Raw genomic sequence first — 144,179 nt, 5'->3', positions numbered from 1 at the left:
TTTTGCCAAATCTATGAATGATCTGTAAAAGAGCAGGTATTTCCATTTTTGGCTGATTGACAAAAAGCAGGATATCATCTGCAAAAGCCGTCACTCTAAGATTAGTTTGGCCTATTTGTATCCCCTATAGTTGTTGGCATTTCAATATGTGTCGTAGTAACGGGTCGATTGCTATATTGAAGAAAAGAGGCGATAATGGACAGCCTTGGCGCGTCCCCCTACTAATTACAAATCTGTCCGAATTAGCGTTATTAACCGTTACAAATGATTACACTTTACAAGTACATTCGAGGACATTATAGACAAATGGCAGGGGACCTTTTTACCCATAAAGTGGATCACCGTACCAGAGGCCACCCCTTTAGACTAGAAGAAAAGAACTTTCATTTGAAGCAACGTAGAGGGTTCTTCACAGTCAGGACAGTGAGGTTGTGGAATGCACTGCCGGGTGATGTTGTGATAGCTGATTCAGTTAATGCTTTTAAGAATGGCTTGGATGATTTTTTGGACAGACATAATATTAAAGGCTATTGTGATACTAAACTCTATAGTTAATATAGGTATGGGTATATAGAATTTTAATTAAAAGTAGGGAGGGGTGTGTGTATGGATGCTGGGTTTTCATTTGGAGGGGTTGAACTTGATGGACTTTGTCTTTTTTCAACCCAATTTAACTATGTAACTAACTATGTAACTAAATGTGGTGGGCGAGTGGTATAGCGTTTTGTATAGATTGAAGGTCTGAATGCCGAAATGTTGAAATTTAAGTAATCGTCGTAAATGTGCATGTGATATTCTATCAAAAGCCTTGTCTGCGTCTAGGTTTATTAACATTCCGTGGAAAGCCTCTTATTTAACAAAATTTTCTGGCTTCAGTTCTGGAGATCAAAGGCAAATGCAGGACATTTCAGTAAGAAATTGGAGCTGCAGGCTGAGCTGTCAAAATCGTGACTGTCCCGCAGAAATCAGGACAGTTGGGAAGTATGCTAATAGCCTTATTCTGGAGGGCAGTCACACAGAAAATAACACAATTAAGCAATGCGTAGCTAAGAATCAGATTCTTCTGTGGACATTCAAGTAACTCAGTAACCCAAATCAAATACTAAGTTAACCAAGATTTTGTTTAGCAGCAGTTGTCACCATTTTGCTGCACAAAAAATTGACCTGCACTTGACCCTAAACCGCCTGTTTATTCCACATACCAGGGCCGGATTACCCACTAGGCACCCCAGGCACCTCAGTCCTCCTTGCTGGAAAGTGGAGAATTTACTGGCAATTCGGGTGCAAATGCAATGTGATCGGATCTGTGAACCTATCGCATCGCACCACTCTTTACTCAGCTGCTAGTACTGCGTGTCAGCTTCCTCTGGCTACTTAGATGCTGCTTCTGCACAGAGGTGTACACACACATGATGTTACAGGGGGGCAGGGCGACGCAAGAGAGATAATAAGCATTGGAGCAGCGAAGTTTTGGTGAAAAGAGTGTGCGTAAAATGTAGAAAGACGAACATCACTGCCTTCGGTTCTTACTCTGCCTCTGCTCTAATATCGTGCCTGACAGTGCCAGTTCCATGAATAAGACCCCCTCTAGGGTAGGCTACTACAGAACTGATATTTCTAATATATGTGCTGAGGTTATTTTAAAGAAAAATGGCAGTGTGTACCTTACATTGTGTTCAAGGGTATTATTTATGCATCATGTCACTGCCCTCATTCTACAATGAGTTCTAGGGTGTTTTAAATGAACTTGCCACTTCTCACATCCTGCTGTGAGGTCTGGGGGTATTTATAAATGAAATTGCCACTGTGTCATCCTGCTATGGGTTCTGGGGTTATTATATATGGAATTGCCTCCGTGTCATCCTGCTCAGTGTTTTATGGATATTCCAAATGAAATTAATAACCCTGCATGTATCAGTTGGTTTTGCATGGAAATTATAAAATATATGCTTTTTGAAAAGCTGAAACAGATGCTTAGCTATCTATATATCAAGTGGGGGCAGTTTATCGAGATGTATCTCCAAAAATGGATGTGGTCAAAAAATTTGCAGTGGCGCACCATGCGTGCTGCCTTTTGCCCCTAGCCTCAGGTTTCATTCTGAGAATTTAGTAATCTTAGCCTGACAGGAACTAATGTGATTGCTGTCCCCCATGCTGCACAGTACTTATAAAGGGGGGGGGCCCAAAGACACTACCAGGCCTATGGCCCTATCTAGTCTTAATTCAGCTCTGACATTATTAATAGACCATCACCAACCTGCCCCTCTCTGAGGGAAGTGGTGGGGCACACAGACACAAATCTATAAAATGCGATGACTAGAAGAGAAAGCCGGGCATAGTAAGCTCGTGGGCGTTGCCCACTAAAGTAGTATGGAAATCTTCCTAAGGGCATGGGCGTTTGTTTGTGCACTCCCCTCGTTGCAATTTCTTCTGTTCAGCTGCAGGGGAGCACAGGAGTAGACACACTGAATTATTGTCAATGGGGCTGTACTCACACAGACGCATGTAAGAGCCAAACACAGGTTGGGATGCAGCATATTGTATTTTACCTGCGTTCTATGCATACATGCGTCTGTGTGAGTACAGCCCCATTGACAATAATTCAGTGCATCTACTCTTGCGCTCCCCTTTGGCTGAACGGAAGAAAGCGCAATGCATGGGAAGGGCACAAACAACTGCCCGTGTGTAATAGCCCTAAACCTGCCGATCTGAAGGTACATCCATGTGTCCTGTAGGTTTTGGGCCTGCCTGCACATAACTACTGCAGCCTCTTTATTTTAGAAGCAAACATCCAGAATATCCCATGCTACAGAATTGGTAAATAATCAGCACTGATTGCTGTCTGTCATGATTTTATGCTGCTATATACTGCTTATTTCAGCAAATAACTAAACAACTGTGCGGTATGTGGGTCTAATTGGTGTTTGTTTTTTTTAAATGCCGCAAATCATTAACTTTACTTGTGCTAAATAGCTGATTAAAGAGTTACTAATCTGCATACCAAATAGTTGCACAGAAGCCTATATATTGATCTGATTGTTCAATTGCATTCTAGCTGTACAACTAATAATTAACTTTTAGGGCTAGTCCACACGGGGAGATAGCGACGCGTTTGCGGTCGCGGCGACCTGGCGAGGCATTTTCAGGCGACTGTTGAAAAGCGCATCGCCTCGTGTGGTTAGCACAGGCGTTTTTACATAGGCGCCCATACAAAACTGTCGCCTGCGCCGGTCGCGGCGACTGTCGCGGCGCTTTGTCGCCGCGACCGCAAACGCGTCGCTATCTCCCCGTGTGGAATAGCCCTTAATATGATGTAGCCATTGGGCTTCAGTTGTGTTGAGGTTTTTAACTGCTTTGACTTTTAATTATGCTTTTCTCCAGCCTGAAAAGGAAAATGCTATTCATTAGGCAGAAAACTAGCTCAATTCCTGCAGGTTTATGCAGCAAGCAACTTAGCTGCATCTCATACATATATTTAGAGGATATCATGATCTATACATAAGGCATAAGTAGATTGTTAACACTGCTCTGCACAATACATTTCTTTAATCTCTCACTTTATGTTGGCATTTTGTATTTTTATCACTGCTTAGCCCTCTGCTTTTGGCATTAAATAGGGAGTGGAAACCATCATGTAGTGGTAGGGGCACATTTACTTAGCTCGAGTGAAAGAATAGAATAAAGTATTTTTTGGGCTACTTCGACCATCGAATTGGCTACTTTGACTACGACTTCGACTTTGAATCGAACAATTCGAACTAAAAATCGTTCGACTATTCCACCATTCAATAGTCAAAGTACTGTCTCTTTAAAAAAAACTTCGACCACCTACTTCGCCACCTAAAACCTACCGAGCATCAATGTTAGCCTATGGGGAAGGTCCCCATAGGCTTTCTAGCCAATTTGTGATCGTTCGATCGATGGATTAAAATCGTTCAATTCGAAGGATTTAATAGTTCGATCAAACGATTATTCCTTTGATCATTCGATCGAACGAATAGCGCTAAATCCTTCGACTTTGATATTCGAAGTCAAAGGATTTAACTTCGAGGGTCGAATATCGAGGGTTAATTAACCCTCGTTATTCGACCATTAGTAAATGTGCCCCGTAGTGTTGGCTTTGCAAGATGGAAGCAAATAAAAGTGTTGGATTTGGTTCTGGCAAAAAACTGGAAGTGGGGCTCAAAAGAAATATGATTAACAAAATCACTGGGCAGAAAGGTGCACAGAGCGACTGATAACTATAAACTCTAATTTATAGGCTCTGCAGGGAGAGATTATACAGATTATCCCTTTAAATCCTTTTCTTTCTTAATATTGCTAATAAAGATGGCACAACGTTTCAGGGACACCACCACTATTTAGACCATATTTATTCAGATTCTGAACATTTTATTTGTCATTTACCGTAGAAATTATCTTAAATTCACTTAAATGAACTGCCAACTACAAGCATCTTTCTGCTTGGCTGCCACACACATCACAGGTAGTGATGTAGGAGGGGTCATATATGTCTGTTAATCCAATTGTTCAAGCAAAGAGTTCACATGAAAATCTGCACCTTCACATCCTCATCTATGGCTGCACTATTCGCTGGCCAGTATACTACATTAGCAGATGACATGTTCAAACCAAAATCCATAGAACATGGCACACTACCATAAATGTTCCAATAATTATTCTTTTGTTTAATAAGTCATTACTGGTGCATGTATGGCCACTTTACTGTAGTCCCTATCATGTGCCTGAACACAACACAGAGCCTGTTTAACAAAGGAGGGCACATGAGAGTATATGTATATTAAAGACATGTTTTACTGATAAAGCTGGATTTTGTTATAGAGGGAGATGTGGTTGCCTAGGCAGCTGTAAATCTTAACTGCAGTCTCCTGCCATAGACTTAGGGCTCTTACACATGAGCGTTCTGACCTGCGCTCCCCTGTGTTCCGTTTCTTGGCGTTCAGCCGCAGGGGAGCGCAGGAATAGACGCAAGTCATTATTTGAAATGGGGCTGTACTCACTCAGGCGCGTGTAGGCGCCGAACGCAGGAAAAATGCAGCATGTTGCGTCTGAACCTGTGTTCGGCGCCTACACGCGCCTGAGTGAGTACAGCCCCATTTCAAATAATGACTTGCGTCTATTCCTGCGCTCCCCTGCGGCTGAACGCCAAAAAACGGAACGCAGGGGAGCGCAGGTCAGAACGCTCATGTGTAAGAGCCCTAAAAGATAAAGAAGAGTACAAAGAGTGGTGGTAAATGGAACATTTTCTATTTGGACCAGTGTTGTTAGTGGAGTACCGCAGGGCTCTGTACTAGGTCCCTTGCTTTTCAACTTGTTTATTAATGACCTGGAGGTGGGCATTGAAAGTACTGTTTCTATTTTTGCAGATGATACTAAATTGTGTAGAACTATAGGTTCCATGCAGGATTCTGCCACTTTGCAGAGGGATTTGTCTAAGTTGGAAAACTGGGCAGCAAACTGGAAAATGAGGTTCAATGTTGATAAATGCAAGGTTATGTACTTTGGCAAAAATAATATAAATGCAAGTTATACACTAAATGGCAGTGTGTTGGGAGTTTTCTCAAATGAGAAGCATATTGGGGTTTTTGTAGATAACAAGTTGTCTAATTCTGGGAAGTGAAAAATGTGTATAAATAAACCAGCGCTGATAGCTTGGGGTAAATAGGAGACAAAAAATAAAAACAGTATATAGTGTAGTATTTCCTTATTGGATAAAAAACACCCTTGTGTGTAAAACTAGTGGTGTCTCTTCACCTGTGGGGTGTTTTTTACCCAATAAGGAAATACTACACTATATACTGTTTTTATTTTGTGTCTCCTATTTACCCCGAGCTATCAGCGCTGGTTTATTTATACACATTTTTCATTGCCTATCCGAGGGAGAACGGATCTCTTAACCGGCAGAGGGGAGTGAACTACAGAACCTGGACACTTTTTATGTTTAATTCTGGGCAGTGTCATTCTGTGGCTAATAAAGCAAATAAAGTTCAGTTTTACTCAAAAAAGGGCATTAACTCAAGGGATGAAAACATAATTATGCCTCTTTATAGGTCCCTGGTAAGGCCTCATCTGGAGTATGCAGTGCAGTTTTGGACTCCAGTCCTTAAGAGGGATATAAATGAGCTGGAGAGAGTGCAGAGACGTGCAACTAAATTGGTTAGAGGGACGGAAGACTTAAATCATGAGGGTAGACTGTCAAGGTTGTGGTTGTTTTATCTGTAAAAAAAGGTGCTTGCGAGGGGACATGATTACACTTTACAAGTACATTAGAGGATATTATAGACAAATAGCAGGGGACCTTTTTACCCATAAAGTGGATCACCGTACCAGAGGCCACCCCTTCAGACTAGAAGAAAAGAATTTTCATTTGAAGCAACGTAGGGGTTCTTCACAGTCAGGACAGTGAGCAGGCCTGGATTTGTGGAAAGGCCACCTAGGCCCGGGCCTAGGGTGGCAGGATTTTAGGGGGGTGGCATGCTGCCCAATCACAACCACATTGGTTCAAATACACTGGGGATGCGCTGGAGACACAATAATTTCTGAAATTTCCCATGGGTCAATCACCATTGCTCCAGTCCAGATGATGAAAATTTGCACGAATAAAGAGGAGGGGACAGGGGCGACGAACGGCAGTGGGCCTAGGGGCATCCACTATGTAAATCCGGCCCTGACAGTGAGGTTGTGGAATGCACTGCCGGGTGATGTTGTGATGGCTGATTCAGTTAATGCCTTTAAGAATGGCTTGGATGATTTTTTGGACAGACATAATATCAAAGGCTATTGTGATACTAAACTCTATAGTTAGCAGTGTCGGACTGGAGGGCCCGGGGCCCACCGGGACTTTTGTGAAGGACCCCCCTTGCTGAGCCGCACCTTACCGTGCAGTGCGCTCCTTTCCTTCTGTGCGGTGCTGGTGCGCATGCGCAGACGGTGCGGTGCTGGCGTGCGATTGGGGGTCTGGCCCGACGGGTCGGGGCCCACCGGGTTTTTTCCCGGTTTCCCGTCGGGCCAGTCCGACCCTGATAGTTAGTATAGGTATGGGTATATAGAATTTATGTGAAGGTATGGAGGGGTGTGTGTATGGATGCTGGGTTTTCATTTGGAGGGGTTGAACTTGATGGACTTTGTCTTTTTTCAAAACAGTGTAAAGAAAATTAATCAATGTCCCATATATAAATATGAGACTACATTAACCAAAAACTAGACTGTGGGACAGGAGATAATACTGCACTGCTGAAGAATTTCAACACCTGGGAATTTAAAAGATTTATTTGCAAAAATTAGAATATAATAAGTGCTGAATATAAACCATAAATATCATAAAAATCATATAGTTTTCAGAAAAATAAAGATGGCACGAAATATAGTTCACTAGGAATTTTTGCATAATCAGATGAATTATTACATAAAGAACACAAAGTAATATTAAAAGGATACAGTGCCAAAAGAATAAATTAGGTATATTTACATTTAGAGTATAGTAAGGCAAACAAAAAGAAAAATCTGTCAAACCCCCTAAAAAAATTGAATGATTCCTACTACAACTGCTCATGATGGTGGACACACGCTCCCTTAAGGTGCAGTCAAGCTCTCCTACAAAAGCTTCATTAATACACAAAACACTATGCCACTAGAGCTGCAGAACAGAGACTTGTTTCCCTATAGAAAAATACTGCCTTTGGATCCCTACATCTGCTTGTATCTTCATTGCATTTTGTGGAGTACATAATATATGCAAGAAATTTTCATGACTAACCTGCCTTGTTTGTACACCTCGGGTACACCTTTCACCCATTGCTGGGTTTTGCTCTCAGTTGACACAGTCCATCCACAGAGAAGTAGAAGGATGCAGGTCTGAACTTTACTGTTAGTTAGCATAATACCGAGCAGCCTATGGCCCAAAATTAGTTCACTGGAAAAGCCATAAAAATGAGATCTATTTGGGCCTTCAGATACTGTTGGGTCATCTCATTATTAGAAGGATGTTTACTGTTCAGAAAAAAATGTCAGAATTTAATCTGGATGCTGGGGAAAGCAATGTAATAAACCTATAAATCCTGCTACGTCAGATGGCTGGGATTTTCATGGTGAGTAGAATTTGTGTCTCTCTCTGAACTGCTTTTATATTGTTCCTTGGGGCAATGCTGTGCAAACCAGTAGAATCTGTGAGTCAGGGATGGGAAGCAGCAGTCCGATGTTAGCCCTCAGAATCCTCTCCTTTTTGATTAATTGGTGTCGGCAACCTCCTGAATACCAGTCCCTATAATGCAAAACATGGTTTTAACCACAGATTTCCAGCTGGGAGCAAAGGTTGGATGATGGATTCTAAAACAAAAATGATTATGTAAATCCAATTTGAGATAAATATTCACAAAAAATCTTCTTAGATTTCTGCATAAATCAGTAAATCGATACAAAAGTATAAATCATCCTAAATAGAATTCATCTTCAATCTTTTTATACAAAGGGGGACCTGCCAGGGATGTCCTTAATTTTTCTTTTAGCGGGAGCTTGAAAGCAGCCCCCTCCAGTTTACCCTAGTAATTGAACCCTTTTACAGTCAAATTAATTAGTCCTTTAGCCATACTGTTGTTCTTTGGATTAGCTGCAGCTCTTGGAGATTATCCTCAGACATTACTAGTTCTGCGTGCAGCAATAAAAATCATTGGAAACATGCCTTAAAGGAGAATTTAACCGTAAACTAGAATATGAATATACATGTCATATTTTATATGCTGAAATTATGAAACCAGCCTAAAGGTTCAGCATCTCTATAGTAGTAATGATCAAGGCCTTCAGAGTTGTCACAGGGGTGTTCCATCTTGGATTTTGTTAGGAGTGTCTACGGCATATTCAGTGGGCTTTGAGCAGCTGTTGGGGGTCGTCACAAGTCATCAAGCAGAAAATGAATTTTGCCACATAAGCTGATGCTACAGGGCTGATTATTATATTCTGATGATAATTGTGCTGGTTTATGAGCTGCCATATACCAGTAATGATTTACTAATTGGCATAGAGCATGTGCAGTGGTTTATGAGCTGCCATATACCAGTAATGATTTACTAATTGGCACAGAGCATGTGCAGTTCTCCTTTAAACAGTCCATCTAGGCCAATTCTCCCACTTTTAAAGAATAACCGAGACTTGCTCTAGAGAAGCTGCTGCAATCACTAATTAGCCTTAAACAGCCTGTCTGGCACAATTAGTTTTTCTGCCTCATTTTGAGAGCTCAATATGAGCTATAAATAACTATGAATACATCTAATAGAAGAATAAACATTGTTTGCAGAATCAATGTTGGGAAGTAATGAACTATATGGTGATGGTCAACAGAGGTGCAGCCTACATTGGGGCCCTGTCCATCAGGACAGCTGTACTGACGCTGATCTCTGCATTAAGCACCAGCTTTTTAATCAGACCATCAGTGCAGAGAGCAGGTGATATGTAAGTGAGCCCTAGAGGGCACACTCATGCACCTCTTAATTCTTTTGCACTAGCAGAGTTGCAGGTGGGAAAGGGTATTGTTTCTGCTTCATCAGGCACAGAAGCTCCAAAAAACATCAAAACAAGACAAAGGACAAAATACTTATTACCAAATAAAATGAGACTGCAGACTGACCTGTAACCCTGTGCATGAAAGAAAATTGTCTCTCCCCAGCTGGATTTTTATTGGAAGCCTAAATACTTTCCAATCCAATTATGGATATATGTATGTAGAAAAATACAGAAGATGGGGGGGGGGGGAGAGAGAGAGAGAGAGAGAGAGAGAGAGAGAGAGAGAGAGAGAGAGATAGATATTGAAGCCTAAGCCTGATAATTTATTTTCTGTTTACTAAAAAGTCCATATTATTTGCAATGCTGAGGGTGCCTCCATTCTAAAGTGTCATTTTGAATTTTCAGTTGGTACAGTTAATATTAACATAGCTACAATACAAATAAAACCCAAACATATGTAATGGTATTCATCAAGTAGACTAAATTATCATATTATAGGTATAGGATCTATTATCCAGAATAGTTGTGACCTGAGGATCCATTAGGGATTTGGAATTTCATACCTTAAATCTACTAAAATCATTTAAACATTAAATATACCCAACAGGCTTGTTTTTGCCACCAATATGAATTCATGCAGCTTCGTACAATGTACTGTTTTATTACAGAGAAAAAAGAAATTAAAAATAATTCGAATTTTTGCTTAAAATGGACTTTGTAGAAGATGGCTTTTCTACAGTATAATTTATAGCTTTCTGGATATCAAGGGATACCTGTACACATAAAGGAAACTTTACTTAAATATTTGTCTCATTTTACCTCACCAATCATTTACCATTGTGTACTTCAAAGTTTAATAACCCTGTTATACAATTATGAGTGAAAATTAAATCTGTTTTTGTGTCTGATATGATTGATTAGTTTTACTGAAATATGAATTTTTGTGCATATTGTTTTTCATAGTTATCTTTTTGAAAAGAAGTAGCAAATATCAGGACAAACTAAGTAGGTTGTTAACCCTACAAAAGGATAAGAGCTTTGGGGGTAATGTAATAAATAGTGGCATATTTACTATAGTGTGAATTTTCTCCTCCTCTAACAAAGATGGGTGACATCAGGTACATCGGCAACATTGTGTATTCACTTAAAATGATAAATGCCACTGCAAGAGTAATGTGCCAGAATGTGGCTGGTGAAAGTACTTGCTTATTTATGTCGCATATTTTCCCCATATACTTTTAATGGTTAATAATGCGGGTGAATTAGCACTATGAAGCAACGTCATGTCGGATATTAGCATGGAACATGATGTAGATAATGATATACTAAAGTGACTGCTGTATCTTTATTGTGGTAGTTCGCCAGTTATAAATATATGTATATATATATATATATATATATATATATATATATATATATATATAATTGGGATATTCTCAAAGTGTTTCAGTTGTGTAATTATGGTGAAAAGATGCATACACTATGCATGTACTATGTATGGCCACCTGCTTCAGTATCAACACCTGATTTCTTTGCACATTGTACTTGCACTCCTAAATTAGCCCTATAGTGGTCTTTAAAACACAGAGCTTAAAAGGTATTTTAACATGCTAAAATTATGGAATCAAAACCCGAATAATAAATATGAAGTCTGAAGAACACGAGCCTTTAAATGGGTAAAATAGGAAATGCACCACAGCATTAATGACCTGTGAATATGTAAATGTAGAAAGTAACAAGGGACTCCTTCTGCTTATTTGTCCCCATGGGTCCTTTAGTAAGAAAATGAATTTCAGCATACTGCTTGTATACTGTAAACCCCTTACAGTGCCTTGCAAAAGTATTCACCCCCTTGGCTTTCTACCTATTTTGTTACATTCCAACCTGTAATTTAGATGTTTCTTAATCTTATTTTATGTGATGGATCTGCACAAAATAGTCTAAGTTGGTGGAGTGAAATAAAAAAAATAAAATAAAATAAAAAAAAAGAATTAAAAAAACAAACAAACTGGAAATTGGCATGTGCATATGTATTCACCCCCTTTGACATGAACCCCCTAAAAAATCCTGGCGCAACCAATTACCTTCAAAAGTCACATAATTGGTGAAATGGAGTCCACCTGTGTGCAATCTAAGTGTGACATGATCTGTCAGTATAAACACACCTTTTCTGACATGGTACCACAACAATAGTACCAAAACAAACCTAAATGAAAGAACAAATACTGGCGTCTGACGGAGGGGTGTGCCCCCAAAACGTTACATTGTAATAAACACGCAGGACTTGGCCTGCTTGCATTGAGTCCTGAGTGCCGGTATTTGTTCTTTCATGTATGTTAAATTGAGGGTGCCAATACCTTTTACTGAGCACTGGACCAACTTTGTTCTGAGAGGCCAGGGGGTGCTGGTGGGTTTTGACTTGGACAACAACAAACCTGCCAAGAGAGGGCTGCCCACCAAAACTCACAGACTGGGCAAGGAGGGCATTAATCAGAGAGGCAGCACAGAGACCAAATGTAACCCTGAAGGAGTTGCAGAGTTCCACAGCAAAGACTGGAGTTTCTGTCCATAGGACCACAATAAGCCATACACTCCATATAGCTCTTATGGAAGAGTGGTCAGAAAAAAGCCATTACTTAAAGTTAAAAATAAGAAGGCACATTTTGAGTTTGCCAAAGGCATATGGGCGACTCCCCAAATGTATGGAGGAAGGTGCTCTGGTCAGATGAGACTAAAATTGAACTTTCAGCCACTAAATAAAATGCTATGTCTGGCGCTAAGCCAATACATCCCATCACCCCAAGTGACATGGTGGTGACAGCATCATACTGTGGGGATGTTTTTCAGCAACAGGGATTGGGAAACTGGTCAAGGGAAATATGGATGGTGTTAAATACAGGGATATTCTTGAGCAAAAACCTGTGTCAGTCTGCCGGTGATTTGAGACTGGGACGGAGGTTCACCTTCCAGCAGGACAATGAGCCACAGCATACTGTTAAATCAACACTCAAGTGGTTTAAGGGGAAACATTTATATGTGTTGGAATGGCCTAGTCAAAGTCCAGACCTAAATCCAATTGAGAATCTGTGGTCAGACTTTATTATTAACATGTATTTATATAGCGCCAACATATTGCGTAGCACTGAAGTTTGGTGTTCACAAGCAAATACCATCCAACATGAAGGCTCCGGAGCCTATTTTGTCCTATTTGTTGTTTGCTTCACAATTATAAAAAAACATCTTCAAAGTTGTAGGCATGTGCTATAAATGAAATGGTGCAAACTCTCAAACAATTCATTTTAATTCCAGGCTGTGGGGCCACATGGGACATGTCTGTTCAGCGAGTTTGCAATTGATCCTCAGCATTCAGCTCAGATTCAAAAGCAACATGTTATGACCAATGTGGCCCTCCTCAAGTCCCTGATTGGTTACTGCCTGGTAACCAATCAGTGGAAACCAAGAGAGGTGCAAATCAGGAAGTAGTGTTCTGGCTATTATGTTAGACATCCAGTCACTCCATGCTTTACAGTTTTGCCTGTCTATATTAGAAACATTTTTTATTTTGCACAGCCTATTTATTTACCCCGTTTTTATTTTTATACTGAATTCCTTTAATGTTGTGACCTAAATGTTGAAAATACATAAAATGCTCAAGCCAACACTATATATACTGTACTAATGACAAAATGTTTATTTTTAGAAGCAAGAAACTCTGATTGCTACAGTACTGATACATTTAAAACAAGTTTTTTTCCACTTGGAAATATTTATTATTAATGATGCTAGAGGAGATGTCATGTTTTCCACTATGAAGGCAGGTCGCAAAATGCAAAAAAGGGCATGGTCTGCTATGTTTTTGCACTTTACACCCTGCCTTCAACAATGGATGAATTACTACAGGTCTCTGTGTTCTGTGTATAGAGACCTGCAGTTGTCTCCATGAATATTTCGCATCCTTCCATTCAGAAATGCTGTATTCATGAGTGGTGAGCAGGGGTCACACACAAACATCCCCCTTTCTGTCCCTGTCCCATTAGGGAGTATTGGTGAATGTCCTCTACCCATCCCTTTAAGAAGTGGTGGTAGATGTCTGGCAGTAAAGACAAAGCAAGTCTGCCTGTCAACACCACTCTCTGTACCTAATGTTAGTGCAGCCAGACAACAAAGTGAAGTACTCCCTGAATGTTCACTAAGGGGCCCATTTTGTTCCCGTTAGTGCTCTTGCACCACTGCCTAGGGTCTTTCTAAATGACTCCTAGAAATTTGTGTCAGGTCTAATATTCTATTTGTAGTTGATATATAACACCTGATGGTTGTTAACATTTACACAGCATGTTTAAAATCTCTAAGACTGTCACTTACTAAATCAGGGGCATTTTAGCTCCCTCTGCTGCCCTGAGGCTGCACACACAAATATTATTTGCTCCTGTTTGTTGCGGTGTACTGTAATAGGTCCATTAAGTATGTGCAATGCAGTGTGCCTTATTGAATGTTTTTCTACAAGGATGCACCATTGCTTTCTAATCTTACATTAGTATTACATAAATGCTGTTCATATTTCTATGCTTTTAAGAAAATGTTTGACAAAGTAAGTAAACTACACTTGTGGAAATCCTCTTTTTCTCATTTCAGCGAAGGCTGCTCAGGCTACTAAAGTGCTTGATGCTTTATTGACCTAATTTCCCTGAAAGTCTTTGGATTATATTGAATTACTGTTCTATATTCTGGATTCCATGTTAGCCAGTGGAGAAACTGGGTAACCCCTTATTCAGTGGCTTTCCCTGCACATTGTGCTATTAGGAGGCTTGCCTTCAGCCACCTTATTTTGAGTCTCACAAGACTTCAAACATGATCCTCTACAATTTGGCTTTTGGCCTCTTCTTTAGCTGGCCAGGCATGCACAGATTGCAAAGCGATGCCTCTGCTCCTGCATTTTCCCTCCCTGAACCCAGCCAACCAGGAGGTTTCACAAAGCCCCCTACTAGAAGTCTCTACTCTGCACATTGCACTTGCTTCATAAGTAAGCCTAAGCCTACATTTCCTAAGTAATTACTATTTGTTGTTCATTTTGTAACCAGATTATTAACTGATTTAGATTTTACTTTATTCTGCTAAAAACTGATGTCCTTGCCATGCTTTGAGAAAGATGGATTTTTTTCAAGCAACATTAACAATACAGACTGTACGTTACAGCTAACAATATATATTTATAGAACACTTCTGCAAAACACCATTTGGTCATAGCACAAGAGAGTACATTCTGTAAGATATCTTGTGTCACAGATTCCAATTTTAAAGTGTTTATTAAAGTTCATTTTACATTGCACCCAGCTTAGATGTTGTTGTAACATATACTGAACATGGGGGCCTAATGTACATACGCATAAAGCACAAGAATAATATGTCTTATATGATGCACATCACCCCCCCTCAGCAGAATAGATTACAAAGGGAATAAATAGCATAGCAGATATGTGGGATACCGCAGCACCTAAAGACTTTGCCACTCTGAAGGCTCAATTTCAAATACCAAACTCACACTGGTTGATCTATCTGCAAGTCAGTACGGCCCTAAGACGGCAGAATAGCCGAAAGCCCATTACAATCACCCCCCCGCCAGTGATAGAAGTGCTGCAAAAGCCCATGCAGAAAGGTACTCTTTCCAAACTGTACAAGGGGCTAACTAAAGCTAGGGTGCAAGCAAAACCCTTAAAATGTAGAGAGGGGTGTGGAGACGCACCTGCTCTACATAACGGATGACCAATGGAAGGAAGCCTTGTGCGCCCCAGCACACATCTCCAGCAATTATAAAGATAGATTGCTACAATTGTATATGATACATAGAGCATATTATACTAGGGACAGGCTAAATCAGATGTATCCCTCTGTAGCCCCGACTTGCCTTAGGTGCTGAGCACAGCCCGCCACACTAATGCATACAATATGGGACTGTCCAACTTGCAGCGTACTGGTCTGGTATTCTACTCCTTCTCTCTAACCTAATAGATATTGCACTGCCAAACAGGCCATCATTCTGCCTACTACACATTGGTACAAAGGGGCTGTACCTGCAAAGTATAGATCCCTAGACACAAAGGCTCTCTTCCAAGCTAGGAAGATGATCGAAATTAACTGGAAAAATAGCTCTCCCCACTGCATGACGGACTGGCGACAGGCAGTCACTGTGGTATGTAATAAGGAAAAAATCATTCTTACAAGAAAAGGGCTTATACAGGAAAGATGTGATAGCTGGCAGGAATGGTTGGATGCTATGCTACATTGATATCCGGCCGCAGGCTTTACTATGCTGTTTTATAAAGAAAGTGTAACAAATAAAAAAACAAACAAATACAAAAAGTATTATAGAAGCGATACCTATATTGGCTAACAATAAAAATACATTGCAAGCTTTCGGGAGCACCAAGACCCCTTCGTCAGGCAAAATTTTTTCCTGACAAAGGGGCCTTGGTGCTCTGACAGCTTGCAATGTATTTTTATTGTTAGCCAATATAGGTATCGCTTCTATAATACTTTTTGTATTTGTTTGTTTTTTTAGTTGTTATTTTTGCTACTGGCTAACACGGTACCACAGTTTTTGTTTTGAGATAAACAAAGTGGTAACCCAAGGTACACAGACAGTAACTAGCAAAATAACAGAAAGCTACTCTGTATAACTAATTCAGGCCATGCAGACAGCATTATCCTTATATCCTTAGCCATAGAGACATCCCTTTGGTATGTAAATACTCAAGGGAAAACTGTTACATATTATTATTATTATTAATAAAATATTTCAATTATTTGGCAATACCCTCTTGCTTTATATATTTAAAGAGACCCCAAAATATCTGCTTCTTAAAATAATATTTTAGGTATACCTTCTCATTTCACTACCTGGTTGCTGATGTGTAGCCCTCCTTTCTGGTCTTAGCCTGTGGCCTAGTGTATCACTGGGGTGTAGTGTCCCTATCCTCTCTCCATTTTAATTAAGGAAGATTTTGGTTTAGAGTGTAAGCCCCCCACTTGTAACTATCAGTTCCTGCCAGTGATCTATCATGGACCCCTTAGTCACTTTTGAGGTGAGAGAAAGCATCAAGATCCATGGAAGATAGCTTGCATTATATAATTAGTATGAAAGTACCCTGAGGCACTGTGCATTTTATTTAGTATTTATAATAAACATTCCACCTCTTTTGCTGGCCGGAATTTGTAAATAATCTGTATGATTTATAGGGCATATACCTGATGCATGTTATAAGGCAATGCCTGTGATTTATTAATACTTACTAGTTACTGTATATAAAAATGTGTATTTTAATCAAAAGCCACTAAGCTGCTTGCAATAAATGAAATGCAGAACTCCATGGCAGAACTATATCTCAGATTAGCTATATATCAGCTAAGTAGTTTAAACAATGAGTCTCTCAAACATGGGGAAGGAAATGTTTTAGGGCTTCCTATTGATTGGTGGACCCTTAAAATCAGGTTGTTAGGTGAGCCCTTGGTGTTCCCACTTTCACACTGCAGGGGTTAATTAGTAAAATTCGATTCTATGACATAATATGTGTTTTATGTAAGGACCTCAATCACAAATCTTAAACGGGTGGTTCACCTTTAAGTTAACGATTAGTATGTTATAGAATGGCTAATTCTAAGCAGCTATTCAATTGGTCTTTATTTTTTATACTTTTTGAATTATTTGCCTTCTTCTGTTGACTCTTTCCAGCTGTCAAATATGGTCAGTGACCCCATCTAAAATCAAATGCTCTCTAAGGTTACACAGTTTTTTCTCCTATTCATATTCCAGTCTCTTTTTCAAATCAGTGCATGGTTGCCAGGACAATTTGGACCCAAGCAACCAGATTGCTGAAATTGCAAGCTAGAGAACAGCTGAATAAAAAGCTAAATAACTGAAAAACCACAGATGATAAAAAACTAAAACCAATTGCAAATTGTTTCAGAATATCACTCTCTACATCTTATTAAAAGTTAATTTAAAGGTGAATTACCCCTTTAAAGACAATGTGGACCTAAATGCAGAAAAATGAACTCACACACTGTTGCAAAAGTGCAAAAAAATTTTGGGCCCCCTCCGGCCCTTTATCAAACCTGAGAGAAATAACCCAAATTCTGTCAATACATTACTTCACTCACGGTCACACCACTGGTTGAATTTGCACATGTTTGTACATGTGAGCAGTAACGCCACGTCAAGGCTTCAACCTCGTTACTGGCCATTCGCACACGTTTCATGCCGGGTGTAACGCCTCAGGGGAAATCAGATGGAATCATTTGCCAACTGGCTCCCCACACAAAACATGACAAACGTAACAAACAAAGACAACACAAGAGGCTTCAACTGCACGTGTCTATGGTCCCACCCTTTGCTCGATTAATTCAAACTAAACTTCCAGGTAAAAAAGGTAAAAAACCCCATCTGAAGCGGCGGCCAATTTGCCTCAGGCAGGGAAAAAATCCGTGCCCTGGTAAAACTACAAAACTATAAATATATAATATAACTATAAACAACTATGAGGGGTTTCTTCCATAGACATGATGTGCAGGAAGAACAAGCAGATTGAGATCTTAGCATCTGCTTGCCTTCTTGTTACACCCTTATCCTTTTGTATCTCACATTCTCTCACACAGACACGCACCATTCGCTCCACATATAGGTATACTTACCTGATACTTACCCTCGTGTAGCCAGATGAGTGTCTGCCCCTCGGATACCTGATGTTACCAGGGGATCGTGCTCTGGAAGATGGTATGCCAGAATTGGAGTTGATGGTGTGACCATGAAGCGCAGAAGATGATATGGTCTCTTTGCAGCAGGTGAAGCTGATCTTGAAGCCCGCAGATATGCCCACTGTCCTCTGATCTTATTTACCTATGCTAGATGGAACAGCATGTTATAATGACTGGCTGAATGGCACACTCGCATGCAGGCTTACTCCTGCCAGGAGGAATGTAGAAACGAGAAGTTGGAAATGATGTTTCCATTTGCTGATGAAGGATCTTCCTTCTGGGGCTCCAGATATGACAGCGGCGGCTTTCCTTTATAAGGCTTGAATAGCTTTTGTTTTGGCTGCATGAAAGGGAAAAAATTATTTTAGTTACGATGATACAAAATATCTATTCTGAGCAAGAGAATCGTAACTGTATTTGCTTTTAGATGTCCATATAAAGGGTTTTGGCTGGAAGAATAGCAGTTTGTGTTTCAGTTTGCCATGTATTTCATACCACTATACAATAAAGATAACAATGAAATTATCCAGTCTTTAGAAATGGAAGTGCAATACTGATGCTTTTGCCGAGACATCTTCCTTAAGTGTATAGATTTTCATGGCTGTGTGTGGAGACTTATGTGTTCTGTTTAAACAAAGTAATCCACAAGTAATCCGCAGCTTTCTACAGTAATTCACCTATCACAAATCGTACTTACTGCTTTTGGCTTGTAAGGGGGTTGGGTTTCTTCATTTTCCAGCACCACCCAGTCAATGAACTCAAAGAACGGGTGGCATCTGATGTCCCCTCGTGCACCGAGCCGCTGGCTTGGATTCTTTCTAAGGAGCTAAGGGATCAAAGGACAATTATTTTAATATCACAAATTTAAACTCACTAAAATACCCACCAAAGGAATCATTGCAACTGATTTGCAAACATTGCTAAGATCATAAGCAGGTTAGTTATTCACATTGCTAATAGGTTAATTGAAATTAAAATGACAACAGTCATTCAGTCTGGGGCAGACTTTTATGATACCTTATGGAATGGTTGGTTTCAGAATGTAACATAAAACTCATGTTGTTGTATAATACTTTAAGAATGCAAAGGTGATAAATCGAATTCAGAGACCTTCAGACCTGCAGTGGAGCAAAAATAGGGCATAAATACATTTGTGTTACAGTACTGTACCTCTATCCCACTGTTGCTACCCACCTTTCTCAGAAGATGTCTAAGGTCTTTATCCAGCCAATGAGGTAATTTAGGCTCATCCAAGATGATGGAATACATTTGCTCCTTGATGTTGCTGTTGTTAATTAGGGCATCTGCAGTGGCCATTTCGTAGATGGTGTGGCCCAATGACCACCAGTCAACTGCTGCATTATATGGTTTTCCTTGTAGCATCTTGAACAGAAGAAAAAGTTTTAACATAAGAGCAAAAGGGCATTCTGTACGTAGTTTAACTGGGATTATGTTAACAACATAATTCAATAGATTTAGTTGGCCATTGTGCGACATGAGATATACATATGAACCAATAAAAACTGCATGAATAGAAACGCATACTGTAAAAGAACCTGTATTGTCACATACAGTATGGATGATGCCTTGCACAACATGGGTGACATAAAGCTGAGCTAGCAATTAAATAATTTATCATGTAGGTAAAGTAATATGCGGAAAAAAATAGCAACCAATCAGCAGGGCGCATTTGATGGTGCCATGTTTAAAAGAAAACATATTTTTGGCCACTATGGGTTACTGCCCCGATCAATTGTTGTGCCTTTTACTACATATGGGGGTTGGTAGACAAAAGACATCAGTTAGATACAGTTCTGTTGTCCTTGCCATATTCTCCTTCTTGGTTTACTTGTTTTTTTTACTGCAAATATACTGTAATTCGATGTCTTACCTCCGGGGCCATGTATCGCAGGGTTCCAACCCGGCCAGTGGTGGTATCATCCTTGAAGATGTTTTGTACAGCCAGGCCGAAGTCTGAGATCACAGCATGGCCATCGTGATCCAGTAGGATGTTGAGGGGTTTAAGGTCTCTGTAATATAGAGATTAAAGGAGTTACATAGAAGAAGACAAAGGCTGCTGATCTGCAGAGCAACCTATGTGTGGCCTCTGCTGTATTATGTTATAGAGATGAAAAAATCTATACTGACCGATGGATGATCCCTTTGCTATGCAGGAATTGAAGGCCACAAATAATCTCTGCTGAATAGAACCTTTTAAACAGGGAAATAATGGTTAATACCATAAAGATTACCCTATAATACATTACCTTTCATTTGAGAGACTGAAAAATAATTGACTGCTAAATTACAATATGATGTTTCCAAATGTTAAAATGTTCATATTTTATTCTATCCTCTATGACTTTTCAAAACATAGCCATATATCTGGGTTCTTACCAAGATAGAGGAAAGCACAGGGCTTGTTTATTTACAAGAGGTAAAGTTTCACCTGCAAGTAACCCATGGAAACCAATCAAAGTTTTTTTTGTTTTTTTTTTGTTCCACCCTCAGTTGTTTGTAATTACTGTTTAGTTGTTATGGGTAACTGTCCAGGTGTACATTTGCCCAGTGTTGCTAAATGGGCCTAATGGAATGAACAAAGAACAAATATATGGGGTAATGTAATATAAAGTGGAACATTTGTCCACATCCACTAACTCAGAACAACCAATCAGTTATGTGTTTTTAAAGAGTTGACTAGCAAATGCTGTCTGTTTATTGGTTATTAGCCAAGTTGCAAACTTTAGGCCATTTATTACATTGCCACCATAGGTTTATTTCGTATTGAAGTATTCCTTATTATATCACTTACCGGACTCTGTCCATATCGAACCGGCCGTGTTTATCCAACTCGTCTCCTAGATTTCCCCCGCTCAGATACTCCATAACATAGAAGGCATGCCGCTAGTTACACAGATAAAAGACAAATACAAGTTGGTACACAAATATATGAAACAAATAGGATTAGGCAAGGAGTCCTCTGGATTTAATCAGTTTAATAAAAAACATTGCTGCACATGTTAAGCAAAATTATTTAAATATATCATATGAATATAATGTATCAGCTCATTGATATCATGGGTAGTTGATATGTAATAGGTATTACCCCATCCCTTCAAAATTTGGTATACACTGTGATACATGTAATAATAGATGTTATATGGAGGAAAAAAGAAAGGACCAATGGGAATTGTCCATGGCTGGAACCAACTGGGAGATTCTCTGGTAGTCTGACGGACCAGTCCCACCCTGCATCTATGGGACTGAATGGTAATACCGAGTCAGTGTTGTACCTGGGTTTCAAAAGCAGCATAGCCTTGGCAGAGGACTCGGCAATCCGTTGAGATTTTCAGAACGTGTGCCTCAGTGGCAAGGTTGCTGTAGTTGGTCTCCTCTGCTTTTCTTATTGATTTTAGTGCCACATATGGCCCCCTGCCTTTTAGTTTGGCCAGCATGACCTGAGAAAGGCAAGAATAGAGTCAATATATACTGAATTGAGAGCACTATGATGGAAAACACATTGATATTTGGGGGCAAATTCACTAAGATTCGAAGTTGCGCTAGGCGCAACTTCCCCGAGCTTCGCCGCACTTCGCCAGGCGTAGTTTCGCCAGCGCTCCGCAAATTCACTAAAATCCGAAGTTGCGCACAGGGGTAGCGTAAGTTTGCGAAGTTGCGCTGGCGTTGATTCGCAAAGCGAAGCGAAGTTTCGCTAGCGATGGTTCATTTGCATACGGCGCCAAATTCAAATTTCAATGGAGGAATACGTATCAGCACTACAAATGCCTAGAAAACCTTCAAAACATCAAATAAAAATTTTATTTTGCCCTACACATGTGCCCACTGTATAGGTAAGTTGCCATGAGTCAGGAAATGTAGGGTGGAAGGAGGGGAGCCCCAAAAAAAAATTTCAGCCTAAAAAATTTTGACTTTTTTTGAAGCAATCCCTATCTACTCTATTGCGCTTCGCCTGGTCTGAGGTGGCGAAGGAAGTCTAGCGTAAAAGGTAGCGTTCAGTACACTGCGCGCGTTAGTGAATTTGCGTAGTTACGTCCGTAGCGAAAATTCGCCAGGCGTAAGGGTGCGAAGTAACACTAGCGAATCTACGCCAGCGTTCGTTAGTGAATTTGCGAAGTAACAAAAATGCCCAACGCTAGCGAATTGACGCTAGCGTTCGGCGCTTCGGCGCTTAGTGAATTTGCCCCATAGTTGGAGATATTATTCAGTTTTGCATGTTGTTCCTTTTGTTCAGTGATAAGAAGGTTTATCATGTCAAAACCAATGGGCGTGATTCAATTTGAAACAGAATTCAATTTAACTGGAACTGAACAAGGAGAAAAGTTTAGAATTGAATCTAGGCTAGGCTTTTTCTCACTGAATTGAATTTGGCCCATTATTGGAAATACCTGGCATTCCTAGTACACAGAGGCCCAAAAAGCCCCCACCAGCCCACTTAGTAGTCACTTTCTATGGCATCTTACAGCAGCCCCTCTGGCATTTGCCAGAACCCACAGATTGCCAGTTCGGGCCTGGGAAATAGTCATTCCTTTTGCTTCCAACTGCATTTAGTATTTAGAACCTAACAGGAACCAGTCACTTACTTTGCCAAATCCTCCAGCTCCCAGCTTAGAGAAGATGTCATAGCTGGAGACACTGAGCGGGTCAAGCCTGGAAGACTTAGCTGGTCTCACGGTGTCAGCTCCTCCTAATAAAGAAAAGAGATATTATAGCACGTGTAATAATATATATATTTTATATATCACTACTAGAATTCTTTAGACTCAGTTTGTTGCATTATACATAATATTTGCTTTTACGGTACACTTAAAACACCATAAAAATGTGTCTGTTCCTTTCCCTAACAAAATAGGAGAACCTTATAATTATGGAAGGTATTCCCATGGCAGTACAGAACAGTCAGTTCTACTTAACCCTTTGAGCGCCATGCACATTTTAGTATTTTGAGCTTTCTCAATATATGCCTTTTTTTTTTTTATAAGAAACTATAAAATTATGTATAAAACTGGTATATTATTTAAAGACAAAATAAGCATTCTAAATATGCCTGACAGCATTATATACTGTGGATAATGATACATCATATTTTGATTTCTGGAGATTCCTGACTTGTAAAGATCAAACCCCAAAGAAGCCCAAAAGATGATTTTCAAAGCACCACAAGGTCAAAATACACAGTAAAATATAAAATAGTAAATTGATAGTGATGTGGGGTACTATTATATTTTAGAGGCCACTACACTATTATATTCTATATGCCACAATTACAATACCCTATACTGAGGGTCTGTATCGTTACATGCTGATTGATTACTGTAACATTATATGGTGGTGTTTTGCAATAAAAGGGGCAAAGTTGGTACAGCTATATCCACCTCTAGCAACCAATCAGCAGGAACCATAAACATGTCACTGTCAGCAAACTGATTAGTTCTTTTGTTTTGAGTGACCTCATCTGGGCAAACTTAGTTGCTCTTATTACATTTGGGGGAGAAAACACTGTTCCCAGCTGCTTACTGATTGGTTACTATAGGCAATTGCTCTTATGCAATGTTGCATCCATATTAGTAACCAAGCCCTAAACAGCAACTGTACTGATAAAAACCAGTAGCTGTCAATCATGTGGGCTGCTATTATTTGTAGTTTAGAGAAATGTGGAGGTTATATTAAAAGTGCCTGGGCAGATTACTTAAATGTTACAGGAAGGAGGGAAAGCAAAGAACACTTACAGTTTGAGAGCTGATATATAAACAAATTAGGTTATGAATTTAATTGGACAATATGTGGTTCAGGTCTAATAACCTATATGAACTTAATCAGCAGGATGCATTTACTGGTCAACTGTAAACTATGGGCAAGTCCCCATGGGCAGACTTAGTGCCTTTTATTACAGATAGGGATAAGTGCTAAATTGCACCTGTGTAGTTACTCTAAGCAAATCAGTCATATCTTTCTAGTTATTTCAAGATGAAATACACAGTTTCAAGCTGCTTGCTGATTAGTTGCCATTGGCATCTGTACTTGTACAAATTAGCACCTATGTTAGTAGCTAAGCTCTAAACACTGATTGCCCAAATAAATTAGGGTCAGTTGGCAATCATATGGACCATGCCTTTTTCTAAAGATGTTTTCTTTACCTTTATTGCTCTCCTCCCTTTTCCTTTTCTCCTCCCTGCAGCACTTATCTGGGACCCACTGCTCCTCCAGACTCCTCGCTCTCTCCGTTGTTTTCTTTCTTTTCTCTCGTGAGGGTCCTGGGTCCGAATCTCCGAAATCTAGATGTATCCTCTTCATTTTCTCTCCCTGACGTCACGTTGAACTCTCTCTCCTTCTTCTCTTTCTGAAGTCTCCTCACCAACTGTTACTTTCCAACGGTTGAGGTCTCATGCAGGTGCCACTTCATGACATCATAACCAGGGCACAGGCTGGAAGATACCATTGTAGCACAGTGCCAGGTATATATCTCTAGAGTCAGTTACTGATACAACATTAGATGTTCCATACATTCCCAATGCTGTTAGTTTATCAGCCTTCTTATAACTAATGTTTCATTCCATTTGTCCAGTCTGTGTTCCAGATTCCAGAATCAATGCAAAGTCATTTACTGTCATTTGTTTGTGTGGGAACTACCATGAGTCCAACATACAGGTTCTCGATTGTAAGGTTCACATACAGCGAATAAGGGATACCTCACCCAGTAGCACCACTTTTTTTTAAATGAATCTTCCCCAGAAAGACCCTCTTGGCTTCTATCAATATTCTTACAAATGCATTATATATATATATATATATATATATATATATATATATATATATATATATATATATATATATATAATCCTCTCCAGAAGAAGCCGCACAACACAGGACTTATTGCAAAGTAATAAATTTATTAAACACACTAACGTTTCGGCTGCCACACCAGCCTTTGTCAAAGGCTGGTGTGGCAGTCGAAACGTTAGTGTGTTTAATAAATTTATTACTTTGCAATAAGTCCTGTGTTGTGCGAGTGTTTTTGAAGGATGCACCCAGGCAATAAGAGGACCTTTATCGTGAGTGCTGGGAGTTTGGGGAAGTATATATATATATATACATATTATATATATGGGCGGGTCCACGAAAGGGAGGAATGTGACATAAATGGGAGGAACAGTGATGTCACAGGGGCGAGATCATGCCATCGAGGGGGTGGGGCAGAGCAGAGGAGTGTGGAATTGGTTATTTTAGTTAGAAAGGGCCGGGCTGGGGGTGGATCAGAGGCAGACTGGGAGCAGTTTGAGTGGTGATTACAAATTTACCACCAGCTACATTGCCAGTAACTTTGTAATTCCAGCCTTGGATGGTATTTTACTGGCACTAATTTGAATAAGACACTGGAATATAAGTAGGAGAGGGACTGAATAGAAAGATGAGTAATAAAAAGTACCAATAACTACAAATGTGTAGCCTTACAGAGCATTTGTTTTTAGATGGGGTTAGTGACCCCCATTTGTATACTGGGAAGAATCAGAAAAAGAAGGCAAATAATTAAAAAAAAAAAAAAAATAATAATGAAGACCAAATGAAAAGTTGCTTAGAATTTTTTAACATATTAAAAGTTAACTTAAAGGTAGCTAGAAATGTTGTACATTATATTTTGGGCTTCTGTACCAGCCCAAGACAACCACATCCCTTTAGCAGTAAAGATCTGTGTCTCCAAAGATGCCCCAGTAGCTCCCCATATTCTTACTGCCTTATACTGTACAGTAAACATTGAATAGAAATGTCATAATATATGACTGATTAGTAATTAACACAGATAATTATTACATGGCAGCACAGAAACCAGTGCAATTAGCATCAGATTTTAATACTCAGCCCTGTAGTATCAGCTTATATTACAGACAAACCCGCTGCTCAGAGCCCACTGAGCATGAGTGTCACACACATGATCCAGAGTCTTGGATCATTGCTGCTACAGAGAAGCTGAAACTTTAGACTGTGCAATAAGTTCTGTATATAAATTATGGCACTTTTAGCCATATTTAATTCTAGGGTTTAGTTCTTCTTTAATTTGTGTCTTGGCTTATGTGCTGGAGTGAATGGAATGTCTGAGTGAGTGAGTGTCCCTGGGTATATGATCAGTATGCAGTGAGTGTCTAAGCTAGATCATGAAGTATAATAAGCAATAAAATTCTCTAAACCACAGCTCAGACAGAGCTCAGTTGAAGCGTAGTTGGTTCCCCCATAATTCTTTTGTGTAGTTACAGCTTTCAGCTGAGAGGCTCCATCTGATTTCAAAATTATAATGCGTAGATCTGGTAGATCTGGCTTTTATGTACGACTGTAGAGCAAATGTAAACATGCTCTCTATAGCAAAGGGGGAGAGAGAATAATCTAACAGTTCTACACGTCAGACCTGCAGGGGTGAATTAATGAAGGTAAACACGTAAATTAACTGGCAGTGGTAAAACTGAACTGCATTATTACTGGAGCCAGGGCTGGAACTAGGGGTAGGCAAAGTAGGCACGTGCCTAGGGCGCAAAGCTGAGGGGGCGCCAGGCACGTACCTGCTCTGTCGCCTACCCCGTGTCCGGTCCCGTCTCTCCTCTGGCACTGGCGTAAATGCGCTTCTGCGCATGCGTGCGCACATTTCGTGCATGCGCACTTTTGCACATGCGCACTGGAGCACACTTTCGCGCATGCGCAGTCAAGCGCGCACAGAGCCGGCGCCTTGGCCCGCCAGGCTGCCTAGGGCGCCTGGCCGGGTTGGCCCGGCTCTGACTGGAGCATTTATTATATATGCTTATGCCAGCATGTCAAATTCAGTGTTTCAGTGGTGTCTCAGGGCTTCCTATCCAGTAACCCTCCTCTCTCCCCCTCTTCCATGCATGTCAGTGCACGCACTGTTTGGTCATGGCAAAAAACTACGTTCGCTCAGCGCACATAAGCGTCGGCAAGCTTGCCAGAAGGGAGGCCCTGAGGCAGTAGCCCTTAGGGTCTGGAGGTGGGGCCCTGAGACAAGCCTTGAGAAGAAATTCAGGTTGTGGATCTGGGCTGGCGGGCCCACTAGAGCCAGGGGCTCACCAGGTTATATCCCAGTGTTCCACCGGCCCAGTCCGACCCCGTCTATGGAAGATGGCCTTTCCATAATTCATATGCTTTCTAGATAACAGATCTCTGGATAATAGATCCCATACTTGTACTTGTATTAGACCTCACAGCTTTTTCTCAATAAAAAGGTTTTTGCAGTGTTTTAATTGCCCCACAAAAGTAGAGTAAAACCAATAAGCAGTAAGTCTACAGAGGCAGATCAATATAAACTGCAACTGGTATAACAATTCTAATTCTACTAAACATTGAAAGCCTCACATAATATGCAAGAAGGCAGCAGTTTGTAAAAAGTAAAAAAAAGTAGGACATCAATTAAAGGCTAGTGCATTTCATGCAGGATACACGCAAAGATGGAAACACTAAAGCCATTGGGAAACAACTAGCTGAGATTATAGGGAACTGTCTGGTCACACACAGAGCTAGATTATGCAATGACTGCATAGAGTCCAGTAAGAATTAGGGGAGCCAGTAAGGAAGTTGTAGGAAGCATACAGCTATGCATTGCTGCTGCCATACTGGTGTAAAGGCAGCAGAGCAAATAATGTGCCACAAAGAGAGTCACTGTGCTGCTAGTGGTGGGAAATGCAACCTTAAATGTATTAATTATATGAGAGTACAACAGATGTAAAGCATTCACAAATGCATCTTCCTCAAGACCCAAAAGGGCACAACATATTATTGGTTTCTATGGGTTACTGCACCTGGGTAAACTTTGTCCATTTCCTTACATTGCCCATGACGTTTCTGGCAGTTTTACATTATATAATATATTGTTACAGTGCACTTGTCAGAACTGTGGGAGCTATGGTACAAGGGTTGATTTGAAGTGGTAGTGAAATCAGAGTTCATTTACAAGCACAACCCAGATTATTGATCTGTTTCTCCTGACCAGTCTCAAGTACCTTCTCAATTATAATATTAAAGGGGTGGTTCAACTTTTAGTATGATGTAGAGAGTGATATTTTGAGACAATTTGCAATCGGTTTTCATTTGTTATTGTTATTGTTGTGATTTTTGATCTATTTAGTAGAGCAGCTCTTCAATTTGCATTTTAAGCAATCTGGTTGCTAGGGCATAAATTCCCTTAGCAACCATGCACTGATTTGAATAAGAGACTGGAAAATGAATAGGAGAGGAGCTGAATAGAAAGATGAGAAATAAAAAAAAGTAGCAATAACAATATATTTGTAGCCTTACAGAGCATTTGCTTTTTAACCCTTTAAGTGCCAGCAGAATTTCACATTTTGGTTACGCGAAATGCCAGCCGTTTTTAAACATTTTGTGCTCTCTCACTTTAGGGGCATTTTCTGAGGGGAAACCTATAGTTTACCTAGGAAAATTATACATTGTTTTTTTCGGTAGAAACTGAGCTTTCTAAATCTGCCTGAGTTTTCATGTATTTCCACCTGTGCAAAAAAATTTATAGTGCTAAATAACAAAAAAAAAAGAAAAATTACCATTTTTCATCATATATCAATTTATACCAGAAAAATATTTCATTTTACAGATGAAAATCCAACGTATTTGGAAAGCCTTATGTCTCTCGAACGTGCCAATACCAGATATGTATAGTTTTAGGGAGATTTAGGATTTCTGTACAGCAAAAACTCCCGGCAGTATATTACTGAATTTTGAAAGCACTAAGGCAGAAAACGGCATGCTTTAGATTCCAAGGCAAAAAATCCTGAAACCATAGGTTTACCCCAGAAAACCATACATTTTTGAAAAGTACACATTCTGCCGATTACAAAATGGGTAACTATGTCTCTCTACTCCCAACTACCAAACAGAAAAGCTTGTCTGAACATAGCGGTTTTTCAAAATAAAATTCAAAATTTTGAAAAATCATTTCAAAGGTTTTATTTTGCTGCTCCGCATATCCCAAACTATATTACGTACCAAGAAAAAGCACCTGAAATATGGGGTCCACTGAACAGTTTGATACCCATTATGCATAGGTTTACCAAAGTATCTGGCATTTAGAGACACAAATATGAAGTTAGCGCATCCAAATTGTTCAGGACTTTACTTCAGCTACTGAGAAATCAAAACATTGACTGCATTTTTTGTGGGGTAAAAACACAGAAATATATGTTTACCCCCCAAACCCATATATTTTTGGAAAGAACACATTCTACAGAATCTAAAATGGGTACCCATGCCTTTCTGCTCCAAACTACTGAGTCGCAAGGCTTTCCCAAAATTGTCGGTTTTGGTGAAATATCTGAAAATTGCCTCAAAGCTTCAACTTCCCAGCACCATATGACCCATGTATCATTACGTACTAAGAAAAAGCACCCTAAATATGATTGCCAGGGTTCCTCTGGACATTTTGGTGGCCATTGTTCATAAGTTTACCAAAGTATCTGGCATTTAGAGGCCCCAAAATGAAGTTAGCGCATACAAACAGTCCCGTGAGTAACTTCAGCTAATGAAAAATCAACACATTGACTGCATTTTTGTGGGGTAAAAACACAGAAATATATGTTTACCCCCCAAAACCCATATATTTTTGGAAAGTACACATTCTACCGAATCTAAAATGGGTACCCATGCCATTCTGCTCCAAACTACTGAGTCGCAAGGCTTTCCCACAATTGTCGGTTTTGGTGAAATATCTGAAAATTGCCTCAAAGCTTCAACTTCTCAGCCCCATATCACCCATGTATCGTTACGCACCAAGAAAAAGCACCCTAAATATGATTGCCAGGGTTCCTCCAAACAGTTTGGTGGCCATTGTTCATAGGTTTACCAAAGTATCTGGCATTTAGAGGCCTCAAAATGAAGTTAGCGCATACAAATAGTCCTGTGGGTAACTTCATCTAATGAAAAATCAACACATTGACTGCATTTTTGTGGGGTAAAAACACAGAAATATATGTTTACCCCCCAAAACCCATATATTTTTGGAAAGTACACATTCTACAGAATCTAAAATGGGTACCCATGCCTTTCTGTTCCAAACTACTGAGTCGCAAGGCTTTCCCACAATTGTCGGTTTTGGTGAAATATCTGAAAATTGCCTCAAAGCTTCAACTTCCCAGCACCATATCACCCATGTATCGTTACGCACCAAGAAAAAGCACCCTAAATATGATTGCCAGGGTTCCTCCAAACAGTTTGGTGGCCATTGTTCATAGGTTTACCAAAGTATCTGGCATTTAGAGGCCTCAAAATGAAGTTAGCGCATACAAATAGTCCTGTGGGTAACTTCATCTAATGAAAAATCAACACACTGACTGCATTTTTGTGGGGTAAAAACACAGAAATATATGTTTACCCCCCAAACCCATATATTTTTGGAAAGTACACATTCTACAGAATCTAAAATGGATACCCATGCCTTTCTGCTCCAAACTACTGAGTCGCAAGGCTTTCCCACAATTGTCGGTTTTGCTGAAATATCTGAAAATTGCCTCAAAGCTTCAACTTCTCAGCACCATATCACCCATGTATCGTTACGCACCAAAAAAAAACACCCTAAATATGATTGCCAGGGGTCCTCCAAACAGTTTGGTGCCCACTGTGCATAGGTTTACCAAAGTATATGGCAGTTAGAGGCCCCAAAATGAAGTTAGCGCATACAAATAGTCCTGTGGGTAACTTCAGCTAATGAAAAATCAACACATTGACTGCATTTTTGTGGGGTAAAAACACAGAAATATATGTTTACCCCCCAAACCCATATATTTTTGGAAAGTACACATTATACAGAATCTAAAATGGGTACCCATGCCTTTCTGCCCCAAACTACTGAGTCGCAAGGCTTTGCCAAATTTGGCGGTTTTGGTAAAATATTCTGAAAATTGCCTCAAAGCTTCAACTTTCCAGCATCGTATTGTCCATGTATCATTACCAGCATAAAGCATCCTAAATATAAACATAGGGGTCTACTAAACAGTTTGATGCCCAATGTGCATAGATATACCAAACTATGTGGGGCACAGAGACCCCCAAATGACAATATGTATAGACATTTTCACGGCTGACGCGCGCTGGCTGCTGCAATATAACCACCCGGTGTGTGTAATATGCGACATTAGACCACCTAACAGTACAGAGACCCCAGAAAACCATATATTTTCAGAAAGTACACATTCTGACGAATCCAATATGGGTAAATAAGCGTTTCTACTGCAAACTGCCAAACTGCAAAGCAATGCTGAACATAACGGTTTTTATCAAATTTCTGAAAATCGTCACAAAGCTTGAATTTTACCCCATTATATGCCCCACATTTCGTAACTTATAAGCCTAAAACATCCTGAATATGAACGCCAGGGGTCTACTAAACACTTTGATGCCCAATATGCATAGATATACCAAACTATGTGGCGCACAGAGACCCCCAAATGACAATAGTGTATACATTTTCACGGCTGACGCGCTGGCTGCTGCAATATAAGCACCCGGTGTGTGTAATATGCGACATTAGACCCCCCTAACAGTACAGAGACCCCAGAAAACCATATATTTTCGGAAAGTACACATTCTGACGAATCCAATATGGGTAAATATGTGTTCCTACTGCAAACTGTCAAACTGCAAAGCAATGCTGAACGTAACGGTTTTTATCAAATTTCTGAAAATCGTCACAAAGCTTGAATTTTACCCCATTATATGCCCCACATTTCGTAACTTATCAGCATAAATCATCCTGAATATGAACGCCAGGGGTCTACTAAACACTTTGATGCCCAATATGCATAGATATACCAAACTATGTGGTGCACAGAGACCCCCAAATGACAATAGTGTATATACATTTTCACGGCTGACGCACGCTGGCTGCTGCAATATAAGCACCCGGTGTGTGTAATATGCGACATTAGACCCCCCTAACAGTACAGAGACCCCAGAAAACCATATATTTTCAGAAAGTATACATTCTGACGAATCGAATATGGGTAAATATGTGTTCCTACTGCAAACTGTCAAACTGCAAAGCAATGCTGAACGTAACAGTTTTTATCAAATTTCTGAAAATCGTCACAAAGCTTGAATTTTATCCAATTATATGCCCCACATTTCGTAACTTATCAGCATAAAACATCCTAAATATGAGCGCCAGGGGTCTACTGAACACTTTGATGCCCAAAATGCATAGATATACCAAACTATGTGGCGCACAGAGACCCCCAAATGACAATATGTATAGACATTTTCACGGCTGACACGCTGGCTGCAGCAATATAACCACCCGGTGTGTGTGTATTATGCGACATTAGACCTCCTAACAGTACAGAGACCCCAGAAAACCATATATTTTCAGAAAGTACACATTCTGACGAATCCAATATGGGTAAATAAGTGTTTCTACTGCAAACTGCCAAACTGCAAAGCAATGCTGAACATAACGGTTTTTATCAAATTTCTGAAAATCGTCACAAAGCTTGAATTTTACCCCATTACATGCCCCACATTTCGTAACTTATCAGCATAAAACATCCTGAATATGAACGCCAGGGGTCTACTAAACACTTTGATGCCCAATATGCATAGATATACCAAACTATGTGGCGCACAGAGACCCCCAAATGACAATAGTGTATACATTTTCACGGCTGATGCGCGCTGGCTGCTGCAATACAAGCACCTGGTGTGTGTAATATGCGACATTAGACCCCCCTAACAGTACAGAGACCCCAGAAAACCATATATTTTCAGAAAGTACACATTTTGACGAATCCAATATGGGTAAATATGTGTTCCTACTGCAAACTGTCAAACTGCAAAGCAATGCTGAACGTAACGGTTTTTATCAAATTTCTGAACATCGTCACAAAGCTTGAATTTTACCCCATTATATGCCCCATATTTCGTAACTTATCAGCATAAAACATCCTAAATATGAACGCCAGGGGTCTACTGAACACTTTGATGCCCAATATGCATAGATATACCAAACTATGTGGCGCACAGAGACCCCCAAATGACAATATGTATAGACATTTTCACGGCTGACGCGCTGGCTGCTGCAATATAACCACCCGGTGTGTGTATTATGCGACATTAGACCACCTAACAGCACAGAGACCCCAGAAAACCATATATTTTCAGAAAGTACACATTTTGACGAATCCAATATGGGTAAATAAGTGTTTCTACTGCAAACTGCCAAACTGCAAAGCAATGCTGAACATAACGGTTTTATCAAATTTCTGAAAATCGTCACAAAGCTTGAATTTTACCCCATTATATGCCCCACATTTCGTAGCTTATCAGCATAAAACATCCTAAATATGAGCGCCAGGGGTCTACTGAACACTTTGATGCCCAATATGCATAGATATACCAAAGTATGTGGCGCACAGAGACCCCCAAATGACAATATGTATAGACATTTTCACAGCTGACGCGCTGGCTGCTGCAATATAAGCACCTGGTGTGTGTAATATGCGACATTAGACCCCCCTAACAGTACAGAGACCCCAGAAAACCATATATTTTCAGAAAGTACACATTCTGACGAATCCAAAATGGGTAAATAAGTGTTTCTACTGCAAACTGCCAAACTGCAAAGCAATGCTGAACATAACGGTTTTTATCAAATTTCTGAAAATCGTCACAAAGCTTGAATTTTACCCCATTATGTGCCCCACATTTCGTAACGTATCAGCATAAAACATCCTAAATATGAACGCCAGGGGTCTACTGAACACTTTGATGCCCAATATGCATAGATATACCAAACTATGTGGCGCACAGAGACCCACAAATGGATATATAGTAGATAAAATTTACATAGGCAAAACAAAATAACACAGAACAGTGTGAAATGCAAATAAATCACCAAAAACTAATAAAACCACAAAAATCAATGCTTTTTTTTTTCACACTAGTGTAATCGGCCACCAGAATTACCGTTTGAATATTTTAGCTGGGCCAAATCGATTATACGGACAGAAACAAGTGAACAACACAAATGCAGAGCTGAAAATGCAATAAAATGGCTAAAAATTCAATAAAATGGCTAAAAATGCACCAAAATACCCAAAATTGCAATATAACCACCAAAATAACATACAAATGCTATTGCACAGTACGGTTAGCGAATACGCTATTCGGAACGGCAATAAAACATTTTTTTTAGCCCAAAAAGAGACGATGCGATAAGAAAAAAAAAAAAAAAAGCCACAAAGCCATATATGTACACAACGGGTAAATTGCATGTTATTTGCGCGTGTGCGCGTGTGCAAGTGTACATGGGTGCTGTGAGTGTGTGTGACCCCCCCAATCCCCAAAAATCTATGTGTGAGTGTGTGTAAGTGTGAATGTAAGTGTATATTACTGTAATAAGTGTGTGTTGGTGTGTTTGTGTGTTTTTGTGTGTGTAAATGTTACACTTACCTGGGGTAGATGCCTCAGATCGATGAGAGAGGGCTCCACGCAGCAGATCTGCAGCTCCAACGGTCATCAGCCATGTGGGGGCGGAGCTGGGCGGAAGTGCAGCGCAGGCAGCAGCAGGACGCATAGGAAACGCGTCCCTGCTGCTGCTTTGGGGCCCCTGGGCGATCGCGCCCCAGGGGCCACACGATCCCCTGCTCTGCTCGTTGTCTAGGGGCAGGGGATCGTGAAGGAGCGGAGCGAGCGGCTCTAACAGTCGCTCCTCCGCTCGCAAACCCGGAAGTGCTGCAGAACGTAGAATCTACGATCTGTGGCACTTTGGTCCTTTGATCCACAGAACGTAGATTCTACGTTCTGTGGCACTTAAAGGGTTAAAAGGGAGTCAGCGACGCCCATTTGAAAGCTGCAAAGATTCAAATAAATAGGCAAATAACTACAAAACTATAAATAATAAATAATGAATACCAATTGAAAAGTTGCTTAGCAGTGACCATTCTATAACATACTAAAAGTTGCCTTAAAGGTCAACCACCACTCTAAGTCAGGAATTTCAATTATACTTATTGTACATGTAGATAAGTTTTTCATAAGGGAGACTGGAGGCCCTTTTGGAACAGTGCCTTTTATGACTGCAGCAAGCTGGAACACCATAACAGTTTGAGAAATATGACAACAGTAAAAATAGCAGCGATAAACAGGGCCGGCCTTAGGCCTATTGGACCAATTGGGCCCAATAGGGCCCCGCACCTCTGGGGGCCCCACACCACAGGGCAGCACAGATAATATTTCCCTCAGCACATGATGCTGCCTGGCCTGCTCCCAACTTTGAGAGTCCAGCCCATCCCCAAATCCATAGGTCCAGCCCACCCCCAACTCTGATAAGCCAGCCTATCCCCCAACTCCATAGGTCTAGCCTGCCCCCAACTCTCATAGGCCCAGCTTTCCTCCAACCTTGATAAGCCCTGCCTGCCCCCAATCCAACCAAGCCTGCTCCCAAGCTGAATCGGCCCAGCCTGCCCCAAACTAATTGGCCCAGTCCACTCTCGTATTTCCTCCCTCTCTCTCTTACCCTGTGTGCCCCTATTATGTGCCCCTATTTCATCCCTCTCACTCTCTTACCTTGTCTGCCCCTTTCCTTTCTATTTTGTGCCTGTATGCCCTTATTTTCCTAAATACTTGGTGTGTCAGTAGCCAGCAACACTTTGTCTAGGGGCCCCGCCAACATGGTCCCAATTGGGCCCCACATTTGATAGGATCAGCCCTGGCGATAAAGTACAGTAAGAACCTTCTTATGGAAAAGTAGTTTTAGGACATGAATGATTGCTGAATATTTCTGATATTGTTTTGAAAATGTTGCTCACCAAGGTTTTCAGTGTTGCACCAAATAGTTTTGTAGGCATGAAATTATAATGTACTGCTACCCTTGATAATTATAATGTACTGCTACTCCTATTGCTTTCAGTGCAGTGTGAAAATTGCAATTTTGGACACAATTGATCTTGATTTTTACCCAGAATTCCATTATGGACATGAAGGGAAATTCACCTGATGCAATTGTGTCTGAATCATTAAAATTTACTAAGGATGCACCGAATCCAGTATTTGGGAATCGGAAGAATCCACAAATCCTTGGTGAAAGATTCAGCTGAATACAGAACAGAATCCGAATCCTAATTTGCATGTGCAAATTAGGGGCAGGAATGAAAAAAGTGGAAAAAATTTTTTTTTTTGTCATGAAAAGTCACGTGATTTCCCTACCCGCCCCTAATTTACATATGCAAATTAGGATTTGGTTCGGCCAGGCACAAGGATTCGGCTGAATGAGAATCCCGATGAAAAAGGCCGAATCCTGGATTCGATGCATCCCTAAAATTTAGACAATTGTGATAGCGCTGTGATACAAATCAGATGAAATGGGGCTAAACTGTTGTAATTTCTGCTGCTCAGCTCCTGTGTATATTTCTTTAGGCACAAGAGCAATGAGCAATGAGTATTGACACAGTATGCTTAAAAAAACATGGGGGCATGTAATCCCTAATTTAATAATGATATAGTAATGCAAATAGCTAACAATATAACTAATGAGTTATGTATGCGGAAATGGAATTGGAAGAGAAGTAATGCCATGAACCAAAGTCAGTATAAGTTAGGCAGACTTTTTTTAATATTAATATTGGGCTCCTGGGGGCAGATTTAGCATTACTTGCACTGTGAGCAGGGGGCGCTCGGCCAATGAGGCAGCCTGAGGCGATCGCAGTGGCGTAACTACCGGGGGAGCAGGGGGTGCGATTGGGCCAAGGCCCGCACCCCCTCAGGGCCCCCCGGCAGCTCATGCGCCACTGACTCTGGCGGTGGAAAATGACGTACGGAGGGTGGCGGGGGCCCGGCTGCATGTCCTGCGCCCGGGCCCGCCCCCCTCTAGTTACGTTACTGGGCGCTCGCCTCAGCACCAGATACATTTCCAGGGGCGGCAAAAAGCAGCTCCTGTACTTTTAAGAGCGGAATTTCAGTTTTGAAACTGGAAATTCGGCTTTACTAGTGCGGGAGAGCGCAGTTGCACTCTCCGCACTAGTGTTCCTGCCTCGGATGCCTCCCCTGCAGATGGGTAAGCCGGCGAAGGGGGCGGCATTGTGAGGAGCCGCCTTAGGCGGCTTCTTCCCCCGGAATCGCAGCTGACTGTGAGATATGTTCCAGTGTATGAGACACAGTATTCACCTATTTACTTTTTATTTATGATGGGGTCCAGCAGTGTGCTCTTCAAAAGTCCTGCAGAGGGCAGCACCTCCTAGCATTTGACTCTTGTCATTAAGTTGCCCGTGTATCTATGGTGGCAGCAGTTTTGAAATCGGTATCAATTAGGTGTTGGTAATAAATCACTGGAAATGTAAATTGCTGTGAATGGGCCGTGCCTGTCTCAAACCAAATGGTCAGAGAGTAAAGAAGAAAACCACAGAACCACAAGAGCAATGTATCTGTACTATCATCGTGATGAAATTGTTTAACCCTTTGACTGAACTGTATGTCATTCTTTGAAGCTTTGCATTGCAAAAGTAGTGAGAATGTGCAGGGGCCCTGTCTGTGGTCTCTGTAATCAAAAATATAGTTCAGAGATCTGCGTTCTCCAAGTAAGTTCAGCACTGCTTGTGAGTGGCAGCACTCTATTTATGAGGGGTTTATGGGAGTTATGAATGAATAAGATATACCTGGAGATTAAGGGGTCCATTTATTAAGCCTCAAATTTTTGTAGTCGAGTTTTTAAGGAAAACAAAACAAATTTTCCAAGATTTATTATGCTCCAAATCTGCTAAAAAGCTGAATCCAAAAATACTCCAGCTCAAACCTGTTAAAGTCATGTAAAAATTAATGGCAGAACTCCCTTTTACAACTGAAAGATGGTTTGTTTGTTTTTGCCTTCATGATGTTTGAGGGTTTTGGGTTGTTTGACGTTGGTTTTTGTTCATTAATCCGAAAAAATTGAGGGTTTTGGGCGACAACTTGAAAAAGTCGAGGGTTCCGAGCGTCAATTTAAAATAGTTGCACGATTCAAATTGTCATGATTTGGTCAAGACTTTTTCTCGCATGTACAATTTTCATTAATTAATACCCCCCTTAGTGTTTTATTCCTCTTCATGCTCTTCTCTATGAGCAGTGGTGTTAATCTTATATACTCCACTATCCCCGTCAGCTAAAGCATACAGAGATGCAGCAATCTGTACAACAGCTGAAGGGATTCCAATCTAACACAGGAGATGAGCATACGAAGCCTTGTATCAAAACGACTGGTTATTTTAATTGCAAGCTGGTGAAGACATTTTTCACTTGTGGCATGTGTGATTGTGGTTTATCCATTCCCTTGGTTGTCATTGCAAAGATGTCTACATTAGTAAGCACAGACCATTTCTTAATTGCCTGTCTTATTATATTAACATTTAGGAGCCATTGTAGAGTTTTCAATTTGAGGCTATATGTCCCCCTTTAAATCTGACCACTGAGTGATGTGCTATTGTGTCACTCCAACACTTTCCTTATAGACAGAAGTAATTGTCACATATATTATGTAATGTTGCCTATAGCCAATAATTACAGCATATTGTGTTTTCATTAAACGAGTCTAAATACTTATCAACATTATATAATTGTGTTTGCTCACTGTCAGTGTGTAGCCGATTGGATTTAAGGCTCTTTCTTAAATCCTGATATATGCCCCTCTCTAATTCCTAATGCAATGGGAGTTTATATTCACCACTTTGGATGCAGAGAAACAGCGTTGGGTGTTCTTCAAAGCAGGTTTCACATTATCTATGGAAACAAGCACTCTGGTGTGTAGGCAGCCATCTCAGCTAATTTTGCCTGGTCCTGAACGAGCCAGCACTTTAGGATGGAACTGCTTTCTGGCAGGCTGTTGTTTCTCCTACTCAATGTAACTAAATGTGTCTCAGTGGGACCTGGATTTCTTAGATCAGGCAGCTGTTATCTTGTGTTAGGGAGCTGTTATCTAGTTCCCATTGTTCTGTTTGGCTGTGGGGGGAAAGGGAGGGGGTGATATAACTCCAACTTGCAGTACAGCAGTAAAGAGTGACTGAAGTCTATCCGACTGGGAGCACCTGGGAAACTGACAATATGTCTAACCCCATATCAGATTTCAAAATTAAATATAAAAAAATCTCTTTGCTCTTTTGAGAAACGGATTTCAGTGCAGAATTCTGCTGGAGTAGCACTATTAACTAATGCATTTTGAAAAAAACATTTTTTCCCATGAAAGTATCCCTTTAACTTTAAAAGAAAAGGATTCATTTACTATAGGAGTACATTATGCAAAAAAAAAAAAAAAATCAGTGCAATTTATTCAATGTTTTTAACCCCAATTAAGAATCTTTCCTGGAATTCCAGCGTAATTGCACTTCTCATAATCAGAGACAAAATGTTAGCTATTAACACATTTTACACAGCGCACAGTGGAACGCATAATGGCGAAAAGCAGAAGGGTAACTATAGCAACCAGCCGAGATCGGCTTTTTAATGAACTACACACCCCATGCCTTGGAGGAAGCTGATTGGGCCAGCGAAACGCATCAGGCAGAGGGGACGGAACGGCGAGCTGCAGGGGAAAGCCATGAGGGAGAAGGAGACGCCAGCAATACTCCTAACCCGATCCAACTGGGCAACCTGTCAGAAAGCTTGCTTATGCGTGTTTTAAAAATTGGAAAGAAATGTGAGTGAAATATCTTTTAAGCTTTATTAAAACAATATTAAACTAAAGAAGCCTTGTTTTCTATGTGGGAGCATATGGAGTAATGGAGGAAAAGGGGAGCCGAAAAATTATTATATGCAACTCTGAAACGACTTGTAGTAGGCATTTCAGCTAAACTTCGGTGGAAGCATCTGGAGTAATAACGTATTCATGTCTAAAGGATTTAATGGTCATTTAAAGGGAAAGCACATGTGATATCCTTTTGTGGTCTGAAAAAAGTGAAATAGTACACTTAAGCACCGTTTCCCTACTCTACCACATGGTGTCCATTCACATTATTTTGAAAATACTACAACATATTTTGCTTTTTATTTTTTCCATTGCCAGAGACGCTGATCCATTTTTTTGCCAAGTAACTTTACAGTTGAGAGACTGAAGCAGGACCGTCAGGAGTCAACACAACTAAAACGTTTTCCTTCCTCTTTTTTTTTTTTATCTTTATTTTACTGTTGTTTATGTACTTGCCTTGGGCCAACTGGCAGACATATTCAAGGATTAGATTAAAAGCATTGGTACAAGCAATCTCTCATGACTGATGTATGCATTCACATATACAAATACAGATTATGGCATAAAAATAATCATTTCATACATTGCACCATTGCTTTTTAGACAGAGGGCCCTGCTCTACAAGAATGCCGCCTCTTTTAATTGCATGGGGGCACCATGGCTGGGTAAATTCACACTGGTGCACTTTTACATAGCAAACCAGTTAGTCTTGCTGGATATAGTGTAGTTAGAGGAATGAAAGCAAATATCTAAAGCTGCTAACTAACAGGCAGATGCACCTGTTTGATGTAATGGCTTAACAAGCAGAATAATGGGCAGTTTGGCAATATCCATGGTGAGCAGTGCCAAGTCATGTGAGATGCACTGAGAGTAATGAAGAACTGAATGTGAAGTGTTTCTGAACTTCCTTGTTCTCACTTTCAGTAACACTGATACATCGCTGCATCTGTTAAACACAACATATGATGAAATGCAGTATAAACAGACTAGGGTTGTTGATTAGTTTAAGCAGAACAGTAAATAATGCTTTATGAAAATTGTGTTACACACTGTTGTATGTAGTTTAGTAAATACATACTTATTATATGCAAAAGTAAACCGAATATAACGACCAGTATATCTCCCTCATAAACACAATGTCAGAAGGAACACACAACTTCTAGGATTTGCATTACAATTCAAAGTCAAATGCCTGGCTTATTTTTTCAAGATTCAGATTCTGACCGAGCCTCATTAAGATGAATCCCAACACTTAGGGGCTGATTCACTAAGGGTCGAATATCGAGGGTTAATTAACCCTCAATATTCGACTAGGAATTAAAATCCTTCGACTTCGAATATCGAAGTCGAAGGATTTAGCGCAAATAGTGCGATCGAACGATCGAAGGATTTTAATCCAACGATCGAAGGAATATCCTTCGATCAAAAAAAGTTAGCCAAGCCTATGGGGACCTTCCCCATAGGCTAACATTGACTTCGGTAGCTTTTAGATGGTGAACTAGGGGGTCAAAGTTTTTTTTAAAGAGACAGTACTTCGACTATCGAATGGTCGAATAGTCAAACGATTTTTTGTTTGAATCCTTCGATTCGAAGTCGTAGTCGAAGGTCGAAGTAGCCCATTCGATACTTCGAAATTCGAAGTTTTTTTACTTCGAATCCTTCACTCGAATTTAGTGAATCAGCCCCTTATTGTCACTCCACACAAAAAAGGCAGATTTAGCAAGTGTCAAATAGAAAATTAGAATTTTCACGTGTTTTTTATGGCCAAAACTGTCAAATTCTACTAGGAAAATGTTAAAATTCAATAAGAGTTTTTTTTAAAAATTAGAATTTTGAGATTTATCATACATTGGCCCTTTAAGAACTCAAATTAGCCTATTCACCACCTAAAACTTGACGCATTGATGTTTTAGTCAATGGAAGACGTCCTGGGATCAATGTGGAGTTGTTTGGTGCCTTCCTGACATTCAAGTTTTTTTTGGAGAAAAACGCGAATTGAGTTTTTAAAACTCGAATCGAATTCAATTTCAATTCGAGTTTTTGGGTCGATCCTACTCACCTAAATAAATTTCGATTGGTCAAATTTCGAGTTCATAGGCGTTTTTAAAAGCTCACATATACTCAAACTGATACATGTAATTCATGTTACTACTTAAAGACAGACAATGGTTTGGCACAATATTAAAACCATGCGTAAAATAGTCCTTAAAGGGGTTGTTCACATTCAATGTCCAAATCTTATGAAACCACTAAAACTGCTCTCGTGTTAGAAACCCCATTTTCCATCAAAAAAAGTAAAAAGGTCATTGTAAAGCATAGTTTATATACCATTTAAATCTGTCCTTCTCATGTCTCTCTGATCAGTTTTCTGAAGGATGGGTGTGGCCTGTTTTACACCTTCACTTCCTATATGATTACATCATCACTCTCAGGCTTTGCCCTTACTTGGTTCTTATTGGACATTTATACTGTCCTCCCTTGTAATTCATTGTTCCCACTCACTCATACATATAATCTCACTCACTCGTATGCATAATCCCACTCATACATGCAATCCTACTCACTCATACATGTAATCCCACTCATACAGGTAATCCCACTCACTCATATGCATAATCCTACTCACTCATACATGTAATCCCACTCATACAGGTAATCTCACTCACTCATATGCATAATCCCACTCATACATGTAATCCCACTCACTCATATGCATAATCCTGCTCTCATACATGTAATCCCACTCATACAGGTAATCCCACTCATTTATAGGGCTCTTACTCATGATCTTTTTTACCTGCGCTCCCCTGCGTTCCATTTTTCGGTGTTCAGCCTGCGCTCCCCTGCGGCTGAACGCCGAAAAACGGAACGCACGGGAGCGCAGGTAAAAAAGATCATGAGTAAGAGCCCTTATGCATAATCCCACTCATGCTTGTATTCCCACTCACTCATACATGTAATCCCACTCACGCATATGCATAATCTCACTCACTCATATGCATAATCTCACTCATACATGTAATCCCACTAACACATTTAATCCCACTCACTCATACATGCTTGTAACTCTATGCAGAGTCAGCAGAAGCCACCAATGCAGAGAGAAATGCAAATCTGCTCAATAATGTTCCTAGTACATTCTTAGCAGATAGAGCACTTGTCTGCCAGAATATACTGTGTGTGTGCTTGGCAGACAAGTACAGGGCTCCACTGAGAACTGCAGGTAGTACGGTATTCTTTGGGGGAAGCAGGTCTTTGCACTTTGCTTTGGAGTGCAGAGATTTGCTGCAATTTGTAGTGCAGAGAAGGATGCAATTGCAAAACACAAAAGTGATCTACCATGTTTTTTGCATGCACAGTACATAATGCTCCTGCAATGTATCTACTGCAAATGTACCAGACTAGAACAGGGGGCACTTGGGAGGAAGAATGAGAATGGTGGTGTAGTACTTTTCATTACACAGTAATCTTGGGCTATAGATGTACAAGGCCAGTATATGTAATGGGTGAAGTATATGTGTGCACATTTTATCCTATCAGAGGGTAATCAAAACAGCAAGTGGATCAGATGCATGTGGATGTGCATGCGTATTGGGGTTCTGATTTACTTACAAGAAACTTTTCTCTTTGCCCGCAGGCTATACATAGCAGGTTGGAGGTTATAGTAGAATAACTTGACGATCTTTAGATAATTAAATCATTGAGATGTACAAGCAAATGATGCTGCTAACATTTGCCCATATACCACAATCTCTGGAAGGTAATTTGATATATTTGGGGTGATTTAACTTACACTGCCCAAAAACGTCCCTTAGGGCTCTTACTTATGGGCATTTTATGTGATTTGCAACTGCAAAAATGCATTTTGGCCATTAATATGCATTTTTAAAAGCAACTAATGGCTCTTCCTCAAGCGCATTAAACCTGCACTCCAGTGCATTCAGCCAGTGCAGCACAGATAGAAACACACACAACTCTTTTACACGGCCCCCCGTACTGACACAGGCCCATGTAAGTGCCAAACACAGAATGTTGCATTGCACCTGCATTCAGAGCTTACATGTGTCTGTGTCAGTATGGGAAAGAAAATGCAGCATGTAGCATCTTGATGAAACACTCAAACCTGCACATCAAATGCATAAAAATAATACCCCTGTGTATGAACCCTAGGAGTGAATGTTCTCTAATTAGTCATACTTTGGTTTGGTATATATTATAGTATTGCCCAAACACACAGAGATTTGTTGCCTGTGGTAAATCTATCCTGCCAAAAATGCTTCCATGTGCCTAAAATACATCATGCAATCCAAATGAATTACAGTAACATTGCCTTCTTTTCCTCATATTAAGATGAATCACCGCTATGATGTTTTGGCAAGGAGAAAGCATTTTCATAAGATTTCTTGCCCATAGTAAACATGAACTAAAGGTATGGGATGCATAATTCAGAAACCAGAAAGATCTGAATCACAGAAAGACTGTCTCTCACAGACTCCATTCTAGGGATGCACCAAATCCACTATTTGGGATTCGGCCGAATCTTTCACCAAGGATACCGAACCGAATCCTAATTTGCAAATTAGGGCCAGGAAAGGAAAATATTCTTATTTTGTGACAAAAAGTCATGTGATTTCCCTACCCGCCCCTGATTCGGTTCGGCCAAGCATAAGGATTCAGCCGAATCCGAATCCTGCTGAAAAAGGCCGAATCCTGGCCGAATCCCGAACCGAATCCTGGATACAGTGCATCCCTACTCCATTCTATCCAAATTTTTAAAAATGATTTCCTTTTTCTCTGTACAGGTATGGGATCCATTATGCGGAAACCTGTTATCCAGAAAGCTCCGAATTACGCAATGGCCATCTCCCATAGACTCCATTTTATCCAAATATTTCAAATTTTTAAAAATGGTTTCCTTTTTCTCTGTAATAATAAAACAGTAGCTTGTACTTAACCCAACTAAGATATAATTAATCCTTATTGAAAGCAGAACCCGCCTATTGGGTTTATTTAATGTTGAAACGATTGAAAGTCACTAGAAGACTTAAGGTATTAAGATCCAAATTACGGAAAGATCCGTTATCCAGAAAGCCACAGGTCCCGAGCATTCTGGACAAAAAATCTCCATGTGTGCCAGTACTCTGGGAATTTTGCTTTTGGCCAATATGTATTAGTAACCTAATTTTCAAAACCATAAAAAATCCCTGTAGTCCTATGGGGACTGATTTCTTACAGAAAACAGGTCAGTTTAAGTACTAGCAGCATTGTGTGCATATAAGTGGTATTCTCTGGTACAACCAAATGTAGTTCCCTTTGGACAATCATTGATGCACACAGGGCATTATCGGTCTATTAAATCTGACAAACACGCGAAATTCACAATTGTACAACAGGCAGTTTTTCTGCTATTGCCTTTTATTATTATTATTACTTTATATCCTCATATTTGCACAATTATAAGAAATCCCTTACTGTGTGAAAAGTGAAAAATACCACGTGAAAGTCCTTTCCAGTTCTCTAATCAATAAAAAATATATATATATTTTTTCCTTTATTGACACAGGTACACAGGAGTTGAAGGTTAATAATAAATCCCAGGGCTGTCTGGTGTAATGATTATAGAGTAATTAATAAAATAAATCCTCTTACTTCAGCAAATACTGCTAAAATGTAATGTATGTGACACAGGCAGAGTTGTGTTTGGAAAGTTAAAGTGCACAGTCATTTGAGTACAGAATACAGACACAATAAGAACACTCTGCTAAGGTGATGTGCTTGTATTGCTCATTTATTTGTACAGCTTATTGTGCAGAACATTTACTCAAGACTCTCAAGACTTATTCCCCTCTAGAAAATGGAGTCTGCCCACTTATAACTTACCCCCAAACACTAAGAAATGTCAGCTGAGCCCTGCCTGAAAGTGACTGAGCTCTCCCTCCACATGAGACTATACACCAGCACTCCCCAAGTACAAACATTACATTTTCTCCCCACAAACCCCATTATAACAGTCACCCTCCACACACACACACACAAAAGACAGTTCTCCCTCCTCACATGTCCCCACAAGTGACAGACCTTCTACCCAGCACTGACTTTACCTTCCCTCACACACAGACACTCCATTTACCCCTCCTCCCTCCATGTGGATCAGTCACAGATCACTTGTCCCTTCACACAGCAGCTCCCTCCTCCCTCTTTCAACCCCACATGAGCGTGTGCCCCCGCACCCTCCCCTTCCCCCCTGTGAAAATGACATGCTGTCCTCCCAACACACACACAGAGCTAAACATTCACCTCCTTCAAGTCAGCCTCTTCATATAAGAAACTTCTCTGTGCATACATACTGTCACACCAAGTCCCACCAGAAGAGTTCTCTCCTCACACGCTGGTCCAGCCCTGCTCTACAGAGCAGTGTGTATGCAAATGAAAAAGACTGGCTAGGGATGAAAAGAAGACTGACAGGAGAATCAGCCAATCAGTGTTAAGCTTCAGAATCTGCAGCATGTGTGCACTTCAGGCTTCTGCCAGGAGTGTGTATGATGTAAAATAAGGATGTACAACAGTCACAAGCGTTTTTAGGGGTCGGCGACCCCCCCAACAGGGAGCCCATGATGAAAGTGCCCCATCTGCAAAGGGATCCATCTGAGGTGAATATCTCATCAACTTAGGGTTGCCACCTTTTCTGGAAAAAAATACCGGCCTTCCTATATATTTATTTTTTTCCCCTATTAATAACATTGGGATCAGCCATAATTTTTACCAGCCATGCCAGTAAAATACCGGCCAGGTGGCAACCCTACATCAACTGCACATTTTTTGTTAAACATTTATATGGCAAAGCTTGTTATTTTTACACGAACTATTAAATTTTTGAATGTTATATGAAGGTGAACAACCCCTTTAATGTTTGGATGCACTGAACACCTATTTTTCTTTGCACAAGCGCAGTGAACACTGTTTGTTGTTTACAAATTTGAATATGTAAATTAGATTAATGTCACACCAGGGGATTAATTGCCAGCAATAAAATATCTTCTTCTGCAGGCGCCTTATTTCCTGTTAAAGCTCTCCTACTGGCAATAATGTGTAAAATCCATGTGTCGTTATCAGTCTTTCAGAATTGCTGGAAGTTGCCTCATGAGGACACATATTGGGGTTCATTTATAAATTGCCACCTGTGCAGTAACCCATAGCGACCAATCTGTGCTTTTTTCAGCCAGCTGCAGGTTGAACAGTGAAAGCAATCCTCTGATTGGTTGCTATGACTGCCCATGTGCAAATTACCCCAGTGTTTATAAATGAGTCCCATTGTGTCTAAGCAAATCCAATTATCACTATTGTCTATTTTGTAGCTGTGAAAAGTAGCTGCTACTAGTAGCTCTGTGTGTCTTCACCCTAAGGGCAGAGACACACGGTCAGATTCGGGGAGATTAGTTGTCCGGCGACAAATCTCCTCTTCTTCGTGGCGACTAATATCCCCGAACTGCCTTCCAACCTGCTAAAATGTAAATCTCCGGTAGGATGGCACTCGGAGCTCTTCATTTTCCTTAGTCGCCAGAAGTTTCCTTGTGAGGCAACTTCAGAAAAACTAAGCGATCCGACTGCCATCCCGCCAGCGAATGTCATTCTAGCCAGCTGGAAGGCAGTTTGGGGAGATTAGTCGCCCCGAAGAAGAGGAGATTTGTTACCAGGCGACTAATCTCCCCGAATCTGACCGAGTGTCTCTGCCCTAAATCTGGGGACTCCACCACCCGTGTTCAAGTGGTTACCTTATGGGATTGTTACTGCTATTGTCTCCAGATTACACCATTAGCCACAAAGGATATTTATTTTTCCTGTCACATGATAAATCACTTATTTTTAAAGATTCCCTTAAAAAAAAAAAAACACATTATATTTATCCCTCTACTGTACTGAATAATTGAAGTTTAGTGGTGTATCAATATGTCAACACATGGTAAATAACGTAAAGACACAGTTACGGTATTTGAAAAGATTTTATGCAAACAAAATATAATTTAAATAAATAAAAATATTAAATATTTAGTGTCTCTGTATACAATGTACATATATATTTTACATTTATATACTCGTACAATATATATATAGTACAGCATTTTAAACAGCCTCCTAATAGATACTGTTGTAACTGAAACAAGGTGGTATTTTCCAGCAGACTCATGTAACAGTTCTTTGAGAGGTCACTTCAGGAATAACAACACCTTGTCTTTGGAGCATTCTCAGAACATCCAATATTGCATCCAGTTCAGTTCGGAATTTTTCCAGTTCTGTATTCTTCTGTTGTGCAAGTTTTTTCCACTTGTCTGTCTCTTCGGTTTGCTCATTTGATGCCACATGACGAGTCTGCTGTATTATCTGAAAAATAAATGATGGTGTAAGTTGTTATAATATAGATATGTTTATAATAGATGTTGTTATAATATAGATATTTTATTCTTTACTAACCAGACACAAATACATAAAATGGTTTCAGATTGATAGGATAGGTCATAATAATTGAAATATTTGGCATTTTAGGCTCTTACCTGTTGAAGCTCCTGCTCCCTCTGTAAATGTCTTACTTCCATATACTTTATCTTGTTTTCCAGTGCTATAAAGTGTTTCATTTCAGGACTGTGGCACTCTTTTGCCTCTTTTAACTCCTCGAAGAGTTTTGCAACCTTTTTGGTTAAAACAATAAAAGTGAACCAAATAATGAACTTAAACATGATGATTATAATTTAACTTGGCAATATATTCCACACCAATATACAACTGTACTCATCAGACATATGTGGCTGGAAAGTAACCTGGAAAGAGGTAAGTCAGACCCATGACTCAAACAATCAGAATCACATTCAACACTTCTTGCATATTTAAACACAGGACTCTTTTACTTTCCGGTCACATGATTGTTGATTCTCAAAACAAGTCTAAAGTCTGACCTCTTAAGGAGAACCAATATGGTTTCAGTTGGGCTCAGCACAAGGCATAAGGCACGTGTATATGGGTACAAGTATATTTGTTAATGGTGTTAAGCATGCAGGATTTTGTGTGCATTTTAGAATTTGGCTCCTGTCAGTCCATTCCTCTGCATTACAAGGTATTTTCAGATGCTTTGCAGCCCATAGGAGAGCCAACCTGTTATGGTCCTAAATATGTAAATAATAAAAAATTATTTCAGAAAATAATGATATAAATTCGGATTTTGATCAATAACCCCCTTAGTATCAGATGGAGGTAAATTAATGAGACCAGGTAAAATGCTGCTACATTTCAAACTGTTATTTTTTTTATCCAGACAACTCAAGAACCAGTTAACGAAGGTTTCTGTTTTCAAAGACCCAATTCTAATAATATAACTATTGATGGCTGGTTGACTCAGGAGGAAGTTAAAAAGAGACTAGCACATGTAAATATGAACAAAAGTCAAGGACAGATGGTATTCATCTCATGGTTATAAAAGCTCAGCACTGTGATTGCCAAACCTCTTTCCTTTAATTTAGAATTTGATGTCTGGCATGGTGTGGAGAGAAAGACAAATTGATAATGTTGTGCCATTATTCAAAAGGGGATTATATACTTTAAAAAAAAACAAAAAAAAAACTACTTCTTGTTTTTGTCAGTCCTTTTTTTTCAGATCTGAAAGGATATGTTAATGGAGACCTGTTACCCTAACAAATAATTCCTATTTTATTCTATTAGTCAAGCAAACTGAACTTTAATATTTGCTGCATTTAGCTCTGCACTACCTAGCTTTCATAAAATGTGAAGCATATTGGCTATGGCACACAGGGTATTTGCTACTTAGCATAAATCAATATACCAGGAACAAAATGGTCAGTTTCCACTGATTGTAGCAGGTATTGCAGTGATTAGTCCTTGGCCTACATCAAATCAAAGCTTTGTACTGTACCTCTTGTTGTAGAGTTTCTTCTCGGATTCGGTAGATAGCCAGCGATTCTCTATCCTTCTGTAGCTCCTTCACTTGTGTTTGAAGATGCTTTATGAGTATCTAATTTAAAATAAAATGTATTTTGAATGAACACCTGTGGCAGGAATGGCAATGGAGAGCCTGGTGTGATTACCCTACATCGGTGCCCTAAATCACTAAAGTGGGCAGTTGAAGAAAATCCCACCAACAATATTTTAACATCTAGTGGAAAGCCTTCAAGTAGGCAAATGCTTTTATTGGAGCAATGAAAGGATATTTTAGGAAATACATTGTATATCATATAAAACATTTCACATTTCAAAATTATTAGCTCACTGTTTATTTACTGAGAAGGATATTGGGGGAAACAGTCACAACCTACCTATCGTGTACTTAAATAAAATGTTTTGTTAGTTTGGCACAAAGAGACAATTGTAAAGGAGAAACAGTCTTTACCTCCTGAGTAGATATTTTACTGCTCAGCTCAGCAACTTTAGATGATGAATGTTCAATGGCATGCTGGCAAATACGTTTTTCTACCTCTTTCTGATGTAAGAGTTTCAGGGCAGCAGCTTGCTCAGAAGATTCTTCTTTTAACCTTAAAAATATAAAAAAACAAAAGAAACTCAAAATACTACACAACAATTAATTCTTTAAAAGGGATAGGGAAATTGTTTTTCTCTTACACCTCTCTGTTACTTTTTTTACCAGCTTCCCTTGTTCTGCTAAATTTCTTGCTCTGGCCTTCAGAGGAAAATGTAGCCTGGTTTGCGGTGAAGAGGGAATTGCAACCCTCTAAATAATGAGGTAAAGAGAATATTTACCAGTGTACACAAAACAAGGGCAAGCCCTTGCAATTTTATTGGAAGTTCAACGTTTCAGGATGAACCTCTTTGTCAGCAGTTAGGTCACCTTTTAAATGCAAGTAGCTCTGTATAAGTCAATGTAGTCTATGCTGCTGTTAAGAAGCCATCAAAGCTTTAACAGGGATGTATATCTTTTGATTAGCTGCTGTCACAGGGCTAACAATTTATTAAACCTGAAGCAGAATGCCGAATTCAGCTTTAGCTCTCCTTTAAATTTGTTCAAGGTATCTTCCATGTGGAAATATCTGTAAATTTTAGCATACCTGTAATATCTGTCCCTGAAGAATAGGCATGAAAGGTTTACAACTCCTGTGTGCCGAATATGTTTATAATTTCTCTTCAGTGGCTTATGTGCAGAAATAAAATCAGCAATTTTATCAGTTTACAGAAGGAAAGGGTATATAACCTAGGATGTTTTAGCATACATTTGCCTTGCAGTCAATTTTGTATGCATTCCACTTCAAAGCAGTCCAACTGATTTCATTCTGCCCTCTGGTTCTATTCCCAAGGGAGCAAACATTAAATCATCTATTTTATGATACAGGAATGTTTTTCACAAATTAAGAGTTTATCAAACCTGATTCCTGTGTCCATTTTAATATGACAAGCTCTAGCAACTTGAGTGCACTGTATCTGCTTATAATCTGTACCACACTAAAGAGCTGCATTATATAATCCAGTCAGACAGGCTAGCATACAAATGCAAAACCTTATAACTATGACAAGGGAAAGTCTCAAGTATGGTTTGAAAATTTCCCCCACTAAGATCCATTCTTTAAATGCAAAAGCAACTATCATGTACTGTGCACCACCAACTGCTGAAAGGCATCACCTGTAGATACTGGTAGTACAAAGTGCACAAATCAAACTAGTTTGTGCTGTAGTTAGTAAAGCTTTGGCAAGCTGTTTATGCCGGTACAAACCTCTTAATAGTGCATTCTCCTTGATATAACAAGGCTTGAAATGTCTCTTTCTGTTCATTTATCTTTAAAGACAGTCTTTCCACTTCATATTTTAATGCAGCATTTTCTTCTTGTACATCAGAGATGTGAATATCTGCAAATGTCCCTGGATGATACAGTTTCTCATCTAAAGTTTCAGGAAAACTCATACTGTCTGCAATGCTCCTTTTACCAGGGGCAGAAATATCCGTTCTAGCTTGATCAGAGCTCTTTTTATCACCAGCGTTAATTGAAGGGTTCTTTACAGAAAGCATGATCATTCTCTCCTTCTGAAGTCTTTCAACTGTTTTTGTGAGGTCTTGAATCTCTGTGCGTTTGGCTACCAGTTCTTGGCTGAGCTTTACAATAAGATCTTTATTAGAAGCCTCTTCTACTTTAGTACCAATGCCAGACAAATTTGCTGCTTTCTTTCTTTCGTTGTTTTCTAAAACTAAATTATTTTCTCTGAGCAAATCTATTTGCCTTTGAAGGTTTTGTATTGTTGCTTGGTGAGTTTCTTTGCATATCAAAAGTTCTTCCTTAAATTTTTGGGATTTTGTTGAATTGTCAGATTGTTGAGGGTCATTTATAAGTTTGTGAGTAAGCAATTCTTCAAGTTCATGTATTCTACTTTCATACTGAATCTAAAAATACAAAGGGTAAATAGGTTATACATGTGCACAGAAAAACTAAACACATTTCAGATTCAAACAATAACTTATTTTGTAATTTTAATAATTATTAGTCAGTCTTAACAGATTAAAAGTGCTATGTAACTCTCTATACAGACAAATATAAACATTCTGAAACCAATTTATTAGAGATAAGATAACCCCACACTACTTAAGTGGTAAGGTAACAGTTAATTATAACCAGGTGTTACACCGTTGAATTGACTAAAATGGTACGTACTGGATCAATTAATACAATTTTAGTGATTAATTCCTTACTGTGTGTACATGATTAAAATCACTCCATTCAATTAATTCATGAATTACACTGTGTAATAATTAAAAAGTGACTATGGTAATGCCAATGCGAGTTTCGCATCAGCTTTTTCAAGGTAAGCCTTGATCCTTTGGATCATATTATATTGAATTAATTCACAATTGATTTTATTTATAATTTAATTTATTGATCATTCCTAAATTGATTGGTTACAATTACAAGATATTAATTGATTACTTATTTGGCACAGAGCACTTTATTTTAGTGTTGTGCACTTGTACAATAATTTACTTATTCACTTTTTAATTAATTATTACACAGTGTAATTAATGAATTAATTGAATGGAGTGATTTTAATCATGTACACACAGTAAGAGCCAAGACACACAGGCAGATTCGGGGAGATATAGTCGCCTGGCGAATAATTGGCTCTTCTGAAGGGCGACAATCTCCCCAAACTGCCTTCCCCCTGCTATAATGAGAAAACGCCAGCGCCAATGCACTTGCGGCGCTTCAATTTCCGAAGTCGCCCGAAGTTTCCTCCTGAGGCAACTTCGGGCAACTTTGGTAATCGAAGCACTGCGAGTGCATTGGTGCTGGCGTTTTTCTCATTATAGCAGACGGCAGGCAGGGGGAAGGCAGTTCGGGGAGATTTTCGCCCTGCAGAAGAGGCGATTAATCGCCAGGCGACTAAATCTCCCCGAATCTGCCCGTGTGCTTCTCCCTTAAGTCTACATGGGAGTTTCTTCTTTGTATTGAAATATAAACATCCTATCTGCTTCTACAAAAAGTTTTTGTTATATATAGTTATAACTTTAAGCACATAAGAGGTAAGGGTAAGGATACAGATGATTGACTACACAAAGTATAAAAAGAAGTATTAGTATAAGAAAACCAGGAGCATTCCTGGAAGCAGGAATGAACTACAAAAGGAGAGTTACAGAAAATAAGCTCTATGCCCCGTTTTAATTGGACATGATCTGTAGATTACATTGCATTTGTATTACAGATAATTTGAATTTGCGGGCCAGGTCTTACTGTGCTCAGACACGTTTCTAAATTACCCATCTTCTAAGACTAAAAACATGTAAAAAAAAATAAATAAAGTTACCTTGACTTTTTGGAATTGCTGTTCCATGGTGCGCAGACTTTTCTTTGCATCATCGTCTTTACTTTCAAGATCTGTTTCTAACTTTTTAACTCTTCTTTCTAAAAACGCAATGGTATTTGTTTTGGCTGAATCTTTATCGTCACCTCCAGGAGCAGCTGCAGCAGCAAAAATCAGTGCAGGGATCGAATTAGGATGTCTTCGCTTAATAATTCCCTCCATCTCCTTAACCTGTGAAAGGCATACACACAAAATGTGTTACTGTAATTTGTATTACTTATCTTCCTATTCAGTCCCCTTCCTATAATTATTTCAGCCTCTTATTTAAACCGCTGCCTGTCGATAGGAATAATAAGGCCCTAGCAACCAGATAACTGCTGAAATAACAAACTGGAGAGCTGCTGAACAAAAAAGATAAATAACCGAAAAACTATAGGTGCAAACTGTCTCAGAATAATACGGTGTACATTATACTAATAGTTAATCTAGTTGCTGCGAAGTGGCACTTGCTGTCGAAAATTTACCTTTCTCCCAGATGCAAATCACATGCATTTATATTGATTTAGTCATATAATCAGTGTAAAGAGCCACTTTCTTTAGTAAGTCTTACATTAAATGTGTATGTTTGAATTTAAGACATAACAGCTATGTTTTAAAATTCACCAGCCAATTTATAATTTCTAAAGTTACCTTTAGTGTTTCAGAATGCCCTATCACTTTTACACGGCACCCTCAGATATCTGCTAAACCTCACCTGTCGCTCAAGATCTTGAATACGCTTTGCATCTGCAGCTCTTTCTTTTGGACGCTTTTGCTGCTGTACACACTGATTTCCAGTTTCATTTTGAAGTTTTTCAACCTACAAAAAAAAAAAAAAAAAAAGAATCACAAAAAAAGTCATTACATTACATTATACTGGTAGACATTATACTGTTTTCATAATGTAAAAATTAATAACTGCAGCATATCTGGTGTATATAGGAAAATACCTGCATCTTTAGAGTCTCTATTTGTTCATAGGCATTTCTGAGACGACCGGCATCTTTATCCAAAAGTTCCTGGTTCTCTGCAAACCACTTCAGTTTCTTGTTTAAGACATTTATTTCCTGTTTATAGGTCTCTTCCATAATCTTCATTTCATAGGATTTATCACCTAACAAAAGAAGGTAGAAATGTAATTTATAAAAAAAGCCTGCAAGTAAGTGACATTTACACAAAGAGAAAGGGTTAATGAGAGTGAGAGAGGAAGAAACATTATTATTCATCTCTCACACAAACCATAGAAACTGCAACATGGCATGGAGATTATTTGAGCACAGGTTATTTACATTTCGAAGGACCAAATATGGATTAGCTTCAATTTAAATTTTAACTCCATATATTTTTAGCGAAGCAAAAAGTGTGCAAATAGTGTGTTTAAAAGGATAAACTGCCCTGTTAAGTAGCCCAGCAATACTTCTGTAGATTCAAAAGATTTTTCCATTCCAAAATCAATGATTTATCTACAGCAAAGGTCAAGTAGGATTACTGGTGGCTTTGTTCGGATAATTGGCAAAAATGGTCTGAAGTAGTATTGTGACACACTATTAAAACCTGTTTTTAACTGCAACAATATTGGAATAAATACAGGTATGGAATTACATATTCGGAAACCCCATTATCCCAAAAGCTCAGGATTACAGAAAGGCCATCTTCAGTAGACTCCATTTTAAGCAAATAATTCTAACTTTTAAAATGATTTCTTTTTCTCTGCAATAATATAAATGTAACTTTTTCTTGACTGTAACTTAGCTGCATGAATAAATTCGGTTTATTTAGGGGGTTATTTATCAAAGGCCAAATTTTAGAGTTCTTTTATTCCTTGAATGAACTCCCAACTCGAATGGTTTCTTATTTAAGAAAAAACTTGAATGGAAAAACTCGATTCAGCGAATTCAAGTTAACAACCTGAAAACTGAAATTCGTTTTTGGCGAAAAAAAACTTAAATCGCTTGAATTATGTATTTTCGGGCAAAACCCTCCAAAAAAAAAAAAATTTGAACATCATGAAGGCTGTTAACATCTTTAAAAGTTTCAAGGGACCTCTGCCATTGACTCCTACATGACCTCGACGTATAGGAGTTTTAGGTGGCGTATTTTCGGATTCCTTAATAAATCTGCCCCTTAATGATTAAAAGATTTTTTAGCAGACCTAAAGTATGTTGATACCATTTTCAGAATAATCCATTATCCACAGAAATGAATCCATGGAAAAACCCAGGTCCCAAGTGATATTGTCTTTTACATCATATGGTGTGCTTATGATTTATAATTACTAGAAAGTAAATTTCCATTAAGAAAATACATTTTTATTTTGAGATTATTTTTGTTCTTAACATGCATTACGTGTATCCCCTGCGTTTGAGTAAATGGTTAAGAAATACCCATTAAGGGGATAAATATAAATTACCTGAGGCATGAGTGAGCAGAGTTTTTAAATTGTCTCTCTCCTTCCTCATCTGCAACAAATCTACTTCTAAAGCCTGTTTGTCTTGCTTCTGTCTAGAAATCTCATCAAGCAAACCGGCCTCTTGCTTCTTTGGGTTTAAAAATGTAAAAAGAATCATTAGTGTCAATACAAAACATTAACCAACAAATGAACAACATCATGACATGAGTAACAGAGTAATGCTAAAATTAACAGATATTACAGGAGGGGTCTGCATAAAAAGCATGTGGTTCCATTATTTGAGCCCAAAAGTTAAAACTAACAGGTAAGGGACCTGGGGTTTCATAATTTGAATCGTCATACCTTAAGTCTACAAGAAAATCATGTAAACATTAAATAAACCCAAAGGACTTGTTTTGCTGCCAATAAAGATTAATTATATCTTAGTTTGGATCAAGTAAAAGGTACTGTTTTATCATTACAGAGAAAAAGTAAATCATGTTTACAAACTGGATAAAGTGGAGTCTATGGCAGACGGCCATCCCCTAATTCTGAGCTTTCTGGATTATGGGGTTCTGGATAACAGATCCCATACCTGTACATAGATTTGCTATATAACAAATACATTTTTAAAAATTAGGATTATTTGTATATAATGGAGTCTATGGGAGACAGCCTTCCCGTAATTCGGTGCTTTCTGGATAACCAATCCCATACCTGTACTCAGGAATCAGGCAGGGAAGAAAACAGATTTGTATGGAGGAAGTAGAAATTACTGTACCTAACCTTAATTAACTAAAGATAGTAGGAATATTGAGCAAAGCTTATATAATGTGAATAAAACATATTTACCTTGACAGTACGCAGTTCAACCAGTAAGTCTGTAAAGCTCTCGCTATTAAATTTTTCAGAAATATCTGGTGGGCGCTGATGGGTTATTGTGGCTTTACTCAGCTGCTCTCTAAGATAGATAAAATTCATGTTTATTTCTCATAAATTCTTTGGGACTCGAATTGTTGGGAATCTAAGTAGTGAGAAAGAAAGTGTATTCCATCTACGAATTCTTAAATGGACTGTGAATATAACATTTTGCTTCATTTAACCAGATTTCATTCTATAGAAACTTTACAAAAAAACATGACAAATTTTCAATATTTTAAAGTTATTTGTAAAAGTAATCGCTATTTGCAACAGTATCTATTTCTATTCACTATGCAACTGGTTCTGAATATATGCACCACTGAAATAATGTAGCTATAGTCACCTGTCCTCTAGCCAAGACTCCTTTAGCAAAATGTGTTTCACCTTTCTGTGAATCACCTGCTTTACAGGGCTTTTAATCATTTAACATGCAAGGTACTGAGGGAAATGGAGTTGTGGCAAGAGAAGAGCAAATTCTTTCTACGTTGCGTCAGTTGTATATTTAGTGAAAACCAGTAAAGCAGTAAACCAGAGCAGACTACAACAATTGTTTATTTCTTTATGATCACTATGGGTACATAGTATAATGTAGCAGCTTATTGTTTTAGCCAAAGTAGCAATCTATAGGCTAGGCCATCATTTTAGAAAAATACTTCACTAACACTGGGTATACACACACATAAATTATGCATTATATAAAAGAATAAAAGCACAAGCATGCAAATAAGTTTAGTGTAATTATACAATATATACCAGAGATGAAGGCAGCTTGTATTCTCACCCATCAGCATTTGGGAGAAAGAGAACTTGCAGCTGAGTGGAATGCTGCACATTTGAACAAGCTTGTGGTTTAGAAAAAGCTAAAAGACTACAATTCAAAACCAAGAAACAAAGTAAAGAGCATATTTGTTTTTTAGCTTGAATTTAATATACCTTAAAGAGAGAAGGTTAGCTTTTAATGACTGATTCTCTTGGAACATTAATTCTTCATTTTGCTTGTTTTTGGCTTGAAGCTCTTTGACTTGTTGATACAGTCTTTCATTCTCCTAATAAAAACAGATATATTGGAGGTATAATTATATAATTCAAATATCAAAAATAAATAGTACACGTTAATTCCATTAAAGGAGAATTCAACCCCCTAGGCGCATAAATCCCTCCCCCCTCCTCTGCGTAGGCCCCCCTCCCATTTTCCCCTTACACAGCTCCAGCCATCGGACACCACTGCTCAAGATATCAACCAATCCGCAGGCAGCGTTTAGCTGTACTTGATTAAAAGCAAACATCTTATTGGTTGCTATGGGTTGACAAATTTTGTGACTTATTTTTTAGCGTTTCAAGCTTATGTAAACTGGGGAAGCCCTAATTATTATATATAATATAATTTTATAAGAAAATCATTTTCACTGTTTTTAAATACTTCTGATATAAACAAAGAAACATAGGATAAATACCTGTTGATAACCCTGAAGGAGTTTTTCCTGCTCCTCTATTTCTTTGCGTATTTGTTGTACCTTCTCATCTGTCATAGGATTCTTTGGGTCACCAAGATGTAGCTTTTTTATGCCTTTATCTTCCATAGTATGTAACTAAACAAAATACACAAAGTGAACAAATAATAGGCAACAATAAAAAAAAAAAAAAAAAAAAAAAAAAAAAGAATACTGACAATTTAGGGTCAAGGCACACAGGCAGAATCTCCGCTTCTTCAGGGGTGACTAGTCTCCCCGAACTGCCTCCCCTTCGGCTAAAATATAAATCGCCGGCAGGGTGGGACTCGGCGCGATTCGTTTTCCGAAGTCAAAAGTCAAAAGTCAAATATACATTTAAAATATCTTTACTTCTGTCTGTCTAGTGCACAAAAAGAATATGCATGCATAGGAGCAAATTAAAATAGGTGTGATTTCCCAAAAAAGATTCTTGGTTTACCACAATTGTATACAGTATGTACAAAATATTCATTAAATGTTTTATAGAGGTGTACATATTGTGACATTTTTAACACATAAACAAAAATTACATATGGGTTCTATGGCAGCGAATGGGGCAAATTTGCTAAAGGGCGAATCTTCGCTCCGGGAAACTTCACCCCACGTACTTTCACCAGCGAAACTTTGTCAGGACAAACTTTTCTAAGCGAATTTTCTCTAGAATTACTTTCTTCCTTGAGAAACTTTGTTAACATACAGTACAGTACTTATGTTAACATACAGCTTACGTCAATTTAAACATGGCAGGTACATACAGGTCATATATATGGTTTTATTAGGGATTGTTGGTGAATTTCTGAAAGTGGACACATTTTCTAAATGTTCAAGGAAGCTAAATAAAGACAAAAGAGATCTTCTATGTATTGAAAAAGTGGCACAGGCTTCAAATGGTTCAAAAAAAGTGTAAATAAAGATGTCCATAGACGCAAAGATCTGATCGTACGAATCGAGGATTTGTACGATTTTCGGACCGTGTGTGGAGAGTCCCGACATTTTTCGTCCGGCGGAGATCGGTCGTTTGGTCGATCGGCCAGGTTAAAAGATTTCTGTCGCTGCCGATAATTTCTCTGCATGTATTGCTGATCGTACGATTTTCAGAGGGAGACTGTCACTAGCTTTGGTCAGACATAACTTTCTTACAATTGCTGTCAGGGGAGGAACAGCGGCTGATCTGTTCTTTTGTACTTTATTTGATCGAATGGTTAGTGGCAGGTGTGGAGATGGGAAAGTCCGATCATACGATGATTCGTACGATCTAATCTTTGCGTCTATGGCCAGCTTAAGGCAATACAACATCTTCAGATGGTTAAAGCTGCAGGGCATAATAAATCTCAATAAAATGGGAGTGTTTTTAAATGTTGCTTTTTTTAGTGAAACTACCAAAGAAAAAAACACATTTTTTGAGAAAACAAACGCAATCCAACCTTTAAAGGGGTTTTTCACCTTTCAACATTATTTTTAGTTCAGTTGGTTTCAGTGTGTTTGAATTACTGAGCAGCCAGCCAAAAAAACCAGAGACAGCAACCGTAAACTTAGATCAGTGCTGCCCAGGACATCGATTGCGGTCTACCAGTCGATCCCCATCACTTTCCTGATAGACCGCGAACTGCCCGACGTTTTCAACTGCACTTCCTGGTTGCAACATCAGAAGTCTCGCGAGACGAGACTTTAGACGCGAATCCTTAATGCACCACATAGCGCGGTGCTGCAGTCCAACTGCCATCTTTATTTTACTGACAACGGGAGAGAGCAGAAGAACCTGCTCCAGACAAAAGAATGGAGAGCGGGCTGAGAGCAGAGGAGAAGGGAAGGCTGGCTGAGAGCAGAGGCAAACTTGCACACGGAAGAAAGGGAGGGCGCGCTTTTGAGCAGCAAGCACGGACACAGAAGGTAGGGCTAAGCAACAAGCACGGACACAGAAGGGAGAGCTGACAGCAACAAGCACGGACACAGAAGGGAGAGCTGACAGCAACAACACGGACACAGAAGGGAAAGCAAACAGCAACAAGCAAGGACACAGAAGGGAAAGCTGATAGCAACAAGCAGGGACACAGAAGGGAAAGCTGACAGCAACAAGCAGGGACCCAGAAGGGAAAGCTGACAGCAACAAGCAGGGACCCAGAAGGGAAAGCTGACAGCAACAAGCAGGGACACAGAAGGGAGAGCTAACAGCAACAAGCAGGAACACAAAAGGGAGAGCTGAGCAACAAGCAGGGACACAGAACGGAGAGCTGTCAGCAACAAGCACTGAGGGGAAGGTAGGGCTGAGCAGCAAACATGGAGGGAAAGGGAGTGAGTTTAAACTTTCATAACCAGCCACATTTTGTAAAATTAACATGGTAATTAGGAGGTGTGGTCAAAAAATGGGTATGGTCAAAAAATTGCAGCGCGTTACCAAGGTAGATCTCCTGATGGGGGCCAGGTGTCAAGAGTAGATCCCAGTGTAACAAAGTCTGGGAACCCTTGACAGATTTTGGAAAAACAGTAAAAAATAAAAAATGGAAAGTAATTGAAAAAGTCTTTATTTCTGGAGAACAATCTGAAAACAACTCAACTGAAATAGTGTTTAGAAGGTGAAGAACCCCTTTAAAAAAAAAAAAACCTTAGTGTATGATAATGGGAATTTACTGGGGGCTAATTGGATTCAAGCAATCCAGCGAAAAATAAAATATTCGGGTACAAGACAAACAAGCTATGAATCACACATTAGATAATACAATTTTAATTAAGCTGCCTCTATGTTTATTTTGAAGAGAGAAATACATTACATGGAAATACATATGTTAATAAAAAAATAAATGTACCTTTGTTAGAAGGATATAATTTTCCTGTTTAAGCTGATGGAGTTCTGCATCATGTTTTGTTTTTAAGTCTTCTATTTTCTGTAGACATTCTTCCTCTTTTTTTGAGAACTCTTCTCTAAGAATTTTAGAATGTGTTTGATCTGAATTTAATTTTTCCTCTATGTTCTGCAGTTTCAGAAACATATTGAGTTCAGCATCACTCATGTTTAAGGACTGAGAAGCGTTATTCTCGACATGGAATCCGGATGTGCTTCTAAAAGAATCATTCTGCAAAGCAACACAATGATTTTAAAGGTAGCATACATCTACTAACATTATGCAGACAGGACATTTGTGACCTGCAAAACAAGAAAACGAGCTAAAAAAAGTGTTTTTCTCAGCTACATAATAAGCAAAAGGAAATATTTATTGTGATGCAAATAAAAAACACGAAGAGTTTTCAGAAGCATCTTCCCACTGTAACAAATATTTTACAGGGAATGCTTTATTTACTGTTTGCCACAGTACACTGCAGCAATCAAGGATTTTCTATGCAAAGTTTTTTTTTTTTTAGGGTAGGACTACACAGACTTTTTCGTTGTGATCCAACACGCTGCGACAAAACGCCGGAGACAAATCGTATGCAACGGAAATAAGGTAAGTGAATGCATTGTCGGATGAAGTCGCAGCGTTGATCCGAGGCGACACGACTGTCAACATGTTTTTGTTCAAAATGCATCAGTTAATAACGCTCCTCAAGCAGAATACTGTAGTGAAATATGTTTTACATTGATTTTTTTCTATGCAACTAATCATAATTTTATTTACATTTCTGGAATATGCTTTGTATAATGTAATGTAATATAAACGTATTTTTAATTTTTTACTACTCCGAAACTGTAGCTGCAAATCCGTATGTATATATAAATATCATAGAAAGTTCTTCTGGCTTTACTAAATACTACTACTGTGAACAAACAGCCAAACAAAACAATAGTTTTCAGTATTAAAAGAGAAATCGTATATATTGGTTTAAAATTAATAATTCTCTGTTGCTGCTGCAACAGTAAAGTTATGTTTAGGGCAGGGCAAATACCTGATAGGATGATGGTGTTTTCAATGTTTATTATAAACATTTATAATACATAAATGTGAGGTGCAAGTGCTATATAAGGGGAATGTAGGTATGACCCTGTACCAACCTATAGTAGTAGTATACGGTTGTTGCCAAAGCACTGATTACTAGCATATTAAGGATCATTCACAAGTGGCGCGTGCTAAGTGCAATTTTGGAAGGAAATTAGTCGTGCTTTTTTACCCAGCATGTAGCATTTTCACCACTATTCCAGTGTCATTGCAGCCACAAGAGGGAGCTGTGTCTTACACAATTGTTCCCAATGTGTCAAATGCAAGTGAAATCGAGATGCAATTTTCAGCAGCAATTGTTAAAACAACATACGCATGTACTGAAGCAGGTCGCAATGTGAATCCTAGAATAAACGCAAGCTTGAAGGTGGCAGTAGATCTAGGGGTCTCCTCCATCAATATGCGGACTAGTGCATTATTTAGAAATGAAGGTGGGCGTCGAGTTCAACTATATGGAAGTGCCGCTTTGGACGCAAGTAACGTTAAATAACTGCATCAATATGTGCAATGAGACATAACTTCTTGCCACTGGAGCCCAAAACTTTGTTGCTTACCTTATCATGTTGAAACACAGTTTCTGATTTATCAAAATCCATTTGAGGAACACTTTTTTGGTTGTGCTGTAAAGAATAATCCTTCTGGCTTTGCTTTGGAACAGTTTCAGTACCTGTCAATCTTATGGTCCTGGTGGTAGGCAATGCACCTACATTTGAAAGCAAACACATTTCGTATTGAGGCATTTTACAGAAAACAAAGATCCATGCCCAACAACATAAGCTATTAATTTCTGTCTCCAATAAACCATTACTGAAAAATCTGAAAACGTATTTACTTTAAGCTATCAGTGACTACTTTACTCTCTGAACTCTCTCACATTGCCATTAAATAGGTTTGAGGAAGAACGCTCTGCTGTGTGGCTGAGGCTAATAATGTGCAGAGGGTAAATAACAAGCGCAGCTTAGCCTGGGCAGGTCTTAAAACTCTGTTGCACAGTATATGTGTGAAGCACAGAACTCTGCAAAGCAGTAAGGATGCACAGTTTAAGCAGCTTCGGTTAACAAATTACTTCTGCAGGTACAGGTGGGTTTCAGGTTGTGGGCTTCCATGCTTGGTGCCATCACTGCCACCTCTATTCATTAAAGTACAAATACTCTTACCCATCACTGAGAGAAATAACGGGTTGGTTGTAGGTTTCAAAAATGTGGACTCTTCAGGTCAGGTCTAGTGCAGGTCAGGATTTTTTACCCTTGCTTCACTACACAATGTACTACATACAGATTTCATTTTGAATAAAGTGGTTAATTTATAAACAATAGGCAACATTGCACATGGGCAGCAACCCAGCAACTTTCAAGAAAGCTGTGGATTGAACAATGTAAGCAAAAATGTGATTTGTTGCCATGGTTAACTGCAAAGGAGCACATTTGCACAGTCTTTACAAATGAGCCCCAGATCAGGTAAGGTGTTAGAAAGGGATAAGACCAAAGCACAATCAGATTGTGAGCACAGAAGAATTAAAATAAGATGCACAAGATATAAATGACGGAAATGTTGATAAAATAAGAAAGCAAATGAGATAATTCAAATCCACCCAAGGAGAATGCGAAGGCAAAGGATAGGTGGGCTGGGGGAAAATACATTATCTGGACATAAGAAACACTAAGACCATAAGACAGTAAATATTTTTTGCCTTAAATTTATTTCTGTACATCTACCAGCATCAGATCACTTGGTCCACAAAATGATCAAATATTTTGATGAACTACTTTCACACATTTTGCAAACGTAAAAGAAAACTTCAGCTGCAGTACCTTTTCTATCAGGTGACGTATCTTTTGGTTTAACAGGATATTCCTCTGAATTGAATTTCACAGCAAGTGTGGGTGTTTTCAAGCGTGTGCTGCTTTTCCCATATCCAGAGCTTCGAACGTGAGCATACAGATTATGAGGTTTCTTTGGAAGTGATGTGGGACTCTTGTCCTTAGTCAGTTTGTGGCCATGCACAATGCCAAATGTATTTAAATTCTGATCAAGATTGAACAAGTCCTGTTAAAGAGATATGGATTACGGTATATACAATTTATAAAATTATTTTTCGTCAACATAGTGTAAGAAATTAAGTCAATCAAAAAATAAACTGAATTTGTATTACGAAGCACAGACAAAAACATCTCAATTAGCTCATATATGGGCAATATATTGCAAAACAATCATTATCTACTTATTTGGCCAAGAGTAAACAATTACATTATAGTCAGCTCTGTAAAAGGTTTATTCTAGCTACACGATAATCAATATGCTATACAGGTATGGTATAGTTTTCCGGAAACCTGTTATCCAGAGGGCTCAAAATTCCAGAAAGGCCATCTCCCATAGACTCCATTTTATCGAAATAATCCAAATTTTTAAAAATGATTTCCTTTTTCTTTGTAACAATAATACCGTACCTTGTACTTGATCCAAACTAAGATATTATTAATCCCTTTTGGAAGCAAAAAAAAGCCTATTGGTTTCATTTCATGTTTAAATGATTTTCTAGTAGACTTAAGGTATGAAGATCTAAATTATGGAAAGATCCAGATTCTGGATAACAGGTCCTGTACATTGTAAAGCATAAGAGAGAACTTACGTGGCTATTTCTTTCATCTGGAAGCAGGGAATCAACCTGATGCCCCAATCTTTCATCTCCAACAGAGCTTTTGAGAGTTAGTGGATCTCTACTGTTTATAAATTGTATTTCAGTGTCTGAAGTAAAAAATTCACTTTTCTCTTCCATTTTTTCAGCATTCCATTCTGAGACATTGTGTAACTTTTCTGTGTCTTGTAGCTTCTTAGCTGTGTACTGGTATATGTAATCTGTCCTCATCTGGCTAATGGGAAATAATAAAGATATATCTTGTTTATACAAATGTCACTATTCCATTGATATACAAATACAAACACCAATTACAGAAAAGAAATGCACATTTTAGCTTATACAGACCCGCCTCAACAACTTCTTTACCTTGTCACCCGCTTTGTTTAAGTCTATGGTCATAATGGAACACAAGAACTTTACAGAACAAAGCCATTGCCCATGTCCCATGGTCTGTCAGGCAACAGTGTAAATGATTCATAAGAATATGCCTCATTTTGTGTGTATATCTGCACAAGAGCAATTTCCACTGCAATACCAGACAAAGAATTTTCCTACTTTGATGCTTAATATTCATACGCAGAGCAAGCATTATACTGGTTTTAGTGATATAGGAAAATAATCCTATTTACTGCACATGATTAAATTAAATGTACCCAACTGTGAAAGAAATTTTGAGAATTTCATGGGAACTGGAACTGGTAAACACAACCATTTGCAAATTGTCCAACATCCATATCACCTACATGAAAAAGTAACAGCCCCTTAAGTTACACTATCAATCAACAAACTATGTAATTAATTGTACTCAATTGTACAAATAAGAATGGTTAAAGAAAAATCCCAAAGAGATGAAAAAATAGGTATTTAAAAATAATACTTGAAGAGGTTACACGACTATTTCTATCACTCTGCACAATCAGAACCAATGCTCCTAGACTGGTAGGACTTCCATAAGTCCAAAAATGAAATGCAGGCTCTCTAGCCTTGGCTGTCAGTTTTTGTATCTCCACAAAAGTTAGAACACATTACCAACAGTCAAATGTGTGGTGGCTGTAGTGTGATGGTGCAGGGATTCCCTCAGGACATGGACAATTTATTGGCTATTGTTTTCCAAGTTGGAACAAATCTTGAATACCCAATATTTTATTAAATATTTTAGAAAATATGGTGCACTTAAACTGTTGCCTCTGTCTTAAATGTAGTTGTATGTAGTTAAAACAAAATGTGCAGCTACTAGGGAAGGCAAGACAGGATCAACTAGCAGGTTTCAGCTGAGCAGCGGATTCAAGGTACAAAGCTAAATGAGAAATGGATCATTGAGGCACCTTGCAAGAACCGGATGGAAAATATGAATTTGATATTAGTTCAAGTACATTACTGCAGACAGGAGAAAGTGATTTCAAATTATTTTTCATAAACTTACCTTGAAGGATTTACATCATAGTCAATGTCACTGAGTGTTTCTCTTCTAATATGCTGCATCAATTCATCCACTGTAGGTACATCTAGACATTTGAATAAGAAGTTATTTGATTAAGAAATACATATTTTATATAAATAAATATAAACATTTACAGAACTTGACACTTGAGCCCAATGTATAGGACAAAACTTAAGTGGTAGTATAATGGTTGAATAGTTGTGAACCTAAGACTGTCAGATTGTATGTTGTGGTACTTATTTGACTGCTTCTTTTTCTTCTTTCAAAAATCAACATAAGTTCTGACTTGCTTTAAGACAGTGTTTCTAAATTCACGCTCTGCATGACCAAGCTTACTCTGTCAGGGATCCCCAACCTTTTGAACCTGTGATCAACATTCAGAAGTAAAAGGAGTTGGAGAGCAACACTAGCATGAAAAATGTTCTGGGGGTGCCAAATAAGCGCTGTAATTGGCCATTTAGTACCCCCTTTGGGATTGTCAACCTACACTGAGGCTCTATTTGGCAGTGCATCTGGTTTTTATACAACCAAAGCTTGCCTCCAAGCCAGGAATTCGAAAATAAGCACCTGCTTTGAGGCCACTGAGAGCAACATACAAGGGGTTGGAGAGCAACATGTTGCTCACGAGCTACTGGTTGGGGATCACTGCTAAGTCATAGAAGATCCTATACAGTATATAATATAGCAAAGGCAAGACATTTGTAAGGGAAATTAGAACTACAGACCAAATACCTGACTCAGCAGTGGATAATTTTTTGAGGCTCTTTTCAATCGAGTCTGGGATATCTTCGAAGGCTGTGTTTGTATGGTCCATTGTCTTATAACTTTTTTGTTCATCAGTATCTTCCATTGACTGTATGTGTTTGTAAGCTATTTGCAATGCTTCAACATCACTATTAGTGTATACATTGGAAACACCTAAGGACAAAGTATAATATATATTTATTGATAGATGATACAGGAACCACTGTAAATAAACTAATCAGTGTATATATAATTGATCAACACAGGCAGGCACGATACAGTCAGGGTCGGTCTGGGCCGGAGGGACACCGGGAAAAAACCCGGTAGGCCCCTGGCTCTTGTCCGTGCCTGGACGTGTTCCAACTGTTATCATCATTGACTGTTTCAATCTAGAGCTATCAATCAGATGCAAATTTCATGTACTATGGCTAATTTGGACTGATTAAATCAGATTTCTTCCCACAAGAAGAAATTACAGTGTTGACAAGATTTGCTTCTGTGAAGATGTAAAATGCTCAGAGTAAAGGGCACTTAAAGTGTTGCTTACTGCTTACCTGTGCCCATTGCCTCTCTGGTACCCTGTGACGTGCGAGTTCCTGTTTCTTGTAGATACTTTTGAGCGTCCATTGTTGAATCCAATGAATCTAATAACATTACTAAAACAGAAATTTCAAACATGTTCACATTGGCAAATTCTTGCCTAATAGCCGTGTTGAATTTCTAATTCAAAATTAAAATTAGCACTCCATAGCTCTAAAGGGTAAGGAAGAGTTACCTTTAGCTAACATTCCAGGCTTTTCTTCTTCCTTGAAAAAAAATAAATATATGTATTGACAAGCAACAGATTGCACACAAAAGAAAAAACAATACATACCAACAAATAAACAGTTCTACTATAACTGATACAAGTATGTTTATTGAATGGGAATTTTCAAGCAAATGCCTGCAGAGAAATGTGCGGGCCTGCAACTGCGTTAAGTAAATTAACCCTTGAAAACTTATTTTTACAGATACAAGCCTCTAAACTTTCTTTCTTACTCTAAAATTACTCCAAACAGCCCCCAGAATAACATACCTTTCTCAGTGCATTCATATTTATTTAATTTCTCTATTACAAGCAGCTGAATAGCAGCTTTTAGTTACTTCCTTGTCTAGCATGATGCTCCACCCCTTCTGCTTTCTGAGCACTCCTTCTCTCTCAGACTATGAAGAACTTAAAGAGATGCCTACTGGGAATGCTCACTGCCTATGCTCCATTGCATAGGCATGCACCTCTGAGGTCTTCATAATCGGAGAGAGAGGGAAAGCTCAGAAAGCAAAAGGGGTGGAGCTTCATGCTAGACAAGGATGTAACTAAAAGAGCTGCTTGTAAAAGAGAAAAAAAATAGAATGCAGGAAGAAAGGTATGTTATTCTGGGGGCTGTTTAGAGTAATTTTATGGGATTTTAAAAAGAAAGGCTTAGTTATCCTTTAATGGAAGTCAGATTTCAACACAGTAGAGAGACTGAAGTATCTATGTATTTATTAGGCTACATTTTGCCGACATTGAGATTAGTTTTAGGATAAGAATATGTTAACAAATGTAAATAATGCATACAAATAATTTTTTTCAACAATAGAAACGTTAACTTACCTTTTTTAAGTTCAAATTATCAACAATGGCGTGGTCTTTTTCCTCTTTGTTCTTATGATGACTAGAATCTCCGTCATCTTCAAAGTCTTCACTATAGCTTCCTGAAACACCACAACATGATTATTACACATTGAATTGGAAACAAATGCACCAAAGATTGAGAGAGGACACCCAAGGATGTTTTGTCGATAAAAGGGGTATTTAGCATGATGTAGATAGTGGTATTTGCAATTGGTATTTTTTACTTAAAATTAAATTATAACAGCTATCTGGTGACTAGGACTTAACTACTGCAGCAACCAGGAAGTGAGAATGTAGTATAAATAGAAAAAAACTTGAATACAAAAAAAAAAAAAAAAAAAAAAAAAAAGATAAACACACAGTAAGTTAATTTTGGGTTTCAAAAGTCATTGTTCAGAGAAAGGCAGAAAAGCAAGGCCCATAAAAATATAAAATGAAGATCAATTTAAAATGTGCTTAGAATAGGTATATAATATCATACTAAAAGTTTATTTACATATGAACGTCCCCTTTAACCAATTACTGTATTGCTGAACTGGCCCTGTAACAGCAAAACATGCTTATTGAGCCCATGAAGCTCTATGAATACCAAATTTGTTTTCCCATTTCATCATTTTGGAGAAATCCCCTGTTAGGTCAATCCTGCAATTTTTTTTTACTTTTCTGGCATTCTGGAAAATTATCTATTAGAGCAGAAATGAATAAGTGTCAAGTGAAAGGTAAAGTAAGTGGTTGATTAAGAGTACTAAGTGGAAAACTCTTGGCATAGCACTTATAGAGAAACAGGACATAACCTAACTTCAAGCAGACGCATTACCTCTCCCGCTCTGCTGGTTACGGGATTTTAATACTATAAATTAAGCCGGTCCCCTGTTCCTCAGGCCCCCCAGCGACCGCGGGGTCTGCTTTCCAGAGAGATTTGTTGCAGAAAGAGAGGATTCATTTGCCAGACCTAGGATTTCTCCCTACAAATCTATTATTTTGGTTGCCAGGAAATTTTACAGATTTAAAGTAATTATTACCTGAAGAATCTCTGGTTTTACCCTTCTTATCACTATCATCATCATCATCATCTTGTATAGATTTTGGTTCTTCGTTATAGCTGTTTAATAAAGATAAAATAAACAATAATGTAAGGAAAACCCCTGAGACTGTGGTCTTAAAAAATATACCCCATAAAAAATGCAATTATGTACCAATGGATATTCCAGTAATATAATATATTATATAATATAATATTCCATAATTATTAGCATTTAACACATGAAGGAAAAGTAGGCCAGCATGGTGGTACATTGTTTCCTTGCAGTGCTGGATTTGCTGATCAACAGGGCAATATCTGCACAGAGCCTAAAAAGGGTTTTCCCTAGGTAATCTATTTGCTTCTCTAAAAACATACAGGCAGTTTTAGCAGGCTCCTGAGGAAATTGACGACTGTGTGTGTGCTTGTTAGGGACCATGTAAAACATTATAAAAATAAATTCACAGTGTGATGACTAAATTCCAAGACCAATGATCTTATGCAAGACATTTTACAGGCATATACTGTATAAACGAATAACTATATCATATCATTATAGGAATGGAGTGGGAAGGGAACTACTGTAAATGTGGAGCACCTCACATAATATGCTTAAGTACTTATTTTTCAAACAGAATCTAGTTCTCTATATTATATATCACTTGTATGAAAAGCAAATACAGTCATGGTTTTCTGTAGTTGTTATTAACACTATCATTATTTTAAATTGTTGCATTGTATTACCTAGTGATCTCACACAAAACAAAGGCAGTATTTGCAATTCATGCAAGTGAAGATTTAATGGACATGTCAACCCAAAAAAAATTTTTTTTGCCTAATAAAAAGAAACAATTATAAGCAACTTTCCAATGTGAATGTTTTAAATTTGTTAGTGCTTTAAAAGTTAGGTGTAAATGCAAATACTAATGTAAGCAGCATTTGTTTAACTCTTGGTTGTTACTTTTTAAACAATGTTCTAAAAGCCAGTCTCCTCCAGAACGAGAGGTCTGTCGATCCGTTGGCTTCTCTTACATTGTTTCAAAAGCTAGAGCCACCAGGACAGATAAAAGAAAGGGGCAGACAATATAACTATAGTTGTGTTTCTGAAGTAAACACAGCAGTTTGACCAGTGAAGGCATTATATTTAAAACACTTTCATTTGTTTTTGTTACTGTTCATTTAAGGTTTTTTTTAACCCAATGGCAAACAAAAATATATAAAGTGAAATTAGGTATTTACATTAATGCAAGTTAACTTTGGAAATAGGGTATTATAGGGCAGAAGACACCCTGGGAAATGCGACAATGTACCTTTGGGCAAAGGTTGTGTTAGGTAAAAACTGCAAGTTAAATCACAGTTAGTACATTAATTGTCTTGCTCATCATCCTTTAAGCTCATAATATTAATACTGCCTACACAAATTGATTATGATTAAAAACAAAGTGGTCTCGATTAGGTCTGGGCTTCACTTAGTTTAAAAAGTTACAAATCTCTGAAACCGTAATATCTGGGGGCATTTTCAGTGTCATTTATTAGTAACAGAAGTGGCTATTGTGACATTATAGTTAGAGCTTAGTGGCTATTAGTTATGATTCTAAAACATTTAGTAACTTATACCATATTAAAGCTGTGAGTTTTGATGAATCGGTAGAATCCAATCCTTTGTTTAATTTAGAATAATCAACTGTAGACGAGGCTCCGTTTTCAAGTCTAGCAAAAAACCGTTCTTTTTCTTCTTGTTCTTCTAAAGTGTCCAGTCCAACTCCAAGAACAGTTTGATTTGGTCCAGATGCAACAACAGAATCTAAAGATGAATAAAAGAAAACTGCAAAATGACATTTTTAGAGGCAGTTACCACTGTAGAGAACTACACAATTTTTTACTATTGTTTTATGACCTTGGGGAAAAAAAACCTTCTCTGACTTTAAAGCTGAGCAAGAGATTATGATATAGTTAAATTATCAGCCACAGAGTAAGCCCCAACCAGGGGTTAAATGGGTCAGGTACTGCAGCTGTTAAAGCGGATGTCTCCATGGCAGTGAGCAAGCAGCTTAGTCCATAGCTTAGTTCATCATTAAATAAAGGAATTAAGGTTGTGTAGATCGATACCTTTAACCTCTGTACTATACTTTGCTATAGTTTGTAATAAAAACCTCTAAGAAAGCTGCAACAACTGCATGGGACATTTGGTATATACAGTGTAAGCTCAGTTTTACATCCCCTGATTTTATGTTTTCCCTCAATTTATACCATTTTCTTTTTGTGGTCCCACCTATCTATTATGCATATTATATTCCCTGATTTTACATTCCCATTAAACCATTTTTTTCTGGTCCCCTGAAAAACATAAAATGGGGGTTCTACTGTAATATAATCAGTATTTGAGTATTTCCCAGGGCCACACAACACAATATATCCTTACATTCACCCTGCAGTGTTATAAGATATTGCTGAATTTTTAAAAAGCTGAAAGTATAAAAATATGTCCACATGCCCTAACTGTGAAGTCAATGTCATTTCATAAATCAAGAGAACTGGTACAAAAAATGGGGGAAGGAGAAACCACCAATAATTACCACCAATAATTATAACAGCAGTGAGGTGAGCACACAGCTTTTTTTTTTTTCTTTTTTTTTCTTTGTTTAATGGCAAGCATCTTAAGAACTTCTGCCAACATATGCTGCAGAACACTTCCTTCTCTCTATAATTCATTCAACAATCCAAATTCAATTCATATTCTAGCTGGCAAAATAACATCACTTAATTAACCTGGAATGAGGCCACAGTTTGATTTTCATTTTTGAACTCATACAGTTTGGGCAATGGCACACCAGAAAATAAATCTATGCTTCTGTGGGTGACATATCTCTTGTAAAAGCTTTCCCATGTGTCGCTTCAGTCTTCCAAAACCGCTTGAAGTTCCTTCAAGGTAACTTCCAGCGATTTTGGGAGACTGAAGCAACACATGGGTTTTATCAACAGCGATTCTCATTATTGCCTATGGGCAAGAGATTTGTTGCCCGCAGAAGCAGATATTTATCACTGGCGATCAAGCTCTTGGTGTGCCATTGCCCTTATAGGGTGTATTTAACTCCCAGATTTTTTTTTTCATGCACATGACAACTGATTCTGCATAATGGTTCCATGTGTAAAAGACCTGTGCACAGTTCCAAAGATACTAGCTGCAAATCATTGAATATATGCCTATTAAGTTGTAAACACACAGCCACTGCAACAAGTCCTCTAGTCAGTTTAGATCTAACGTACTAAATGGGACCTAAATATCTGCTTGTGAATGAAGAGGCCATTCTCTCTGTATAAACCGTATAAGAGTAAATATATTAAAAGCTAACTTAAGATATTTCAATATAGTTGCAAATCTGCGTGTCCCACCATCTATAATACTGACCACTTTTTAATGCTATCTACATTATAACACTGGTTTTAACCCAGTCTCCTAGCACACTAACTCAAAAGAAATGTATTTCTGAATTCATTTAACACCATATTTCCTTCATCAAGATCATTTAACAAACCTTGGTATATAGAAATTTAAATACTTATTCGTACTTTATAACTACAAGTTTTCAAGGATGAGTACAATCATGAAGGAAAAATATTTGTTTTCATTTAAAGTTTGTATTTATTGATAAAGACCCTAAAAATAAAGTATTGAATTTGAGAAATATATTTTATGAGAATTTTTCATTCTATAGTTCTGTTGGCCACGAATGAGATTTGGCCCCTGCTTCTCAGGGGTAAGTGGACCATTGCCCAAGTTGGCCACCAAGTTGGCCAAAGGCAGGATTATCACTGGGTAAAATCTGATAGAACTATGGTATCATGATGCACTCAAACGGAGACCTTTCGGGGGAAGGCAGAATTATCAAGTCAATGTGATCCGCACCCCACAGGATATTCAAACATGCCCAGGTTTCAGCCAGATATCTCTTAGATAGCCCATCTGGAGTCCCCCATATACAGACCAATAAACTGCCGACTCTGGGGACAAGTTGGCAGCTTTTACCAGTTCATGTATGGCCAGCTGAAGAACTAAACCCACTGTATTCTACATGGCTTATCTGCTGTCTAACTTAACATATACCTTTGTTGCCCTACTCAAATTGAATGGATGCCCCCATGGCTAAACAGCAGGTTATTTACATAAAAAGCAACAGTGTCTCTGACGAGAGTACATAGTGTTTACCAGTGCAAAGCAAAAGTACATTGTGATTAAACGTATATAACCCTCTCATTTTAACAGTAAATAATTAAAGCCGTTACCATCAACATCTAAGCTGTCTCTATCAATTGATGCAGACACATGGTCCTGATTTGATTGCAGCGTTTCTTCAATATGTTCGTTTTCCTCCTCCTCCTCTTTAATTGGTAGGGATGCTCTTTTTGATTTTATAAAGCTTCGAGATGGAGAAAGCAAATCTAAATAGGCAGAGGAAGAAAATATTTTAAGCTTCCCAGTCAAAAAAACCCTGCATTTTATTAAATCAACGTGTCCTCCAGTTGATTTTACACTGACATCTAGCAGAGCTGCAGTTCAACACCAGATGGAGAGCTTAGGCATCAACAGGAAAGTTCAGGTATTTCAACAAACAACATTTGAGATGGAAGAACTGCTGACCACCGATTGTTTTGTTTTATATGTTGCATTTTACTTTGATTCTAAGCTCTTTAAAGAAATAACCTCCTTTTTCTTTTATTATTGTATTAAACCATATATGTTCTTTATTGTTGTACCGTGCTGCATGCAGATGTTGCGCTAGATAATTATAATTCATCTTATAGTCTGCCAGATAAACAACTGCAACAAGATTTTAAAAACCAAACAGGAAAGCTGCAGAAGGAAAAAAGTTGCAAAAATAATAATAATAATAATAATAATGATAATGAGGATCAACTGTAAACTGTTTAGAAAAAGACTGACCACCATATACTAAAAATTAGTTTAAAGGTGACAGACCCTTTTACATACAGGCATTTTATGCAAACAATATGCTATTAAGAAAGCATGCAAGAAAACAAAGTAAAGAACAGTTTTAATTTAGTTCTAGGCATCAAATCTTTGTGTCTATTACAACCAGTCAGATGCAACCAACAAAACTTACACCGACGCATTTAGAACGCTGAAAAACTGTAAGTAAGTAGGTTATCAGTCATCTAGGACAAACAAGAGTAGGCAAATGGTTTGTATTTTTAGTTTTTAATGTCTTTAGAAGATACTGCTTGCAGATTATTCCAGGCTACATTCAATGCAATACGATCATAAATCCTCAGATATAAGATATTGGGCAGCACTACCACATCTTTGCTGTAGCTCAGGACTGCTCAATGTTATGCTGAATTTCTTTCATAACTACATATACCGCAATGTTAAAATATTTTACCATCTGGACTTTCGGAGCTGTCAGAAGAATATGAATCATCTGGCAAACATTTAAAAGCCTCGTTTTTTGACTTGTAATATTTTTCCAACTTTATACATTTATCCAGCGTCCTGTTGAGAGACAGACTAGAGGGCTTTGGATCTAGTACTATTGGGAAGGTATGGAGGACAGCAAAGGGTATTGTATAGAAGTGGAAAGGGATAAATAAGAAAACCAGCTGATTAGTCTAGCAAAACTTAGCAAGTTAATAATCAAAACATCCCAACTGATTACCCCTCAAATAACCCCTTTTCTAATACTTCTTTTTCATCCTCCTGCATAGTGCTGGGACGTTTCTTGCAATATAACTTTTGTTTTTTAATAAAACTCTTTCAAAATTGCTAAGGAGTGGTTTCCCTTGCCTTGCTATGGTTTCTTTTTTTCTTTTAGCCAGAAGCTAAATTCAGGGAAGGGCACAGCATCCTACAGTAAGGAATGTTTCATAATTAAAACTGGGAAACATATTACAGGTATGGGGCTGTCTCCCATTGACTCCAGAATACCTACATTTTTTTTTAAAAATATTCCCTTTTATTCTATAATAATAAAACAATGCCTTGTACTTGTTCCAAAATTCTTATTGGATGCAAAACCAGCCAATTGGGTTTATTTAATGTTTGAATTATTTTCTAGTACACTTACATAGATCCAAATTACAGAAAGACTCATTATCTGGAAAACCCAAGGTCCCAAGCATTCTGGTTAACAGGTCCAATTACCTGTATTACACTTACTGTATTACATACTGTACTAAGCACAAAAATTTACTTTTTTTTTTTTAAAACCAATATAAACCAATTTTTACCCAACTACTTTATATATTTCTAAACAATATGCATAGTTTTCTGGCACAAATACATACTATTTGAATCTCATGCCTCAATATCATTTTACTATAAAATATGATGCAATTTTTTTCACACCATGATATTATAAGAAAAAGGTTTTAAGCAGATGAATGTACAAACCCTACACACAGCCAAGACCCAAGCCCACATATTGCATTAAAGGGGTAGTTCACCTTTAACTTGCAGTTACAATTAATCTTCATTATTTTTTTTTTTTATATTTCTTTTGAATTATTTGCCTTCTTCTTCTTCGCTCTCACATGCAACTTCAGAAGCCAAACTGTTCCACTTTTTTTGTTATGGTTACACTGTATTATTTCTCCCTCTATTCAGACTCATGTATTCATATTCCAGTGATTTAAAAAACTTCTTGTTTGATGCAGTAAATTGGACCCTACCAACCAGACAGCTGGTGAAATTACAAACAGTAAAATATGCTATGCAAATGGATAAATCATTCAAAAACTACCACAAAAATAAAAACTGTAAAATGGCAAAGTCTGCATCATAGTAAAAGTTAATATAAAGGTGAACTTCCTCTTTAATAATTGTAAATATTGGAATAATTCCTCTACATTATATATGATAATCATACTTCGAAAAACACAGTAAGTTTGTACCAGCATGGCAGCTTGAGACACAGGACTTGCCAACATTTTCATTAGTTTTGTTACTAAGAATTGATGTCTTATTCTCTTGTTGCTTCTTTAAATATTTTCGTGGTTTTGCTTCTTAAAAGAGAGGGAAAATAAACTACTGAAAGGAAGAGAATACCGAGAAACAAAAGAAAAGATAAAACATGCAGATAAGCAGTATAATTCTTCACCTGATAGAAAGACAAGCAATGACAAACACCAAAACACAGTACAAAACAAATTAAGAGAAAAGAGAATTTCTAGTATAGTATTTGAGAAGGATATTGTGCCAAGAAAAGTGTAAAGAATGACACACCCCAAAAGAGAGCAGTTATCAAGACATGTAAAGAAGCAATTCAAGTTAATATACAAGTATGATACAATGTATTTGCAGTAATATTTGTCTACAAGTGATTTACAAGTGTTTTCTTAGTGCTATTCTGGCTTATTTAAAAAGTATATGTCACAAAAACATAGCTGGATTTTTTTTTAACAAATGGCCCACAAAATAATTATTCCCACACTACTTGACTCTATTCATTGAACAACCACATCCTGTTTTGCTGAACAGATGTAGCCATTTCATTTTCCTTCACATAAAATAACATTTAAGGGCTCATTTACAATGCAAGGTCATATATTGCCATGTTTTTAGCACTTTGCATCCCTCATTCAGATGTGGAAGTAAGGTAGCACCAATGGTTGCAAGGGGCTACACATCTGTGTTGTGCCCTTAGTGCTGCTACTTGCACCAGTGTCTGGATTCCGCACAAGGTGCACTGTGCAGGCTGTACTCAAATACCCTGAAAGTTCTCTGTAAACAAGCACTATTTTGCACCCCTTTGTGCAGTATCACTTGCAGCAGGGGATTTGATAAATGTCCCCATTAGAGTTTTTGAAAATCAAAGATGTAATAACATTGCTATTTACCTCCATCATCAGAATCATCTTCAGGAGTCCACCAAGAGGAAGAGTCCTTTTTGTTGTTTTTGTTGTTTTTATGATTTCTAGGTTTTCCAAGATTTTCAAGCACAGAAGACCTTTTGGAACCATCGAATGAATCATCTGAAAGAGACTAAGTAGCAGCAAACTTTAAGCGCAGGAATACTTTGTAAAAATATAATGTGACCAAGCTTTTTTACAGTATACCCCACTAAAAGATTTCAAATCCCAAATCAAAAATGCTGATTTTACTAGAGGTCAGTACCCAAAACAAGCCACTCAGCATGTGCGAGTAAACCAGCTCGCATACATAACAAGATTTTTGTAGATGACAAGAGGAATGGCAAGTTTTATGCTCTTTCTACGGATATACAGAAACAAAAAGAAGGGGGTAACAGGATGCTAAGGACTATGCTTTAGAACATTGGAAATTGAGGAGAGCACTCAATGAGCAAATCATATGCTGTGAAATTCTTTTATTGCCGACTATCAATACTGTATTTCACAGCATATGATATGCTCTGTGAGTGCTCTCCTCAATTTCCAAGATTCTTGAGCATATATTTCAGGATATCGGTAACCAGATCAGGAAATGTTGCACTCCTACACTGGGTTTGAATAGCAGTGCGTTTGGATATCCTATAATCCTGATGCTAAAGACTACTCAAATAATTAGGATCCCTTTCAGGGCCACCGGTCTACTACAATAAAGCAATTCATAAACGTTAAAATAAATATGAAAAAAAAAAGTTTTCAAAAGTGCAATAAAAAAATGCTACCAATTTTGGTTTACAATCGATGGATCAATGGAAAAATAGTTCAATGAGTCATCTTTTACCGTTTTTATTACTTCGACAAATACATAGGTGGAAAGATGATGATAATTCTTATTTATTAAACAACAGCACATCTCTGAGAACTACAATATACAAGGCACCAGCAGCGACAATAAATTACATATAATGCATCAAGCATAAAAAAAACACATGAACGCAGAGGGACATGTCTGCAGGAGATTACAATCTAGAATCTTAGGCTCTTATCACTGTTCAAGATTTTTATGGCCAATCTGCTCAGCAGCAAATAATCATTTAAATATAATCCATTAGTAAAAGGTCAAGACAAATAGCTGTCTCAATACCAGTAAAAAGTTGCACAGCACTGGAAATGAAGGAGTGCTAAAAGGACATTAAAACTTAACATGATATAATTAAAAATACATTTATGCAGACATCACTACAAGGAGGACGGACAGCGGAAAATTTTGATTGCATTTGCAGGGTACCTGGGTCACATTCTCAGCCCATCCCAAACCTGTTTGCAGCAAAGGAGAGAGCGAGTGGCAATGTTTAAAGTGCAGATGTGGCTGAAAAAGGGGAACCAGCATATTGCATGAAAAGAACATGCTGTATAATAATAGGTTTTGCAGTGTTGGATACCCCTAAAAGACACGTAGTACAGATTTTAGGGTGAATACAACAGACTTGCTCTAAGTGAATCAGATGCAGATACCATTATTGATCTGCACACAAATGCAATAAGGAAAAATGTGTGTTGAAAATTATCTTCTATGTTCTTTCAGCTGTTGCAGAATGATTGAAAGACAAAATTGTAATTATAAGGAAAATGGGTCCAGCCTAAATATTAGAGTACAGAGCAGGGCTTCAACCTAAAAAAGTCTAAAAGTCACAGATATAGTCCTCATGAAATCATGGCCCCAATCAATTAGATATAAACCATGCTAAACAGTTTTTAAAAATTGTAGGGTGGTGATTAGGTATCAATGCTTTTTTTTCAACCTCATCTGTGTTTAGAGCAATGGCACACAAGGTTTTTTTGCCACCTGTCTGAAATGATGGTCATGGGATGGCAAGCAGGGGACAAAAATCCCTGTGTCATTGCCCTAAACATATCCTTAGGACTGATCCAAAAATACCTTGCTATAGAATACAATTGTAATCACTTGCAGGATCACTCGATAACGTGCTGGTAAATAAATGATTACAATTCAATTCTATGGCAAGGTATTCTAGTTATTTTATTGCCCGCCTGTAACAGTAATGGGCAACAAAAGGTAATGGTAAAGGTAATGATGAAGATACGACAGACACAATTACAACCCACGTAGGACAGCAGTGCAAATTACCTCTTTCAAAAACTGCTCAAACTGTTCATCCAGTTCCTCTTTGGACATCCGATAGGCCATGTTTGTTTTGTTCTGAGTTTGTCTGTTCTTTAGGCATTCAAAGGCAATAACTAATAAGAAAACAAAAGGCATATTTCAAGATTAAGTCACTGGGTGGGAGTCCTTGTGCTGAGGAAGTACTGCAGGGGGCTGGAGAGAGTGCAGATGTTATATAGACACAAGGGTGCAGGATAGACAGGTGGGATGTACTAAAACAGCGGGAACACACAGATTGTAGAGAGATGGTAAGTGTATGTGGCTAACACACACAAACAAACAGTGGTGAGTGGCCCCTAGTACAGTATGTGGAAGTGCTATTGAGAATAAACTTAAAGGGGTTGTTCACCTTTGAGTTAACTTTTCATATCATGTAGAGAGTTCTATTTTGAGCCAATTTGCATTTGGGTTTTAATGTCTTATTATTTATGCTTTTTTGAGTTATTTAGCTTTTTATTCATCAGTTCTCCAGTTTGCAATTTCAGCAATCTGGTTGCTAGGGTCCAAAATACCCTAGAAACCATGCACCCTCTTGAACAAGAGGCCGGAATATGAATAGGAGAGGCCTGACTAGAAAGATGCGTAGTAAAAAGTAGCAATACATTCATAGCCTTACAGAGCATTTGTTTTTTGGATGGGGTCAGTGACCCCCCATTTGAAAGCTGGAAAGAGTCAGAAGAACATGAACAATTTAAAAACTATAAAAAATAAATAATGGAAGACCAATTGAAAAGTTGATTAGAATTGTCCTTTATATAACTACACACACACACACACTCTCTCACTCACTCACTCACTCACTTTCTCTCAGTACAGTGGATCTCAAACCAGCGGCCTCATTATCTGCAAGACTCAGAAAACTTCAGATCAGTGGTCCCCTGTTATCAGCACGGAGCAATTACATTCCCATAATAACGCTGCTACTCCAGGATCATACCAAAGTTAAGCGGGGGACAGCGGGTTGAAAGAGGCGAAGGGAAGAACGAGTTGTGCACTGGCTCACTAAGCAATGTACTCCAAAGCGCAATGAGACGAACCTTTCTCTTCAATATCTGTTGAATGCGCCAGCGAACCCGGCGTTGCTAGGTTATTAGCGCCGACTGTTTAATGTGACGTTACTTCCGGGAAAGGAAGGAGGGACGGGAGTGCGCCTCTATAAAACTGACTGGCGCCTAAACTGCACCTTAAACTTGATTTATAGCAAGTGAAGCAGTTTTGGATTGGGTTTTTTTTTGCCTTCGTGGTTTTAGGTGACCTTAATTGCTTTTGTTCTCTCTACTTTGTTGCTCATAAGGAAATCGAATTTTTAGAATGCAAGTGCTCAGGCAATAATTTCATTTGACGCTAGGTGGCGCTAACTCTGAAAATTGCTTGAAAGGCGTATTTTTAGTAATGTAATGCTTATAAGTTTGTCATTGCAAAACTAATCATCGTAATGCGAAATTGTTATTAAAAGCTTTTTTTTTTTTTAGGTCTTTCTATAATTGTGTTTTGTAGATAAAACCATGTTTTTGCCGCTCCTGAAATGTACTGACAAGAAAAGGGGCTTCAGCTTCACTGACCTAACCTTCTCCTAGTGACAGCAGGCCCTGCCCATGTGAAGTTTAGTGATGCAGTGCTACTTCTAATGCCAACTCCTTACATGTTCACAATTTTTGGCTACTAATGAGCCAGTTGTCAGAATTGTGCCAGGGTAACTAATGTAAGATCCACACACAGTAGCACTTCAGGTTTCTTTGGCAGTGGACAGGCTCATAACAACCAGTGGGGCAGGGAATGGTAGGAAGATAAAAAGCATTGGTAGATACAGTCAAACCTTTATTTTATGTTTTTCAAAGGACCAGAAAATAAAGGTGTAGAGACCCTGAGGGTTAGGCATATCTATAGGGAATTTCCCCCCTGTAACAGGGTTGCCTGGTGTAATTTTCAAAACCAGCCAAAGTCAGCTACACAACCAGCCAAAAACTAGCCAAAAGGCACTTCAAAAATAACACACTATGTGCAGTGAAAAAAAGTCTAAAAAATACATGAATATATATCAAGATATGCCTTTTTCAATTTTTTTCATAAAGCAAAATGGGACAGATGGGGGGCCCAGGAGGTATAGGGGTCCCATAAAGCCCTAAAACATATACAATTTCAATAAATATTGGTAAAACAGTTCAACCTTTTTAGGTGGCCAGCAGATTTTTGCCCTGAAATTAAGGAAAGTCACCAGAAAATGCATGAATGCTTAAGAGTGACGGGAGACTGGGGTACAGGGCCCAAAATCTGGAAACTCCCATTGCATGCTGGGTATTGTAGTCTTACATTGAACTTGGCCGTTGGCAAATTGGTAAACAAAAACGACATTACCCAACATGCATTGGGAGATGCAGGCTTTTCACATTAGGGAAAGAAAAAACTTTGGCTGGTTTCCAAAGGACAAATCAGCCAAAGGCCCAAAAAGGAGGGATGCACCAAATCCACTATTTTGGAGTCGGCCAAACCGTCTGAATCCTTTGTGAAAGATTCGGCAGAATAACGAACCGAATCCGAACCCTGATTTGCATATGCAAATTAGGGGTGGGAAGGGGAAAAATGTACTTCCTTGTTTTGTGATGAAAAGTCACGCAATTTCCCTCCACACCCCTAATTTAGAATTTGGTTCGGCCGGGCAGAAGGATTCGGCCTAATCCGAATCCTGTTGAAAAAGGCCGTATCCCAAACCGAATCCTGGATTCGGTGCATCCCTACCAAAAAGTAGCCCAAATCCATACCTTGGCTAGTTTGCATTTTCAAAATCTGCCTGGGCTTTAAATTAGTAGCCCAATTTGGCTCGAAAACCTGGCAACCCTGCCCTGTAGTTTGGACACCTAAAATGGTCTTTAGTGAGCCCTGGGTTTAAGACCCTTTTCCTGAATGTTATTAGTAATCTGAGCTGGTTCATTGCTTTCTCAGTAGGTGGCATTGTTTATCAGTATAAAAGGGAGAGCACACATGCTCAGGGCTGGATTCCACCTTGCTGGGGAGGAGTGGATCTGAACAGGTTACAGGCCCTGATTAGGGTGAGTTTAAATTAGTGTCAGAAGTTCTGTAATAGTCTCTCTAGGAGCAAACGTAAGAGGCAATGTATTTAGCTTTTTAGCACCAACAAGGAGAGTAGTTGGGGTTAGCACCCTTGCAGTGATCAAGCCAACAGACAGGGACATGAGTGGGAAAAGTGCAGGGAACGTGCCAAGAAGCAAGATACGCCATGGAATCCCTAGTGCTGGGTGAAATCATCAGGCTGCACGGCCTGCACCACCCCCTAAGAGGGATCTACTTGCAATAATAAGTGTATAGGTTTTACATCTTGAATGTATTTAAAGATCTATTCAGCCTGAATGCTGTGAACAGATCCACTGCAATTTATTCAACGAGCAAGTTATTTGTTTGAAGCAACCCACTGGACTGCTGTTACGTCCAACTTGGTTGGTCTGTGCACTAGGAGACATACAGGATTCACCTGAGGGTAAGGTGCTTAAAGGAAAACTAAACCCTAAAAATAAATATGGCTAAAAATGCCATGTTTTATATACTGAACGTATTGCATCAGCTTAAAGTTTCGGCTTCACAGTAGCAGCAATGATCCAGGACTTCAAACTTGTTATAGGGGTTCACCATCTTGGAAAGAGTCTGCAACACTCACATACTTAGTGGGCTCTGAGCAGCTGTTGAGAATCTAGGCTTAGGGGTCGTCACAAATTTACAAGCAGAAAATGAGGTTGGCCAGTAATATAAGATGATGCTACAAGATTATGAAATTCTGATTCTAGTTGCACTGGTTTCTGTGTTGCCATGTAGTTAATTACCTGTATTAATTACTAATAAGCCTTATATTTTGACATTTATATTCTATGCCTGTATATTGTGAGTGGGTCCCTAAGCTCAGCAAGTGACAGCAGCACAGAGCATGTGCAGTGAATCAGCAGAAGAGAAGATGGGGAGCATTGCATTGAGCTGTACAGAAGTCCAAAAAATAATGTACAACATTTCTAGCCTACTTTTTTAGTTTCGCTTTAGTTCTCCTTTAAAGCAGACCTGTCACCCTTACATAAAAAGCTGTATAATAAGTAATTTTTCAATTTAAATATTAAATACAAATTCTTTTTTTATTAAGCCATTCATAGCTGTTGTAAAATCATTCTCAGTTGTCAATCAAATATTGCCTGCCCCTCCTCTATGTCTAAAGGTCCCCATAGACGCGACGACTCTTCTTTGGTGAACGACCAATTTCAGTGCAGTCTGACCAATCCGTCAAATTATCGTGCGGTTAGTGGGATTTGAATGATCATACATCTTACAATTTTTCGGCCGATATCTGTCAGAAAATTGATCGGCCAGGTTTAAAAATCTTTAGCGGTTGTCAAAAAATTTGTGGATGGTCCAGGAGGTCGATATATGACAGCAATACAAAGTGAAACAGGAGAAAAGAGCCTAATGCAATGAGCCTTAAATGAGGAGAATGGTAGGGTATAGAACAGGTGGAAGAACTTTAAAAGTACAGCGAGAAGAGAGAAGCAATCCTACCCCACCCCTAGGTGGCAACCCATGATAATAATAACATTAGGGTTGCCACCTGTCTGGTTTTAAGCCAGGCTGTCCGGGTCAAAACTGTCGTCTCGTTTTTTGAATTTGGAAAAATGGGCAGGATTCCCTAAGATTTCCATGCAATTTCCCTGCCAACAACAACGGCACTGTACTGCCCCCCATGATGTCATTGGCCCACCAGGAGTTCCCAGTGGGGAAATGTGGCAACCCTAGTTCCATTTCCTGCTGCCTCCCTTCCTCAGCTGTGCAGGGGAGATGGCGGCACTGCACACTGCACTCGAGGACAGGAACCAATCCACAGCTAGGCTGACCTGATAGGGAATTGGAGCCTGTATTTGCTTGTGTGACTGCAGGGCTGTGATTGGCTGTCCCCCTCCTACTGTGCTTCTGGCAGGGACCATTAGGACATGCCCATACCTCCCAACATTTTGGAAATAGAAAGAAGGAAAAAAATATATATTTTTTGACCACACCTGTTTGTGGCCACACCCCTAAATTACCATATCCATTTTACAAAATTAGGCAGGTTATCTATTCTGGGCTTTCTGCCAAAAGCCAATTAAGTTACTCAGTGCAAGAGATCAAAGAGAAAGTCGGGACATGTCAGTAAAAATCTGGGGCTGTGGGCTGAGCTGTCAAAACTGGGACTGTCCCACGAAAAAACTGGATAACTAGGAGGTATGCACGCCCCACCCCTCATTTGAAACATGGACAGGCATCAGATAGGATGCTCCAGTAAAGGGTCCATTTTTTAAAGACAGTATAAATTTACACCCAAAAGTAAAACCAGCACCATATAGTATACATCATTGCCTAAAAAAATTAGGGTTCTTTTATTTATCCTATATGTCTGTTTTAACGGGTGTTTTTTTGCATTATATATTGGTGTCGCCACAAATAGTGTAAAAATCAGGAAAACTAAAAATCATGCGATGTAAAATTGAGGTTTTACTGTATCCTGAAATTGCTTAATTAAAAAAGAAAAGTCAGTAAAATTTTGAAATTTGTCCAAAGGTGAACATTGACCCTAAGCTGGACGCACCTATAACAATTCAGACTGATATCTACGTATGTACCATAAAAATTAGGAGCCACAGCTCTTATTCACTTCTCACTATCCTGGCTGTTGGCCCCTAATAGAAAAATAAAATGTGGTCATACTGTTTATGGAAGCTTGTATGGTATCCATGCATTATGGCGTGGGCTTAGATACCACACAGGGTTGGTCTGTGTACGGCCACCTTTAGAGCTGTGCTGTCCAAATGTTTCAATGTAGTAGTCCAGTTGTTCACTAAATTACATGCTTGGGGGCAAGGTTTTAATAAAATGATGTAAGCCAAAGAAGTCCATAGAGATCTTGAGTAGTATGGGGCCATAAAAATCTCTTGGATGGCCACATCCAGCCCACTGGGCTCCAGATGGTTAGCCATGCGTTGAAGTCTATTTTATGGTCCATTTGTTAAAGCACTCACATAAAATTAAAGGGGAGGGTTTTTTTAGTTACATATTGTATTGTAAATGTTTCTGAACTCACTTGCATTTTTTGCAACATTTTTTTTGTAAACCTGTTCCACAGCAAAGCAGCGACGGAGGGGAGGGAGGGGACAGTGATGGAGGGAGTGGGTGAGAGAGGAAGGAAGGGAAGTATGACTGAGGGGTGCGAACACAGACTAGGGATAGGCAGAAGAAAATTTTAGTGGTAGCTGCCCAGCGCCCCCCTATCATTGCGCCCTAGACAGCGGTCTCTAATGCCTACCCCTATATCTGCCCTGACCACGACACATATTTTAAAAGCCAAATGCCTGACCAGGTCTCCATGCCCTCTTTTGAGATCAAAAGTAGCTTTCTGCCCTTATGTTTTTACAGTTTGCTTGCTTTCTAAATTCTTACCATTATCACACTTGCTTTTCCATAAAGAAACAATACAATTTAAACATTTCTCTTGGACATTATTGGTGCTTTTATTTCTCATTACAAGTAACACCTAGGCCATCTGACAAGGTGTAAAGTTTAAACAATAAATATTGCACAGCTTGAAATCTGTAGCTTTGACATTTCTTCCATTTACTGTACATTAAGTGAGATAAAAATATAAAATATATATACATATATACATACTAATACAATTGTACACATGTACATAAATAACTGTTTTCCAAAGTTAAGAATCAATCAAATAATGTATCACCCACTGTTCACTAGTTATATATTGTATAGTATATACCAATAGGTGGTTTACAAAAATTAATGTATGGTTATGCATCATTAGCCTTGGAACGTGTATTATACATAGTTATTATTATTTAATCAAAAATCATTAGATTACAAATCTTTATTGTCTATTGATAATATTTTTATAACCCTTGTATAATTTTTCATTGTATAACAATAAACATTAATGGGATTGTTGAGCTTTGAGTTAACTTTTAGTATGATGTAGAGAGTGATATTCTGAGACAATCTGCAATTGGTTTTTATTATTTGTGGTTTAGCTTTTTATTCAGCAGCTCCTCAGTTTGCAATTTCAGCAATCTGGTTGCTAGACTCCAAATTACCCTAGCAACCATGCACTGATTTGAATAAGAGACTGGAATATGAATAGGAGAGGCCTGAATAGAAAGATGAGTAATAAAGTAGCAATAACAATAAGGGGGTTATTTATCAAAGGTCGAGTTTTTGAGTTTGTTTCCTAAAACTCACAACTCGAATACTTGTTTATTTATGAAAAAACTTGATTGAATGCAATTAGTGGGAAAAACTTGAATACTGTAATTCAGGGGCGCCCAACCTTTTTTTAACTGTGAGCCACAATCAACTGTAAAAAGTGTTGAGGAGCATGAAAAAAGTTCCTGAAGGTGCCAAATAAGGGCTGTGATTGGCTATTTGGTAGCCCCTGTGTGGACTGACAGCCTATAATAGACTCTACTTGACAGTACAACTAGTTTTTATGCAACCAAAACTTGCCTTCAAGCCAAGAATTCAAAAATAAGAACCTGTTTGAGGCCACTGAGAGCAACATCCAAGGGGTCAGTGAGTAACATGTTGCTCAGGAGCCACTGGTTGGGGATCACTGCTCTAATTGATCTAGTTATCGGCGAAAAAAAAAATTTGAATACTTGAGCTCCAATCACTAAAAGAAAACCAAAAATCAGGAAGTATAAAAAAATATTCAAATGGTTCAAGGGACCTCTGCCATTGACTTCTACATGACCTCGACAGGTTTCAGCTGGAGTATTATTTGGATTCAATCTTTTTGCAGCTTCGGGACATAAATCTCAAAAATTTCGAATTTTGTTTTATTCTGAAAAATGTGAGTTTTTAATGAAACAACCTTCGAAAAATTTGAATTTTTTTTTGGGAAAAAACACAACTCGACCTTTCATAAATAATTCCCTAAATGTATAGCCTCTTTTGTTTTTTAGATTTAAAAGCTGGAAAGATTAAGAAAAAGAAGGTAAATAATTTAAAAAAACTATAAAAAATAAATAACAAAGACAAGTTGAAAAGTTGTTTACAAATGGTCATTCTGTAACTTACTATAACTTACTAAAAGTTAACATAAAGGTGAACCACCCCTTTAATACTCTTGCACAATGTCATTTAGCATGATATAAATATTAATGTAGCTACAGTATAATCTTAACTATAAGCTTCAGAATGTGTAATATACACACACACACACACACACACACTATCAAGGGTCAAATTTCGAAGTGGAAAAAACTTCGAAATTCGACCATCGAATTGGATTACTTCGACTTTGAATTTTATCGAATTTGGCCGTTTTCGGTCAAACGAAAATCGTTCGATCGTACAGTGAAATCCTTCGATCAAACGATTTTCCTTCGACTTCTAAACACTTAGCCAAATGTTGGCTAAGGGTTCTAGGAGGTCCCCATAGGCTAACATAGCAATTCGGCAGGTTTAAGATGGCGAAGTGTCGAAGTCAAACTTTTTTAAAGAGACAGTACTTCGATTTTCAAAGTCAAAATTTTTTACTTTGAATCAAAGTTGAAGTAGAATTTTGGCCTATTCGACGGTCGAAGTACTCAAAAAACAGTTAGAAATTCGAAGTTTTTAACTTCGAAGATTCACTTTGAACCTTAGTAAATCTGCCCTTAAATATATATATATATATATATATATATATATATATTAGTGAATAAAGTACCCCTCTTGTAAAATATAAGAATATTATAAGTTACCGAGGAGTTTCATGACCATATATATATATATATATATATATATATATATATATATATATATATATACAGGTCATGGAACTCCAAGGTAACTTCTAATATCCTCATATTTTGCAACTGGGGGTACTTTATTTAATATACCGTATATACTCGAGTATAAGCCGACCCGAGTATAAGCCGAGGTACCTAATTTTACCTACGAAAACTGGGAAAACTTATTGACTCTAGTATAAGCCTAGACACAACTACAGCCCTGTCTCCCAGCAGCGCACATTCTGCCAAAGCGACCCCCCAGCGATCAACCGGACTTCTTTGCAAAGTTGATGGTGACAGAGAATTGCCAAACGGATTACTGTGTGCATTGTCCCACTGTCCCACTACCATATGCAGAGGGTGCTGTTTGATATTGCCATCACTGTTAATCTTTCATATAACCAACAGAGGGCACTGTGTGATATTGCAGTCACTGTTATTCTTCCATATAACCAACAGATGGCGCTGTGTGATATTGCAGTCACTGTTATTCTTTCATATAACCAACAGAGGGTGCTGTGTGATATTGCAGTCACTGTTATTCTTTCATATAACCAACAGAGGGCGCACTGTTATTCTTTCATATAACCAACAGAGGGTGCTGTGTGATATTGCAGTCACTGTTATTCTTTAATATAACCAACAGAGGGCGCACTGTTATTCTTTCATACAACCAACAGATGGCGCTGTGTGATATTGCAGTCACTGTTATTCTTTCATACAACCAACAGATGGCGCTGTGTGATATTGCAGTCACTGTTATTCTTTCATATAACCAACAGAGGGCGCACTGTTATTCTTTCATATAACCAACAGAGGGCATTGTGGGATATTGCAGTCTCTCCCCAAGTGTACTGTTGGTATAGGAATGATTAAAAGTGACTGCAATCTCAGCTACTCGGGTGAGGTAGACTTTTCTAGCACATTTTGGATGCTGAAAAACTCGGCTTATACGGTAATACACAAGTTTCAGTGAGTCATGTGACAGAAATGACATCAGAACTCACTGTTTATAACTGATGACATCAGAACTCACCGTTTATAAGGATATAATTTACACGATATTCATGGCTTTTGTGTATTATATATATATATATATATATATATATATATATATATATATATATACACACTGTTTGTATCATTTAGAAATGGCTGAATAATAGCTGTATTTTTTCAAAAGTCTTTTTTAATCATACTGGAAAAGGCCATTAAACTAGCGTATATCCGTGTGATATATCCGATGTCATGAATATATTTTTGCTTGGAAGGATTCAACTATGGGCATATCTAGCAGAATACAGACCAGTAAATCAAGTTAAAAAATATAAACGATGCAGGAAAAATCAGCCTGGAGAAGGTGTCAATGGCATGGTTATTCTCCATGATGCGTAAACCAACTTGTCCTTTAAGTCCTTTTTTACGAGATGTGTTAGAATTCATAGCCAAATGCACAACCATCTTGTCTTGCTTCTCAATATCTTCTGTAACAATCTGGCTTTTGGTATAACCTGCCAGACTATTGGATTCTGAATCCCCATACATCCCATCTAACATCATGGTTTTTGTGTGGGACATTCCACATGTGCAAGGAAACTGAAAATATAAAGAATAAATGAATACATTTTCTCTTTTATGATCAATGTCAGATGAAGAAGACAGACGAAAATATTTTAATTCAGACATGCTAGTAGATATATACAAAATTGTCCAGTTGATTTAGCAAATAGCCCCATATGAGCTCTACTTTCTATCTCACTGATGGCTAACAGGGCACAAACCTTTCTTCTTTATCTTTCTGCTATGAGAGGTATTTCACATTTTGGAGGCATGATCCTATGCATTCTTATGTAAATACAGTGAAGAGACATGCAGTATGTATAGCCTTTGCTACTTTCAAATAATTAATAGATAATATTTATCATAATAAGTGAACTATCCTATAAATGGCTAATCTAGGAATTTTACTAAATTGGCATATATAGTTCATAGGAGTAAATATTTCTCCTTTGTGTGTCACCAATCACCTGGCAAAAGTGTAAGTTCTTACCGTAACAAGAAGTATGAGAGTAAACGCCCACCTCTTTCCATTAATTTAACCTACCATGTATATTGGGCACATTTATGAACGGTCGAATTTCAAATTTCTTTGAATTTTTATTTTACTTAAATAAATGCGAATATACTTGAATGGGAGGTTATTTAAGAAAAAATTTGAATGTCTAATATTCGATCAATAGTCCATACCTATAAATTCGAATCGAATCGAGTAAAAAAACTCGATTGTCAGGAAGGCAATTAACATCTTCAAATGGTTCAACGGACCTCTGCCATTGACTTGTAAATGACCTCGGCATGTTTTAGGTGGCGACTATTCAAATTAGAACTGTTTCCATGGTCAAGGTGTGATAAATCTCATATTCGAATTTACATTGAATTGGGGAATTAAAATTTAAATGTGTGAAACAAATCAAAAAAATTAAAAAATTTGAATGTACTATTAAACCCTTAATAAATCTGCCCCTTATAAGTGTCGTTAGTATGTGTGTGTGAGCACATTGCCTCCTATGAGCCTAAAGGCGACCTTTAGTACTTGAAATGCCAGTTATTTTATATAGTGAATAAAGTACCCCCTCTTGTAAAATATAAGGATATTATAAGTTACCGAGGAGTTTCATGAGGCCGAAGGCCGAGTGTTTTTATACAGGTCATCGAACTCCGAGGTAACTTCTAATATCCTCATATTTTGCAAATGGGGGTTCTTTATTTATTATAATACACAAATTTCAGTGAGTCATGTGACAGAAATGACATCAGAACTCACCGTTTATAACTGATGACATCAGAACTCACCGTTTATAAGGATATAATTTACAGGATATTCATGGCTTTTGTGTATTATAAGGGATTATCCAATGGCATATATTACTAGAAAGTTATTTTTCATTACAAGTTTTAATATGAAACAGTGTTTTCCATAGGAGCTGGTTTATGGGTTACCTGCAACATTCAGATGTATAGTTCTCTTTTATTTTGTAAAAACGGAGTTAGAGATCATTGCGGATACATTTATCTGCTTGGTTAAATGTGTCAATAAACACTTTCCTGGCTGCAAGGATAATGTTCCTCACACTCAGTAAAAAGTAACACAGTAGTCTTAGTTAAAACCAAACATTTTAATAAATCTTTTATAGAAATTATTTTATAAAAAAAATTCTGTCCAGTCCCATTATGTATGATGCCTCTGAGGAAGCTGAGTGGTTTGGAGAAAAGCATCAGCCGGAAGTGACGTCACAATAAGCTGTGGGGAACCCCACGAGGAGAGAGCTCTGCTGCAACACAGCCCTCCTTATATTAAATTGGCAACCTACATAAAGACTTTTTTTCTATGTGACTGACTTCGTAGCAAATGTGAGTGCAAAACAAACTTTTTAAATATTTTATGAATAAATGGTTTTATGCTATGGGATTTCTATGTTTCCTCTTTGGAGCCTGAAGGTTTACTGCAAGGAGAATCCCTACCTGTGAAATACTACATGAGTTAACCCCACGTTGTAACATATGAGTCCTCTACACTGTAAAGGCGTTAACTGATAATGCAGATTAGAATATTGACATAAATGAATCATTAGTGATGAGCAAGGATCATGCCATTTAAATGTTACCTTTTCCCGCATTTTCCTTTCTTTCCTCTCTTGCACAGTGGTCAAATAATTCACGGCTGCATATTCCAGCACCGATAGGAAGACAAACACAAAACTAACCCACAAGTAAATGTCCACGGCTTTGATGTATGAGACTCTGGGCATGGAGGCATTTACTCCCGTTATGATGGTAGACATGGTCAACACCGTGGTTATACCTGTGAAAAAGAAAGATTTATTTTCAGATTAACGCATCTTAAAAAAGATCATACTGGTTCAAGTAATAAGTTTGTTAGTCCTATACCAAAATGATCTCCAATCACCCATGGAATGACAGTGGTACAACTACTGAGGAAGCAGACCCTGCAGCTGCAGGGGGGCCCAAGAGAAATATGGGTCCCACAAGGTCCTATATATTGTATTCATAAATAATTGATAAAACAGGTCAACCTCCAGACATTTTGGGGGCCTGAAAAAAAAGTTGCTGTGGGGCCCAGTAATATCTAGTTACGCCACTGCAATGGTACCAGCAATGATCGACTGTACAGCATTCTACTGACCTTCACATGTCATACCATTGCTCACTTCTGCTATGACTCAAAAGTTACATGTCCATTCACCCAGAAATGACCCAGATTGCTCATCTTAAAATGATGGTATACACTATACCATGTAAATTTGCAGCCCAGAAATCAAAAAAAAAATGTATACTTCAAAAGTATAATATAAGGAAATCCATCATGGTATTGTACGTATTAACATCGTACCCAGAGAGACTCTAGCGGGAACAGCTCTACGGTCTATCCAGAACGAAACCCAAGACAACATGACCATCAAGGTTGCTGGAAAATAAGTTTGCAGCAGAAAGAAAAAGATGTGACGCCGTAATGTGAAATTGATGTACAGGCGATTGTACCATCCTGCAAATAAAGAAAATCACATTTTTAGGTTACTGGGAAATATATTTGACTGTTGATGCTGTATTTTGTACAACCTTATATACTGAATGAAGAGGCAGTAATATAGTAATGCCCCCAGGCAGCCGCTCATTGTTTAGCTGCTCCTCACCTGCTAGGTGACAAATGCCATCAGTTAGCTTAGCAGTTGCTGATAAAATGAACTGCTTATAAAGTACACCCACCATATTAATGCTATATCCATATGTGTCTTATACCTTTAATCTTCTAAATTTATGGATTTATGCAGCTTATTAACCTCAAGTACTAGGCACAATTCACTCTTTTATTATTGCAGAGAAAAAGGAATTCATTAAAACATGTTTTGCTCTTATTTGCTTAAAGTACACTCTGGGAGAGATGACCATCCGATAAGTCTATCCTTTCTGGATAATGAGTTTGCCAATAACAGATCCTATACCTGTTCTACAAAAGCTGGAATGAAGCAAATGATAAAGCTAAGGATGCACTTCTATAACAACTTTTACCCTGATTCTTTGCCTCAGAGTAAATCTGTTCCTTCAATAGAAGGCATTTTGGAGCTTGAGGTTAAACTGACACTACAAAATAAACTGCTGGTTTGGCAAAGGCTGATTGACATATCCCTGAAGCAACAATATGCGTTGTACTGATACATCGGAATGAATTACACTCACCAGAAAGGACATGAGGAAAAATTAGACATTTTGGGAGTTGGTGATTTAAAGTCAGCTAAAAACAAATTGATTTAGACTTGTTGTTTATGGCAAGATAACAATATACAAGATGCTTACATTGCACTTCATACAAACTGTCCCTGTCAGGACAACACCAAACACTGTTCTGCTTAACTGTTGCTCAGATGCCGTCTAGTTGCTCACTTCAGGCAACCATTTTGAGCCTTAGTAAACATTACCCTGTAACCTGTAGCTCCAGCATTAGGATAATGGATGGGTTATTCTTCTTAAAGGAATTCTGTCATGATTTTTATGATGTAGTTTTTATTTCTAAATTACACTGCAAATAATTTACTCTACCATTTAAAATGTAATTCCTAAACCAGCAAGTGTATTCTTTAGTTGTAATATTGGTGTGTAGGCAGCCATCTCAGGTCATTTTGCATGGTCATGTGCTTTCAGAAAGAGCCAGCACTTTAGGATGGAACTGCTTTCTGGCAGGCTGTTGTTTCTCCTACTCAATGTAACTGAATGTGTCGCAGTGGAACCTGGATTTTACGATTGAGTGCTACGGATCAAAGAGGAACTCAACCTAAACAAACAAATACCATTAAAAATGCTATATATTCATATTACTGCCCTAGTTTCAAAATCTGTATAATAGTAATGATTTAGGCCTTTAAAGTTGTGCACAGGGGTCACCATCTTGATTTTATTAGGAGTGTCAGTGACCTATGCAGCACAGTATTTAGGTCCAGTGCCACAGTAGGCACTGGACCAGTTTGGGGAAGTGATGTCACACGCACAACTGTATGTATGTATGTATGTATGTATGTATGAAGTAATTACCACCCGCGACACACAAAAATGCGTTTCATACTCCTAACCCCTCCCAGCTTAGACACTGGATTTATTAAAAGTCACCAAGACTGGGGGAGATAGTGCCTATATATAAATACAGCCCTGTGCACATGCTCAGTGTGGTCTGGGCAGCTGTTGCGAAACTTAAGGGTCATCAAAATGTGTCATAGAATTTGATGCTACAGGGCTGATTAGTACATTCTGATATAAATTGTACTGATTTTAGAGCTGCCATATAATGTGAATCTGAATTAATTAATAATCAGCCTTGTATTGTGACATTAATATTTTATATATGCAGTATATTGTGAGTCTGTCCCTATGCTCAGGTAATTGACAGCAGCACAGAGCATGTGCAGTGAATCAGAAGATAAAGAAAATGGGGAGTTACTGGGGTATATTTTGAGGCACAAATCTTCACTGCTAAAGGGCTGGCGTTACATTGGGCTGGTACAGAAGCCCAACATTTCTAACCTACTTCTTTGTTAAGCTTTTTTTCTCCTGTAAAGTAGGTGTATGCTACTCAAACCCACTAATTAATTTTGCAGCTCACTTTATAATGCACAAAAGTGTGTGTGGGGCAATTTATGCCAAACATTTCCTTACTAAATAATAGGTGGTTAGAACATTTGCACGGTCCAGGTCTGATAACTACTGTAATTCCCAAAACAAGAACTCTCGGAATGAGGAAGGTAAATGCATTTAGCAACAGTACCGGTGCTGCTGTAGAACGCGAGTCGAGATGTAGTGTGAAACTTCTGAATCAAAAACTGAGACAAAGAAATCTTTTCATCCGTTTTTAATGATTCATTTCCTTTTTTCCAGTACAACATCAAATCTTCATCAGTATAAGCATCTGGAAAGGAAGAGAAGACCGCATCACCACAGGCAAAAAATAAATATGAAGCATATTTTAGAATGTTATCTCTTCCCTTCCATATTGTGTTTTACTATCTTCCTTTTTCTTTTACCATATCTTCTGTCTTTAATTCCTGATCCCCAGTTCCTCGTTAGTTTGCATTTTCATCTTACTTATTTGTTTAAATTTTCTATTAGCCCTCGGTATGTACCCTTTATTATTGCTCCCTTTATATTTATCTATTTTTAGAGACATTCCGATTTTGTTGTGCATCCTGTTATACAACTGCTTTACCCTCTCTTATCTGCAGTTCCATTCGGCAGCTTTTTGGTTTGGTCTTACATTTGTCCTTATTATCTTGTGTTCTGTGTTTCCTGCCCTTTCTTCTTTTATTTTAAAGGGGTTGTTCACCTTCCAAACACTTTACCAGTTCAATTGTTTTCAGATTATGCACCAGAGATAAAGACTTTTTGCCACTTTTTGACCTTTTTTTTTTTTTTTTTTTCCTTTTACAAAATTTCTGTAGTGCTCATTTCCTCTTCAAAGTTTATGTCCTGGTAGAGCCGTATTGTGATTGAATAGGTGAGGTAGGGGAATTAAGATTTCACCCTCCAGCCTAACCAATCCGTGTGTGACTCTACTGGGACTTTGAAGAGGAAACTAGCTGTACAGAAAGCTGCATAAGGCTAAGACGATACAGACACTTTTGTAAAAATCCAAGTAATGATGAGGTACAGTGAATAGAGAGTTCTAGATAGTTCTAGATACTATAGTATCATATAATTAACCCTATGTACATTCCTTTTTAATTAATGCTTGTAATATCGGGTTCCACCCCCTCCTTTCCAGCTGTCTCCTCCCAGGCATTGTGATTCTCCCTTTGCAGTATGCACTATTTTATCTTTAATCAGTCACCCCCACCTTGCAGCGACATTACTGTAGGAGGCCACAGACAGAATAGGCACAGTAAGGAGGGAGCCGTGGCCTGTAATTTCTGTTGCCTTCTTCAGCCTCTGATTTCCGCTCCAGTGATACTACTGAATGTTGCCTACTGTGCTTCACAGCTTACCAAGCAGGCAGTCTTCCACTTGCTCCTTACTTTGGAGGTTTTTTTTAACCAATGGCCACCACTGTGTGTTTTATTTTATAACCATTACAATCCTTGGGGGCCCAGACATATTTTTGTTCGGGGCCCCGTGATTTGTAATGGCGGCCCTGGTTGATACATTTCTCAACAGAACCTGTGGAATATGATATCAATTCTAACAGCTGCATTTAATGAAACTCAGGAATGCTGCTCAGCAGGGCCATGAGAATAAATGTATCAATTGATGCATCATTAAGAACAGCTTATAGTCAGTGACCCCCCTCTCAAATCTGAATCAGAAAGAAAGAAGGTAAATACGAAACTTTAAATTTCAATAGAAAACTGAAAGTAACTGAAAAAAGTCTGAACTAGAAAATGTGTTGGAAGCTGAACAACCCCTTTAATAGTATTGATTCCTCCTGCTTCTTTAGACAGGGAAATGTTTACGAATGTAGAGTTTTACTTGGCTTTACTTGGATTGTGTGGATTTATGGATAGGTTGTGTATGTTGTGTTTGGGTTTTTGTGTACTATGGAGATGGAGAGCATCCATAACCAAAGTTGACATTTACAGTTTACTTTAGTAAATGTATCTCATACAGTTTATATATAAAATCACTTTGCGGTGCCAAAAGTTAGGCACCCCCAAGTTACTATAATCACTTACCTGATACCTGAGTGCTCCCGCTAGCAGAAAACTGCCCCAGCTCAGCAAACACCACAGAGCGATCCTACTGCTTCTTCTTTCTTCAAAAACCTGTGGCCGGCGCATGCACAGTAGAGTGAAAAGGCTGGCTTTTGTGTTGAAGTTTGGCTTTTCACTCAACTGAGAAGAGATGGAAGAAGCAGGAAGAGGATCGCTCCGTTGAGTTGCTGGAGGAGCTACGGCCCAGGCCAGTTTTCTTTTGGTAGGAGAACAAGCCCGGGTTATCAGGTAATTAAATACAATCACTGCAGGTTCCTAACTTATGGCACCATCTAGTGATTGTTGCCTTTTCGTATGCATTCATGAGAAGTTATTAATATAAATATGAGAGAAATTCTAGAAAACCAGAATCATTAAAATTCCAAAAAAATACCATATTTCCAAAATGAACTTACAGTGCTGATATAAGTGAAGTTCATTAAGCAAATTATGATGGCGAATAATTATACAGAACAGATGTTTTGTAAAATGACACCAGAACCAATACTAACAGCTTTCCAGCTCCAAGGAGCACGTCTGCGTATCCAGAGGAAATCGGCTAAAATCCATGTTGCACATTGCTGTCACTGTAATTCTGGGGGGTGAAAAAGGAGAAATACAACTGAACCATGTGGAAAGCAATGATTATATTTGACCATTTTAGCTGAAATATAGATGACATATTTGCATCTGCCACTGTTCATCGACTCTTCTGTCAGGGATACTTCATGACAGAAGCTGTAAATTTTGAACTTATTCTGAGATTTGCCAGTGGCTGTTTTTAGCAGTGTGAGTAAGCAATGTCACATGCTGCCTTTACATGTAGACAGCTCCTGAAGGCAGCAAGTGGCCTAAAGGCCCAGAAGACCGGAAACCTCTTTTATGGCTTAAGGTTAGAAATGCAACTCTGTAACATATTCTGATAGGAAATCCAAAGAAAGGCACACAATTTATATTTATGTTTTAGAGTAACCCACCACAGTACTATGTTACTACCCACGGTCTTGTGTTGCATTCATTACGTAAATGCATTTATATGAATGACCTTCTTCCTTGTTTAACCTGCAGGCAAATAGTACAATGGTTTCCCTATATATGAGATACAAAAGCAAATTCCATTACATTTATCAGACTACAGTCTATATGAAAATATATTAAAGGGGATTTTAAAACTTTTCGTATAATGTAAAAATCGATATTCTGATACAATCTGCATTTGGTCTTCATATGTATTATTCGTGGTTTTATTATTTAGCTCTATGTTCAGCTGCTCTTCAGCTTGGAATTTCAGCCGCTATCTGGTTACTAGGTTTGAAATTAACCTAGCAATCAGGTAGTGGTTTGAATGTAAGACTTCAATATGAACAGAAGAGGGGAATAGAAATACAAGTAACAATAAAATTGTATGCTCACAGAGTTTGTGGACGACCTGGCTCAGTGACCCCCATTTCAAATCTTGAAGGTGCACTACCCCTTTAATTATAATCAGAACAGGACAAAACATCAATACTGAAATGGGTACAATTGTAAAATCAGAATAGAGGCTTGTTATTTAATGCCAATTTAAACAGGATAGAACTTGTATTTCTATTCAGTAGTACTAATTGCCTTTTGAGTTTAAAATGTTTTATAAAGCAAAACCATACCTCATGCTGTACAGGACATGTCCATCTGGATACACACGGAGCATGATGTTATCTGTAGTTGTGTCATGAATAAAGGATCTTTTGGAGTGAACAAAGAAGACATCAGGTACCCATATCTTCTTTACCAGCCTGCTGTCAAAAGTCATGCTTTTGTTGGTGCTGCTGGGGAATGACAATCTTTCATCCTTCCAGTAGTGTCTCAGATATAATGTCATGGTAAAATCCTGAATAAAGTACACACACATTCATATTCATATTGCATGTTGTTTTACCATTACCTTAAGGCTTTCTTGACCTTCAATGTGACTATTTCAGTAAAACCTGCCTGAACAGATTTGATTTGAATGTCATTAAAAAATTCTTATATACAGTGACTACAAGATAGTATCTAAAAATAGTATATACAGTACTTGTCTCCTAGTCATCCCCTGATCTATTTTCATACATGCTTAAACATAGTTAGACTTGTCTCAATGTATATGTCAACAGAAAATAAACAGTAAAGAAAACTAGAGAAGGGAGATCTCCAGGAGGAGAGACATGAGATATAGTTAAGCCTGTTTATAGTGTAAATAATGTATGTTTCTAGAAGGCACATAATATTATCTGATATATTACTCTGTCCACTTTATTTAATTATGTTATGCTTATACTGTATGTTGTACTTTTTCCACCCTAGAGGCAAGCATAGTAAAATGGGCATGTAACTTTCAAAATAAACCTTACTTAAACTTGGCAGCACCGGTGCAAATCATAAAAATAAATTATCGGAAAAGTCCCTAACCCAAGGGGAAGGGAGAGTGGTACCCCAAAATTGGAGCACACCTGATCTGGCCATTATCACCATTTCTTTATAAGGAGCTGTACATGAAGGCCTGTATTTGTGGGCAGGCCACAAGGCCTAGGGCATCAAAAATGTGGGGGTGGCATGCCGAATAATGGCCACATTGCCAATGGGAACTGGGGAATTTTGATTTGAATCTCCCACATGCCCAGTCCCCAGTGGAAGCAATCAAACTAGTTGGAGCAGAGGTAGCTCTGTCACCAGGTGAAGGGGGTTGTGAGTGGCAGGGAGCGGGTTTGGGCTTGGAGGGTATGCGAGTGATGGGCCTAGGGAAAGTGATCATTATGCTGGAGAACAGGAACCTCCAGCGCTGGGTGCAAGGAGGGTGTGTGTGAGAGATGGTCTAGAGTTGTAAAATCTTTAAATTAAGCCCTGTGTACATGTATTAAAGTTCCTGGCTAAGGCTGGGGGCTGCCTCTATTAATATTGTTGCTCTAATGAAGCCCAAAGTCCATGGTTAAGACAACTGGTACTGTGGAGATGTTAAATGACTTTGTGGAAATCCTGCTGCTTTTATTGACCAGGAAGCAGGACATCTGTCATGTTGCCATGATTGGAAATCAAAATGCAGATATTTATACAGTCATGATTCCAACCACAAGAGATATTATGCCTACACCCTTGCCCGTATCCCTAATCTATGGAGTATTTTGAGCCTTGAGGATGCAATTTAATAAGAATGTTAAAGGTGGAAGTCAGGGGGCCTGTTATCACTTTTTTCTTGTTTTTGTACTTCCTGGCAATTATTTGTTATGCCAATTCTATACTACTACATTGCCTTTTTTTATTTTCCCCAATGGATTTATGTAATGTATAATGGCTTTTTATTTTTCAATGTTTCTCTGAAATTATTACTTGCTCTGTTTGCAGTTTTAGCCTTTTCCATGTCCCTCAGTTCTCACTGACATGGGGGGCCACAAGCTTTCTTGTCACTTCCCTGAGGAATCCTGGGTAAAATCTCAATGCAAATAGCTGGAAGGGAAGTGGCGTAGAAGTCTGAATGTACCACGTAGTACTATGTAATTGTGAGTGTGGCTAGCTGAACTAGGCTTTAAATGGCAACTTTCATAGCAGGGTCAACTACCTAGGTTTTGTGGTTTGGCATGTGCTTGCCAACACTGGTATTCCTATGTAGTAAGTACAATTGTGTTAGAAAGTCACATATTTGTCGTCAGTTCTTTACATAATAACTTGGAATTACTTCAGTCAATGCTCAAATGCTACGTCACTCTCATTGCTACTTAAAATACATTACATAGCAAAATAATTAATATAATAACTTTAGTTTAAGAGTAAGACATAGAGATAAAACATACCATATCAACTTCAGAAATACTGTCCAAGCTTTCAACTTGTACATCAACACCCACAGGAATTGCAGGACCTGCAGCAAATAAACTGACATGAGTCTTATTGACAATTGAGACTATAGCGATGCTCAGTAGACTATAGATAATGTCTCGTATAATACACTTTTTTCGAGTGGGCCTTCAAACACATCACTACGTCAAACTAGTTCAACCTGGGATTAGTCGACTGTCTAAAATTTAAAAGGAAACAACCTAGCAGGGACTTGTTAGGGACCTATTAGGCCAGTCCTAGGGTTATGCAACATATTCAGAGATTGAACCATCATATCTGAAATATAGATGAGCCAAGCTTTAATGGTGCATAAGGCACAGGTCAACTAGACATAAATGAATCAATGAAGCTTTATTTAAATTTGCTTTAAAGTTTTGTATCCATTCAGGTAATATAAGGAATTATATCTAATAGACCTGACATATAATTAGGAGTGATAAAATACAGGTACATGAGGTTAGGGCCATACTTAATAATGTAATATGGTAATAAGACCAAATGATATGCAGAATATATCCAGTTGTAAAAAGCCTCCAATAAAATCTGACTGTTATTAATGCTTAGGCAGTGTAGTAGTTATGTGACCTTTGGCCCGCCCCTAATTAATAAACAGTTTTAATATTTCTTGGTACAATAGGTTAATTTAACAATATTTTGGGGCCCTAAATTAAACTTGCTGTGGGGCCCAGTAAGACCTAGTTAAGCCACTGATAAATAGCACAAACAGGTAACTGGCACAATTTACAAACTTCTCTTAGTTATTAAACCACAAGTTCTTTGGAATTATTTCCTTCTGATACATTCTACACATAGGGGCAAATTCACCAACTTCCGAAAATTCGTCAGCAACAGCTTCGCTCACAGCGCAACACTTCACCAGGTGTAGATTCACCAGGAGAACGCTAATTCACTAAAACACGAAGTTGCGTCTAGGGCGCCGAACTCTGGCGAAGTTGCGCTGCTGTTACTGCACCAAGGGCAGTAACAGCATTAGGCAATGCTAGCCAAGTAGGCTAGCATTGCCTAATTTGCATACGGCGGGAAGTTAAAGTTGAATGGACGTATATGTTGCAGCAAATACATTACACTACAAGCACGGGAAACCTTAATAAAATAAAATATAGTTGTTATATTGCCCTACATATGAGCCCAGTATATAGTTTATGTGCCATATGTTAGGAAATTTAGGGGGGAAGCCGGTTACCCCAAAAAAAATTATGCTCTTTTGCAGCCTATCACCCTGAAAAATGGAAAAAGCGTTTTTGGGACTTTTTCAACTATTTTTTGAGGAAGTCTTATCTACTCCATTGCACTTTGCCTGGTCTGAGGTGGCAAAGGCAAGTCTGGCACAAGAGGAAACATTCAGTAAAATCCGCATCTTAGTGAATTTGCGTAGTTCCGTCCATTTGTCAGAGCGCAACTTCGCCCGGCGTAAGGGAGCGAATTACTGCTAGAGTCTATCTCCTTCGCTTGCAAAGTTATGCCAGCGAATGTTAGTAAATTGGCGATGTACTGAAATGTCATCACGCTGGCGAATTTTCGTCCGCGTTAGTCACTTCGCCCTTTAGTAAATTTGCCCCATATTCTACAGCTCAGACCAAGTGGCATAACTAAATAACTATTAGGGGGTGCCCACCTAAGTTGCAATAAGGCATATTGCGTCCTAAGGGTGTGGTAGGTATCAAAAGTCTGGAGGGGGAGGCTAGTTATGCCACTGTCCATTATTATTTACTATGGAAAGGGAAAGTACTTTTGTTTGAAAAATTTAGAGTAGAATTCATTGATGTTTTAATATCTAGAGTTAATCAGCTCTTCCAAGTAATTTTTAATTACAAGTTTCTACCTGTGATGACATCTTTCTTAACCCGAAGTTTTCTTATAACTTCAATGGAAAATATTAAAGCTTTCTAAATGGGTGAGAATGATAATGTGTGACCAAGTCCTACGGATTATTTCTTAAACACTTCATAAATAGCTCCCACAATGTTGAAGAGAAGCTGAGAAAAATGATTCTGGCAATATTTATTTTTCCTTAATACACATTTCCCCGTGTTTGCATGAAAACACAAACTATAAATAATGTAATGCATAGAAAATCCTAAGAATTCTTTTATTTTGTGTAATGCAGCCTTTTCTCTGACTGAGCTTTGATGCTATTTACTTTTATGTAGCAAACAAAATCATCCAGATTAATAATAGGGTCACTTTTCTCTTGCAGCTAAATCACTGGAGCTGAAACGCAATTGTACTAATGGTCTATCTTATTACTGTAAAGCATGTCATCTCCTAATATTCCGCTTGGCTTGTTTATAGGAGGATTCAGATAGATATGAGCGCACTTGAAGCAACACAGACCCACAATCTAAATAAGCACAGCAAGATGTTTCTATGTTTTGTTCTTGTATCCCGGGATCTACTTGTTTTCCCCAGGCTCAGAAGGCCTGATGTAGTCATAATAGAAAACTCCTGAAAGATGACAGACTTCTTACTAGTATTCTTGCTTACTATTAGATTATGTGGGTTATTTATTAAAATCCAAATGTTAAAACCTCGAAAAATCTTAGTTTTTTTCACTAGAAAACTCAAATTTTTAGAGGAAAAAAGCATCTACTTTTTGTAATTTATTATACCCCAATGCTGCAAAAAACCAGAGTCAGAAAATTTGCCATCTCAGACCTGTCAAGGTCCTGTTTAAGTCAATGGGAGAGGTATCTACCTCAATTTAAAGTTTTTGTGGTCTGTGCTGGGTTTAGCACGAAAATCGGACTTTTTACAGGACTTCCTGACAAAATCTCAAAAAATGAGGGCGATTCGGCGAAAAAGCCCAAAAAATAAGAGCAATTCTATTAATTAATAAATTAATAAATAAGCTAAAATTGGGCATGGGAGTTTGGTCGTGTTTTTTTTAAATAAAATGTGAGATAAATTCGGATTTTAGTAAATAACCCCCTAAAAGTTATAATAGCAAATGTGGTCCAATGGTGGTTTTACTACAGCTCCCAGTATGCACAATGAGCCAATGGATGAGCACACCTGATAAGAGGTTACGTCTGTCAGTAGTATGGGCCTGACATTAAGGGGCTTATTTATCAAAGTCCAAATTTTTCACCCGAAATCTCCAATTTTTGCCGGAAAAATTTGGGGTATTACACATCAAAAAATCATTGGGACTTCTCCCATTGACTTTTATGCAACCTCAACGGGTCTGAAATGCCGAATTTTCTGATTCTAAATTTTATAAACTAAAAATCACAATTTTTTTCTGATTTTTGCATTCGGAGTTTAGTGAATAACCCCCTTAATAGATAGGTACAACCTAGTACATAAAGAATAACCAAACTGACACTTCCACATATTACAATGCCAACAATTGTATATATTTTAATAGGATTCTTAGCTGTTCTGTTTTTTGTACTTTTAACCATTTCATTGCCAGCAATCATCAGTAGCAAAAGCAATCCAAAGACCCTTCTGTATAACCCTAAGGGTAACCCTAAAGTCCAAACTTTGTTCAGGGCCCTCCTTGAAGGTCAGAGCTGCCCTAAAATGATCAAGTGAGTACAGATTAAGGAAAATATTGGTGTTTCAGTAATTCATTTATAATTGCAAGAATATCTAGAACAACATATACATATTCACTCCATATCTTACCCTAGCTGACATTTAAGATGGGCTTTCATCCAGAAAAAATGTCAAATCTCCCCAATTCATATCCTGACCGGCCTTCAGGCTGAACTCCCCAGTCACTGCCCCATGCCCTCATCCCGGGGGCCAGCCTCGCAGTTCAGAAACCACTGCCCTAAAAGACTTTGATGTAGGTGCAATACAAAAAAGGTTGAAAGCAAGCATGATAGATAAAAATAGTCCAGGCAGTCCAGTCCATACACTGAGATTACAGAGCTTTATTTATTTTTGTTTTGTTTATCTTGAGTTTGGGGACCATCTGATGCCATAATAGTTTTATCAGCAATAAGAGTATTTGTTCCAAATAAAATCAGAGCCTTTACTTTCTGTACTCCAGTATTTAAGCTTTTTTGGTAACTGTTGAGAAATGAGATCTGCTCAACGTTCTGATTTTCTAAATTATTTTAAACAGTTAATCCCTTTTTTGATCTCTGTAAACTGATTTAATATGTGGTTTAATCTCTGCATGTCCCAGTGAAGTGCAGTTGCTTGGCTGCAACATCTTTATCATACAAAATGGTTTTCAAAGGTGATGTCAACTGAATGGTACAGATATGGGATCTGTTATCCAGACACCCGTTATCCAGAAACCTCCGAATTATGGAAAGGCCACCTCCCATAGACTCAATTTCTGTAATAATAAAATAGTACATTGTACTTGATCCAAACTAAGATATAATTAATCCTTATTGGAAGCAAAATCAGCCTATTGGGTTAAGTTAATGTTTACATGATTTTCTCGTAGACTTAAGGTATGAAGATATTATGAAGATATTATGTGAGTGCTTCAAGAGGCAGTCACTGAATTTATTTTTTAGCCAACTGAGGAAATATTGTCTCCAGAGAAATTCAGGGAGCATCAAGAGAAAACAGTAGTGTTAGTGGGTGGTGTGACCAAATCATGGCTCTGAGTGGACATAGGAGTCTGCCAGGAATGTATGGAGCACAAAACAAATTCTGAGGTGCAGGGAAATGAAGGTGTTTGAATTAAAATAAGCTTTTAAGTTATTTGCTGCTTTAAAAGAGAATGAAAGGTTAAAACTAAGTAAGTCTACCTAAATACACCAGTAAACCATCAAAGTAGTGCTACTCTGAGACCTCTGTCAAAAGAAACATTGCATTTATTTCCTTCTATTGTGTACACATGAACTTCTGTATCAGACTTCCTGCCTTCAGCTTAAACCTCCTCCCAGGCGTGAGCATGCTCAATTTGCTCCTTCTCTGCTGTAATCTGAGCCCAGTGCTATAAATGAGCAATGAGAGACTCTGGCAGGAAATTATGTCACACCAAGCTAATACTGCAGCTGCTATCCTAAACAAGCAGAGAGCTTCTACAGCTTTTTACTTAGGTATGGTAAAACATTCTACAGAATAAATATAGCATTCTAGCTTGCACTATTGTGGATAAACTACTGGCAGTAAACTGTCTTGGTAGCTTTCCTTCTCCTTTAAGGGAAGCCAAGGTAAGGATTTCAGTAGTGGAGGGGCCTGTTCTTTCTTAGATGAGAGGGGAAGGATTCTAGTAGCGACACAGACTGCAATGGTGACAAATGGGAGTTAGAGAGGCCAGCAAGTAAAAGGTTACTGAAGTCTAGATGGGATAGGATGAGAGCATATTTAAGCATGATTTAAGCTGTTGCTTGTGAAATGGGGGTACATGAATTTTGGGTTTTCCTGTAAAAATGGTGTAAACTGCAGACTTGAAATGGAGGAAAACCAACATTCACAGGGGATAAAAAGGAGTTTAAAAGAAAAATTATGATGTAAAATGTGGGGAAACAGGTAAATTGCTCACATTGAAATGCATTAGAACGTGAAGGGACGGTTTATGTAAAATTCGGGGGTTTGAGTGTATGAAACAACCCATAGTCTAATGATGGTAAGTCTAATGCTATCTATGGTATCTGCTCCTCTGAATAAGAGATATAGCGAAGGTGAACTATTCTGATTAACAGGAATCACATGAATCATCATTTTAATCCTCTTTAATCCTTTTCTCTTTCCTCCCTCGGACTTCTTACTGTAACATTGCGGCTTTAAGTTCTCAAAAATCCACTTCTTCTAATGTTCCAGAAGATTAAATATTTAGCATCTTTAACCCCAGTGTTTTCTTAATTATGTAATATGAGAACTCTGCAGTTTTGCAGAGCTAAAGTACAGTTGTTTTCTCAGGGGCGATCCTGGCCCCTCGGCCGCCTGAGGCAGCAGTGGTTGCTGCTGCCCCCCCTCCCCCGGAAATTCGCTCTTAAAGTACCAGGAGCAGCATTTTTGCTGCCCCTGGTACCTAGTGGGGCACTGCCACCTGAGGCGAAAGCCTCAACTCACCTCATTGGTGAAGCACCCCTGTGTTTTCTATCAACCTCTATATTGCAAAGCAAATAAAAAACAACTTGGAGATAAAATGCCAGGTTTGGTCTGCAAACTACTTCCTTCTTACAGCTGATGGTAGTCCTTTGGCTACTACTGATACACATTTGAGGAATTATTGCTGAAAACAAGGAGGGCTATGGTTTTTGTATGCCAGTGGGATCTGTCGTGCATTATGACATGCATAAGCCACCAACTATAATGGCAAGCAGTTTAACAAAAACTTGGACATAACTCAACTTGTGCCACGCCTCTCCATGTGTAAAATGTTCATATGAATTTATATTTTATAGGCAATGGCAGGACTATAAGCAGTGGGGGTCTGCTGCATGGTAGTTCCCTTCCCCTGCCCCTTCTGGCCATCATCCACAGATAAGCGAGTGGTTGGGCAGAGACTGCTGGGTGGGTGCAGGGGTTTCAGACCCCTTCTAGTTACACTGCTGACCATACGGTAACCAGGCACGCCATCAAGGGGGCACAGGGGGCAGACGTCCCAGTAAATTTTATGTTTTAAGGGGGGCCTGGCTATGCTGAACTCTCCAAATTAACTGGGCCTTCCTTAAGAGGGTGCAGGATATCGCAGAAGACCTGAAGCCGAAGAACCAAAGGCGCGAACAGACACAAAGCCGCAAACAGACATAAACTTCAAAAAGACCTGAAGAACTTGAGGTTCTACTAGCCACCAATGTTTTCTTTTACTCCTCTATGGACCCCTGGCTGCCAAAGTTTTTCTTTTTTAATTCTCTATGGGGCCCCTGATCACTAATGTTTTTTTAACTTGGGCCTGGCCACCAATGAAGTTTTTAAATTTTTATGGGGGCGTCTGACCACCAATTGTTTTTTTTTTTTACTTTTGGGGGGTCTGGCCACAAATGAAGATTTTTTAACTTTTATGTGGGCCCCTGACCAGCAATTGTTTGTCTTTAACTTATAGGGGGGTCCCTGGCCACCAATATGTTTTTGAACTTGTGGAGGGGGGGCTGGATACCAATGGGTTTATAGTGTTTGTGTTTTAGAGCTAGGGTTGCCACCTTTTGAAACGGTGAAGACCGGGTAGGGGGCGGGCCGTCGCGTAGATAGCCATGTCCCTGATGTCAGGAGGCGTGGCTATGATGGAGTGATCAGCAATTGCCTGATCGCCATGTCAGTCAATGGAATCCTGCCTGGTTTTACTCATTTGGACAACCGGGCAGGAAGTTTTGACTGGGTCCGGGTTAAAACCGGACAGATGGCAACCCTATTTAGAGCCCATGTTTGTGTGGCTTTTTTACTGTGGTGAGGGAGTGTGTGGGTTCTGGGTGGGGCCTGGGGTGCTGGGCAGGGCCCAGATAATTTTGTTGTGTGGGCCCCCGTCTTTTCTGATGGAGGTCCTGAAGGTAATTAAGGTGCCTGGTTTCTACTTGCTGTAGCATTGCATTCAACTCTTTCCCAAACTTCCTCGCTATTGTGGAATAGGGTCAGCACAGACCCTGGACCCCACCAATGTTTACAAGTTTGCTCTAATCTCCAATGCTCCAATGTGGGGGATTGTAAGACCCAGTTCTCTCCAAAAGCAAGCGATATGCAACTTTATCTGCGTTTACAAACAAATGCTGAGCATGTAAATATGCATATCATGTGATTCAGTTTCAAATGCAACCCTCTATTGTCTCCTGAGCACAAGTGCAAGAAAATACAGCATCTGTGCATGTTGCATCTTAATACCCTAAAAGCCCTAATGTTGTTTGTGCTGTACATTGATTAATGCAGGGTTGGGGGAGTGTTGCTTTATCATGTTGTAATCACAACTCACCATGTTTATGTGGCATGAAGTGCAGGTATTTGAGGTTGAAGGAGGGCAGGGTGGGCTTCTTGCTCCATACCCACAGTAAGCTGTGAGTACAACATGAGAAATAAGCAGTTGAGGGTAGGAGACAAAAGCAGCAAGGACTATGCAACCTAACACTGATATATAGGGTTGCCACCTTTTCTGAAAAATAATACCAGCCTCTCCGTATTTTTATATTTTGTTCCCTATTAATAACATTGGTAGAAAGCATCATTTTAACTGGCCATGTGGGTAAAATACTGGCCAGGTAAAACCCCTTTAGCACAAAAAGGTCCTGCATTACCGGGCGCTATTCTGGACATCCATAGATGGCCAAATATTTTCTTAAAAAGCAACTTTATTAATACACAATTATTGTGCAGTGGGTGCGCTGATTAACGCGTTTCTTGCCTACATACTTGGCACTTCCTCAGAGTCAAACCCCTACCTATATATTTCTGCACTTTGTTCTACCTTACTGCAGGAAAAAAATTGTCAGAAAAATATGGATTGTTGTGGTTAAATATTTTGTGGTAAATAAGCCATTCAGCAATTCAAAATACAGAGCATACTAATAGATTCAACAACAGTCAGATATTAAGAATTACATGTTGTCTTGAACCATGCAATTCATCATAGCAACCAACCAGATTTTTTATTTAGTTTATTGATAGACTGACCGAAAAAGGGATTTGCTGTGGGCCTCAGTAGGTCTCACTTGGCCCTGAAATCTCTCAGAAATGCATATATAAAAAATGAATGCATAGTGTACCTTTTTTAGATGTTTTTAATGTGTACAGTAGTCAGGGAGTTGCAGTTCAATAACAGCAGCAGGCCGGCATGTTAGACATTGATTTACTATTACTGTTAGACATTACTTTACTATATTTCTCAGGCTCTTGTGCACTGCCCTGAGCTCCTAGTTCTTTTCCCAACCCGTATCATTGCTGTTGTATAAAAATGTACATTAGAGGAGATTTAAACAGTTGTGCATCAGATAGCTCATGTGGTCTTGCCCACAACATGTGTATAGGATTTAATTTGTAATAAGTAAACTGCCATTGACCACATGTTTAGGGCAGAGACACGCTGCTATTTCGGGAGATTAGTCACCCAGCGACAAATCGCTTCTTCTTCTAACTGCCTTCCCGCCGGCTAGAATATGGCGGGATGGCACTCGGATTGCTTCCTCGTGAAGCAACTTTGGGCGACTTCGGAAAACAAAGTGTTTATTATTTTCTAGCTGACGGGAAGGCAGTTCAGGGGAAATTAGTCACCCTAAGAAGTATCGGTTTGTCTCCCGAAATAGCAGCCTGTGTCTCTGCACTTAGGGAATGTTCTCACCCTTCAAATTACCCACTAATCCTCACATCAGTTCTTCATCAGACATTAATCAGACATTAAACACCTGAACTGGCACTTATATAACAGTTTAACAAACTGTAACCCACAGCACCTTAATACCCTTCTGAATTGTATCCGTATGTTACCCTCCCATTTAGACTGTAAGCCCTACGGGGTAGGGTCCTCTAGCCTTTTGTTTCCTTGACACTGAGCACTTAATCTGCATTGTAATTATATTTTATATTTATGTGAATTGTATTTCTAATAATGCACTTATTGTTACTTTGTATTCCAATGACCCCTTGTTTGTTACTACTAATTTAATGTTTTGTTGTACAGTGCTTTGCCCTCAAGGAGCGCTTTACAAATAAAAATATACATACATTAATCTCTAACTGCCGAGAATAGTTATATAATTAAAGCACAGATAAGCATTTTGCTCTTGTCCAGGGATCCTCATACTATGACACTTCAGATATTATAAAACTACAACTCCCAGTATTCCCGGGCAGCGAGATTGTGCTATATTTTAGCAACCGCTCGATGGGTGAAATTAATTGTTCTATATACAGAATCTCTGTATGTACGGCATATGGACAAGGTGCAAGTGTCAGGAACTTCCCGCGCTATAAGAATCATTCTCTCCTAGCCATGTTAACTAGGGGTTAAACAGCTGTTGATCACTCACACAGAGATGCCTGCTGTTTGTGTTTACTAATCCGTATGATCATTAGAAAGCTTCTACAGTTAATCCTGATGCCCTGCAAAGACACCCACACATGCTCCGCCGCTCCAGATGTTTATTATCCACGTGTGCCATTAAAATCATTTCCAAATATTCTTTTCTATCCCATGATAATGTTTGCTACAAAACTAGAGACATTCCATCCATAGCATTTATAATCCTTATTTAATGCCTATGTAGGAATATTCTGTACATGTGTACAGAGAATATAAATGTCTGAGAACGTTGTTAACTGGTGAACACTCGGTAGCATTTTACAGTACTGTCTGGGGGCAGCTTGATCAACAAAGACAATATCCATCTTTCCATTTCTCAGACAGACATTTATAAAGATATATTTTTGTGGCATAGACTAGGCATATTTTAGCCCTTTAGTTCCTAATGTGTTGTATATGGAGTTGTGTTTATAAATGGAAAGTAGGATGTTCTACTGCTGCCAACTAAAAAGTTTCCTTTTCCTAGCATAGATGCAGTCTTTAACAGAGAAAGGAAGAAATAATTCAATATATTTAAGGCTTGAACAAGCAGCACAAATTGAATATTTTTTTTAGGGTGGGGGATTAGGGAAGCTTTTATAAAAGCAAAAACAAAACTATATTCAGTTGGTATAATGACTCAACTGCACTATGCTCTTCTTTCACGTTATTCTATTTGCCTTCTTAACACATACAGAAAAGACTAAAGTGATTAACCTAAAAGCGTCAGAAAGTGCCAAGCACAAGATCATTCTGCAGCATAATCTCTCTAAGGCCCAACGGCTGTATAATTGACATTTGGGCCATGGCTGCCACCACAACAGGCTTTTAATGAGATCTAGAATTTCTAAAATCTGCTCATCTGGCAAGTCCTCACATTTAAAGGCTGTGGGTCGAGCTATTGCTCAGTGTGATTTTGCAAGTGTGTAAGTCATGAGGTTGGTATACATTTGTTGAAGTCAAATTTCAACAGATGGACAATGGATTCCTACACATTAAATAAAATCTCTGTTGCCTGACAGTAAGGATAATTCACAGTCACAAGTGCAGTGTGCAAAGTGCAATTTTGATGCAATTCCACGTGTTTTTACTGAAAATACAGTATTTTACCTTAATTACGATCTTATTATGGCTTTGTGAGGAAGTTGCATTATATGCATCAGAATTGCACATGTGTGTTTTGACATTCATACACAAATGTCCTAAAAAATTGTTGTAAGTTTTAGCATCTGTGTCAGTATAAGGTCTGCACATGATTTATAGGCGCAAGTTCACGGTTTCTATTGACAACATCTGCTGTGAAAACACTATGGGGCATATTTATCAATAGTCAAGGTGAATTTTCGAATGAAAAAAATTCCAATTTCTAGCTATTTTTTTGTGTACTGCAACTAGGGAATAGTCCAAATTCGATTAGAATTTGAAATAAATTTGAAAATTCGAATATCGAAATTTATCATGTACTGTCACTTTAAAAATTAGACCAACAATTCGCCATCTAAACCTGCCGAATTGCTGTTTTAGCCTATGGGGGACCTCCTAGAACCTAGAACCTATTTGGAGTCAATTGGTGGATCGAAAACTGACCTATTCGGCCAAAAAAAACCTTAGACTTAATTTCGGTTGGTATTTTTTTTTACGTTTTTCATATCCAAAATTTGACCCTTGAGTAGTTTTACTGTGTTGTTCAATAAGCAGCCCAGCATTTGAGAAAATAGAATATATATCTTAGGGCTCTTACGGACGAGCATTTTTACCTTCGCTCCCCTGCATTCATGCGTTCAGCTGCAGGGGAGTGCAGGAGTAGACGCACTGAATTCTTTTCACTGTGGCTGTACTCACACAGATGCATGTAAGCACCCAACACAGGTTGGGACGCAGCATGTTGCATTTTACCTGCATTTGGCGCTTACATGCGTCTGTGTGAGTACAGAAACATTGAATAGAATTTAGTGCGTCTACTCCTGCGATCCCATGCGGCTGAACGCATGAACCCAGAACGCAGGGGAGCTCATCTGTAAGGGCCCTAACCCTTTTGCAACAGTAACACTAAAATGATTTGTTTAAATTGTCAGGACATGAGTGTAAGCGAAATATTTATTCTGGTGTTCAAAATAGCAAGACACAGGGTCGGACTGGGGGGCCCGGGGCCCACCGGGACTACTGTCCAGGGCCCCTTCCGACCCGCCCCCCAACCCCTACTGCGACGCGCTGAGCGCGCGCACACAAAGGCGCCGCTTGGCGCACCAGCGTGAAGGCGCCTGGCGCATGCGCAGAAGGCGCTGCGCTGATCGGCGCTGCGGGAGTTCGGGAGGGAAACTTTTTAAAAGATATCTGGAGAGGTGTCTGGCCCGGCGGGGGCCCATTAAGGGTCGGGGCCCACCGGGTATTTTCCCGGTGTCCCGCCGGGCCAGTCCGACACTGGCAAGACAGCCAATCATAGTATATACTCCAAGGACATCAATCAGCAGTCAGATTAACAATATATCACATACTACAATTAAACTTCCTAATGTGGTATTTTATCCTTGCCCTGCTGCTCCAACAGCAGAAACTTTGACAAGTTATAAAATGTAAATAAAACAATGTATACTCATAGGATGTATTAATACAATTCTGTGCAAGTTATAAACTTTAGACTAGTGGGTGTCAGAATTTATTGGTTCACAAAGACCCCACTGGGGATCAAACATTTGGTCAGCATTATCTAATAACAAAATTCCAGAAATAACTAACATTGCTGTCAGCCATAGGTCCAAAAACGTAATTCTTAATCTCCCCTTTAGACTGGCTTCCACAATCTAGTAGCGCAAACCAATTGGCTGAACCCTCCCATGTCACTGTTTCAGGCAGCCCCACGGTTGGGGAACCACTGCTAATAAAAACAAATGTCTGGTTGCAAGGGTTATTGCATTGCTGCAAAGTTTTGGAATTGCCATTTATGTATGCAGCATGCGCAATGCCTTAAAGGCTGGCCTGATCTTCCTTCTGTGCTCAGATGAGCTGCAGTCATTCATGCTTAATAATTTACTTAACTAATACCAATGATATTTTTACACGACCCAATCAATTGTGAGCATCAGACTTTTTTTGCATATCTTTCTTACCTCCAAAGGCAGGTCTCATAGTGAAATCATGTTCGTCCACACGGAGAAGCTGATCATTTTTATTCTTTCGAATTTTGGTGAGATCGTGATTCTTCTTATATACATGACTAGGAAAATAAAAATAAGTTCACTGATACTGGGTGTATTAAAGTAATTCACTCGTCATAATGTGAGGTTCACCTCTAAGTTATCTTTAAATATTTTATAGAATGGCTAATTCTAAGCAATTTTGGTCTTAATGTTTTCTTTTGTATAGTTTTTGAATTATTTGCCTTCTTCTTCTGGCTCTTTCAAATTGGGGTCATTGATCCCATCTAAAAACAAATGCTCTGTAAGGCTACAAATGTATTGTTATTGCTACTTTTTATTACTCATCTTCCCATTCAAGCCCTCTCCTATTCATATCCCAGTCTTTTATTCAAGTCAGGGCATGGTTGCTTGGGACATTTGCGGACCCTAGCAACCGGATTGCTGAAATTGCAAACTAGAGAGCTGCTGTATAAAAAGCTAAATAACTCAAAAACCACAAATAATAAAAAATTAAAAACAATTGCATATTGTCTCAGAATGTCACTAATAATATCACATCATACTAAGGGCAAGACCAGAAGTGGCGTTTTTGCAGCATTTTTACGTTGCGTTTTTAAAAAAGAACAGCCAGGCTTAAATACGCATAAACTGCACTACCACTGAAACCAATGGAAAACGCACTATGGCAATTCACACAGGGTGCTTGCAAGCTGAAATCCGTAGTTTTTTAGCAGAAACGTCAATACGTCAAGAAACTACCAAATCAATAGACTCTATGGGATCTGCACGTTTGAAACCACACTTTGCGTAAATACGCAGCGTATTTTAAATATGGCGTCTAAATTCTCAATGAGAAGAATGAGAAGTGAATGTTGGGAAAAGAATTCTACGTGCTGAAAAACGCATGAAAAGCGCATGTTGAGTGTCGCATGTGGTTTCAGTGGTGTATTTACGCCTGGCTGTTTTTTTTAAAAACGCAACGTAAAAACGCGGCAAAAACGCCACATCTGGCCTTGCCCTAAAAGTTCATTTAAAGGAGAACAACTCCTTTAAGCATACTTTTATCAGGACTGGAGATAAAAGAGTAGGGCCCTGGCCAGGAAGGAAGGTGCATCCATGTTTAGAATAACAGTAGGTAAATCAGGAATGTCCAATTTGTGTTTATATACAAAAAAACAGTGTGATTTAGGTTGGTACCTCCCTGGCCTCTTCTGTGCATACAATTTATAAAAAGGAAAAGTAGTCTGTCATGTTTAATGCAAAATTGGGGTTGTACTCAAATTTATTCAAACGTGGCACAAAGGTTTCAGGACTAGTTTAGCCCTTCCACAAATGATCACCTGATGCTGGAAGCTGTTGTCTAAGTAACATCTATAGGGTCAGAGGTTGAATCAGTATTTGTATAAGAGAGTCCTTGGAGTCCGGTGCCCGTGACACATATATGTATAGTGGTATCTAGCAGATATGGAACTTGCCATCTATTCAGAATAGATTCAAATAAATGGCATGTTCTACAGATGAGCACTCATGTACTATGGATGCCAGTCATTTCACTAAGGACTTGCAACTGGAACTGTAGGAAGTGCAAGCTCTGCTCTATGCCTTATGCCAAACTGAAAATGACGTGTATGTTGCAGCGCACAGAAACGAGGGACCCCTAACGTAGATGTTAGATACTGGGTTCTACAGCTTCCTCCTTCACCTGGCACTCTTGCCTTGTGCCTCCTAACTAGGGGTGCACCGAATCCAGGATTCGGTTCGGGATTCGGCCAGGATTCGGCCTTTTTCAGCAGGATTCGGATTCGGCCGAATCCTTCTGCCCAGCCGAACCGAATCCGAATCCTAATTTGCATATGCAAATTAGGGGCGGGAGGGAAATTGCATGACTTTTTGTCAGAAAACAAGGAAGTAAAAAATGTTTTCCCCTTACCATCCCTAATTTGCATATGCAAATTAGGGTTCGGATTCGGTTCGGTATTCGGCCGAATCTTTCACGAAGGATTCGGGGGTTCGGCCGAATCCAAAAAAGTGGATTCGGTGCATCCCTACTCCTAACTGACATGCAAGAAAGAAAGGGATATGCCAGTGAATGCCTACATTGTGTATATATACATCCCTGCTGTATGCAGTATTGGCAGTCAGTGCAACATTCAGAGATGGACCCAGCTCTTTGCACTGCATTGTGTCTGTGATTTGTGCTGTTTTTTTGCACTTGGCACATTGTACCCAAGTAAATGATAATAACAGTTTCCTATATGAACCCCATTAAATTGCACATGCTGAATTATACAGCTTACGCAGGGTGCTGATATGGACACAGCAGCTTGAAAATGCATGATTAAATACCCCACAACATTAGAGTGTCCCAAGAAAAGGAAAAATCAGCGACCCCATGCTATTGGGAGCGCTGTGAGTATCACAAATATAATGGTATGTGTTGTGTCTGTTTTAGAGCATTGAAACCAAAGCAGACAGGTGGCAACCCTAATCTCCTTGCAGCAGAAACATTAGAAACCAGGGGATCTCATATACAATAAATCGTTTATGGAATAAAAACCAAAGCTTAATTCTGAAGACATTTCTGCTGGTAAACATAAGCACACCGATACGCACATTTATATATATTTAGTATATTTTATTTATATATAAACAGAGTTTGGAAGCCTATGCCATACAGCCCTGCAGATTGTGGTGCCGTTAAATTGGAATTCTGAAACTAAAGGCTGTCAGGGATGTTAGGTGCCTATTTAGATGGGTGAATCCTGACACAGAATTTGTGCTGGTTTTGAAAACATGCATGGAGCTTCTAATTCATGAATTTACTGTACAGTGACCAGGAAAGAGGAAGGGTCAATGGTTTAAGGCAGCAGTTTGTTTTCAAATCTTCCACAAATGTCTTGTGCCATAGGCTGGCAGGTGTTGCCGCACTAGAACATAGCAGCATATTAATTAACATTGGAGACAAACATCACCTTTGATGTTCAAAAAAAAAAAAGAAACAAGGATTTCCCGGTAGTTTTTACTAAAATCTCACCTTCACTTAGTCAGATTGTATAGAGGTATAAATACTAATTTTAATATATCCAAAATAAGATAACAGTAAAACCCCCACACTCTGATTATTTTCCCAGAGTTGATTTAGAATTATTTAATTCTAAATCAACTCTTGGCAAATAATCTGAGAGTGTTGGGTTTTACTGCTATCTTATTTTGGATAAATCACCTGTGATGTTGCCCATAGCAACCAATCAGCAATTAGATTTGAACAGTCACCTACAATGTAGAAAACAAAACCAAAGATCTGACTGGTTGCTGTCACCAGTGATGATCGTCTCCAATGTTATTAAAAATGCCACAAAATCTTTGTCAGGCTTGCAGAGACTAGGAAAAATGTAAGGAGCCCTTCATATAAGAAACATAATGGCAGGTTAATTGGTTCCCAGTGAACTGCACTAATGTCTGTGTGAATGTGATAGGACAACAACTCTGTAAAACACTATGGGGCAAATTTACTAAAGGACGAAGTGACTAGTGCTGGTGAAAATTTGCCAGCGTGGCGTCATTTCGGAAGAAGATAGACTCTAGCGGTACTTCGCTCCCTAACGCCAGGTGAATTTGCGCTCTGGCGAATTGACGTAACTACGCAAATTCACTAAGATGCAGATTTTACTGAACGTTACCTCTTGCGCCAGACTTGCCTTCACCACCTCAGACCAGGCGAAGTGCAATAGAGTAGATAGGAGTTCCTCAAAAAATAATTGAACATTTTTCTAAGTCCCAAAAAACACTAGTGTCTTTTCCTTTTTTTCAGGGTGATAGGCTGCAAAAGAGCGTAATTTTTTGGGGGGTAACTGGCCCCTCCTACATTTCCATATGGCACATAAACTATACACTGGGCTCATGTGTAGGGCAATATAACAACTGTATTTTATTTTATTAAGGTTTCCTGGGCTTGTGTAATGTAATGTATTTGTTGCAACATATACGTCCTTTCAACTTTAACTTCCCGCCGTATGCAAATTAGGCAACGCTAGAGCAACTTTGCTTTGCTTGGCACAGTAACGCTAGCGCAACTTTGCCAGCGTTTTGCGCCCTGGACGCAACTTCGGATTTTTGGGAATTAGCGTTGTCCTGGCGAATTTACGCCTGGTGAAGTGTTGCGCTGTGAGTGAAGTCGTCGCTGGCGAATTTTCGGAGGTTAGTGAATTTGCCCCAATGTGAATGTGTCAGAAATACAACAGACATTCCAATAACTCTACAAAGCATCATGGCAAGTAAACATGAATCAAACCCACTGTATCCTTGAAATATCAGCGATAAATAGCTTAAAAATGCTACATAAAAATACTGCAATACATAGATCCAAACATTGTAATAGTCATACAGTGTTATTGCTCATATCTTCTTATTTTCAAGCAATGTATTACAAAAAAAACCCCAAAATAGCCATGAAGCTTTCCAGCTGCTCCCAGATGAATCAATTATCTTTGCTAAGCTTGGGAAGCAAAGAATGCTCGGAGTTGGAGAGTAACTCACAACAGCTTGATATTTTGATGGTGACATGTGTGACATCCTTGGCCTGAAAATGATTTGGTGGCGTTAGCTCCAAGTCCCTGTAATTGAGCTGTATGTATTATATACAACTATATTGTCTTCTGTATTTCTTACGACAAACCACTAATGCTAACAAATCCATCCAAAGGCAAATGCATGAACTTTGGAGAAACAAGTGAACATCCGAAGGGCAACTACTTGAGGCTAATATACAGCAGTAGATTCTGCTGAGCTGCTGTAACAAACTAGCTTTTAATAAACCTTTTTGAAAACTATTATTCTTATCTGATATCAGCATCCCTTAAAACTGCAACAGAATTCCATACATTACATCATCATCATCATGTATTTAACTACTTGTACAAGGCAAGACATTTCATAATGAGAAACTTACTATAGTGCAGAGAGTCCACATAGAGAATAATGAATCTTATTTTAGCAACTATTTTTGTTATGTGATCCTACCTGCTTAGCATTGCTTTGCTATTGCTACCCCTCTAAGCACAGAAAAATAGCCCATAGTGCTGCTCCACAACCAGTAACTGGAACCAGACAAAAGAAGGGGTGCACCATGATGAAAATACAGACTGCATAAGCTTTTAAACCTATTCTATCTTTAAGGTCCACATGTGAATCCCATGTGCAGATCTCTATTAGCCCAGATTTTCTTCTTGCACTTCTGATGAGGGCATTAAATATACTGTTAAATAAAGCCTGTTTGTAGTTTCCATTATATTTGATTTTTAAGGGAACAGTAATTGTAAGGTTGGGGCATGTTTATTACCATTTGATCCACGGTAAACAAATTCATAAAACACAAGAGAGATCTTAATCATGTAATCAGGGATGTCGGAGAATACAAGCAAGGTAAAATTCTCTCTTGTGTTTTCTGACCTTGCACAAATATGCCCCCAAAGTTACACATCTATTTTTCTGTGCAATTTGTGCACCTCTTTGTTTAATAACACCCTGATTTATCCAATAGGGGAATGCTAAAAATCATATGCAGGCAAGATGTGTAGAGTCTATTGAATCACTGATGTACACACACTCACACTCACCCTTTCTAATAACAATGACAAGGTACAGCCAATGTATTTGTGGCGACAGTGACATTTCATGTTTTATCCACTATAACTTTTAGTCTTTATGTATTCTTATACTGTATATTGTGGGAGAATGTTAGATGAAAGGGTCACGAACAATGCCAGATTGGTTTAATATATGGTGGCTGTCTTTTTAAAGCTAGTTTGTATGATTTTGTTGAATGCCATTTGAAGGAAACGATAAACAGACACATGAATATACATGCTGCCATAAACACACACACATGTGCAAAAAGTAGAAACAGACTGCTGTCCAACTGCATTAAAATCTGCAGCAAATTCCAGCTCTCATTATGTTGTCACTGTTATCTGTGTATACTAGCAGACATGAAACACAAGCATCAGATTCTGACATCCCTTGTAATAACAGAATGATAATACTGCACAAAACCCTTGGCTGCACTGTTAAGAAAAACTGGTTATATATATATATATATATATATATATATATATATATATATATATATATATATATATATATATATAAATAAATATATATATATATATATATATATATATATATATATTACCATAAATAAAAGAAATGCTTCACGTCACCCTTTTGATTTCAGATGCATTGAAATGAATCTCCAAGTAAGCACATGTGCGTATATAAAATGATGCAGAATCAGAACATTGTCCTGACATCATCCAAAAATACTACATATTTAGCACTACTATAACGTATATGAAATGAATTTACAGTTGACCTGAAATATTGGAGTTGCAGTTCTGCAGGGTGATGATGCATTTAAACTAAGATGCAAGGATTAAAGAAAATGCTAAGATTTGAATTTGTATTGATACATTGGTTGGACCTCTAACAATCAGAGGTGGATTTGCTCTGAGAATGATAATACTGATTTATTTTGCTTAGGATGTAGTTCCTGAGTGCTCGTGGTTAACAGCGAGAGCAGCAAGAGAACTAAACAAGTGCTAGGTGTAAAGGGGCTTACCTGGCCTGCTTCTGCTTCGCCTCCAACTGTCCTGCCCATCTCCTCCTCCTGTGCCTTTTACCCTCTGTTGCAAGAATGAGACAGAAAATCAACCCAAGGAGCATGAAAGAATAAGGTATTCTGAGCATAATGGCAAGTAACAGATCTGCTCTGCTGTATCTTCCAGCGGTGACAGTCCTCACTGGTGCACTCATTGAATCAGCTGTTCATCACAGGCAGCAAACTAGCCACATGCATCACTGAGTGCATTGTGCCACTGCTCCCTATAATTTCCAATCAGACTTCAACCTTCCCACACCATGTGTGCTACTCACTGGCCTTAACTGAGGTAGAAGTCAAGTTGGCTGCTGCCCACATCACATCCCCCTGGGGTCCTTGAACAGAGATTTCACTAAACCCCTTATATAATAGGCATGTGGTCCACAACGCTATTACAGACACTGGATATTTCATCAGAGCACTAATCTGGCTTGTATTCGCCTGTTACTGACTGGAATCTCTTGCAGCTTCTCTCATGTGACATTCCAAGATATTATAATTCAGTCCGGCCTTGGTTTGCACTCCATTAATTACTGCTTCATTATTTTTACTCTCTAGAAGAGTTAAATATACATTTAATAAACACAAATACCATTTAGAATGCTAAGCGTTTATTAAATTCATAATGGATAATCATGCTTAAAGTAAAAACTATACCCCCCAAACAATGTAGGTCTTTATAAAAAAAAATATAATGCATAAAAAAGCCCATATGTATAAAAAAGCTTCGTGTAAAAAACCATTTTCATAATAATATACTTTTTTAGTAGTATGTGCCATTGGGTAATCATAAATAGAAAATTGCCATTTTAAAAAATAAGGGCAGCCCCCTGGTGCACACAAACAAACCAAATTAACTATACATGTTAGGTCACATGAGCCAATTAAAAGATAGAGTTATGTCTTTTGTTTCCCGCACTTCCTCTTGTTACAGTCAGGGGCAGATTTACTAAGCTTGAGTGAATTTTCGAAGTTAAAAAAGTTCGAATTTCAAAGTAATTTTTTGGGTACTTCGACCATCGAATAGGATACTATCGATTCGAAGTAAAAATCGTTCGACTATTTGACCATTCGATAATCTAAGTACTGTCTCTTTAAAAAAACTTCGACTTCAATACTTCGCCAACTTAAACCTGCCGAAGTGCTATGTTAGCCTATGGGGACCTTCCAGAGCAGTTTTCTAAGTTTTTTATATTGGAAGGAAAATCGTACGATCGTACGATAAAATCATTTGAATCGTGCGATTCGAAGTACGATCGGAGTACGATCGTACGATTGGAATACGAACGTACGATGAATAAAATCCCAGTATTTTCCCACTTCGAAAGTCAACCCTTGATAAATCTGCCCCTTAGAGTTGTAGTATTTCTGGTCAGGTGATCTCTGAGGCAGCACACAGACCATCACCAAATGGTGATTCAAGGCAAATGTAAAAAAGCAATATTTACTTTAATATATATTCCAGTTTGGTAAGATTCTTTAATATGTCACTTAATTTGATATAAACTATCTGTATTCATTTTGGGGGTAAAGTTTTCCTTTAACAAAAACACTGAGATTACATAATAGCAATAACCAATTTAAATTATATAGGTAATAATGTACTCCCTATTGTAAAAAATAAGCATATTTGAAGCGACTAATGAATGACTGTCCCTCTAATATCATCATATTTTACTAAGGGGGGTACATTATTATAATACACAAATATCAACTATGGGTCATGTGACACTAAGGGCATATTTATCAAGGGTCGAATTTTCGGATTCGAAAATACACCTCGACCTTTGATAAATCTGCCCCTAAGCACCATTTATATGTAGATATCTTACAGGTTATTAATGATTTTTTGTGTCTTATATAATTATTAATAAGACATGTAACCTACAGTATATTTATGAATACTATGTTGAAACTGGCTTTATATAGTAAATTAGGAATTTAGCCAAAGAATGTCTAAAAGACAAACTTATAACTCATCAAACTTATAACCCTGCAAATGTATTAAGCCAAAATGTTATTAATATTTTTTATTAACACTCTACCCATTTTTACTAAAGACCAATGTCTTATGATAAGCAGTTATTACTAATAGCTAATTTAAAGGGTGGTTCAAATTTAAGTTAACTTTTAGTATGTTATAGAATGGCTAATTCTAAGCAACTTTTCAACTGGTCTTCATTTTTTTCTTTTTTTATAGTTTATGAATTATTTGTCCGGTGGAAGCGAGTCGGATGACTACTCCTACAGCGACCTCGAGGACCGCAACCAACGACTACATCCTTTTTCCAGCCGTGGCAGGCAGGGGAGAGATGCGGGCGGAGGAGGGGAGCGCTTGTACACGCAGGAACGTACCATCACAGGGGCTACCGGTGCAGAGGAAGGAATGCTGCGGAAATCTCAAAGGAAACAAACACAGAGACAGTTCTACCGTCCCTAACTTCAGGGAACTTCGACACTAAGGTAATTAACTCTGATGTAACACCGCTATGTACTGGTAACAATGTGGACTTGATCATTAACCTATCCAACCATGTTCTAAGTGATGGTGAGAAAGAACTTATTAACTAGGGGTTAGGATATATCCCCACTTATAAAACGGATTTTTTTGATTGGAAAATTTACTTTTTCAAACTTACACGCAGGCTGAAACTTAAGCTTTATTTTGAAAAATCTGCAGATACAACTGTAGTGAAGTGTGATAATCCTGGACTGAAATTTAAACCTAAAAGTGACTTTACACCTGATGTAACCAATAACGCCCTTGAACTGTTTGAAAATATTGTGTTACATGAAGCAGGGACTAAGTGGCGTAATGACTTCTGCAATATACGTAATAATGTTACTAAACAGAATCGTGAAGCATTGAGGGACTTAGAAAATAATTTTAAAAAAGCTGACAAGGGGGGTGGCATAGTGGTTTTAAACAAATGTGACTATGTATTTGAAGCACATCGACAACTGAATAATACTGCACACTATGACAAATTGCAACACGACCCTACTTGGCAGATAAAAAATTTATTGATGATGTAGTACTGGGAGCGTTTGAATCAGGGATTATTACAAAAAATAATAAAGATTTTTTAATTACTACATATCCCCGCACACCTGTATTATACTTACTCCCTAAGGTACACAAAAGCCTAGTCAACCCACCTGGGAGACCAATTGTCTCAGGAATGGGGTCGGTATTACAACCACTTTCGCAATACGTTGATTCTTACCTTCAGAACATAGTTAAAACAATCCCTGAATGCCTTAAAGACACCACTGACTTTTTATGCAAGCTACAAGATTTGAAACATGTGGGGGAGGACTGGGTACTATGTAGTATCGACGTCCAATCTCTGTATACCTCAATACCACATGAAGAGGGCATACACTGTATTGAGGAGGCATTACTTGCCACTAATATTCCACACAATATGATATTTTTCTTGTTGGAATTACTAACTCTGGTTCTGAAAAAGAACTATTTTAGATTTAATGATGAATTTTTCATCCAAACACAAGGCACTGCCATGGACAGCAATCTTGCGCCCAGTTATGCCAACATTTTCATGCACTTTATTGAACAAAAGTTAATTTTGGGTCACAATGAATATAGCACACATATTAAATGCTATCTACGATATGTGGATGACTTATTTCTATTGTGGGGGTCGACTGAAGCAAAACTCTATGAATTTATTGATCACATTAACACACAACATCCAACCATTAAAGGAGAAGGAAAGCCCCAGGGCGCAAAACCCCTCCCCCCCTCCCGTGTATTGCCCCCCCTCCCTCCTCCCCCCTGGCCTACCCCTCCCACTGGGCAAATGCCCCTAACTTGTTACTCACCCCTCTGCGCAGGTCCTGTCCACGGAGTTCACAGTCGCCATCTTCTCCCACGCGCGTCTTCTTCCTGCTCTGACCGGCGTCTTCTGGCGCATGCGCAGTAGGAACAGGTACCGGTACAGCTCTATTGCGCATGCGCCGAATGTCACGAAGTGAAATCGGAAAACTTCGTGACATTCGGCGCATGCGCAATAGAGCTGTACCGGTACCTGTTCCTACTGCGCATGCGCCAGAAGACGCCGGTCAGAGCAGGAAGAAGACGCGCGTGGGAGAAGATGGCGACTGTGAACTCCGTGGACAGGACCTGCGCAGAGGGGTGAGTAACAAGTTAGGGGCATTTGCCCAGCGGGAGGGGTAGGCCAGGGGGGAGGAGGGAGGGGGGGCAATACACGGGAGGGGGGGAGGGGTTTTGCGCCCTGGGGCTTTCCTTCTCCTTTAAATTTACAGCGGAGTATAATACTAAAATGGTGCATTATCTGGATGTAAATGTGATAAAAGAAGGGAACAAACTGACAACTGACTTGTACAATAAACCCACTGAACGTAACAATATGCTGCTTAGGACAAGTTACCATACACCTAGTACCCTTAAAGGTATACCTAAGGGCCAATTTTTGAGGAAAAGAAGGATAGCGTCTGATGACCTAAAGTACCTCAATAGTGCCAATGGGCTAATAGAAAAGTTTGTAGCTAGAGGTTATGAAAGACAGTTATTAACCCAAACACGTGACGAAGTCCTAAGGGTTACTAGGGATTCCTTACTTCAAAGAAAGGTTGGTAAAAAAGAAACAAACCGTTTCCCCTTTGTAACTACGTATGGCCCAAATAGCAAAACTATGCAAAACCTAATCTGCCAATTTTGGCCCATAATTCAGAAAGATCCCTCTTTGGGCAAATACTGTAAGGACCCTCCTACCTTTTCTTATAAACGGGGAAGAAATCTGGCTGATAGACTGGTTAAGTCTGACATAAGAGGCAAACAAAAAACTACAAGATTTCTAAGTACTCCCAAATTAGGTACTTTCCCTTGTTTAAATTGCGGATGTTGTAACTCCATCATTAAGGGTGAAAATATAACCCATCCATTACGGGGAAATAAAATAAAGGTAAAACAATATGCTACTTGTAATACAGAATTTGTCATTTATGGTTTGAAATGCCCTTGTGGCAAGATGTATGTAGGGCAGACTTCTAGAAAGGTATGGGTGAGGATCAATGAACACAAAAGGTCCATAACAAATTATGATCCAAACGAAATTAAAACCCATACACCAGTGGGGAAACATTTTTTTGAAAACAAGCACAATAGTGCTAGCCTAAGATGGCAGGTGTTAGATGAGGTCCCTGCTTCTAGTAGAGGTGGGGATAGAAAAAAACTGTTACTCCAGCGTGAGGTGAAATGGATAGATGCATTGAACACACTGGAACCATTGGGATTAAATGATGCGTTGAGTTATAAATGTTTTTTGTAAAATAATATAATAAATTTCTTGTCCTTACAGTTTGCTAACGACACTGCAGGGATTGTTTTACTTGAAGGTAGGAGCAGGGCCGCCATTAGAAATCACGGGGCCCCGTACAACAAAATTTTTGGGGCCCCCTGGGCCCCGCCCACACTGACGACCAAGCTCCGCCCCATATCCCGCCCACATCGCAGTTAAAAGACCACACAGACATCAGCGCTAAAAAAGTAACCCCCCCCCCACACAAGTTGTAAAAAGCTATTGATGGTCAGGGCCCCCTTATAAAAAAAATTGGGGCCCCAAAAAAAAAAAATTAAAATTTTTTTTTTTTTAAAAACATTGGTGGCAGGGGCCCCCTGTTAAAAAAAACTTGGGGCCCCAACAAAAAAAAATGTAAAAAAAACTAAAAAATAAACAAACATTGGTGGCAGGGGCCCCCTTCTAAGTTAAAAACAAATTGGGGCCCCAAAAAAAAAATTTGAAAAAAAATTAATTTTTTTTTGAAAAAAAAAAAAAACATTGGCGGCAGGGGCCCCCTTATAAGTTAAAAACAAATTGGGGCCCCAAAAAAAAATTTGAAAAAAAATTAATTTTTTTTTGAAAAAAAAAAAAAACATTGGCGGCAGGGGCCCCCTTATAAGTTAAAAACAAATTGGGGCCCCAAAAAAAAATTTGGAGAAAAAAAATTTTTTTTGAAAAAAAAAAAAATGGTGGCAGGGGCCCCCTTACAAGTTAAAAACAAATTGGGGCCCCAAAAAAAATTTAAAAAAAAAATAATTTTTTTTTAAAAAAAAAAAAAAACTGGTGGCAGGGGCCCCCTTACAAGTTAAAAAAATTTGGGGCCACCAAAAAGAAAATTAATTTTTTTTTAAAAAAAAAAACCCAAAAAAAAACAATGGTGGCAAGGGGCCCCTTACGAGTTAAAAAAAAATTGGGGCCCCAAAAACAAAAGTTTTAAAAAAAAGATTGGTGGCAGGGGCCTATAGAATATTAAAATAATACATTGGTGGCCAGGGGATTAAAAAAAAAAAAAACACAAACTGGTGTTCAGTAGAATTGAACTCATGGCTTCAGTACTTCAACTTCGCCTCTTTTCGTGACTTCGGGTCTTTTCACCGCTTCAGGACTTCGGCTTCGGCTGTTTTCGTGACTTCGGGTCTTTGCGCTGCTTCAGGACTTCGGCTTCGGCTGTTTTCGTGACTTCGGGTCTTTTCGGCGCTTCGGGACTTCGGCTTTTTCCGTGACTTCGGGTCTTTTCGTCGCATCGGCTTCGGCTTTTCGGCACTTCCGCATTCGGCACTGAAGAGGCAAGACGTACGGCTCGGGCGCTCGTAAGGGGGGCCCGGATCTTCAAAAAAATGCAGCGCTGCCGGGCCCCCCTTCATGCCCGGGCCCGGTACGCTTGTCCCCCCTGTCCCCCCCTGATGGCGGCCCTGGGTAGGAGACTGCCTGCAACCACAATGTTGTATCTCAAAATGACTATTGACATGTATAACAGTATTGTATCCATGGTGTAATTTCGGAGTAGGCCACAAGATGGCAGTACTCCGCAGGTAAAATTTGTTACAATGTAACTGAATGTGTCTAGCCACATGGGAATGGACATGTTGTTTGTTTTTGATGGTTTTTAAAGGGTTTGGGTTACCCACAGCATTTGTATAAGCACCTGAGGAAGAGCTAGTTGGCTCGAAACATGTCGTGCACTGTATGAATAAAATGAATCACTGAACGAATATCTTGGTTCTCCAGAGTTCTATGTTATAATTGGGTCACTGACCCCATCTAAAAACAAATGCTCTGCAAGGCAACACATTAATTGTTATTGCTACTATTACTTATCTTTCTATTCACGCCTCTACTATTCATATACCATACTTCTTATTCAAATCAATGCATGTTTGCTAGGGTAACTTGGACCCTAGCAACCAGACTGCTGAATGTGCAAACTGGAGAACTGATGAATAAAAAGCTAAATAACTCAAAAACCACAAATAAAAAAAATGAAAACCAAATTATCTCAGAATATCACTCTCTACATCATACTAAAAGTTAATTCAAAGGTGAACAACCCCTTTAGGGTGGTGGCACACGTAGCGATTCGGGGAAATTAGTCGCTCATCGACAAATCTCCTCTTCTGCGGGTCGACTAATCTCCACAAAATGACTTCCCACCAGCTAGAATGTGAATCGCCGGTGGGATGGCACTCGAATTGCTTTGTTTTCCAAAGTCGCCCGAAGTTGCTTACGGGTGGTGGCAAACATAAAGATTCGGGAAGACTAGTCACCCAGCGACAAATCTCATCTCTTTCAGGCGACTAATCTCCCCGAAATGCCTTCCTGTCGGCTAGAATGTGAATCGCATCTGGGATAGCACTCAGATCGCTTCATTTTCCAAAGTCGCCCGAAGTTGCCTCCCAAAGAAACTTTGTAAAGCCGAATCGATCCCAGTGCCATCCCGCCGGCAATTCACATTCACAGAACAACCGTGTATAAGAGCCCATAGCCCAACTGCTTAATCTGCTACAAATCTTGCAGTTTTTTTTTCAAAATTTCAAATCTCATATCCATAGCAAAGAATATTTAATAAAACATAGTAATTATTAATGTATTATTATAAGTAATTATGTCCATTGACTTAATATCAGTAATCAATTATTTTCACATTATATTTTCAATGAAACAATTCATTTATTTATAAGTACAGATATAGGATCCATTATCCGGAAACTTGTAATTCGGAAAGCTGTGAATTATGGGAAGGTCATCTCCCATAGACTCCATTTTAATTAATAATTCAACATTTGGCACAGAAACTGTTAACAATTGTGGTGTTGTAACAGATCGAGGCATTATGTGACATGGTATGGGAATAGCCAAAAATCTCCAGAAATTAATTCCAAAAAAGTAGACATATCTGCAATTTTTCCTGATTTGTGGGGTTTTTTTGTTCCCCAACCCACTGATCATATGTACAGTAGTGCACCTTCTACATGAGATTTATAATAAATGAGCTACAGGCCTTATTCAGAATGCAAAGGAAGCAGTTTGTGCTTTACATAAAGAAACAAAACTTCTGGACCAGCTCATATACAAACTGCTGATAAGACAACATTGGAGTATAAGCTGACCCAGATGTAACAATCTTTCCAGATAATCATTTATTACTTTGAAGAATTCTGACAGTAACATGCACTGACGGTGACCAAGAGCATGATCAGCATATGTGCAGATGAAGTGAATGAGATAAGATTTGCTGGTGTGAATAAAACTGGTTGCAGTCTATACTCTACACTTATAAATTAAATATGGTCTGTTAATAGAACTTACTACAGATATAGGATCCATTATCCAGAAAGCTCAGAATTATGGGAAGGTTGTCTCCTACAGACTCTATTTTAATCATATAATTGAAAATTTTAAAACATATTAATTTTTTTTCTGTAATAACAAAACAGTACCCTGTACTTCATCCCAACTAAGATATAAATAATCCTTATTGATGGGAAAACAATCCTATTGGGTTAATTTAATTATGGGGCACTTTTACTTAGCTCGAGTGAAGGAATAGAATAAAAAAAACTTCGAATTTTGAATGTTTTTTTTGGCTACTTCGACCATCGAATTGGCTACTTCGACCTTCGACTACGACTTTGAAACCAACAATTCAAACTAAAAATCGTTCGACTATTCGATAGTCGAAGTACTGTCTCATTAAAAAAAACTTCGACCCCCTAACTCGCCTCCTAAAACCTACCAAACCTCAGTGTTAGCCTACAGGGAAGGTCCCCATAGGCTTTCTAAGCTTTTTTTGATCAAAGGAATTGCGTTTGATCGATGGATTAAAATCCTTCAAATCGTTCGATTCGAAGGATTTAACTTCGACAGTTGAATATCGAGGGTTAATTAACCCTCGATATTCGACCCTAAGTAAATGTGCCCCTATGTGTAGCAGACAAATGTAGATCCAAATTACAAAAAGATCCAGAAGACCCCAGATATCGAGCATTCTGGATAACAGGTCCCATTCCTATATAATAAACCAAGCTTCAGGTTTATGCTAGATAATAGCGTTCACAAGCTTGTGCACAAGTTTGTGTAATCACTGAAGGATCCTGTTCTCAGCCTCAAAACTATAGGCCAGTTAGTCTGACGTCAGTGGTAGGAAAGCTTTTCGAAGGGTTAATAAAGGATAAGATACTGGACTTCATAGCAAATCATAATACTATGAGTTTGTGCCAGCATGGTTTTATGCGTAATAGATCTTGCCAGACTAACTTAATTTCTTTTTATGAGAATGTAAGTAGAGACCTCGATTCTGGGATGGCAGTGGATGTGATTTACTTAGATTTTGCTAAAGCATTTGATACAGTGCCACACAAAAGGTTACTGGTTAAATTAAGGAATGTTGGCCTGGAACATAGTATTTGTACCTGGATAGAGAACTGGCTAAAAGATAGACTACAAAGAGTGGTGGTAAATGGAACATTTTCTAATTGGACCAGTGTTGTTAGTGGAGTACCGCAGGGCTCTGTACTAGGTCCCGTGCTTTTCAACTTGTTTATTAATGACCTGGAGGTGGGCATTGAAAGTACTGTTTCTATTTTTGCAGATGATACTAAATTGTGCAGAACTATAGGTTCCATGCAGGATGCTGCCACTTTGCAGAGTGATTTGTCTAAACTGGAAAACTGGGCAGAAAACTGGAAAATGAGGTTCAATGTTGATAAATGCAAGGTTATGCACTTTGGCAAAAATAATATAAATGCAAGTTATACACTAAATGGCAGTGTGTTGGGAGTTTCCTTAAATGAGAAGGATCTAGGGGTCTTTGTAGATAACACGTTGTCTAACTCTGGGCAGTGTCATTCTGTAGCTACTAAAGCAAATAAAGTTCTGTCTTGCATAAAAAAAGGCATTAACTCAAGGGATGAAAACATAATTATGCCTCTTTATAGGTCCCTGGTAAGGCCTCATCTGGAGTATGCAGTGCAGTTTTGGACTCCAGTCCTTAAGAGGGATATAAATGAGCTGGAGAGAGTGCAGAGACGTGCAACTAAATTGGTTAGAGGGATGGAAGACTTAAATTATGAGGGTAGACTGTCAAGGTTGGGGTTGTTTTCTCTGGAAAAAAGGTGCTTGCGAGGGGACATGATTACACTTTACAAGTACATTAGAAGACATTATAGACAAATGGCAGGGGACCTTTTTACCCATAAAGTGGATCACCGTACCAGAGGCCACCCCTTTAGACTAGAAGAAAAGAACTTTCATTTGAAGCAACGTAGGGGGTTCTTCACAGTCAGGACAGTGAGGTTGTGGAATGCACTGCCGGGTGATGTTGTGATGGCTGATTCAGTTAATGCCTTTAAGAATGGCTTGGATGATTTTTTGGACAGACATAATATCAAAGGCTATTGTGATACTAAGCTCTATAGTTAGTATAGGTATGGGTATATAGAATTTAATTAAAAGTAGAGAGGGGTGTATGTATGGATGCTGGGTTTTCATTTGGAGGGGTTGAACTTGATGGACTTTGTCTTTTTTCAACCCAATTTAACTATTTAACTATTTAACTGCCCTGATTCAATTAGTTTGAGATTGTACTGTTAGGGTAAGGTCACACCTGGAGATTCAGAGAGATTAAGACGCCCGGCGAATAAACTCATCTTCTTTGGGGCGACTAATCTCCCCGAAGGCTTCCCCCTGTCTTCCGCCTGCGGCATGGCAGTGAGGCAACTTCAGGCGACTTCAGAAAATGAAGTGCCACGAGTGCCATGCCGCAGGCGATTTCTCATTTAAGCAGGTGGAAGACAGGGGGAAGCTGTTTGGGGAGATCAGTCGCCGGGCGACTAAATCTCCCCGAATCTCCAGGTGTGACTTTACCCTTAAAACTGAAGAGTTGATTTATCATAAGGGGGAATACTCAGTATTTTTTCCCACTATACATTTATGGGATCCATTATCTTGAAACCCATTATCCAGAAAGCACTAAAATTACAGGTAGGTCATATCCCATAGACTCCATTTTAAGCAAATAATTTGAAATTGTGAAAATTATTTGCTTTTTGTCTTTAATAATAACCCCAACAAAGAAATAAATAATCCTTACTTGAGGCAAAACAATCCTATTTGGTTTATTTAATGCTTAAATGATTTTTAGCAGATTTAAAGTACGGTGATCCACATTTTGTAAAGTTGCTTTTTCCAGAAAACCCCTGGTCCCAAATATTCTGATTAATAGGTCCCAGTCCTGTAGTGCAACGTCGCACATCAAATGCCAAAGCCTAGCACTCACCATAAACTATATAAATTCATACTATCAAAGCTTATAGACTGAAGAGGTAGGCCCCGATGAGCTGGGGCACTGGGAATTACACATCCCCATTGCTCCTCAGGTTGCTGCTGGGCTACATGCCCCCTAGGCCCGGGCCTTTGTGGCCTTGAGGCATTTAGGTAGTGGTTATTGACCACTGCCATTTAACCAGGTTTCCCTTAACTCATAAGCTTCAGATATAAGAAAATATTGATGTATCAGCCAATTTAACAATTCAGCCAGTTCGAAGAACATCTAGGATAGCAAATAAATATTGACCCCCAAATTTCACTCCAACTGACCTTGAACATTTTCTTCCAGGGGTATCTAAATAAGCAAAAGGCTTTTCATCCATATCTTGCTCTAACTGGCCTTAGGGCTGCTTCTACCCCCTCCCCATAAGGGACCAGTCACACAGTTTGGATACTACCAATCTAAGCACATGTATGGTCATATTATTCCCTCACAATGCTTATTTCCCCATATTTCTTTCCCTTTGGGATTAGTCAAGAGGAGGTCTCACTTCAGCTGCATAGAGATTTTTTTATTTTTTCAAATTTGCTGTGAGCTGGAGTCCTGCAGGCGAGGTGTAGCCCTGTAGGAGATATTTTGCTGCCCCAGCCAGCTTAAGAGTTCAAAAGACTGCTTTCTCTGAAATAATTATTGTCTTATTATTACCTAGCCACATAGAATATGAAATATGAAGGGGCCCAGAAGTAAAATAAAAGTCCATTTCAAATTAAACATGAAATCCATATTTCTCTGCAGTCTCCGTGGGACACAGGAACTGTAGGGGTAAAGCTCCATTCCTCCAGGAGGCAGGACACTTACTTCATAAATTAAAAGAGGGGGCGTTCCAATAACCCTTGGCTTTACCCCTGGTACTTCCTCTACACACCTTAGTGTTTTTAGTGTCCTGCCTCAGGAGGTGGACGAAGATGGTCTCTAGGGAGACCCAACGAAAGGAGACTACAGTCAGTGATTAGCACTGACAACCGGGGCGAGACTTAGGACAGATTAAGCTCTGTACCTAGACAGTTAACCCCCAATGCGGGAGAGAAATCCGGGGCAAATAAATACCTCCTTAGGGAGAAGAGTGCCATCCAGACATTGGTCCGGTCTCATGTTAGGGACAAGGGAGTCTGGCCGGGGAGCCTTCAATTGGTTAAGTCCCCCCTTTTCCCATGCGGTGCGAGTCCGTCTAGTTTGGTTGAGCAGGCGTGGGAGTGAAGGGAACCGCTACCCATGCGTAGCGCTGTTTCGCTTAGCGGTGGACAGAATGAGGTCACCAGCATCGCGAGATGAGAGGTTGGACGCCGGCGGCCATTTTGGTTTCTGGAAAGTGTGCGGAAAGGCGCGTTGAAGCGGCGTGCAGGCGAACTGCAACAGGGGCAGAAGGGATAGCATCCTTGCTTCACCCCGGGTACTTTCCTTTTCATCCATGGCGGAAGGTAAAGCAGGGGCATTATTCCCTCAGGGGGGGGGACGAGCCACAAGGACTAAGGGCCAAATTACTTATTTGGCGTGCACAAAATGCCGCACTAAATTCAGTAGTGGCCAGTCTGAGCCCCTCTGTCAGCTCTGCTCCCCTGGGCAGAGATTGCCAGAAGGGGAAGCAGAAGAGCAGGAGTTACTGTGTGGCCAGCCAGCAGTTTTGACTCCAGAGGAACCTGCACATGGTTTAGCAAAGGAAAGTTCAGCGCCATTATGGGCTATTCAGTTATCTCAGTCACTGGCATCTTTGCAACAAATGCCTTCTATAGCTAATACAATTGCAGAATCAATTGAAAAAGCGATGGCCAAGATGGGGGAAACTTCAATTGAGAAGCGTAGGCGCACGGTCACAAAAAGGCCAGTTTCGCCAGCTTCTACACCATTGTTATCTGGTTTATCAAGCAGTTCTGAATCTGAAGGAGAAATTAATTCTTCCCCTCTGAGTCCAAAGATGATCAGCCTAAAGCAAAAGGGCTTTTCAAAAGGCAGCGAAAGTCAGAAATTTGCTTTCCGATTCATGATCAATTGCTTGCAGTGGTCCAAGATGAGTGGGACAAGCCTGAGAGAAGATTCAAAGCATCACGAAAATTTTCGAAGTCTTATTCTTTTTCTAAAGACCTAGTGGATAAATGGGGTGTCCCTCCACTTGTGGATGCACCTGTTTCAAGATTGTCTAGGAATATGAATCTTCCTGTTACAGATGTAGCAGCGTTCAAAGACCCAACAGATAAACATTTAGAAACTCTTCTAAAGGCCATATTTTCAGCTATAGGGGCAGCAATACGCACAGCACTAGCATCAGCATGGGTTAGTAGGGCAATAGAAGCCTGGTCTGAATCCCTCATTACAGGAATCCAAGATGGTTCTCCTAAAACAGATCTGATTCGAACAGTAAACTATATTGCAGGGGCAAGTTCCTATCTCTGCGAAGCAGTTCTAGATACAACACAGCTGGCAGCACGTTCATCGGCATTGGCGGTGGCAGCACGACGTACACTTTGGCTAAAGAATTGGTCCATGGATCTTAGTTCAAAGAAATCATTGACGGCACTGCCATTTAAGGGATCACGTCTCTTTGGAGAAGAATAAAAAAAAATTATTTCTCAAGCCACAGGGGGTAAAAGTACTTTTCTTCCCCAGTTTAAATCCCATTCAGTGAATGCATTTTGGTGCGGAAGGTTTTTTCGTGACCAAAATAACAGATCCACGAGACGTACATCGCCAACTAGAAGATCATTCTTTCGCAATAAATCGAATGACAAGCAGAGGCCAAGCTGGAAGACAAGCAAGCCTCAAGGCAAACATGGCCAGGAGAAGTCTACCTCGGCATGACGGGGCAACCCTTCCGGGATCGCAGTTTTCAACAGGGGGCAGGCTTCTGCGGTTCCGGGAGGTATGGCTCCAACATTCTTCCGATATGTGGATAAGAGAGGTTGTAACAGAAGGCTATCATTTCGTCTTCACTTCAAATCCGCCTCTGAGATTTTTCATGTCTTCAGTCCCCAAGGATCCAAGCAAAGCCCGTGCTTTTCAGGATTATGTTACAACGCTGCAGCAGACAGGAGTGATAGTTCCAGTACCTCAGCAGCAGAGATTTTAAGGCTATTATTCCAACCTATTCATTGTCCCAAAGAAAGAGGGAACGTTCCGACCGGTTCTAGATCTGAAGGGATTGAACAAATTCATCAGAGCTGTAAAGTTCAAAATGGAGACACTGAGGTCAGTCATTCACGGCATGGAGGTGGACCAATTCATGATATCAATGGATATCAAAGATGCATATCTACATGTTCCAATATGGTCGAATCATCACCAATACCTGAGGTTTGCTTTTGCCAATCAACACTACCAGTTCGTAGCACTTCCATTTGACCTGTCATCCGCACCCAGAGTGTTTACAAAACTGATGGCGGTTACGGCAGCGGCTCTAAGACTGGAGGGAATATCAGTAACGCCCTATCTAGATGATCTTTTGATCAAGGCAAGATCAGAACAGCAGGCAATAGCCAGTCGAGAGAAGGCAGTGTCTCTAATACAGCAATTCGGATGGAAGATCAATTGGGCCAAGTCTCAGCTTCAGCCAACCAAGAGGATGATTTTCTTGGGATTGGAGTTCGACACACAGAAACAAAGAGTGTTTCTCCCAGTAGAAAAACAAGTCAGGTTGAAGAAACAGATTTGGAATCTCAGATTGTCTCGCAGGCCAACGGTTCATCAGGCAATGAGGGTACTGGGATCCATGGTCTCAACGATGGAGGCAGTACCCTTTTCTCAAATACACTTTAGTGCTCTGCAGTCAGACATTCTCAGATGGTGGAGGAGGGGCTCTCTTCAGCAAACTTTTCCTCTATCACAAGAGACCAGAGTTTCACTGAATTGGTGGCTAGCCCCAAAAACACTGTCCAAAGGACAATAGTGGGCAACACCGGAGTGGACGGTGATGTCGACAGATGCCAGCCTCATCGGTTGGGGGGCAACGTGGCAAGGAAGAATGGCACAAGGGACTTGGCACCAACAGGATTCACTCACACCAATAAATGTGCTAGAATTGAAAGCCATACGGTTAGCACTTCTTCAGTGGTCAACTCTACTCAGAACGAGAGCAGTTCGAGTTCAATGCGACAACACAACAGCGGTGGCATACATCAATCGCCAGGAGGCACTCAAAGCAGACGTGCATTAGCAGAGGTAACAAGGATTGTAGAATGGGCAGAGAAGAACGAAGTTCTGCTGTCAGCGATTCACATTCCTGGAATCACCAACATACAGGCAGATTTTCTAAGCAGACACAAGGTGGATCCAGGGGAATGGTAAATTCATTACGAAGTGTTTCAGGGTTTAGTTCGGCAGTGGGGTCTTCCACAAATCGATCTAATGGCATCCAGATACAATCGGAAAGTCTCACGATTCTTTGCCAGAAATCGGGATCCCTTAGCAGAGGGCATAGATGCAATGACACAGACATGGACATTCAGGTTGGCGTATGTCTTTCCGCCTCTGCCCATGCTGCCCAGAGTTCTCAAAAAGATAAAGCAGTCGAATCTTCTAGTGATTGTTGTGGCACCATCATGGCCAAGAACAACATGGTATCACGATCTGCAAGAAATGTCAACAGCAACACCAATACCGCTGTCCCGCAGACCAGATCTGCTTTGTCAGGGGCCCATACAACACCCCAATCCAGGGCTGTTCAATTTAATGGCATGGAGGTTGAGAGGTCCATTTGGAGGAAGCAAGGATTCTCATCAAAGGTAATAGCAACCTTGTTAAGGGCCAGAAAACCAGTGTCTTCAAAGATCTACCATAGAGTATGGGAGACATATTGGAGGTGGTATCAAGAGAATGAAATTCCTTTTAAAAGATTTTCTTTGCCAGTAATACTATCTTTTCTGCAAAGGGGTCTAGATCTAGGTCTTCAACTCAGTTCTCTAAAAGTACAGGTTTCAGCACTTTCGATACTTTTTCAGCGTAGGATAGCATTAGAAGAAACAGTGAAATCAATTCTACAGGGAGTGGCTCATATCGCGCCACCTAGGCGGCCTTCAACACCTAACTGGGACTTGAACTTAGTGTTAGAAGCTCTACTAGATCCACCTTTTGAGCTGTTAGTATCAGTAGACCTGGATTGGCTCACATGGAAGATGACGTTTCTTTTGGTTATCTCTTCGGAGAGAAGGGTATCAGAACTATGTGCACTGCCCTGTGATCCTTCACTATTAGTTTTTCATCAGGACAAGGCAGTAATGTGAACAGATCCTTCTTTTCTTCCTAAAGTGGTGTCAGCTTTTCATATCAACCAAGAGATTATAGTGCCATCTTTATGTGCAGATCCAAAGAATGCAAAGGAAAAGCGGCTGCATAGGCTTGATGTGGTCAGGGCGCTAAAGATTTATATTAAACGTACGAGTCCAATTAGGCAGTCAAACACGTTATTGATTATTCCATCTGGTTCACGAGTTGGGTTACCAGCATCTAAGGCCACCATATCAAGATGGATTCGAGAAGGGATTCGAAGAGCGTATGTGGCTAAAGGCAAATCACCGCCATTCAGTATTAAGGCTCATTCCACAAGAGCGATAGGGGCTTCATGGGCATGGCACAATTCGGCTTCGGCAGAGCAGATCTGTAGAGCGGCAACCTGGGCCTCAGTTCATACGTTTACTAAATTTTATCTTTTCAACACTTTCGGTTCCTCGGAGGCGGCGTTTGGCCGCAAGGTTTTGCACGCAGTAGTGCAAACCTAATGGAGGAAATTGTTCAATTTATAATTTTCCCTCCCTTTTAGTTCTTGGGGCTGCTTTGTTAAGACCCCTATAGTTCCTGTGTCCCACGGAGACTGCAGAGAAAATTGGATTCATATACTCACAGTTAAATCTGTTTCTCTGTAGTCATCAGGGGGACACAGGACTTCCCACCCAAAATGTTTTTTTGAGCTGGAATAGTTTTCCTGTTAATTTACTTTCGTCATGGAGTGTTTTTTTTTTTTGGGTACCAACTAAAGTGTGTAGAGGAAGTACCAGGGGTAAAGCCAAGGGTTATTGGCACGCCCCCTCTTTTAATTTATGAAGTAAGTGTCCTGCCTCCTGGAGGAATGGAGCTTTACCCCTATAGTTCCTGTGTCCCCCTGTCGACTACAGAGAAACGGATTTAACCGTGAGTATATAAATCCAATTTTTTTTTTATTAAAACATCCATTCCTGTTAGAAAGATATTTAAAAATCTTTTGCCTTCTCCGCCCCTATGCCTCAGGTACGGTAATCACTTTCAAAACTGCACTTCCTAGATGTCACAGACTGCCCTCATAATCTCCCTCTCTTTTAACTGTGTATAATTGTAAAGCCTGTGTATGGGCATTAGGTGTTTCTTTCTGGTGCAGATATGGTACATTTGGAATGATGCAAAGCTTGCCTTGATAATAGTGCCAACAAAATGGCGCCTGTCTGTATGCTCTTGCTGTGGATTTCAAAAGAAGGAAAATGACAACCAATTTATATAGTGCAAGCAAAATGTATCAACTAACATGATAAAATAGGAGTTGGAATTATTTCTTAGGGGACAGGTCCTCTATCAATTCATTAAAGAAGTAGTTCATTTTTAAGTTAGCAGTAAAAGAATGTCCTATTAATTTATCAATTGGTCTTAGTTTTTATAGTTTTTTTTATAAAACAGTCTTCTCTGCTGCCTCTTTCAACCTTAAAATTGGGGGCAGGGTCGGACTGGGGGGACCAGGCCCACTCGGGCTGCTGTCCAGGGCCCCCTTCATCGCTGCGCAGCTGCGAACTATGGTTTTCGGGCAGGTATGGCAGGAAGGAGCCTGCAAATCACAGGTCTGGCTGCAGTTCTGGGACAGCAGGGCCCACAAGAGCCGGGAGCCCACCGGGTTTTTTTCTGGTGTCCCGCCAGCCCAGTCCGACCCTGAATGGGGATCATTGACCCAGCCAGCTATAAAACAATTGCTCTCTGCAGTTACAAGTTTATTGTTACTTTTTATTCCTTAGCTTTTTACTTAGGCCCTCTCCTACTCATCTTCCAGATTTTTATTCTGACAATTACCTGGTTTGTAGGGTAAATTGGACTCGTGACCAGACAGATGGCAAAATGCCAAATTGGATCGCTTCAGAACAAAAATAGAAATCATTTAAAAATCACTACAAATAAACAATGAAGACCAATTGCACATTCTTTCATATCATACTAAAAGTTATGAACTGAAGATGAACTATTCCTTTAAAGGAATCTGCCATCACAGCACCATTAGAACAATCCACAGCCCCATGGTGAAGATCCATCTGCTTCAGGTAAAACATATCATGAAGTTTAAAGGGGTGGCCCTTTGTTACGAAGAATACTAGGAATAGATGTACAGATCCAACAATTAATTAGCCAGCTGAAAATATTGAAATAACTGTGTATATTTACGAATTACTTTTGTAAAAATAAAGCTCTCAACAACACTCCTTATTTATTGCTTGTATATTTGTAGAGGACAATAACTTGAGTCCATAACATACAGTACATACATGTAACAAATGCAATAAAACAGAGAATGATCTGCAATTAAAAAAGCAAGGTATACATTTTTTAAGCTTACAGAAGGAGACAGCCAGATGCTGCATAATGTATCTACAAAATGAAATGCAAAATATAAGTGCATCACCTTATTTGCTGGACCCTTCTTTAATAAAATAATTACTTTACTTATGTCTATACACTTTAGTTCTGTAGCATTGATTATTGTAAAAGGAACACTAAGCCCCCCCCCCGATAATTATATTAAAGTATTCCTTTATTCAACCTGTAAATAACAAATATTACATATTTAATAATAGATTCTGTATTCTACCATGAGTTGTTGCATTGAGTAAAACTACAGAGAAACCCACTTTGCAATGATCCTTGTTGGAGCAGATTATCACCATCATCAAAACATTTAAAACAGATCTGGGACAGTCTATAGTGTTGATATTACAGAAGCTATTGTTGTAGACCCTCACACAATGAGTGGCAGCGTATACAAGCAACCTTGGCTTATGTATGGCGAGAATTAACCATCCACCAAACAAGAAAAACACAACTTTATCAGAGTAAGAGTTGTTTTTATTTTTGAACATATGTATTTGCTTTTTGTGTTTGTTAAAGTAAAATTAAAATTTACAGTACTTAAAAAATGAAAAAGTGATGTCACTTTAAATACCCAATAACCACACACAAATCCACCTAAATCCAAAATCTTGTTTTTTGTTTTTTTTGTTTTTTTTTGGAAACACAATTTCCTCTGATGTTTTAATTCAGTTAAACCTGAAACCAACCTAAATTTGAACCCTAATTTGCATAATTATATTTGAGAAATAAGAAACAAAATTAAAAAAAAATAATTGGTCACCTAATTGGTCACTCAGTTATCCAGTATTTTCAGGATTCAGATTTGTTTCAACAAAGCACTAAGGAAACACCAAATCCAGGTTTTGGTTCAGACAAATCTCACTTTTTGCAGGATTCAGATTTAGCAGATTAGATGTGCCCCTAATACACCATGACATTCAAAGACATTTTGCAGCAGTTTTCAATGTTTTTATTTAGTTTTTTGTTGGGCAGTTTGGAATTTAAAGTGCTTTTTAGGCTGACTGACTCGAGGAACCAGGTATTTGAACTATAGAATAAAGGGCATACAGTAAATTGCTCTAAAAGAGAGTGATACATAATAAAATAAAGTAAAATAAAAACATGAAAGGTTGTAGAAACTATTCTGAGACAACATTAATGCAGATTTGCATGTGGAGTACTGTATTTTCATTGTTTGTGATATACTGGCCTGAAAATGAATAAAGGAAAGAGTAAATCCCTTTTTGAGGTATACAATGGTACAACTTGTTTCAGTTTTTACACACAGAAAATGTACAATTTAAACACCTTCATTTAACCAAAACTTTTTTTAGGCAAATATACTAAAATGGAAATAATTTCACTCTGCCCTAGAAGACCACAATTAGGGGCTAATTTATCAAAGGTCGAATGTTGAAGGTTTTTTTTTTTTCCTTAAATGAACTTGAATGACCTCTTATTTGAGAAAAAACTCTAATGTCTAAAACTCGAATCGAATTTGACTCAACTCAAATCAAGTTTTGTTCTCTGAATAAAACTCGAATGTCAGGAAGGCTATTAACATCTTTAAATGCGTCACTGGACCTCTGCTATTGACTTCTACTTGAACTCGGCAAGTTTTAGGTGGTGAATAGTCAGATTCGAGTTTTTCATAGGGTCCAGGTAGGATACATTTTTAATTAGAGTTTGGATTATTCCCAACTGGAATTTGTGAGTTTTGCCCAAAAATTCAACTCCAAAATTTTAATTTACAATTCAAACCTTAATAAATCTGCCCACTAGTGAAGTTTTTCTGTGTGCCATTTTGTTTTTTGGAGTTCATATATTAAGGCAGTCCCCACAAGACTGTCTCTATTTTAGCACTCCACACAATATATCGTGGGGTTCAGATTTCTTTCGATCAAATCAGAATGAGAATTTATTATAATTTGTACAATAGCTGATAAACATATACAATGATGTTTTTCAGGAAAGATGCAACTACTTAGACACTCTTTCATAAAGCCCCCTTGAGACATAAGCAATCGTTAAAACATATGAATAAGGTAAATACAAGTTGTCACTTCTGTAAACAGTTCTCCACACATACCTGATGCACATTGATTTAATGTGGCACTTGCCAATGGCTTATGGATAAAACCATACATTATAACTCATAGTCAAAGATGTAATCATTTGCCAAGTATACTCTACGGAATATAAGAGCAGCCAATGCTAATGTCAGTACAACAATAAGAACTGCTGATCCAGTATTGCTCCCATTAACCGCACGCTGCTGGACCTGAATGAGTCCTGTGGAGGCTGGAGTTCTCCTCTGCTGTGCACGGCGCTGACGTGGACTTCTGGAGACATTTGTACTGGGAGATGGTGGACTTGTTTCTTGACCAGCAGAGGTTGATACATCTGCAGGCTCAGTCTAAAATAATATAATCAAAAACATTTATGGCAACTGGTGTGATATCCATCGATGTAGTACAGATGATGGCCATTTTATTTGGTTCACCTAAAATTAGTTGTGTTGCTTGATTTATCTGAATTAGGGGATGTTTATATACTATTCAGGGTTGAATGTACCTGTTATATCCTCAGCACTTCTGTTGGCAGGTATGACTTGGAACTAGCAGAATGCCATTGAACAATCAATCTGTACTTTGTTCTACTGACTACCCTCAGACTCCTCTGAAGTAAATAGATCAGGCAATTTATTTCAATGGGATTGTCATGTACATATATAAAAAAAAAAAACCCATCACCAATAGATGTTACTTAGGTATACAACAACGTAGACCTTTACATGATTTACTAAGAGAAAAAAGTCAGATGTTTGGTACTTGCAGTACTTGAGTGTTTGAAGAAAGACTGCATTTCATGTTACAAGCATTAAAAATTTAGCACAGAAAACACATTTTTTTCAAAATTTTAAACAAAGATCCCATTAAATGTTTTTTTTCATCTGCAACTTTTATACAGAGAGAACTAGATACTTACAGGAGTGTTTGGAGATTAGCATCATTTTCAGGAAAAGAAAGAGTCTAATGGCTTGACCATTCTATTGAAATATAGGGTCTGATAGTTTTACTGTATTTCCAGAAGAATCTTCATTTAAATATTCACAAGTCAAATATTCACCTGACATACTGCCCTCACTTATCAGGACCACCAAGTTGTCCCTAAGTCAATTCTGGTGCATGTGCACCCATCCAGTATTTATTTCTTGAATATGATGTTTATACTGCCCTTACTACTTACCTAAATTCAGTACAACATAATAAAGTACTGCTGTATGTTTTACTGCGTGCAGATATAGACACAAGGAAACCTATTGGTTTTGTGTAACACAGATTCATAAGTAACTCTGTTGGAGACAAATAGTACAATGCAGAGCAACACTGCACTTTGCAAAAGGATTGCCTTACGGGACCAAAACAACAATAACAAAAATAGCAAATACTTCCCAGAGTGATTTGAGGTGTACCTTTCACCCTGACTATAGATTACAGGAGCTACATTACAAAATCAAAGGCACTTATCCTATGTATCTTTAGTACATCAGAGTGCTCAGATTAAGGGAGATAAATAGGAAACTGCTGAGATTACCAGTGATAAACCTCAACATCTCTAATAACATATATCTACTTCTACTGGGATTTATAATACAGTAGATCATATAGCTTGCTGGGATATGTGAAGGAAAAATATCTACTGTATGTTGCAAACTTATTTTCCTACTATGGTACTTGCAAAGTTG

General features: G+C 38.9%; 4 protein-coding genes across 9 annotated transcripts in view; all 4 read right to left on the bottom strand.

Annotated features, from left to right (window-relative positions):
- Nucleotides 1–18,466: 18,466 nt before the first annotated feature.
- On the bottom strand, nt 18,467–24,576 carry LOC108716168 (protein kinase C delta type). Its single transcript, XM_041563749.1, has 8 exons — nt 24,420–24,576; nt 22,866–22,969; nt 21,558–21,722; nt 21,077–21,168; nt 20,156–20,294; nt 19,459–19,647; nt 18,962–19,090; nt 18,467–18,604 (listed from the first exon to the last, which is right to left on the bottom strand). Exons 1-8 carry the CDS (start codon nt 24,574–24,576, stop codon nt 18,467–18,469), a joined length of 1,113 nt encoding a protein of 370 aa, XP_041419683.1.
- Nucleotides 24,577–47,946: 23,370 nt separating this feature from the next.
- Nucleotides 47,947–81,267, bottom strand: LOC108716877 (centrosomal protein of 162 kDa). Of its 6 annotated transcripts, none has more exons than XM_041563024.1 (28): nt 81,134–81,267; nt 80,061–80,170; nt 77,903–78,047; nt 76,958–77,068; nt 74,333–74,488; nt 71,666–71,852; nt 70,050–70,129; nt 69,007–69,107; nt 68,149–68,179; nt 67,928–68,029; nt 67,362–67,547; nt 66,612–66,693; nt 65,180–65,420; nt 64,362–64,596; nt 63,105–63,253; nt 61,426–61,692; nt 58,586–58,720; nt 58,065–58,177; nt 57,063–57,171; nt 56,232–56,358; nt 54,772–54,935; nt 54,537–54,641; nt 53,786–54,013; nt 51,709–52,370; nt 50,376–50,517; nt 49,902–50,000; nt 48,532–48,666; nt 47,947–48,361 (listed from the first exon to the last, which is right to left on the bottom strand). In XM_041563024.1, the coding sequence occupies exons 2-28, from the start codon at nt 80,118–80,120 to the stop codon at nt 48,164–48,166; spliced, it is 4,350 nt and encodes a 1,449-aa protein (XP_041418958.1). In that variant the 5' UTR covers nt 80,121–80,170; nt 81,134–81,267; the 3' UTR covers nt 47,947–48,163. The 6 variants fall into 6 exon arrangements, with proteins under 6 accessions (XP_041418958.1, XP_041418959.1, XP_041418960.1 ...); XM_041563025.1 differs by having other exon boundaries at nt 81,034–81,163; XM_041563026.1 differs by lacking the exon at nt 81,134–81,267 and adding an exon at nt 80,898–81,027.
- Nucleotides 81,268–90,039: 8,772 nt separating this feature from the next.
- Nucleotides 90,040–121,608, bottom strand: gabrr2.L (gamma-aminobutyric acid (GABA) A receptor, rho 2 L homeolog). Its single transcript, XM_018262443.2, has 9 exons — nt 121,178–121,608; nt 114,532–114,638; nt 101,457–101,524; nt 99,297–99,520; nt 98,163–98,245; nt 95,736–95,876; nt 93,315–93,467; nt 92,569–92,765; nt 90,040–90,499 (listed from the first exon to the last, which is right to left on the bottom strand). The coding sequence occupies exons 1-9, from the start codon at nt 121,369–121,371 to the stop codon at nt 90,194–90,196; spliced, it is 1,473 nt and encodes a 490-aa protein (XP_018117932.1). The 5' UTR covers nt 121,372–121,608; the 3' UTR covers nt 90,040–90,193.
- Nucleotides 121,609–140,286: 18,678 nt separating this feature from the next.
- ube2j1.L (ubiquitin conjugating enzyme E2 J1 L homeolog) overlaps nt 140,287–144,179 on the bottom strand; it is a 20,161-nt gene continuing 16,268 nt past the window's right edge. The window contains 1 exon segment of the mRNA NM_001097933.1: nt 140,287–142,847. Within this exon segment, the coding sequence (NP_001091402.1) occupies nt 142,578–142,847 (270 nt within the window). The 3' untranslated portion in view covers nt 140,287–142,577.

The sequence above is a fragment of the Xenopus laevis genome, chromosome 5L (genome assembly GCF_017654675.1).
Source record: "Xenopus laevis strain J_2021 chromosome 5L, Xenopus_laevis_v10.1, whole genome shotgun sequence".
NCBI lineage: Eukaryota > Metazoa > Chordata > Amphibia > Anura > Pipidae > Xenopus > Xenopus laevis.
This window is presented reverse-complemented; position numbering and strand designations above follow the sequence as displayed.

Excerpts from the sequence above, each read along its gene's own strand:
- LOC108716168 (XM_041563749.1), bottom strand. The coding sequence starts at position 24,576 with ATGAAGAGGATACATCTAGATTTCGGAGATTCGGACCCAGGACCCTCA. Across the intron at positions 22,970-24,419 it reads AAGGGAGGAGAGCAATAAAG|GAGGAGCTGACACCGTGAGA; the intron begins GTAAAGAAAACA and ends TTTCTTTATTAG. Across the intron at positions 21,169-21,557 it reads ATGCTGCTTTTGAAACCCAG|CGGCATGCCTTCTATGTTAT; the intron begins GTACAACACTGA and ends CTGTGTAACTAG.
- LOC108716877 (XM_041563024.1), bottom strand. The coding sequence starts at position 80,120 with ATGGCCTATCGGATGTCCAAAGAGGAACTGGATGAACAGTTTGAGCAG. Across the intron at positions 65,421-66,611 it reads TATGATGTAAATCCTTCAAG|CCAGATGAGGACAGATTACA; the intron begins GTAAGTTTATGA and ends ATTTCCCATTAG. Across the intron at positions 54,642-54,771 it reads TAGAGACTCTAAAGATGCAG|GTTGAAAAACTTCAAAATGA; the intron begins GTATTTTCCTAT and ends TTTTTTTTGTAG.
- gabrr2.L (XM_018262443.2), bottom strand. The coding sequence starts at position 121,371 with ATGAGTGCACCAGTGAGGACTGTCACCGCTGGAAGATACAGCAGAGCA. Across the intron at positions 92,766-93,314 it reads TCCCGCTAGAGTCTCTCTGG|GTATAACCACGGTGTTGACC; the intron begins GTACGATGTTAA and ends TCTTTTTCACAG. Across the intron at positions 90,500-92,568 it reads AAAGGAAAATGCGGGAAAAG|TTTCCTTGCACATGTGGAAT; the intron begins GTAACATTTAAA and ends TTATATTTTCAG.